The sequence below is a fragment of the Eleutherodactylus coqui genome, chromosome 1 (genome assembly GCF_035609145.1).
Source record: "Eleutherodactylus coqui strain aEleCoq1 chromosome 1, aEleCoq1.hap1, whole genome shotgun sequence".
Classification (NCBI taxonomy): domain Eukaryota; kingdom Metazoa; phylum Chordata; class Amphibia; order Anura; family Eleutherodactylidae; genus Eleutherodactylus; species Eleutherodactylus coqui.
In genome coordinates, this window is record NC_089837.1 from 225960973 (window position 1) to 226105151 (window position 144179).

General features: G+C 44.4%; 1 protein-coding gene across 2 annotated transcripts; it reads right to left on the reverse strand.

Annotated features, from left to right (window-relative positions):
* Positions 1-22803: 22803 nt before the first annotated feature.
* On the reverse strand, positions 22804-76300 carry TNFAIP3 (TNF alpha induced protein 3). Of its 2 annotated transcripts, none has more exons than XM_066606038.1 (9): positions 76159-76300; positions 40876-41177; positions 33206-33396; positions 31746-31893; positions 29155-29325; positions 28831-29011; positions 27850-28727; positions 25551-25756; positions 22804-25469 (listed from the first exon to the last, which is right to left on the reverse strand). In XM_066606038.1, the coding sequence occupies exons 2-9, from the start codon at positions 41171-41173 to the stop codon at positions 25224-25226; spliced, it is 2319 nt and encodes a 772-aa protein (XP_066462135.1). In that variant the 5' UTR covers positions 41174-41177; positions 76159-76300; the 3' UTR covers positions 22804-25223. The 2 variants fall into 2 exon arrangements, with proteins under 2 accessions (XP_066462135.1, XP_066462127.1); XM_066606030.1 differs by lacking the exon at positions 76159-76300 and adding an exon at positions 53948-54143.
* Between the last annotated feature and the right edge of the window lie 67879 nt (positions 76301-144179).

Genomic DNA, 144179 nt, shown 5'->3' on the forward strand with positions numbered 1-144179 from the left:
AATAATTATAAAGAGAAACGACAGAACCTATATCATCCAAAACCCTGAAGAAGGTCAACAACTCCTAAATAAGTGGGGAATCCAGCTGGAAAACCGGAACTCCCCAGCACGTCTTGATAAAGATTGGGAGAAAATCCCCAACCGCTAACCCCGAATAAGAAGCAACCTTCGCAATTTTTCTCGAACACCGGAAGTTAACTACTAAAAAGTTCAATTTAAACCCTCTCTCCAAACTAGTTATTAATAGGGCTGAAATCTCATAATGGCTGGACTTTTTCCCCCCACAAGTAAGAACGGCTCCCCCCTGAGGACACTCTTACGTCTAGGAAGGGAGGACGCTGCTTCAATACTCACAAGTTTGTTTTTTCCCAAATATCCAGGTTTTTTCTACCCTTCATCTCATCCCTCTCCAACCAGAAAGTGCATCCTGACCATCATCTCGAACTACACGGCACATCATCACGTCCCGGAGGTCACCCCGAAAAGAAGCTCCCTGGATCGCCCAGGTCAAAAAAAACCGAAGAAAATACAGGAAGCGACACATATACAGCAAGGTAAAAACTGTCCAATATGTATACGAAACTGATGTCCCTCAATGTAAAGGGCCTGAACTCCCCTTACAAGAGGTCCTCTATATGGAAAGACGCTCTTGCTGCTCATGCAGACATATTATGCTTACAAGAGACTCATTTCATAAAAGGAAACCACCCAAAGTTTTCCCACCCTAATTACCCGGTGATGTTCATGTCAAACACAGAAAAAAAGAAAGCAGGGGTTCTCATCGCAATTAGGGACTCCATTGAGTTTAAATTAATCGAATCTGTGGTAGATGAAAAAGGTAGATTTATTGTGCTAGTATGTGAAATTAACGGATTCCTGATGACGTTGGTTAATATCTATGCGCCGAATGTTGCCCAAATAAGGTTTCTTAACAAACTAATGCGGAAAATTGAGAAATGTAAAAGGGGTCAGCTTTTATTATGCGGTGACTTCAACATAATTTCCGACAGAGCCCTAGACTCTAATAGTAGAGGAAGATCACGCACCCCTACATTATCACCATGGCTCCTCAAAGAAGAATTGTACGATGCTTTTAGATGCTTAAACGCGAATACAAGAGAATATTCCTTTTATTCTACCAGACATAGAACTTTCAGCAGAATTGATATGTTCCTGACGGACTTCTTTTTGCTACCAAGAGCGAAAGAGGCCTCGATAGGTATCACATCATGGTCAGACCATGCCCCAATATTCCTATCCCTGGGGCTATCAAAGTCTGAGCACATTCCAAAAATATGGCGGAACAACACCTATTTAATGAAAGCTGACCCCTATAAAAGTCAAATCAGTGCCGCTATACAAGAATATTTCATGATAAATGAATCCCTTGACTTGGGCCCGTTCACAGTTTGGAACGCGCACAAATCGGTTATAAGAGGCATTATGATCCAGCAGGGAGCCCGCCACAAAAAGGAAAAACTCCAAAAACTAACCGATCTCCTTACACAAATAAAAGACCTAGAAAACATGGTGCAACAAAACCCGACAGAAACAGCACACAGGAAACTACTAAGCGCTAGACAACAAATAAGAGATCATCTAATGTTAGACCACGAAAAAACACTCAAATCCCACAACACAACCTACTACACAGATAACAACAAATTCAGCAGCCACATGGCCCGCAAAGTAAAACAAAGGCGCATTAAAACTAGAATACCATTTATTAAAGAGCCAGATTCGGAACACAAAATTAGCAATCCAAAAGACATAGCCGAAGCATTTGCAAGATTCTATGCAAAGCTTTATAATTTAAAAAACGAAAACTCAATAACCCAACCCAACGAAGAAAACATAAAAAACTTTTTGAGCAGCATTGAACTTCCAAAAGTTGACACGAAACAGCTGAAGGAACTTAACACGCCAATCTCCAAGCAGGAAACTCTTAAAATAATCAGATCCCTTAAAAAAGACAAAGCCCCGGGCCCTGACGGGTTTTCTAACGAATATTACCAAATTTTTGATAAAGAAATATCCGCAAACCTCACCAAAACATTCAACACAGCCATGAAACAGGGGACGCTACCCGCAGAGATGCTCCAGGCGACGATTGTAACGATCCCAAAGCCAGACAAAGACCACTCATCCCCAGCAAACTATAGGCCAATCTCTCTACTTAATAGCGACACAAAGATCTACGCAAAAATTTTGGCCCAAAGATTAATGGGAATCATCCCATCCTTAGTACATAGTGACCAGGTGGGATTTACACTAGGACGGCAGGCGTCGGACGGTACAAGGAGGATAATAGACCTTCTGGCTGCTGTGACGGAGCTGCGAACGCCTTCTCTGCTCCTAACCCTGGATGTGGAGAAGGCGTTCGACAGAATACACTGGGGGTACGCATTTGCGGTACTAGAAAAATTCGGATTCCAAGGGGAAATACTCAGAGCTATTCAGGCACTATACTCATCGCCAACAGCAAGAGTGCTGGCCAATGGGGTCTTATCTAACAATTTTCACATAACTAACGGCACACGCCAGGGGTGCCCCCTCTCACCCCTACTGTTTGTACTTACAATAGAACCATTCGCTGAAAAAATAAGAACAAACCCGGAAATAAGAGGAGTTCCCTTATCACACCGCCAACACAAAATAGGCCTTTTTGCAGATGATGTCGCGCTAATTATGACCCACCCAACAACTTCCCTTAGAGCAATTTCAAAAACCATAAACAACTTCGGACAAGTTTCGTACTATAAGATCAACGCCCATAAATCCCAAATATTGGGAATCAATATCCCCAAAGGCCTCAAAAAAATTATTAAAGAAGAATTCCCATTTTCATGGGAAACAAAGGAAATCCCGTACCTAGGACTTAGAATAACACTCCCCCTAAGCGACATGCCAACAGTCAATCTAACCGCTTTACTAAACTCCCTCCAAAAAGACCTAGACAGTTTCGAAAAAACAGAACCCTCATGGTTAGGGAGAGTGGTACTTTACAAAATGATGGTACTGCCAAAAATCTTATATGTATTTAGAACCATGATATTACCCATTCCTCAAAAATCTCTCAGGCTCTTACAAAACCAAATGTTAGCCTTCATTTGGAGGAAAAAGAAACCGAGAATAGCAGCTTCCATATTACTCTCTTCTAGAGGAAGGGGGGGCATGGCAGTCCCTAATATTACAGCATATTACAGAGCCACAATAATTCAACAACTAAACGCATGGTGCACCCCACAAAACAAAGTTAGCTGGCCAGCAATCGAAAAGCAACTCGGAGGAGGAGGAGACCTCCGCACAATATTACTAGCAACGTCAATCGACCCAAACATTAAAATTCCGAATTAACCAACTATCAAAGCCTCAATAGAAACATGGCTGACTATACTCGCAATATCCGGCACCCATCTCCCGAGGAAAAACCTTCCACTACCTATAGATATACTTGAATTACTAATCCCTAACTTAACTCTAAAAGGCTGGAAACAAAGAGGAATCAATCTATTATCAGATATCCAAAGAAACTCCAAACTTAAACCTTTTGACACACTCTGTGAAGAAAAGAAACTTTCTAACTCAGATCTACTAAAATATATGCAAATAAAGAGCTACATGTCACAAAAACAAAACTTAACAATAACACTTCCCATGTACCTGTTCAACTTACTCCACACACAGAACACAACTAAAAACAAACTAAAATATTGGTACGAGATATTCAACGGAGAAGCCTCAGAAGATCCCAACAAAAAGAAAAAAGTTCATATACTTAATTGGGAAAAGGACCTAAGAACTTCATATGATATAAGCTATTGGACCAAAACATGCAAATGGGCCTACAAATGCACCCTAAGCGCTAACTTATTAGAAGTTCACCAAAAAACTCTCACGAGATGGTACTATTCCCCCTTGAGACTAGCCCAACTCTTCCCGGGAACCCCGGGGAATTGCTGGAGAGGATGCGACGAGAAAGGATCCCTTCTACATATTTTTTGGGAATGCCCTATGCTTCGCCCCATATGGAACGCAGTATCTACAATAGCTTACAAGCTTTGGAGGCTCAAGATTAAATTGAAACCACAAACGGCGATCCTGTTATTAGAAATGGAGACTTTCCCACCCCGGTGTAGGAAATTCATGACCCATATGCTATTATCAGTTAAACTACTAATCACCAGAAACTGGAAGTCTACACAACCGCCAACAGCACAAAATCTCATCAAAATGCTATCTGAGCACAGTACATTTGAAAACTTATACACAATGAGACAAAACAGGATTACTAAATTCAAGGAAACGTGGCAACCCTGGATAGAGGGGATCAATAAAGGCTTGATCCCATGGGAGATAAAATAAACCCAATCTGACCTAGACCCTACAACCGCAAGGATGTAAGGAGACATACACCAGGGACGTGATGGAGATGCACTCCCCCCCCCCCTCCCTTCTCTTTTCTCTTTTTTTTTCTTTATGCCTCTCCTCCTCACCTGTATCCCCCCCCTCTCCTTTATCCCCTATAAAGTTATACAAATACCTGTGATTAAGTTAGGTAAACTAAATCAATATGAAGAGTATGTTGTTACATGTTTAACATTTACATGATGATGTGATTATTATTTTGTAATGCCGTCTTATATCACAATAAAAAGTTATTGGAAAAAAAAAAAAACTGTTTATATGACATCCGCAGAAAACAGATATTTTTCATCCATGTGCAGCCCCGTCTGGCTTATGTAGTCAGTTCACTTGTTCATTTTTTGCTCTGTGTAAAAAAAAATGTAAAAAAAAATCCGGACAGCACATGGATGGTATTCGGGTACTGTCCATTTTTTTCTAGCCCTATTGAACTGAATAGGCGAGTCTCGTCCATAAAACTGATCACAATTGTGGATGTGATAAATTGTTTCTCGCAGTCTGTGTCTGCGTGAAAAAACTTGCTAATGTGTATTGCCGCATTGAACAATATGGGTCTGTATGCTTTCTATGTGTAGTCTGTTAAATGGACACAAAAAGCACTAATGTGCCGGAGGTTTAAAGTCTCTGTTGGCATTACCACCAAACTCACTAAAGAGATTCAGGAGCTAGGCCATTACACATCTGCCTTGGATGAAATTATACATAATGCCAGCATGGGCCTTAAATCCCCCCAAAAAGAAGTAGAACGACTAGAGGATGAAATTCAACTTTTCAATAATAAGTTGGAAGATATGAGGAACAGAGGTAACTTGAGAAACCAAGGTCTTCTTGAGTCTATCACAGATTTGCAATCAACTCTGACAGCTTTGTTCCAGGAACTTTGTCCAAATATTCCAATTAAGCACTTGTATCTTCTTTACAGATGTATGCTTGTAAACCTAATGGCTCTCCCCAAGATATTATACTCAAACTTTATTTTCTTCATACAAAAGAGCAATTATTTCAAGCAGAGGAGCTATCATGTCTGACCTGAGCATAATTTACACTATGCCTAGGACGAACAAGCATAGAAGGGGAATGCACACAAATGGACACCAAAACAGACTGAACACTAAATGGGACTTGGGAGCAGAAATCCAACAATTACTGGCAAACGCCAAAACACTTATCTAGTATACCAAACACATAACCAGATGGAACAGCTAAAGAACATAAGAGGTATTGGTTCGTATTGACCAAGATACTTAAGCTCATGAGCCCACGACAAGGGTCCTCATTGTCTCATGAGTCCCTATTCTAACAAGACTACTTAAACCTCAGGGAGTCCTGCCTGAAAGCGGGGTGATTTTCCCAATATGGAATGGCCTTACTCTGGAACCTAGGGTCCTGGCTCGCCATATATGGTAAATGGCATACAAGCTGAACAGGGCACTGTACTCAGCAACAGATGAGAGAATTCCACGCAGAACCTCATGCTTGCAGCAACATCAAGCAAAACACGCATGACTCTATACATCAGGGTTTTAGGAGGAAATGAGGAGAAAGATAAATGACCATCAACCTCTAAAGACTGGTATATATATGCATCAGAGGGTGGTGATTGGCTGACTGTAGCAATACACATCCAGCCAGCTCAATCATCCCACACCTGTGGAAGTGTGCTCCTGGAAACCCAGAGAGCTACAGGTCCCAGGAGCACAGGATGACAGGAGATCGCTGTTTTGAAAGCCTACAATTCCAGCAGGATCTCCATCAAGATCTCTGAATCGCTCCCAGCATCTACCCCTTCTGAAGTGCCTACTCACAACAAAGGTCTAATGGCTCCAAGATCTTCTTTCAAGACTTGGCGATCTCCTTCTATTTTGCAAAAATGTACTGATGTATTGAGATGTTTTGTGATTTTTCTGCTTTGTTTAATTTTCTCTTTTTCTACATGTTTTATAGGAGCGCTGAAACATGCCCGAACTTTGTATTGCTGAACGGTTTCTTGGGACGACCCATGCTGTCTCACAGGATGCTGACTGCAAGCTTGTAGAGGCAGGCACCATGTAGATGTAGGCTGGGAGCATACTTCCCCTAAGGTCCACCTCCTTCTTCCACTATATGGCAGCATCTTGGGGAGCTACATGAATCTTCCCCCCCCCCCTTCAGCCCATTAGTACCCTACAACACAATTATTTAGTTATCCTACTATATTTATGTTATGAGCTTGATTCTGGTATTGTATTTACGTATGTACTGAAGTTGGTTCTGATGCTGTATTTATGTTATAAGCTTGGTTCTGGTGCAATATTTCTGCACTGAGCTTGCTTCTGGTCCAGTATTTATTCATTGAGCTGCTCTGCTGTGAGTATGCTGCTATCTTGCTGCTTACTGCACAAGCAGAATACAGGCAGACTGCCTTTCAGCACAATATATACCTTTTTTTTCTTATGATGGAGGGAGGGGCAAAAAGATTCCGCACAGGATGCCATGTAATGCTATAAAGGCTTCTGTTTCAAGAACATTCCTATACTTTGGGGCAAACAGTAGAGATGCCCTCTGTCACCCCCCCCCCCCGGCCTATTCATTATAGCCATGGAACCCATGGCAATTAAAATCCATAGCAAACTCAATATTAATGGAAGCAAAGTTGCATTGGTTCATCATAAGCTTTGCATTCTTGCTGATGACATTTTAATGCTGGCGCCTACCACTCATATATCTCTTTTTAATCTACTTTCTGAACTGTCTAGGTTTGGGTTGTTTTCAGGTCTCACAATTAACGTTGCAGCATTGAAAACATTAAATCTTACACTGCCTCAATCATTGATGTCCGAACTTCAGTCCAACTTTCCTTTTCAATGGTCACTTGGACTATTTGTGTGTTCGCCCAACTAGTTTCTATATGTCATTATATGCTGAGAATTACCCTACTTTCCTCCGCAAATTCAGCTTGCTTCTAGAAAGTTGGAGCTGTTAACATATTTGACAGATAATGGAAAGGGAGCAAGAGGCCCAATGGTGTGCTGAACAGGCCAAGAACCAGGAGCTTGACTCTTCAAGGAACTTTAATGAAGACATAAGGGCTATACATTACGGTATTGCAATGATTACCTCCATCTGTCCGACTACATGCAAGTACAAGTGAGGCTTTATAAAGTTTCGCGGGGAAAACAGAGTCAAACAGCACACATGGGTCAAACATTTTGTATGTCTACATCAATCTAAAGCTTAAATCAATTTGTTGTGTGCCTTCTCCTAAGAATTAAATGTAGCATAACTCATTGGGAAGCAGGATGAACAAAGTAAACAGTAATTGCTATGGCATTCAACATGCAGCACTGTAACTGTGTGCTGGGTGGGGTATTAGCTAAGGCAACCATTCAACACCCAGCGAGCATCATCTATGAGTCCTATTCTCATAAATAGGACCTGTACATGATATCTGCTGGGTATCAGGGGGTTAGCTTAGTAGCTCTTGTGCCTGTTGTGCAGCTTTGTCTCTCTATGTCATATCAAATTAGGCAGCAGAGTACTGTGTGCCTGAACAACCTCTTTACTAAACCTTCTTTTCCGTATAAAGCTATTGGTTAAGGGGGTATTACTGGACTTGACAGCCAGTGCTGGTTTTAGACAAAGTGTAGCCCTGGGCAAAATTAAAAGTGGGTCCTAAATTCCAAAATATTGTAACATCACTGTCACATTCAGTCAACTAGGAACATTTAAAACAAATATGATCATATTTTATCCCAGTTCTCAAACCCCAGGCCAGACCAGGTACTTACCTGTCCTCAGCCTTTTGCAGCCCCCCTGTTCTCCCTTCTTTGTTGGTGACCAAAGCATCTGAGCCAGATACACCAGGAGAACAGCATCTGACCACCGTGGGCTTTGATTGGCTACAGAAGTCAGGTGGTCGATGTTCTTCAACAAAGACTGAGATCTGCAGTACTGGATCACCAGGGAAGAGGGCAGATAAGTATCTCTACTTTCATTATTTTAATAGAGTTGGACCCCGAGGCTGCCATTGCAGATTGCCTGTGGTGTGGCCTTATAGATTGCTTGTCAGATCGCACTATAATGTAATACTATGGTATTGCATTATACTGCAGGAGCGATCAAACCAGAACAAGTTCTTGTCCCGTGAGGGGACTAAAAAAATGTAAAAAACAGTTTCAAAAAGTTTTATTAAAAAAAATTAAAAGGTTATAAAAGTTAAAAAAGCCCCTTTTTCCATACTTATATTTAAAAAAAATCTAAATAAAAAGCCCCAAACATATTTGATACCGCTGCATTATTTACACCGCACGGTGAACGTCATAACAAAAAAAAAATTGCGCGTCTACTTCACTAATACTGTAAGACTACAGACTTTTCATAGCCAATTAGCGTCTGTTCACATACAGTGTATTTGCTGCATATTCTCCAGTGGGGATTTGCATGCAAAAATCCACACTGTATTAGGGCGGCTGCACACGAGCGTGACAGGTTCCGCCGCAGAATATTCCGCGGCGAAGCCCGTCACGGCGCCCCCCAGAGACCCCATACTTACCAGCGGATCCGGTGTCTTCGCTCCCGCATGACGCTTCCCCGCCTACCGCCGTCGCGTCATATGACACGCCCACCGCGTCACATGATGCGGCCGGCCTTGTCATGTGACGCACCGGCCGCGTCATATGACGTGGCGGCGGTAGGCGGGAAAGCGTTTTCACGCTATCTTCCGCTGTGTTACAGCCGGAGATAGCGTGAACGGACGGCTTCCATTGACTGCAATGGAAGCCGTCAGCGCGTACACCCGCGGGTGAGGACGGGAGATTTCACGGTGCGGAATTCCGCGGTGGAATTCCGCACCGTGTGCCCTGAGTTATTAGGTTCTATAGAACCTAATAGCTGCGGGCAACGCAGTGGATTTTCGCCGCGAAAGGAGGCCTTACAGTTCAAGCAATGTGGATGACATTGCAATAAGGCGGCTCTCACACAGCTACATGCTGTAAAACACCTCCGTTGATTTCAATGGAGCTTCTCAGATGAGCATTTGATAGAAATGCCGCAGTTTTTGAACACTTTCCGCTCTATTTTAGTGCATTTCAGGGATGTTTAACGCACCTCATCACCCATTGCAATGATGGGGTACGTTTAATAACGCTGTTGAACACGATTGAAAACGTCTGTGTGAGAGCAGCCTAAGGGCTCTGTCTTGCGGGCGTACGGTCACGGTGTATTGCGCACACGTATTTCCTGTGCACGATGAATGGAGGCAATAAAAGTCAGTGGACTTTCACTCTCCATGCACACCTGCGTGTGTGCGCTGCGTATCGATACACAGGAGAAATGAATCACAGCATGCTCTGTTTCTCCATGTATCATAAGCAGCCCTTGAATGGAATTGGAAAAATAAATCATACTACGCATGTCCATAACGTTAGATTCCTGGGCATGCGCAATGCCAAACAGCCCATACCTGATTTCTGCTGGCAGAGCATATGGGCCGTAATGTGTGCAACACTGCGGGAGACTCGGAGCATTGTATGCATACGCCCATGTGAATGAACCCTAAAGCCCAGACACCCAGAACATGAAAAAATGGTTGGTCATTAGGGAGTTCATTTTTTTTCATCAGACAACCTTAATCGGTTATTCTTTATTAAGTAAGTATGTTGCATGGGTTACATTTTATTAAGACACCTGCTCATAGTGCAAGGTATTTTTATGACACATAAGGAAAGATTTTTATCAGTTCTGTGTTGTCCCTCTAATATCATTTATAGGGTGTGTGTCTATAACTCTGTACTTTGGACTGGTAACATTCGGCATGTAGATACCAGTACTGGAAATTCCTAGTTAGCATTGCAAAAATCTACAGGCCAGCTCTTATCCCCAAGCTATATATATTTATATATATGTATAGCAGCTGATATACCTGGCTTTGCCAGAGTTAATTCGGTGCAGGTGTTTACCTGTTGTTCGCATGGAAAATTTTAGGAAGTCATGGTTACTTCAGAGGAACTGAGAAATAAAATATGTATACATATAGAGGAGCATTACATTCTCCTCAGACTACACGTACCAATGTCCCTCTGCAGAATGTGCCACCCCTCTCACTATCCTCACTTTTTCCCTTTAAAAGTAACGCCCATTTACTGAGGCATATACTTAGGCCTCCTTCCCACGAGCGTGACGGGCTCCGCAGCGTAATATTCCGCTGTGAAGCCCGTCACGGCGCCCCCCAGAGCCCCTATACTTACCTGCGGGAGATAGCGTGAAATCGCTTCCCCGCCCACCACCGCCGCGTCACCGCTCGTCACCGCTCGTCACCGCCCACCGCTCTCGCGTCACCAGCCGTGTCACGTGACGCGGCCGGACCGCGTCATTTGGCGTCATATGACGCTCGGCGGTGGGCGGGAAAGCGTTTTTTCACGCTATCTCCCGCTGGTTACAGCGGGAGATAGCGTGAACGGACGGCTTCCATTGACTGCAATGGAAGCCGTCAGTGCGTACAGCCCGTCCTCACCCGCAGAAAATAGAGCATGCTGCGGGTGAGGACGGGAGAAATCGCGGTGCGTAATTCCGCGGTGGAATTACGCATCGTGAGCATGGAGCTATTAGGTTCAATAGAACCTAATAGCTGCGTGCAACGCAGCGGATTTTCGCCGCGAATTACGCGGCGGAAATCCGTTCGTGGGAAGGAGGCCTTAGGCAGATTCTCCTCAGTATATACACATAGAGGTGAGGTAGATTCTCCGTAGTATATACACATAGAGGTGAGGTAGATTCTCCTCAGTGTATATACACATAGAGGTGAGGTAGATTCTCCTCAGTATACAAATAATTTCCCTAGGCTTTATGGGTTCTAAGAAAATAACCATGTCATGTATCATACATTTTAGCAGTTTTCACACTTAGAATTGAACATTGAAGCTGCAAACCCCTTTACCTTTCCTATTTAGAACGTAAAGAATGGCCAAGGCAAAGTTGCATTTTTGCAGTACAGATGTGTATGTTATTAGTTATATTACAAAGGGGGCCACTTACTTTTAAACTTAGCATTGAATAATCAAGTTGTGACCCTTTTACTTTTCCTATTTAAGACCTAAAGAATGGTTGTGTCAAATTTCATGTTTGTACACCGGTAAGGCCTCCTTCCCACGAACGGATTTCCGCCGCGTAATTCGCGGCGAAAATCCGCTGCGTTGCACGCAGCTATTAGGTTCTATTGAACCTAATAGCTCCATGCTCACGATGCGTAATTCCACCGCGGAATTACGCACCGCGATTTCTCCCGTCCTCACCCGCAGCATGCTCTATTTTCTGCGGGTGAGGACGGGCTGTACGCACTGACGGCTTCCATTGCAGTCAATGGAAGCCGTCCGTTCACGCTATCTCCCGCTGTAACCAGCGGGAGATAGCGTGAAAAAACGCTTTCCCGCCCACCGCCGAGCGTCATATGACGCCAAATGACGCGGTCCGGCCGCGTCACGTGACACGGCTGGTGACGCGAGAGCGGTGGGCGGTGACGAGCGGTGACGAGCGGTGACGCGGCGGTGGTGGGCGGGGAAGCGATTTCACGCTATCTCCCGCAGGTAAGTATAGGGGCTCTGGGGGGCGCCGTGACGGGCTTCACAGCGGAATATTACGCTGCGGAGCCCGTCACGCTCGTGGGAAGGAGGCCTAAGTCAGAGAATTAGATTAGGTGCATTACATAGGGGGTCACTTACTTTTGCACTTAGAATTGAATAATTAAGTTACGACTCCTTTACTCTTCCTAAAGAATGGTCGTGGCAGATTTTAAGTTTGTAAGACAGCAGAACATTAGAGAATTAGTGGCCAATCAGTCAGTGAGGACTTTCGTCTTTATATATATATATATATATATATATATATATATATATATATACTAGCTTGGGCCTTGCCCAAGTTAATTTGGTACAGGTGTTTACCTATTATTCACATGGAAAACTTTTCATTAAGTCATGGTTACTTCAGAGGAACCAAGGAATAAAATATGTATACATATAGAGGAGCGTTAGATTCTCCCCAGTGCCAAATTTCACGCTTGTACGACACCAGGACTTTACATTACATAGAGGTGCACTTAATTTTGCAATTAGCATTGAATAATTGATTTGTGATTCCTTGACTTTTCCTATTTAGGACCTAAAGAATGCTTGTGCCAAATTTCACGCTCGTACAACACTGGGAAGTTACATTACATAGGGGTGCACTTACTTTCTCAATTAGCAGTGAAAAATCGAGTTGTGACCCCTTTTCTTTTCCTACATAGGAACTATAGAATGCTCCTGCCAAATTTCATGTTTCTACAACACCGTGAAGTTAGAGAATTAAGGCCCATTTAGATGGGACTCTCGGGCAGACTATGCCCGACACTCATCCCCGTACATACTAGCTCCCATGCACCTGCACGAGAGCTAGTATCACTGGGTCACAGCGGGGACGCTGCTGGAAATTTCTCTCCTCGCGCTCCTCCGCCCCTCTCTATTGACATAACATAGCGGCCGTTGAGTACTGAACAGTTGCTATTTATACTATGCTATTTATACCTGCTCATCATCTATTGTTTATGCAAAGGCAAGTATGAGGGAGTATATGCGGGGACGAGTGTCGGGCATCGTTTGCCCGACACTCATCCCATCTAAATGGGCCTTAAGTGGTGAGTCAATCAATGAGTCAGTCAGTCAGTAAGGGCTTTCGCCTTTATGTAAATGATTGCAAGTCTGCATTTCTATTGTGATGTAACAGAATGGTAATAGCGAGATAGGACCTTGCTTATCAGCCCTGCTCTGCAAATTATATACTGCTAGTGGTCCTTTTAAACAAGACACTGTGTGGTCACCTGAAAGAAGCCCTAAGAGAACAAACACTCATGTTTGATAACGAGGTGAAGACAGCAGTGCATTGTGGCTCGCAGCTCAGTCGAAAAATTTTTTTAAAAGATATTTTTAAAGTGTATTCAAAAGCAATCAGATTATGTCAAAAAGTAATGTATTTGTCTTTTCTGAAAGTTGACTAGTGTGGATAATTTTTGATTCAATCTCATATTTTTAGAACTTTACGCCCTTCCAGTAATCGTTGACAACAAGGGCAATTTGCCACCCTGGCAATCCCTGCTAAAGTGGTCTCTCTTTCCACCTTGCCAACATTGAAATTGCCTTCAGTCACTATGTCTGTTTGCACTCTGAGTCAGAAGAATGCTTCAGCTCTTCATGGCAGGTGATGGCATAGGTGGGTGTTGAGGTGCTTCGTAATGTAATCTTTCAATCCAGGGTTGTTCTATTCTAGCTTTCACTTGGGTTAATTCTTCTACGACAGAACTCATTGAATTCTGTAATTCTCTGACTTTCTTTCAAGGTTTTCCTTTTCCAATCATACGGCGGCCTTCGGCAATTTGAGATTTCACAGCACATGGATCATAGAGCTCATCCTGGCTTAGGGAAATGACTTCTGTTAACAATCGATGGAAAGTTAGTGAAAGATCCACAAGGACACTGCGTACTCCAATTATGAACTAGTTACTCAGGATCTCATCTTCTGGTCCCAGCGTTTTTAGCCAAGAGGAATCTCTCATCTATATGCTGGGCAGAAGCTCTTGGACATAGTTGGTATGTTGGAGGATGCCCTCCTCCTTCCTTTGGACTCAGCTCTCAGATTTCCAGCACTAGCGATTTCACCATAAAAATCTTCAAGCAATTTAGTAATGCTGTTAATAGTTTGTCACTCTGACTCAGGAAGCAGGTGCACAATTTCTTTAGCATTCCCTTCTGTGTTGTCTTCCTAGCTCTCAAGTTCAACACATCCCGGATCGGATTGACAGATTACTGGGAGGGTCTGGTGAGGATCCAGCGGTCATGGTGCACCTTGGCATCAATGAACAAATTAGAGGTCAATGGAGGGCCCTCAAAACGATTTCAGGGACCTAGGATCCAAGCTTAGGGCGAGGACCTCCAAGGTAGTTTCTCGGAAATACTACCCGCACCAGAAGCCGAACTAAAAAGGCAGCAGTATCTGTAAGAAGGAGAGGTTTGGGTTCCTGCAGAACTGGGCTGACTTCGCTCCGGGCTACAGGCTTTACTGTAGGGATGAGCTGCATCTTTTTAAAGGGATGAGCTGCATCTTTTTAAAACTCTTTTTTATTGACATTTTCATGAATTACCAACATAAGCATATTATAAATGGTGTATACAGAGAGAATTATATCACATACATTATTTTATAGGAGCATTACAGTATTCGATCTTAATTCCCTGTTTTAACCAGTTCTGTAAATTATACTACACTCCTATCATCTAGCATTTCTATATTTTCTTCCACCTTTAATCCTCCCCTTGGGATGAGCTGCATCTAAATGGGGAGGGTGCAGCTGTGCTGGGAGAGAAGATATCTAGAAGGCTGGAGGAGTGAATAAACTAAAAAACTTGGGAAGAGGGCAAAAAGAGAAACAGGGAGGTAGACAGTGTAGATAGAAACCTGGGACCAAGTAATGGGAATGGGGGTCGAGCAGGGGGTGGGGTTAGTACAGTTAGAACTGACAGAAGAGCTAATAGTACCATTAGTAGCACAATGAATATAAATAACAACAATAACCTTACATTCATTGCCATACAATTTATACAAAGTCTGATCAGTAAAGTGAGTGAGCTTGAAGCGAGAATGTCTGATGAAAATTATGATATAGTGGGAACAACGGAAACATGGCTTGATGATAAGTGTGATTGAGCGGTAAATTGGCAGGGCTACAATTTCTTCAGAAGAGACTGTGGAAACCAGAAAGGTGGAGGGGTATGTCTGTATGTTAAACCATAGTTAATGCGGTTACAAGAAGATATAGGTGCAGGAGATGAATGCGTGGAATTTCTGTGGGTAGAAATTAGAGATGAGCGAACGTGCTCGGCCACGCCCCTTTTTCGCCCGAATACCGGGTTTTCGAGTACTTCCGTACTCGGGCGAAAAAATTCGGGGGGCGCCGTGGGTGAGTGGGGGGTTGCAGCGGGGAGTGGGGGGGAGAGGGAGAGAGAGAGGGCTCCCCCCTGTTCCCCGCTGCTACCCCCCACTCACCCACGGCACCCCCCGCCCCCCGGTGACCCCGAGTACTTTTCACTCGAGTACTGAAGTACTCGAAAATGGCGGTACTCGATCGAGTAATTACTCGAAACGAGTACGTTTGCTCATCTCTAGTAGAAATACAGAGAGAAAAAAAAAACTAAATCCTGATAGGGGTCTTCTATAGGCAACCAAAAGCAACAAAAGAAACTAATATTTTATTACGAAGGCAAATAGAAGAGGTGTCAAAGCGCAAAGAAGTAATTATTATGGGGGACTTTAATTATCCTGATATAATATGGGAAGTCAAAACCTCCAAATCTCACAAGGGTGATAAGTTCTTGAGAACAATTAAATGAAACTACCTTATCCAACTTTTGCGGGAGCCAACCAGAGGGAGGGCCACGCTGACTTATTATTAATCAACAAACCAGACAGAATCTCGGGGGTGCAGGTTGAGGGACACTTGGGAAATAGTGACCACAATCTAATTCATTTCCAGCTCTCATTCAATAAGAAGCCTTATCAGGGAGTGACAAAAAAACTAAACTTTAGTAAAGCAAAATTTGATCAGCTCAGAGCTACTATTGGTTACATTAATTGAGATAACATCCTCATAAATAACAGTACAGACGACAAACGGGAGAAGTTTATAAACATCCTAATTACCTCATGTGAGCAGTTCATACCCTTTAAAAATAAAAGAACTACAAGTAGAAGGAAACCAATATGGCTCAACTAGACTGTTAGGGGCAATAAACAAAAAAAGAAAGTGTTTAAACCACTAAAGCAAGAAGGCAGCGAAGAAGCGCTAAAATCATACAGGGAAAAAAACAAATCATATAAAGAAAAGATCAAAATTGCTAAGGAGGAGGCAAAAAATTGATCACCAAAGAGAGCAAAAATAACCCAAAGGATTTGCATTAAAAGCACTGGCCCTATAACAAATAATGCAAGAGAAACCATAGAAGACCATAGAAGACAATGGGGAAAAGGTAAAAGGGAAAAAAACAACCTCCCTTCCCTGCTAAATATTGCATGCCTAACACAGGAGGAAGTGCAGAAGCGGTTAAAGAAGATTAAAATCGCCGGACCCAGATAGAATACACCGAAGGCTTCTAAGGGAACTAAGTGACAAGATAGCTAGACCGCCATTTCTTATATTTATGGACACTATTGACACCGGGATTGTACCACTGGATTGGCGCATTGCCAATGTGATTCCAATATACAAAAAGAGGTCTAAAAGAGAGCCTGGTAACTACAGGCCGGTAAGTCTCACTTCAATAACTTGAAAAATATTCAAAGGAGTTCTGAGAAACAATGGCATAGCTCCATCAGCATGGGTTCATGAGGGGTCGATCATGTTAGACCAATTTGATCAGCTTCTACAATGAAGTAAGTTCTAGGCTGGACCTGGGATAGCCTATTGATCTCATATATATGGATTTCTCTAAAGCATTTGACACTGTGCTGCTTGTCTTCTGCAGCTTCCGCTCGAGCTGCGAGCAGAGATCAGTGAATGTAGGACTTTGCTGTGTTCTGTGTGTTGGAGCTGTGGGGGTCAGGATGGATGGAGTGAGTGAATGACTGGAGCTGTGGATAAGGATGGATGTAGCGGAGCTGTGTGTGTGTAAAGTGTGAGGATCAGGATAGATTCAGCGGAGCTGTGTGTGTGATGTCTGGGGATCAGGATGGATATAGCAGAGTTGTGTGTGTGATGTGTGGGGGTCAGGATGGATGTAGCGGAGCTGTGTGTGTGATGTCTGGGGATCAGGATGGATGTAGCGGAGTTGTGTGTGATGTGTGGGGGTCAGGATGGATGGATGGCCGGCCCTGCAGTGACCGTGTTGGGACCCGAGGATGAGAGAAGAGGAGCAGTAAATGTGGTACAACGAGGTATGTACCATGTACTGCATGTAATCTTGTATGTTGAGGTGGTATACGTTATACCAGCTGTACATATAATTATGTACAGGACATATACAAGGGATGTATATAGTGCTGGGGTAACCTGGGTATCTCCTATATATAATTATATATGTACTACTGGTATAAACTAGACATCTCCTGTATATAGTGATATGAAGCATGCTGGTGTAACCTGGAGATCTCCTGTATATAATTATATATGTTCTGCTGGTATAAGCTAGACATTTCCTGCATATAGTGATATGGAGCATGCTGGTATAACCTTGTATATCACTATATACAGCAGCTGCACATACATAATAATATACCGGAGATACCCAGGTTAGCGTCCAATATCGCTCTCCCAACCATGTGAAACCAGTGGATGCGAGGAGTTTTCATGTGAAAAGAGCCTCGCATCACTTCAGGGATGGAGGGAATCCCCGCTGCGGCTATCACAGCCGCAGCAAAGGATCGCGAGCTTGGCTGCAAGTCAGCAGGGAAACATTAAACATGATACAAATAGCACATTTTTCACTTGCATTTTTTGGGTCAGTGTCAATTTTTTTTTTTACAGATGTTTCTTAAGAGGCAAGCCCTTAAATATATTGAAGTTACGAGGGGAAATGTTCAACATGAAGCAGATATTGCTGCTATCTTAGGCTACAGATTCCCAGGCACTTTTCAAAAAACTCTGTTGCCTTGTCCACCAGCTTTTTAAGCAATACTAAGGATGCATTCACATGGGCAAGTCAGATATCGGTCCGAGAAACTCACTGGGTGTGCAATGCGTTTTGAAAGAAAAATGTATCAGATCTGTGAAAGTCTCAACTACATGGGAATTTTCTTGCCATGATAAACAATGAGCGGTCCTAAAAACAGGATAGCTCAAAAAATAGGGCATGCAGCGATCTTTCAATCTTGGACCATTAGTCCAAGAAAAAAGAGGGGTGTCCTATTCCCAATCATTGTTTTACAGACTCGTTAAAGCGTTGTACATTGATTTGCAGGAATGCTGCCATCCAATAGGTGGCGCTGCAGAGGTACCATTCCATCTTCCTTATATCTGAGGGAAAAGTCGCTCATGTGAGTAAACACATTGTAAGCAACGTGTTATTTTCACGCACGTATCTGGATGAATCTCCCATGTGAATGCGCCATTAGTTATCAAAACGCAATACAGTTTTCCTTCAGATGGATAAATGGACAACCTCCTCCTGCTTCATCTAAAATAAATAACCTTCGGACTCCAATTTCCCACAATCATAAGTCTCACCTTTCTCACCCCAGAACTACATACCAAAAGATACTTCATATTTCCCAGATGACATAAAGGGGTATCCTTTTAACTCTATGCAATTGCAAATTAAGGGATTTTTTCCTATAAAATTAAAATAACTATCAGGCATATACACCCCTCTCCCTGTTGTGTCCCATTTGTTGCTCTGGGTCCTGACATCAGATTTACAGAACGTCTCAGGTGCTACAGCCAATCACAGCACTGCCATTGGCTGCAGCGCCTGTTATGTCCTGTAAATTGGCAGAATGTCATGCAATCATTGTTTTCCAATGGATAATGCCGATTGTATGAATGTAAATAAAAAGAAAAAAAAGTTAAGAGCTTCAGCTCCCCTCACGGATTGGATCCCCCATGATGTCCCGCGACGATCTGGTCCGGAAAGGACCTTCCGCCAAAGGAAAAATGGCGATGCCTGGACAGAAGACCAGATCGATGTTGGTGATTTGAAATCTCCCGGCTGGAGAAGTCATCAGGGACCGTTGTGACTCGTCCCCAGGCCCGTGATCGCCGTTATTCAATCACAGAAAGTTCAAAAAAGTGAAATAAAGTTAGTTTCATCTCCCTTCACAGAGCCAATCTGCCAGGGAAGATGAAAATACTCACCAAAGGTCCCTCGAAGCCCACTAAAGTGCTGGGTACCTCCGCTGATCTGCGCATGCACCGACAAAATTGCGGCGTATGCACAGTAGAAGCATCTACCACAGTGACTTAGGCATAGTAACCAGCAGGGACCACAGTGAGTGGTCCCTGCTAACATGGATGGCTGTGATATACCTATCACAGCCACCCATGTCATGTGTTTAGTAAATACGGCACAGGATTAGTCCTGCATATCTTCCTCCCCTCACTGAGAGACTCTTGTGAGAGGAGAGAGATAGCAGAGAAAAATCCTGTGCCGTATGGAGAGTGAAAAAAACCCAAAACACAATCAGCCCATCATCAGCGCCCCTCACACCCTAATCACCCCGCTATACCCACGTCCGTTTTTTGGGAGTTAATTTTTTTTTCATTTAGTCTACGTCCATAAAAAAAAAATGTTTTCCTAAAATGGATGGTAGACGTTACAGCGTAGAGCAGGCGTATGCGAGGTTGTTCGCTAGTGGTTCAGGTAGCGATATCAAAAATGTGTCGGAAGAAGAGATGTATTCCAACAGCGATTACTCTACTGCTAGCCCTATGGAGGTTGAAGAAGTGGTTGGGGCAGCAGGGCCGAGTAGTGCCTCCCTCTATGTGGGATTCCGCAAATTTATTTTCACCCCAAATACCCCAATTTGCTCCGAGTCCAAGCATTAATGTGTATGTCACTAATCTTATTAGTGATAGCATCCTAGAATTGTCCAGCAAACCAACATTTACGCTGGACAATTTATTACAGAGCAACCCACCTCTGTATATTCTAGAATGTGGACCCCCATAAATGTTCCAGAGCTAAAAAAAATCTTGGGAATTGTCCTATTAAATGGGACTAGTAAAAAAAAAATCAGCTATATGGTCCTACTGGTCCATTAGTGCTGCTAACGCAACCCCTGTATTTGCGTCAGTAGTGCCCGGCAGCAATTTGAAAATACAATGCGTTTTTTCCATTTTGTCAATAATACCCAAATTCCTCCAAGAAATGACCCTACATACAACAGATTATATAAATTGAGGCCCCTAATTATCCTATTAAAAGATTATTTTAAAAATATATACAGCCCTGGAAAAAATCTGTCCGCGAACGAACCCCTTATGAGCCTAAAGGGCCGTCTATCATTCCGCCAATTCATACCCTCTAAACGCGCCAGGAATAGCGTCAAATTATACAGCGTGTGTGAGAGCTCATGTTTGGGAGCTCATGGGCCCATTTTTACATAAAGGGTATCACGTCTATACCAATAATTATTATACCAGTCTCCCACTTTATAAAGCCCTATATTACGTAAATACAGGGGCCTGCGGGACACCAAAATAGGGTGGGATTCCCACAAACCCTAGTGTCCAGGTGAGTGGAAAGGTGGGTGTCATACGCTCTGGCAAGTCACCCACTGCTTGCCGTAAAGTGGCATGACCGCAAGGATGTTTTTATGCTTTCCACCGTGCACACAGACACCTCCATTGCAGCTTTTTGCAGCTCCAGGAGCAGCTTGTTGAGCACCTTTTGTTTGAGACCACTGCACCCCAGGAATCATTACAGTCTGAGGAGGTGTGAAGACTCACAGAGCGCCACTTTCTGCACCCCAGCCCTGAAACTGAGGGCACAAAATACCCCACAGAAAGTGTCAGGTTTGCAACAAGCAAAGGAGAGAAACGCGATTTCATTGCCCCATGTGACCATCCCAACCAGGCTCCTTTAATTACCCCAGTTTTGAAACATATCACATAGTCTTACATTATTAATTTTATCTAATATATAGGGAATGCAAAAAAGGGGGGATTTTTTTTTAGGGAGTCATTTTTTTTTCTGCACAAGTGAACAATGAGGCCTGGAATTTATTCAGTTGTGCCCTGAAATCCAATGGGTGTTCCCTCCATTATAGGCCTTGCCATGTGTCCAGCAAGCAGATTGGGGCTACAATGGGTATATTTCTGAACAGGGAATAAAGAGGGGTATCCATTTTGGGGTGCAAGTCTTCATTCATGTATGTGCTGTACAAAAAAAAATTGTTTTCAAAATGACACAATTGCCAAAAAAATGAAAATCTTAAATTTTTATATTTCTGCTTTGCTTAGATTCACATAAAAACTGTGAGGTCAAATATACAGTACATTTGTAGATGAATTTTTTAAGGGGTCTCAATTTTCGAAATGGGGTCATTTGTGGTGGTTCTCTGTCATTTTGGCCACTCAAGGGGTCTACAAGCAGGCTATATGGGGCCTAAAACACCTTCAAGCAAAGTTCCTGTTCTGAAAGCCAGCAGCTGCTCCGTTCGGTTTGGGCCCTGTTGTGTATACAAACAGAAGATTAGGGTCACAATGGGTATGTTTCTGAACACGGGACAAACAGGGGTATCCATGTTGGGGTGTAAAGCCTCATTTTCATATATATGCACTATAGGAAAAAAATATCTTTAAAATGACATATTTGCAAAAATATGAAATTTAATTTTTTCTCCTCTAAATTGCATTAGTTCCGGAAAAAACTGTGGGGTCAAAATACTCCTCACTCCCCTCAGTGAATACATTAACGAGTGTAGATTTTAAAACGGGGTCATTTGTGGGGGTATGTATCATTCTGACACCTATGAGCCTTTGCAAACTTGGCTTGTTGTAGGAAAACAACAACGTGACCCTCAAAATGTCAATAATTTGTACGTCTCCTATATGGTTAAAAAAGATTAAAGTTTTTGAAATGTGTGTTCAGAATAAAGTAAACAGATGGAAATATATATCTGAGCCAAAATTTGTACAGTATGTTAGCACATATTTGAGATATTACAGTTGAAAATGTAAAAAAATTTTAAAATTTTTCAAAACAAATAAATGTACTCAAATTCTGTCTTTTTTTAACACCTAAATAAAGTACAATATGTGGTGAAAAAAACATGTCAGAATCACTTGGATATGCAAAACCTTTAGAGTTATTCTGTGTTAAAGTGACACACGTCAGATTTCCAAAATTTGGCTCCATCACTAAGGTGGAAACAGGCTTGGTCACTAAGCGGTTAAGAAGCCTTATAAGTTTCTCTTGTTATAAACCCCCTGCACACAGGCGGAAATTCTGCGGCGGGATTTACCGCAGAATTTCCTACCGTGGCCACTGCCAAAGGATTGCATTAGAAAACGCAATCCTAGGCAGACGGCTGCGATTTGTCCGCGTGAAATCACACGCGGAAAACAAACCGCGGCATGCTCTATTCTGTGCGGGTCTTGCAGAGGCCCACACAGAAATGTCAGTGGTGACGGGCCGGCTCGTCTCTCGCCAGCACACAGCGCACAGAGGAGACGCCGGGAGCGGGTAAGCCGCAGGCCTCGGGACCGCATCCTGCTATGAGAATTCTCACAGCGGGATCTAACCCGGCCGTCTGCAGGCGGCCATACTTTGTGAAAAAGCTCTATGCTAAGTTGTTTATTTTATAAAGCTTGTTTTGACTAAGTGGATAGAACAATTTATTGAAGTTTTCATGTTCAGCGTTGCAAGATAAAGAATACATCAATGTATTAAATAATTTATTAAAGTTAATTTCCAATATACATTAATGTGCAGGCATAAAATTACAATACATAATGTGAGTAAATAAATAATCTCATAATGACACATGCTATTCACATTGCATGCAACCTGAAAGTAAGAAAATAAACACAGATTGCTGGATTTATAGGGGGTTGTACCACAATTGATGTTTATCACCAATCAGTAGGATATGTAATAGTAGTGATCTTACTGCTGATAACCCCCCTAATCCTGAGAACAGGAGTCAGGTATCCCCCCCTCTTCACATAACTGTAGACTCGCTGCACCCACCTTCAGTGACATAGAGATTCAATAGAGCAGTGGTCTATTTATTTCAGTATGGTTGATGGAAATGGCCAAGTACAAGCGCTCGGTAATCTCTGGCAGTCCCGCTGAAGATGAATGGAGTGGCACCACTACATTAACTCTCCTCCTCACTACGGGGTGTGCGAGTGTGCAGGGTGCCTGCAATGAGAAGAGGTGGACTTGGGACCCCTGTTCTTTGGATCGGCAGTCTCAGCAGTCAGACCTCCACCAATCAGACTTTTAGTCATTTATCTTACGAATAGGTGATAAAAGCAGATTGTGGTATAACTCCATTAAAAAGCATTTTTCACAAAATGCTGTTTTGGTAAAGTGTTCCCCTGTTCAACCCTCTTACAGTACATCGTATAGCAGTTTCCTGCACAAGCTGATGACTGGCCTATCATGTGATCTTACATATTCTGCTATGCAACCATGAGGGCGATTGGCACTGCCCTCAGTGAAAAAATATACACAAGCTCCAGGCTTCAGACTCCTTCACAAACAGGGAAACCATTCAGACTCCATTACAGTTTCCTGAAAATCCATCAATGTGGCTTTAAAAAGTCAAGAAATCATCAAACTGATTGATTAAGATAGAATATATTATAAACTAACATTCTTATATCTGGTGACAGATACTCTTTAAATTCAGCCTAAGATGCCATGGTTCATTTTACACTGCGAAGGAAAGCTTCATTACCTGCACATCCCATCCAACAGTTGTCATATAAAGAGCAAAATCAAACATCACTATGGGGCAACACAAAGAAGGAGAGCGATCACTGAATGCTTCCTCATCATGCTCAGAACAAGGTGGTACAATGGATCTCCAATGGACCAGTAGTGCCATGCCACCAGCCCCCCCCCCCCCCCCCTTCCCGAGGCTTTTGGCACTGGGAGAGGGTAGTATAATGGCTACGCCAGGTTTATGATGGGAGTGTTAAAAATCAGAGGGTTCAATAGATTTACGTCAAACGAGTAGGAGGTGGTCCTGTCTAGTAAGCATGTATGTATGACTTTAATAAAAAAAGCATTTTGAGTAGAAATATTTCAGCATTCCAGCTTTTTAAGCTTGTGAATTACTTTATAAAGCTCTTCTCACTGTGTGACAGTGACCCATTTACCATATGGCACAAGTCAAAACAATTCATAGGAACCCCATTCACCTTACAGATGATACAGGTTGGTCCTTTTCATACAATATATAAATATATATATATATCAGGGTTGGCGGTTTCATGATGTTGAAATAGCACAGCAGATTTTACTATTCTGTACAGAGGCCATGTGATATACCATTTTTTTTAACATGGAAGCCTATGGGTGGGGAAATCCTCGCCAATGTAAACCTCAGAGGGACATTTCAGAATACGGTGTGAAAGAAGCCAATGAAGTGTAGTCGCCCAGTACAGCAATGTGAGAAAACTAGATCCCCAGCAGTGTAGTAGTGCATTATAGGAGCTTAGATGAACTGTCAGGAATGGGATGTCAGCAAATGGTCTGCTGGCTCTAATAACTTCTGGAATTATATCAATAGTTGGCACTGTGGAGGATTTATTCCATCTCCCTTATTTGCATACTGGAATTAGGAATGCTGCTCTGAAGGTCACTAGATTTGAAGAGAAGCAGTGATACTGGATAGGGCAGCAATTTGTTGTACCTGTAAAATAGTGTCCCAAAGTGAACCTATGCTCTAAGCACTATAATAATCATTGTATGTAATGAGAGTATATACTTTATACACAGCATGTACCAGAACATCCACCAACATTTGGTTTAATCTGATTCTTAACTAGTCTCATTTATTACAACACTGCAAGAGGATCCGTATCCCAACAACACATGACCAACCATTCTTTTACAAAAGCATAAAAGGAACAGCGATGTCAAGCATTTCTTGCAGCCTGCGGACAAGGATTTCACGAAACATCATTAGTCTTTGTTTTTACATGTTTATTTATATAGATAATATTATTATTGAGATAAATACCAAAGGAAATAGCCTTAACCAAAAATCCAGTAGTTTCCTCAGCAAAGTCTTTCTTATATTCAGGTAGCACCATTAGTGGGTAGATGGGGTCTGCGGGCTTTTCCATATTATCCATACATCTGTTTGAACTGATAGCATTCATTGCAGTACCCACTGCACTTGTTGTTACCGTAGTGATCACATCCTGTCGCCCTACACCGCAGCTTCGGGGTATCTTCTCCGGATGACTTGAGATGCCCACCTCTCTGCTTGCACTGCTCACAAAGTTCATCATTCCTTCCTGTCACCGGGTTTCTGCAGACATCCCTGGCACAGGTTTTTATGTGATTACCAGTCTGATTTTGTCCAGATCTCTGGAGGATAAAAAAGACAATTTGCAATCTGGCTCATGCAGTGCGAATACATCAGTAGAACATAAAGCTAACCATATCTACCTCTGCTTGTCTTTGTATGCGTTCTTCTGTATTTCTTGCTTCATAGTATCTTTGGTTTTGAGCTTCAATGAAACACTTCTGGCAGAATCCCTCAAACAAATTGCTGCCCAGCGTGCTGCACTCCCGGCCCAAGCAGCGACTCATGTTCTTGAAGGCGGCCACGCTGACATTATTTTGGGATGTTCTGTTAGATCTTGAAGTAATTCCTGGGAAACAGAAAATAGTCTTATTATTGACACTTATCACAGTCAGCTTGCAAAGGATAACTAGACATAGACAATCATTATATTACTACTTCATCTGTCGCTCCAACTGAACTCCGTAGCGCCACAAGCTAAAGTTTTCGTCCTCGATGCAGGGTACTTAACGCAACAAGACGTAAACTGAGGTCCTGTGAATGGCGCTGAATCAGAAACAGAGCCCGCATAATCCCGCAGCAGTAGCCGGCAACAGCGGGGATACATAAGGACAGCGACCCCCGCTGTTAACCCCCCTACATGCCGCAATCTATGTAGATTGCGGCATGTAAAGGGTTCAAAGAGGAAGGGTACTGTGACATCATCGGACCCCTGAGATGTAGTCACGGAGGGCCGACGGGTTGCCATGGCAACAGGACGCCAGATGATGGCGTCCTGGCTTGCCATTGCCTATGATCGCTAATACAAGCCATAAGGCATTGCGGTACAGAAGTCCTGCACTGCTTTATCCTAGTAATCATAGCTGCCTTGGTTCAGGTCCCCTACAGGGATATAAAAAGTGTAAAAAAAAAACACAAAAAAAATTATTTGCTCATTTTCCCCTATTTGTAAAAAAAAAAAAAAAAAAATTAAGAAAAGCCCCACATATTTGGTATCATCATGTGCGTAACAACCGGTACTATAATTTGAGCACACTATTTATCCTGCACAGCAAAAAGCATAAAAAAAAAAAAAAAAAGGGGGAAAAATGCTTTTGTGTTCGTTTTACCTCACAAAAAATGCAATAAAAGTGATCAGAAAAGCTGTATGTACCCCACAATAGCACATATAAAAACTACAGCTTGTGACGCAAAAACAAGCCCCCACGGAGCTCTGTCTGTGAAAAACTAAAAAAGTTATAAGACTTTGAATGCAACAATGTAAAAATAATTTCCAAGTAAGGGGTTTTATTGTGCAAAACTGGAAAAACCTTAAAAAAATTGTAATTTTTGGTATTGTTGTAATCATACTGACCTGCAGAAAAAATGTATTGTGTCATTTGTGCTGCATGATTAACGCTGCAAAAATACAAATTGAAAAACAATGACAGAATTGATGTGTTTTCTCTCCCTGCTCTCTTCCCCCCGCATGGTGCTCGGTCAAGTAATCAGTTACTCGACTAGACCGATGCTCAATCGATCATCAGCCTTAACCCTTTCCAATCCACTGTCTGACGTCTAAAGGCATTCTGATTGAAGGCTGTACAGCTCCGATGTTGGAAGACGTCCGGCAGGGTATTCTTACTGTATATTACTGGCCTCTCTGTTGTTGGAGGCCTCTCCAGCTTGTCACATACCGCAGTACTGGCTCTAGCCAGCAGATGGCACCATTGTATAATGGCAAAAAGAGAACGCCCCCTAGGAAACCCTGAATCCAAAATTGGATTGCAAAGGGTTAAACGAGCGTGCTCGCTCATCTCTAGTACCAATAAAAACTATAGTTCACCACACAAAAAACAAGCCCTTATACGGCTGTGTCAACAGAAAAATAAAAAAGTTCTGGCTTTTAAAAAGTGGAGATCAAAATCCTCCCAAAATTGTTGCGACTTAGGGCCAAAATAGTCCTTAAGGGGTTGGACCAAAATTGACTTATCACCTATTCACAGGATAGGTGCCAAAAGTCTGATGATGGGGGTCTTACTATTGAGACCCCCACAATCCCGAGAACTTTCTCTCTGCCTTACTGCGGGCTCATTGCACCCCTTGCTATGAGGAGATAGAATGGAGTCGCCCATGCACGGTGCCACTCCACTAAACTTCCATGGGCCCGATGAAAGTAGCCACCTGCAAGCGCTTGGCTATGTCTAGCAGTACGACGCATGCAAGACTGCGGCTCCATTCAATCTCCTCCTCATTGCAAGGGGTGCAGTGAGCTTGCAGTAAGGAGGAGAGCTCACTTCATGGTAGTTTGGGTAAATATTTTGATTTATGTAGCTTTGAGGTATAATACTCCTTTGTAAATTAAACCTACACCTTCAAACACCTAGACCTAAGATAATACCAATAAAGAACTAACATTTCTGTTTTGATTAAAAGGACCATAAAAACAGAGGAACGACCTACCATTATTTTCTTTATACTCAAAGAAGCATAAAGTGCAAAATCCTTCATTTTGTAGTGTACCAAAATACTGGCAGCTGGCCTTTCTACATTTTTGGTTAGCTGTCCTCTCTTCTGCATTGAAATTGGTCACAGACTTTGAGCTAGTGGCGGACATCTGGGTTTCATCATTACTGGCCTCTTGACCTGATGGATGCACAAGGCTCCTTGACAAGTTGACAGGGTCAGAGATGGATCTTTGATGAATTAAAGGTGGTATGCTTGAACTGCATGAGCGTTCTGTAGTCCGTTTAAAGCAAGAACTGCAAATTCCGTTAAAAGTCCTAGTGGCATCCTGAAAACATATACTGCACCTAATGATGTCAGAGGTCCTAACCCTTTCAGTACTGCTGCCCAGCTGAGCATGCCTGGCATTGTGACAGTGCTCACACAGTCCGCTGAGCTCCACATTCATTGTGAATGGGCAGTCGGCTGTTTTACATTTCATTGCATTTGTTTCACTGAAGATAAAAAGACTGGGCGCTGTTGCCAGTGCAGAAGTCGGGCCTGCCAACGACTCGCCCGTCATCTTATAGGACAGTTCACAATATTCCGGTTTACGCTGCAAGGATTCACCCTTCTGTATTTGGACTTTAGTCCTGTCAACAGTTTTCTGTTTCTTATCGAAGCACTCGTGGCAGTAAGGCTGTGTGCTCACCGACATGAAGAAGGGACAATTCAATGTTTCACATTTCACTTCGACAAGAGACAGCTGAGGAAGGGAAATCTCAAATCGGCTTTTCCCTCCTTTGGTCTCCTGCCACCGCTTGTACTCGTGCTGGACCAGTTGAAAGTAATCTTCCACCAAATTGATTTCCTTGGGTAAATTGTTTTCATCAAGCCTGCAAAAAAAAAAAGTTAATCAGCATCTAATTTCATTTTTATGGATTAGTAACTAATGTTTTACAAGTACAGTTTATCCATAAAGTATATTAAGGAACCAACCTGGCAGTGTTTACTAGATGAGTGGTACCGTTCTCCCGGGAATGCACAGGTACCTCTAGTACATGCAAATAGTCTTTAAGCAGCTTCTCTCTGGATTTCTCTTCATGGTCCGTTAAAAAGTGCACTTTCATATCTTCAAATCGGCCCTTTTCATTGAATACCAAAGGGACAGCTCGGATTTCTGTGTTGGTAGAAAGGTTTATCATTAGTGGAACTGTGAGATACACCCTACTGCTTGATGAACAGAACTGAAGGGCTAAGAAGTAAAACTATAGACAAAAGGGAAAACTGGGATTCTGGAGCATTTAGCAGTGCTTTACATACCTGGTCCTGTGTCTTTCATAGTTACAAGGGGTGCAAAGTGCTGGCTGTCATAGCCAAGGATAATGGGGTATTTATAACACTCCTGCGCAGGCCAATGAAGAGGTAGGTAAACTCCACCAACATTAAGAGGTGAAAAACTAGAGCCGGACTCCAGACTTCTGAACATGTTATCTGTTGAAAAAGTATATATATTGTGAAAATAGCACAATTTACTCACTCGTGTGTTCGTATAGATTTATATTGTTCTTATCAAGTATTACAAAAAGGGGGTATAACTGTGCCATGTCTGTACATGGGCCGTGTCTGGTATTGAAGTTCAGTCCCATTCAGTTACTGGGGATGAGCTTCAATACCAGCAACAGCCTATGGACAGATACAGTGCTGTTTCAGCAACTAAAACAAAAACAGTTCTGTAATTTACCACATTGGTTAAGAAACAGCCCCTTATCTGCAAGCCTTCCCTGCCACCTGATGACTGCATGCAGAGTGCAGGGTGCCCAGATAGATCATGCATTCTGATGGATGGAATTGCCATTTGAATGGGAAGGAAGGCGTGTAGACCAAGGAGGCAGTGCTGCATGTAGCAAATAGTGCAGAGCTTAAAAAAGAATGCATTTAGTGTCATATATTCAACTGAAAGACACATTGATTAAATATTAGTCAGAAAGAACCATTTTAATAAAGGTTTCACTAAGGCTGTTTTCACATCTGCATTGGGGCTCAATTCATGGTTTCAGTCTCTGCTCCGTTTTGGAAGAAAGAAAACAAAATTAAAAAAAAAAACAAAACAAAAAATATCCGTCTTTTTCCCTTGACTTAAAAAAAACAAACAAAAAACAAATGGAAAGGCTTGTGTTTGCTTCTGTTCCGTTTGCTTCCCTTTCTGTTTTGAAACCCCATTAAAGGGGTTGTCCGGCCATAAACATTAGGTCTCATTACTTCTGTTTACCCAATACAATGCACTTTGTAATATACATTGTGCATTGTAAATTAGGCAAACAGAAGTTATTCACTTGCCTTTTGGGGTGCCCCCCTGTGTTGCTCCTCGGTTGCCATTGGTTCCGACAAGTCTCTTGTCCTCTTCTTGTCGGTACGACGGGGACGTGCTTCTCCAGCACAGCTCTGCACATGTGCAGAAGAACTTCAGCCGCTGGGAAGCTCAGCTCCGCCTGCAGGGGAGGCGTGGCTGCTGGCTCTTCATCTCCAAGGTAAGAATGAGTGGAGGGGCGGGCTCTCGCGGGGGGGGGGGGGGGAGGATGGATGGATGAGTGCAAGTGGTGTGCGGGGACCCAGCTGACAGAAGTTGCGCACGGTGGGGGGGTGCAGTGATGTGTGTGTGTGCTAGTGGTGTCAGGAGACCCGGCTGTCAGAAGTCCCGGGGGGAAGGGGGTCACAGACTTGTAGCGGCGGGGTGTGCGGTCACATAGACTTGTAGCGGTGGGGTGTGCGGTCACATTGACTTGTCGCGGTGTGTGGGGAATGAGGGGGGCTACTTTGGAGGGCACTGTAGGGGTGACACTGGGGGGCACTGTGGGGGGGCATGTGTAGGGGGTACTGTAGAGGATCATTAGGGGGGCACTGTGGGAGAGTGCACTGTGGGGGGGGGGTCATTGTGAGAGGGGTCGCTGTGGGAGGGGCACTATGGGGGCATGTGTGTGTGGGGAAATGTTTTGTTTTACTTTACTTTAGCGGGGGGGGGGGGGGGGGGGGCAGTAGGTAGCCTTGCAGTGGGGGGCTGCAGGAGAGTTCTCTCTCGGCTCTCCCCAGCCCCCTCCCTTCACTATACACTGTGCTGCTGTTTACACTCATGCCAGGATTTTATCCTGAACCATGAGTGTATAACGCAGTCTCCCCTGGCCACACCCCCTCTGAGTATAGTATGCAGTAGGGGGCGGGGCCTGGGCGGAGAGAGACTGTAGAGCAGTTCAATAGAGGTGGGCGTGTCGTGGGCGGGTCTAGGACGTGAGCTGAGGGAGGCCATGAAATCCTGCCTTTTCATGCCTTTTACTGCCATCGGGAGCGCGTACACAGAAGAGGGAGAGCGCAGAGCATTGTGGGAATGCAGCACAGAGGTGCCATCTTTGAAAGCTGCAGTGAAGATCAGATTCTAAGGTAAGAAACTGACATTCCAGCTGATCTGCCTGCCGGTTTGAGCCCCTGTATGCTGTGTGTTACTATCCTTACTGAAAGGAAAGCAGCAGCATTATAAAATTTTTTTACCCTGTGTGGCCGGACAACCCCTTTAAGATCAATGTGGAAAGAACTAATCTTTTTTTTTTCAGTTTCTCTGCTCCAAAAACAGAGTAGAGAGACAGAAAGCCTGAGCTCAGCCCCAATGCAGGTGTGAAAGCAGCCCAACATATATTACATCTGTGTAAAAAAAAAAAAACTGTAAAAAGTAGGTTGTAGAGATGAGCGAGCATACTCGCTAAGGACAATTACTCGATCGAGCTTTGTCCTTAGCGAGTATCTCCCTGCTCGGAAGAAAAGGTTCAACCTTTTCAACCTTCAAAGGTTGAAGCTGATAGAAAAAAGTAAAGCAATGTGCCAGGATCTTGAGTTTAATATTCCAACAGGTTGAAATACCTTACCTGCAAGAACAATAATTGACCTCCGAAGGATGTTAGCCAACACAAATATATGTATCTCTTCAAGGCAATTGTACTGGAGGCCGCTGTGGCCTACTGAGGTGTCAGTGGATGCCATATTGACAACATGTTCCCATTCATCATCCCAGTTCTATCAGGAAAAATAAACACAATGTATTGATTTAATTTATGGGAAAACATACATTTGTATAGTACTGCTAACTCTTGTATAGTGCTGCTATCTCACTGACATGACATTTTAAATAGGAAATCCAGTCAAAATCATCTTCAGATAGGTCATTGAGGATAACTTAACGATCACAGTGGTGAAGTCTGATCTTTGACTGCCACTGATTTGCAGAACAAAATGACTGTATGTAGAACCCTCAGACCACTTGCACACGTATCAGATTTGTGAGAATCTATGAAACGGAAATCTCCAAGCACTGCTAAAGAGTTTTGAGATCTCTATATAGCCCCTTCATTCTAGAAATCATTAGTGATCAAGGCTTCACCAATGTCATCTTCTCACAAGTATCTATGACAGATAAGGTCATTTTAAATACATTTGTCCTTACGGTAAAACGGTCAGCGGGCTCCTGCTGCCCTACCTGAGTGGAGCTTATAATAGAGGGGTGAAGCTGAGCTATGTGATATATAGGTTTATACGATTGAGAGCAAGATTCCTGAATAAAAAGCAAAGGAAATCCTGACAGGACACCTAGGAGACACCCACACAGTGATTGACAGCCTTCTCTCTGCACACAGTGATACAGGGAAAGCTTTCAATCACTGCCTCCCTATTCCCATATTGATCAGAGCAGATCTCATGTAACTGACTTGTTGCAGGCATCATGATGGTATCACTGCATTGCGATGTACCGCTCTGTAGGTGGCCCCAGAATCCAATAGGCCACGGCCAACTCAATGCTCTGCTGTAGTATTCAACCACATCTGCATCCTGAAGACACAAATACAGCTATATGTGGCCGTTCTCTGGGGATCCAGGGCAAAAGTCTGGTATGTGCCCCCAATCTTCGGTGCTAGTGATGCCACTAACGTTAGCGAACACTAAGCATCCCTCTGTTCTGAATTGATTTCATTGGTTTGAATAGTATATGTAATATAGCGCATGCAAAAAAAACAATCAGAAAAAACAAAACCACTATTCTGGAGTGAAAAATCAACAGATGTACCATACAGGTGCTTAAAAAAAATAGCTGAACCGCATTACAATAGAACAGTGTTAGAAAATCGCGCCGTTAGAAACACCGCTCAAACTCTCGTCTGAGGAGCCCCTTTGAAATCAATGGAGCCGTTTTCCAGCGTCTAGGGCGGTGTTTGAAACGCTGTAAAAAAACGGTCTATGTGAGAATGGCCCTACCACCAATAACAGCAGAATCATAGGTGGTTTGTGCCCGTATTCTGGAAGATAAGTAGGAACATCATATGGCATGTCATACCCTGGTGTCATATCGCAGTTCTGTTTGCTGAAACATTGTGGATTTTACACACTCCAGCTGCCAGCGGAATTTGAAGTTGCGTGTATCGGTTGTTTTCAGAACGTTGTGCAATGTTTTCCTGAGCACCAAGTCCGTGTCTTGTACACCCCACATATACATGGATGCTGCATGCATTAAACAGTTCCCATCACCTAGACAAAAGAAACGAGATAGTAACAAGTGTTATTCAACTACAGAAAGTCATGTCAATTATTAAGCGTTAAACCTAAAATACAGAAAGCAGATCCTGACACAATAAAGGGTTAATCAAGTAAAATACAGACCAATGAAAACTCTTTAAAATGCTGCTCCTTCTAGATGAACACTCCTGACCAGATTTTTCAGTGGCCAAAAAAAAAGTTTGCACTGCAATTGTAGGTGTTGGGGTATTAGTCTACCTACAAATGTAGCAAAGTATAACTTGCAGCAGCCCGTGATGTCCCATAAACAGGCTGCTGCAGCCTGTAAACATAACGTCACCAAAGACCTGGAGCGGGACACAGCAGGTAGTATATGGCTCCTCATTGTTTTATGGCAGGGGGAGCTGGGATTTATAATCTATAAGATCACGGACAACCCCTTTAAAACCCCTTAAAGGGGTTTCCGATTACAAAATTATTTTTTTTATCTACAGATGCACATGTTTAAAGATGACAAATCAAGCTGTACTTCTGTCCTCCGCCCCCCTCGGTCCTGCAGTCTTTGTTTTGGAATGGATACTACATGGCCACTGTAGCCAATCAGAGGCCACTGAGCCTAGGTACCATTCTCCTGGCATATCCACTCAGATGCTGTGAGCAGATATATCAGGAGAATGGCATGAAACCGCTGTGGCTTATGATTGGCTGCAGCGGTCAGGTGGTAGCCCTTCAAAAGACCACTGGGCGCAAGCAGTGGATCGCTGGGGCAGACGACGGGCAAGTACCGCAGGATTTGCTATTTTTTAACAGTGTAGCTATAAATAAATAAATAAAACCGTTTTGTAACCGGACAATCCCTGTAAGTTAAACCTTGCTCCATCCGTACACAGTGCATTGCAGTGTAAGCATTTCTGATATAAAGATACAGCAGCCATACTAGAATGACTAGCTGGTAGAGATCACACAACCTTCCCTATGCAGAGCATGGGTCATCTTGAAAAGTGCTCGAGTCTCCCATTGACTTCAATGGGATTCGTAACTCGAACCGAGCTCTCGAGCATCGCGGAAAGTTCGACTCGAGTAGCGAGCACCCGAGCATTTTCGTGCTCGCTCATCTCTACTAGCTGGCTGATCGTACTACAAACGCCACGTTATGGGCAGGGCTGGAGTCTTTAAAAAATTTATGATTTTAAAATTATAATTAAAAAATTATACGTGAGCCATTTATGAGTTGGAGCTGAAGTTGCTGTCAGAGTGTGGAAAACTCTGATTTGGAACGGAGTCAAAAGTTTGGCTTACCACCCCCACAGCCCTGCTTACAGGCACTACTAGCCAAAAATATAAGCCTTACAGAAGAAAATGTTTAGATTATCTATTCATGAAAATCTAATCCCTGGCTATTAAAAAAATAAATCTAAATTATTCTGCTGTCATTTATCTTATGTTTATGGCGTAAAGCAGGTTAGAAAGGTTTAAAGACTATGGACACCTTTGGTCGATTTTTTTTCCTAAAAAGCTTGCATTTATTGCATTGGGTTATATTCTAAGGGCCATACGGTTTTTTTTTTTCCTTTTTAAATTCATTCATTATGTAGCTATCCCCCCAGTATATATACAGTATGTGCGCTATTGTTACCTTGGTTATTTATTTCTGTCTGAAATTCCTGGCCTCTTATGTGATCTCAGTTCTGACCAGCTCATATCTGCTTAAGGGGGTTGTGTATTTATTTTCTAGTCAGTTTTGCAGTCTATCAGGAAGGGTATTGTTTCTCCTCAAGGTGAGCACCTAGAACGTCTATTGGCCTTTCACTAGCCAAGCCAAAAACCTCAAAACAGCTGTATATGTATGGTAATCTCGCTTGGATTTCAATTCCTAGTGATTATTACAAGGCTTGTATAAAGAGTCTAACATTGGCTTGCAGGAATGCTGCCTTCCAATAGATGGCGCTGCAGAGGTATTGTTTTATATTCCCAATTTGCAAACTGCTTGGGGGGCACAGACACTTCTGTCACAGTTACTGATATCACAGTTATAATAGAGGAGATCACAGCTCACCCTCCTTACTGTATACTTATGGTCAGCAGCTTATTTAGGTGAATACAGAAGATAATTATAAACTTCCAGCCAGCAAGAAACAATAGACTCGCTTCAGCTAATGCTGTGCTGATGCATCATGGGGTAGGTATGAAACTGAAAGTAATAAAATCTCACCATCAAGATGGTGCCCAATAAGCATCAGACAGGGGGCTGAAATACACAGGGCTGGCCTCAAGAGTGTGAAAGGCTATCAGGGGGCAGGGGTGGAAAAATCTGTTTTCTTCTAAGTGGCCCTTTAAAAAATTTTTGGATTCTGCCTTCTGCAGCAAGCATATTTTCCAATACATAGATAGCCGTAGAATGCTGTTCACTAGCAAAACTGTCTGTCCGACAGTTCACCTCTCCAGCTCATCTCTCTCCTCTCTGGAACATGCTTCTGAGGGGATTTACGGTCAAATCAAAGTTTAGCTTTCAGAAATTTGGCCGATTTTCTCCAAAAGGACTTCAGTTTAAGACTGGGGAATGAAACGCCAAACCCAATAAATCGCCCTCTGTCTACCCTAAATAAGTTGTTAAATGGAACCTATCACCAGCTTGGAGCTTAAAAAGCCAATGGCAGCTAAGGTACAATTAATGACAGTATTCCAACAGTTGTATTATTATAGTGGCTAATGTTCTCATACCTAGTAAAATTCAGTTTATATCAGTCCCACGCTATATGAAAATTAACCCTGGATGGTCAGGTGGGCGGGCCCAGACCGTCTGCTGCACACAGCACGCTCCAGGCCTATGCTGTCTGCAGTGCACTCTAATCCTGGCCATTCCTTCTTTGGATCTCCTACGTCATCCATAGTCCCGACTCACGCATAGAAAAGCCAGTTGATTCTGCCTCAATAGGGCTAAACACTCTGCACATGCGTCGGCCCATGGCACAGATGTGAAAGGGAACTGTGGATGACGTAGGAGACGTCATCCATGTCACTTAAAGAAAGAAAGGCCGGGATTAGAGTGCATTGCAGGCAGCATAGGTCTGGGTCCACCCACCAGACCTGGCTGGTTGCCATGGTAACAGGACGCCACCTACAGGCGTCCTGTATTACCATTGCCTATGATCACTGTAATAAGCGATAAGGCATTGCAGGAAAGAAGTCCTGCAATGCCTTATCGTAGCGATCATCGGTGCTGCAGTGTAAGTCCCTCAGAGGGACACAAATGGTGTAAAAGAAAAAAAACTGATTAAAATAATGTTAAAAAAAAAATCTTTTAGGGGGGGCTTTTTTTCATATTAGCATAAAAAAAATTTAAAAATCCCACATATTTGGTATTGTCGTGTCCAAAACAACATGTACAATAAGTTGAACATGCTTTTTATCCTGCACGGCAAAAAGCGTTTAAAAAAACGCTAAAAAACTGAGGCAAAAAGCTAATTTTTAGCATTTTGCTTCCCCCCAAAAAACGCAATGAAAGTGATAAAAAAGCCGTATGTACCCCAAAATGGTACCTATAAAAACTACAGCTCGTCTTGCAAAAAATAAACCCTCACAGAGCTTTGTCCATGGAAAAATAAAAAAGTTATAAGACTTTGAATGCAAAAAGTGGAAAAACCTAAAAAAATATATAAGAATTTTGGTATCGTTGTAATCGTAGCAGCCCACAGAAAAAATGTATTGCATCATTTATGCTGCATAATTAACGCTTTACAAAAAAATTAAAAACCTATGGCAGAATTGATGCGTTTTCTGTACCAGTGATCATTAAAAAAAAATAATAAAAGTTTTACAATATAGTCTATGTACCCAAACATGGCACTAACAAAAACTACAGTTCGTCACACAAAAAACAAGCCCTTTTACGGCCGCGTCAACGGAAAAATAAAAAAGTTATGGCTTTTGAAAAATGGAGATTAAAATCTGCCAAAAATTGTTGCGTCCTTAAGCCCAAAATAGGCCATGTCCTTAAGGGGTTAAAACCGAATTTTACCAGGTATGAGGACATTGGCCAATATAATAATACACCTGCTGGAATGCTCTGTCATTTAAAATGACTATTAGTGCTTTAATTAGTAGCACTATATTCTGAACGTGTATTCTGATATAACATGGAGAAGAGTGAAGGAAGCCTACAAGTCGTGTAGTGCACCGTATGCATCCAAGTTCCCATTATATAGGTCTAGCATCATTTAAGACTTCTCCCCTGTAAGGCCTCATGTCCACGGGGAAAATCAGATCCGCTGCAGATTCTCCATGTAGAATCTGCAGCGGGTCCCTCCTGCCCCGCGGACATGAGCGCCGAAAATAAGAATTTAAAAGTATTTACCATCCGGCGCGGGCGGAGAAGGTCAGCTGTTCCTCACGGCCGGATCTTCATTTTCGGCCGGCGGATGAATTCCTGACGCCGGCGGCACGTCGCCGGCACGTCGCCGACGTGCCGCGCGCATGCGCCGGGCACATCCGCCGAGCCGAAGCAAGGAAGATGCGGCCGTGAGGAACAGCTGACCTTCCCCGCCCGCGCCGGATGGTAAATACTTTAAATTCCTATTTTAGGTCTCCCGCGGATCCGGACGGCTTCCATAGGCTTCAATAGAAGCCCGCGGGAGCCGTCCCCGCGGGAGACCCGCACGAAAATGGAGCATGGTCCGGATTTTTCCATGCTCCATTTTTTTTTAAATCCCTTTTATTGACGATCCGCGGGTATTTATCTACCCGCGGGTGGTCAATGCATCCCTATGGGATGCGGATCCGCATGCAGGAAATCCGCTGCGGATCCTAAATCCTATTTTGCCCGTGGACATGAGCCCTAAATGGTAAATTCAGCACAATCACACTGTTCATAAAAAAACAGGTAAATTTCCCTTCTATTGTCAAATGAAGAACAAAGATATGATTTGTGCTGTCTGTAAATTTTACGCACACATTGAACCATCAGCATGAAATTCCGTGTCGCTTGGAATTTCCCAGCATGAGGCTTTGTGAGAAGCAATTGGCTGAAGTCTATTGTACTTTTGTGTTCTTTCAACATTGTAGCACACAGGACTTTCCAAGAGGGAGGGGACAAGCCTGACAGGATTACATATTCATCAGGCAAGTGAAATCAGTGCAGCCAATTCATCTCGGAATTTTTATTCTGTCTTGGTCTTAAGTTTCAGTTCTTATATGACCAACACTCTTCCTCATTTCCGTCATTCTTAGATCCTGAATTACAATGGGGATGAATCACACAAAAAGTAACCTTTCTGCAAGGTATTCTGACTCTCCAACTCTTAAAGAGATATAACCATTCCAAACATTTAGGGCATGTCCACCGAATATGCCATAAATGTTCCATAGCTACAGGCCTAGGGAGCTGCATCCCTCTAGAGAAATCCCCCCATCCTGTCCCAGGTCACCTACTCCTACTGCCACATCCAGAGGTAGCCGTCCCCCTTGGGTTAGCAAGATGCAAAAATTGTATAATGAAGTCCTGTAATGGCTCTAATTCTGGTCTTATTACAGCTCCATAATGAAGTAAATAGGAACTGTACACAGAATGGTCCGCATCAACTTAACGCCAATCTTTGGGTGCTTTTACACTAAACAACCTGTCAGCTGCAGATGCAAGTCAGTCATCCCATCAAAGATCATTCCTGTGCTCTTACACAGGAACAATCATCGTTAGCCAATGGAGCCGGAGGTCATTTCAGCTCGCACCACTTCCATTCACGGTGAACAAGCAGTCATTCATAGACTGGGATTTTTGCACTTTTGGAGAGGATGTAAGGGCTTATTCACACAGGTGTAATTTGCACTGAACGTCTATTTTTTCTGGATGTATTATGGACAGCACAGATCGCTGTATTAACGTACCAAAAACATCTGTACAGGTTTATGAGGATGATCAAAAATTCATTGCATTTTTGCGTGTGAAGCCAGGAGATAATGTAAAAAAAAAAAGAAAAAAACAGTGACATCAATTGGTAATTTTTGCATTTTTTTCTCCCCATGCACATAAAAAACACATGTACAAAAATGCACACATATACATACAGTGAAAAGACCCGGCATGTTTTATTTCTGTTCTTCTCTTTTATAAAGCAGAACAGAAAGTGAACACAGCCCAATTGACGAAAGTCTATGGGTATGGGCTTCAAAATTGTTACCTTCTAGCAGTGAATGGAAACATTCTGATGTTTATCATCCGGACATCAGTAGTGACCAGATTATTCTCATATTATAAGGGGACAATGATTCTGCATAGAACTTGTTAGATTAATCACATTGCACAGTTATTGTTAGGTGTAAATACATGCCGAGCGAACGATATACAATCACTACTTCAATGCTGGCTGCATGCTCCTTCAAATTGATCTTGCTCCACCTACATCCAGTCTATACAATTCACTGTCCTAAACTGCTACAATGGACCAGTAGAAGTAACATGTATCAGCCTGGCATCCAGGCTATATACCTCACAGAACCTTGTCTAGACTGGATACAATTGTAGCAAACATTATGCCGTTTTTAAGAGCTACATGTACACAAGAATGTTTCCATCCACTCAAAGTGAGCAAAAATCTTTTAAATTAAGCGAAAATGAAATACAAATTATATACAAAAGTTGCAGAACTTTTCATTCTACAACTGTGCACATAACACTGAAAGATACCCTTGGCTGCACGTTTCTATGCACAGAAGACATATTATTAGTAAATGACTTAGTATCCGCATATCAAAATAAACATCATATAATTATAAACAATATAAAATACATCTGTTGAGAGGTTCATAGAAAATAAATGCTATCGTGAAACAGAAACATAAGAACTTTTGTCCACAAATACACTATAATTATGTCATTTCTGTACCTTAATAGCTAAAATTCGACCTCTGGATGACTTAATAAGAAACCGTATAAGAGTGCCCTAAAAAAAAAAAAAAAGTTTCTCCCATTTCTTGGTGCAGCTGAAGGACTATTGGTGATAATTTAATAACTGTTCCTAACAAGGTGGAGCTTTGCTTTCAGATTACTAGTCTGGAAGATGTTGTGTGCCATCGTATTCTATGCGGTTAGTGGAAGGAAAGTCTGAAATTACACTTGTAATATAGGGACTTGGTTACACATACAAGAGCCCATGAAATAGTGGTGGAGTTGAGAAAAGTACAAAGAGTTCTGCAGCAGGAACGCACAGTTTGTTACTTAAAATCAATCAGAAAAGATGGCAAAAAAATGACACACACATATAACCTGTGTTATTTTACATTAAATCAGACACCAAAAAAGTCCGCGTGGCCAAAAAGTTGTAACTCTGTGAAATGCTAGTCACAGCAAAGGCAGCGGCCGCTATTTCATTCATACAAATCGTGGTACTGTATGCTCCAGACCCCCTCCTTGTGTACCTAATTGTAGTCACAAAATAGGATCAGTGACATCCACAGAGAGAAGACTGCTTAAGGAGATGAATAGAAAGTAATTCTTACCATTTGTCCGCAGAGGGAAGAGTTTTTTCACTTCTTTACATGCATTTAGCTTCTTGTGACTTTCCAATGCAACTTGCATAGACCTATTAAAAAGAGTCTTTTGAAGAATCTCTCGGAATCTTGTGCAAAACTGACAGATCATGAACAGTTCAATAGTGTATCGGTGCATCGTTCGAAGGTGGTGGAGGATTCCATTGCTGGGCTTCACTATGTCCTGCGGGGTTCTCTCTCGGATTTTCACAGCCTTTAGCATGTTGCTCATGTACAAGTCTTGGGGAAGGACCTGCTGCGTTGCCATCTTTCTGTTGAATAGTGTAAGATAAGTAAACTGTTGTCATTCTGTGGCGAGCACAAACCTGCAGTTTGTAAAGGTTACTTTTTTTTTTACATGATGTTCAAAAAATCCCCCACAGTTACAAAAGAGTTAAATAAGTTTCCGAGATTTCACAAATTAAGAAAGACTTAGTCATCCAGGTCTGATGTCATTCAGATAAGACAGACATCTATAGGGAAAGTACTACGGTACACGGCTTACACATTTGTTCATTAATAGGCTGCCCCTTCATTCATTTACAACTAGAAGTATACATTTGGTAGTAAGGGTAAGGTGAAGTGCTGACATACAGACTGACCCCAAGAAAATGCACATTCATTTGTATCATCAGGAATGAGTACTTGTATGCACAGTGCTGTACACTGAGCTGGGACCATATACTGGTTATATACAGGGATTTTCCACAGACACTGAGCAGGCTTCAACATGCCTTAGACACCAATGTTACAGTCCATCCCCTGGGAATTAGCCTTTTACTCCCTCAAAATATAAAGGGAAGGGTGGGGGATTTTGAAAACAAAATATGTGGAAAAACCCAGTGAAGAAAAGCTCCGGGAAAGGAAAAAGTATTTTCTCTAAACAGCCAACAGGCTAAAGAAGCTGCATCCATTCATCAAGATGAAAGCATGTCTGGTTGCAGAAAAGTCCATACGAGCCTGGAAGCCAATACACCTACAGAGTAAATATGCTGTAGGCATCTAACATTTTAGCTTTACTTTCTGGTGAACTATGGAAGTTCCGACTAAGAGTGAACCAACTGACACCAAAATCCTACAGTAATGTGTCCTTCATTGCAGAGGTACTATGAATACAGAGATCCGGAAATCTGCCATACAGCTACAATGCTATTGCACCAAAGGCATCTAATATAAGGACGCTTACCTTCCCCTATGTAATCAGGACTCCCCTATAAGCAAAATTCCCATGTTCCACTCACTTTTAAAGCTAGCTTTGTTCACCCTAGCATTCATGGGTTTTGATGGGGTTTGTTAAATAAATCATCTAACTTCACCATCTGGCTATAGCCTCAATTTTGTTTTCAATATCACCTTGAAGAATAAAGAAATGTAAGAATATATTTTGCTTAAATACACATAATTGACTCTCACAAAAGAACCAGGAGGGGCCCAGCCATGCCATCTTCACCCAAGACCTATAGCAAGAACATAACGATGAACTGCCATTGAGGTCCAGGTCTACGTGCCCATTGCTGTACTGGCGGGATTTGAACCGGACAGAATGTGGTTGGACAATTGTTCAGCCTGATGCTATATAAACCCCCTCTTCTCTGATCCAATCCATAGGTCTTATGTACAGTCAGGGTACGGTCCTGCAGTGGGTAACTGCAATGTGGCTGAAGCATTGTTCACTGCAGCCAATGGGTGGAAGATTTTGCTGCCATTGGCTGTTGTGGGTGCTAGGGACATATGGCAGTTACTGCGCTGTGGGATCGTATGCTCAACGTGTCACACGTCACCTTGTTTTAGTAAATACTAGTATCCTCCATAAGTTATTGTTTCTGGACCTTCTTTTCTTACAACTCTACATGGTGCTATTCGTGTTATTCTTCCTAAACACTTATAAATAAAGTGATAATGGGGCATTACCATTCCCCTGGACAAAGAGGTGTGAGCACTTATTAGACAATGTGAGAGGGACACACCAGCTGGTAACACACAGTTCACAATTTTTATTTCTCGGAGGAATAACAGAGGGACAGATAAGAAAAGATCCTCCAGAACTGTTATTACGCATAAGGAATAGAAGCATTTAGTAAAGCAGACAGAAGAGGTGACAGCTCCTCTTTAAGCAATTATCAAATACTACATTCATTTGGAACAGCCGTGTTTCTACCTACAACAGGCTCCATTATGCTTTCTGGTACTGTTATGGTGTGAACAGTGCGGTATGCAGCAGTATCCTTGCTGTAAGAAATACAGCAACTGCAAAGGACCCACTAACCCTTTCCAATCCACTGTCTGACATCTGAAGACATTCTGATTGAAGGCTGTGCAGCTCCGATGTCGGAAGACGTCTGGCAGGGTATTCTTACTGTATATTACTGGCCGCTCTAATGTTGGGGGCCTCTCCAGCATATCCCATACTGCAGTACTGCTCTAGCCAGCAGATAGCGCCATTGTATTATGGCAGAAAGAGAAAGCCCCCTAGGAAACCCTGAATCCAAAATTGGATTGCAAAGGGTTAAAGGTAATAGGTCCAGTCAGGATTCACTAATATCGATCTCAACATGGATCAGATGGGTACAGAAGACATGACGTGAAAGATCTGCAGTTTTCAGCATTTCTTGGGATAAATATTGCTAGACTAGAGATACAAAAAACTAAAACACAGCACTGTTAAAAAGTAAGCGGCTCAGGGCGACTGTAGAAATTGAAGTTGACATGGCTTGTGAACGTAGCCCAAGATACAAAAAACATCCAACTGGATCAAAAATGTTATGCTCCACTCCTCTTACAAACAGCATCTTGTCTGCACATACAGTACCTATGTCACATATGAGAGGAGAGTGTACATTACATTTTGTGGGTGATTCAAAGCAAAACTTTAAAAATGCATGGTTACGGTTTCACATCTTCCCACATTTGTACTTTTACTTTTACACAATGGCAATATTCCATAAAAATATTGTCACAAGCTTTTATATGCATTATTCATGATCATTTACAACAAGCAGTGGGACCTGTCACTCAGGATTAGAGATGAGCGAGCATACTCGCTAAGGACAATTGCTTGATCGAGCATTGTCCTTAGCGAGTACCTGCCCGCTCGGAAGAAAAGGTTCGGCTGCCGGCGCGGGTGACAGGTGAGTTGCGGCCAAGAGCAGGGGGGAGCGAGGAAGAGAGACATCTCCCCTCCGTTCCTCCCGGCTCTCCCCCGCCCGCTGCCAAATCTTTTCTTCCAAGCGGGCAGGTACTCGCTAAGGACAATGCTCGATTGAGCAATTGTCCTTACCGAGTATGCTCGCTCATCACTACTCAGGATCCATCAGCCTACACAATGAGGATGCAAGAGACTAGGCCTCATATATTAAAATTGTCCTATAGGAATAGCATAGTTTCCCATAGAAACTAATTTCAGCAGTTTTCATTTTTCCATATCAACGTAAGAAATAAGTCTCCTGCAGCATTTTACTGATGTTTATAAACATTGTCTCTAATGGCAGAGACCGTGTATGGCGCAAGTTTACTGTGTATGCCCGCGTATCACATGCACACAAACACGAATACGCACAGTGATTTTTTTTTTAAATTCCCCGCGAGGTTGCATATGAAAAAAACCACCCATATGCAATGTATTACGTATGGACCATGTTTCAAAACGCTGCCTATACCAAATGTATGCATGCTGCAATCTATTTCTTGTGAATATTGATACTCAGTGTCTAGACACACAGATGGATACCCTTTGACTCCATTCTCTTTGTATCACATGCCCGTGCAACGCACGCGTAATACGCAGCGAAGATTGGGGACATAAGCCCTAAGCCCATCCTTTATGCAACAATTATGTCAGATGAGGGTTTTTTTCTTTTCACCTTTTAGCGGTGTATACCTCTACTAAATATAACCCTACAGGCCACATTTCCTGCGTGCATACACTTCTATAAACTTCATCTTCAGCTACCGAGGAGCGCCCACAAGGAACGATGACAGCTGAAGGGGGTTAGTGCTCAGGTCAATGCTTCTGCCCCATCATTGTATACTGACTAAATATACACCATATACCTGAAGTTATATATATTATATACATACACAGCACGTGAGCGACAACTGCTTATAAGAAGGCCATAAGACCAGACTTTAACCCAGGACTGTCTGTATAGACGTTCTACAATTGGACAGTAGAGCCTGCACAATGCTGCTGTTCATCTCTTCTGCCTTCTCAGTCACCTAGATGACAAATGGAGGAGCAACATCCTCACCCTCACTGAACATGTGACTGAACTAGTCACAACTAGACCCAAAACCCCTAGTGACAAATAGATCACAGGAAAGTGCTTCTTTGTAACTAGACAGGTTATATTTCTCTATAACAGTTTTAACACACAAACATAGTGATCCTCAAAAAGGCCAGTCTGACAGGATATAAAAAGCTGAAGTAAGCAGATAACAAGAAAAAATAAAATAATTCTAAACTTCTAGAAAATTAAAATGATAATACTCAGCTGTCAAAGCTGCACCCAGAGCCCTGACTCTTAACCCAAAATGTACTAGTCTAAATGGTGAACCCATAATACACTCATTGGCAAAAAACAAAAATCCCTCTAGGGAGTTGTCAGAATCGAATGAATTGGATACAAGATGTGATACGGGCGGGCATGGAGGCTCTAGTACCCTGTTGTACCGCCTCTAGCTTGGATACAAGATGTGATACAGGTGGGCACGGAGGCTCTAGTACCCTGTTGTACCGCCTCTAGCTTGGATACAAGATGTGATACAGGTGGGCACGGAGGCTCTAGTACCCTGTTAGGCCACCTCTAGCTTGGATACAAGATGTGATACGGTTAGGCATGGAGGCTCTAGTACCATGTTAGGCCACCTCTAGCTTGGATACAAGATGTGATACGGTTAGGCATGGAGGCACACAGGTTCCATATGTTATCCTTAGGCATATAGGTCCAAATTTGCTATAACTGCGCTTCTAAATCGCACAAACTTGTAGGATCTCGAAGTTAGCATCCTAGATCGTCCCATATATGTTCTATTGGTGATAAATCTAGCTACCAGGCAGGCCACAGAAATGTGGTAGTGCCGTGGAAGCATTTCTGTGACTCCCTTGCTGTGTGCGGCCAAGCATTATCCTGCTGCTACACATGTGGCTGCACGATGTCCTGAACATATCGCTGAGTTGTCACTGTCCTTCATATTACTACTACTAGGGGTGACCAACTGTCGTATGCGATGGTCCCCCAAGCCATCACACCAGCAGTGAGTGCAGTGTGCCGCTCCATAGAAAGGGCAGGATTGAGGTGCTCATCTCTAGATCTCCAGACATGAACATGGCCGTCGTCAGTGCCCAAACTAAACCGGGATTTGTTGCTTAAAACAACCCCGTTCCACTCAATAGCAGTCTAGTTTCATCATTCACAACACCACTGCAAACGGAGGCAACAGTGAGTGGATACCAAAGGGAGTTAGTGTAATGGGTGCCGTGAGGGCAAATGTCCTTCAAACAAGCACCTGGAAATAGTTCCAACAGACAACAGGGGCCTGTAATGATGGCAGACAACTAAACAGTAGGAGCTGCTCGTGCTTGTTGGACTATCAGACGATCCTCTCTGCTGGTGATATGTTGAGGGCGTCCTGTGCCTGGTCACTTGGTGGGTTTGCCCTCATGCATCCACTAGTCCCAACACCTCCTAACAGTCTGGTCAAAATGGCTCAGGTTGCGGGCAATTAGATATGACCATCCAGCTTCTAGCAAACCAATAATGCGCCTCTTCTCAAATTCTGTTAACTGGGCAAAATCTCTTCAGTTACGTTGTGGAAGCATGTCTAGTGGTCAGCAAGCTCTATACAAACAGAAAGAGGTCCACCACGTACAAAAAGCCTCTGGGAGCCTTTTATAGGCCAAGGGTGGAACTAGTTTTAGGGCCTCAGGTGACAAGACCATTCATCTAACCACACCACAATGCTAATCATTTGTATATCTGAGATGTAACTACATGCAGAGTTTTGCAGCAAAAAAACAACTTCTTCTAGGGGTTGGATTTTTTTTGGCAGAGTGTATTATAGGAGCCTAAAAAATAAGGGTTTACGCGGCTTTCAGACTACCATATTTTGACTTGGTCCGTGTTTTGTGGACCATAACACAAAGCTAATGTAAATCTATGTGTCTGGTTACATGGTCTGGTCCATGTCCAGACTCCCCTCTATGAGCCAGAGAGAAGGGTCGCTGACACAGTGGACCTGGCATGTCCATGTCTTACATAGCACCCATTAATTTAACAGACTTCCATCTAATACTACATTTCCTCTAGGGTTCTTTAGTCAGCTTCCGAGCTACGTATACATGTTGTAGATGCGCCGCAGTAACCACACGTGGGTTCCCACTAACTGCTATGCATGACCTCTATTTGCTTAGTTTCAAGTGCAAAATACGCCAATTAGTGAAAATGGGCATGCGGTTACTGCAGCACCCTTAGTCCTGATCCCAGATCACACGTTTGTTGCAGAATTGTAGTTTTGGTAACTGTACTGGAATTCTGTAATACAGTAGACCCCGATGTAGGTGAGGGGGCTTAAAGTGTAGGGCTGGGCTCACACGAGCAGGTCGCATTCAGCATGCGGGAGGCCCACAGCGGATTCCAGGTTTGAGCCCGGCCAGTTACCCTGTGTACTGCACTTTACTGTATTGCATATGAGGCTCATAGGTGGCCATGGGCAGTACAGTTTATTTTTTGTATTTCCGATGCCATCGCTTAGCGATGATGCGTGTACCCGCACCCAATAGCGAGTCGGATGCCTCCATTGACATCAATGAAGAAGCCACGCGGATTCCACGGTAAAATAGAGCATGCTGTGAAAAAAGGCACACCTTACAATGACTGCGTTTCACCATGGAAACTCCACACAGACGCTGATCAAGGAATCCGTAATTCAAATCCGAATTTGACTGGCCTAAGTCTTGTAAAATGTGTTTGTTTTTAAAGGGAACCAGTAGAACCAGTCAGCAGCTTAATGACATCGTGCCCGTGTGCTTTATTTTGAGGTTTCAGAATAAACAGACTTTGAAGTAAGACTCGGAAGGGAGCTAGAACGGAGCCTTGAGTCGAAGGGGTGGCCGTACAAACCTCCCCCACCCGGTATGGAAGGCTGATAGTACTCTCCCAATACACAAGAGGGTAGAGAGCTGTTAGTCTGCAGGATGTGGACGGGGAGAAGCCGCCATGGGCCGTCCCTTTGACTCAAAGCTCAGTTCCCGTTTCCTTCCAAGTCATACTTCAAAGTGCTAGCCTTATAACATACCGGGATGTGCTGTATAGACCTGTCCTAGGTTCACGCTGCCTGTGGTTCGCACAGTATAAACCTGGTGACAGGTTCCCTTTTATTATGGCGAAGAGGAGAGGAGAGTTTAAGCTTTTTCACCATATTTATGAGATTCCAGGCGCTTTAAAAAAAAAAAAATTTGCATTTCGAAGTCTGCGCTAATTGAATTTAGCCAAGGAAAGCCCGCCCTCAGCAGCGACTATAGGCATAGCTCCCTCGTGGCTGCAGCCTTCTACACTATTGCAGGTACTGGGCATAGAAGTGTTTTATGAAAAATGGCTTTCATCTGTTATAATAACTTTCTATATTTCTGCCGGGAGCGGACGTGCCGAATCCATCCCCCTACATTCTGCTCCTCCCTGTATCAGCCCATAACACACTATTATGCCATTTAATTACTATTTACACCCACTGCAGTCCTAATAACACAAAACAGAGACTATTTCTCCAAGGCTGCGGTCTCATGAGTATATTTGATTTACGTACTACATGAGCGATGTACGGACATAAAAGGCCATCGACAGATGAGCGTGTTACGCAATACATTTTTATTACGCAGACCCCTCTGGGGCCCTTTGCTGCACAAACACGCACAAGAGAGAGCAGGTCCCATTTTTTTGCGCTTGCGAAAATAACGGGTGCAAAAACAAAGAAGTGAAGATGCGTGGTAAATGGCGGCAATTCAAATACATTGATTTTCGCTGTTGCACTCATACTTGTGCATTGCGTATAGTTTGCACTTTAAAGCCCTGTTGTTCTGTATGTGTGCGTACGGAAACGCTGTACATACCCCTTAAATGGAGTATGTGTGAAGTTTTTCAGCAACGTTGCTAAGAGACAATAGAAAGGAAATTTTAAAAAAAGGCGAAAACTGAAACAGACCCTACAGGCAGATAAAGCTGGTGCAGACTAAGAGCACGTAACTGAGAGTCCATAATAACCTGCGGACGCTGCTACATACAGGGGTGATCTGACGACACAGACAGGCCGCCTTCACACAAGGCCGTAAGGCTGCGGAACTTCCACAGCGGCTTTTTCTGCAACATTCCGCAACATTTCCAATACGGGCCATGCGGAGGAGATTTCACAAATCTCCTTTACACGGAGTAGACAATTTCCGCATTGAATCCGCAGTGTTTCATGGACTCTAAGGGCTTCTTCAGACGAGCGCATGCGCAAAAATATACTCGCCACTATCTTTTTTGAACCGTTTAAACTGTGTGCAGAAAAAACAAGAAGCAGAACGTTAGGCAAGGCCAATTCTTTCTCGTGCGTAGGAATATAGCGTGAGAAGCACGTCCGTGAAGACAAAACCATTAAAATCAATGGCTTCGCTGCCTTTCGCGGGCATGATTTTCATGCCCACAAAAGTTTTGAAAACACAGTCATCTGTTTAAGCCCTTAAAGGGGTTGTCCCGTGAAACCAAGTGGGTCTATACACTTCTGTATGGCCATATTAATGCACTTTGTAATATACATCGTGCATTAATTATGAGCCATACAGAAGTTATACACTTATCCGCTCCGTTGCTGGCTTCCCCATCTCCATGGCGCCGACTAATTTTTGCATCCTCTGGCTTCTTTAGACGCGCTCGCGCTGTCTGGTCTTCTGCTGTGTTGACTGGGGCCGCTTCGGCGTGCTCGCGCCAGAGAGCTGGTCTGCGGTTTGTCATCGTAGCTCCGCCCCGTCATGTGGTGCCGAACAGCCAATTAGGTGGCTGTAATCGGCAGTGGAACGCAAGACATCCACGGTGCACCATGGGAGAAGACCCGCGGTGCACCATGGGAGAAAACCGCGGTGCATCCTTGGGAAAGGACTGGCGGCCATCTTTAAAAGAAGAAAAGAAGAAACTGCCCGAACGGGGATGCAGGTAAGCGTTTTTTTTTTTTTTAAATAACAAAGGGATTGTTTTTAACGGGGCACAATGTGGGGGTATGTTGAAAAAAAATTTTTTGATTTCGCCACGGGACAACCCCTTTAATCTGCAGTATGCCTAGTTATGATGCGGTTTTCAATTCTTGAAATGCAAGGGTTAAAACCCGCAGCAGATATCTGCCATTTTGTGGTACATTTGTATCTATAATGCACCCTGGCTGGCTGTTTCCATATCTCCCTGTGTACATGGACGGCCACAATAGGGGCAGTGACCCTCCGCTATTACATACCATGTACCGGAAGGGGATCATATGATATAGGTGATTTGTTGTTTTTATGGTCCGCATGACAAGAGTTTTTAAACTACCTTACCAATAAAGCACTTTGGCGCTGCAGTCTACCATTGTTACAGTGATCATAGGACGCTATCAATCCTAGAAGCTCATTACCAGAATCCTTGCATACCACCACCATTAATACCGGGAATACTATTGGACGAGGATGTACATTAATTGGGACACCTATTTGGGAATGTGACTGTAAGACTAAGGGCTCTTTCACACAGGCGCGAAAAATACAGTCAATGGACAATTTCCCATAATTAAGTCTCAAGCTTAATTAGCGGTGAAATTGCCCGCTCACACAATCGGGAGCTGTGTGTTATCCAACTCCCATAGGAGTCTATGGAAACTCCTGCACAGCTCTCAGCAAAGCTAGGTCAGGTCCTATCTTTTCACGCAGCGTGGACCTTAGATGCGGGCATTGTAGTCACGCATGTCCTATCTTTTCACGCAGTGTGGACCTTAGATGCGGGCATTGTAGTCACGCATGGCTATCTTTTCACGCAGCGTGGACCTTAGATGCGGGCATTGTAGTCACACATGTCCTATCTTTTCACGCAGCGTGGACCTTAGATGCGGGCATTGTAGTCACGCATGGCTATCTTTTCACGCAGCGTGGACCTTAGATGCGAGCATTGTAGTCACACATGTCCTATTTTTTTACGCAGCGTGGACCTTAGATGCGGGCATTGTAGTCACGCATGTCCTATCTTTTCACGCATTGCGGACCTTAGATGCGGGCATTGTAGACACGCATGTCCTATCTTTTCACGCATTGCGGACCTTAGATGCGGGCATTATAGTCACGCATGTCCTATCTTTTCACGCATTGCGGACCTTAGATGCGGGCATTATAGTCACGCATGTCCTATCTATTCACGCAGCGTGGACCTTAGATGCGGGAATTGTAGTCACGCATGGCTATCTTTTCACGCAGCGTGGACCTTAGATGTGGGCATTGTAGTCACGCATGGCTATCTTTTCACGCAGCGTGGACCTTAGATGTGGGCATTGTAGTCACGCATGGCTATCTTTTCACGCAGCGTGGACCTTAGATGTGGGCATTGTAGTCACGCATGGCTATCTTTTCACGCAGCGTGGACCTTAGATGCGGGCATTGTAGTCACGCATGTCCTATCTTTTCACGCAGCGTGGACCTTAGATGTGGGCATTGTAGTCACGCATGTCCTATCTTTTCACGCAGCGTGGACCTTAGATGTGGGCATTGTAGTCACGCATGTCCTATCTTTTAAAGTTACGAGTTTTTTGCGCGTCTAAAATCCCTCCATCTAAATGTCTCTATAGGAAACCATTGGTTGTAATAGACGCGATTTTTGACGTGCCAAAAACTACGCCCGTGTGAAAAAGCCCTGCGGTTAATTCCACACGGGCGTTTGTGATTTAGCCACGAGAAAATCGAGGCAAAAGTCACATCTTTATTCACAGCGATTTTCTCGCCCGTGTGAAACCACCCTCAGGCTACATTTGGCCATAACTAAACATCACTCTATTGCCCTGCGATGTCACATTGAGGTCAATGGGGTGGTGGTGCAAGTTAGTGTGACTGTTAAGGTTTAAACAGATTTGCGCTTTGCGCACTTTTTTTGCGTGCGTGAAAATCACGCTTGTATAAGGCGACAAATCAAAGCCATTGATTTCAATAGGTTTGTTCTTACGAGCGCGTTTCCTATGTGCGAGAAAAAAAAAAAAAAAAAAAGAGGACCTGCCTGTTGCATGTTACACAGCCCGCCGCCATAGAAGTCTATTGGAAGTTAAGAAAAGCAAGGGAAGGTAGCAAGCCTGCGATAACACAAGGGACAGACAGCGGCCCTTATGGGGCCACCCTCAGGCTGGGTTCACACGGGGCGAAGATCTCACAGAATGCCTGCAGCAGGATCGCAAGGAAATTCTGGGAGATTTCCGCAGCTGAAATTCCAAGACATTTGGCGCGGGTTCTAAAAGCGGCTTATTCTAATGCGGCCATCTCTCCCCATAGAGAGAAGAGAGCCCGCAGCGGAAACGGTGATACAAATGGCATGCTGTGGATTTGAATTCCACTCTGCATGTCAGCTTTAGCGCAGCTTGGCCGCAGCGGACTGTCCGCAGCGTGTTGATGAGATTTTTGCTAAACCAGTCCACTGTGCGGCTTAGTCTCAGGCGTGAGACTGCAGGTGGAATTTCCACAGCACTTCCGCCCCATGTGACCCCCGCCTCACACATGTGCTTGTAAAAACGTTTTTTTACACTGCGTTTATTGCATTTTCAGCTGCGTTGACATGCGTTTTTGACAGCGTTTGATTGCGTTTTTAGCACAGTTATAAATGCAGCCAATCAAGCTAATAACGCCAGGGCTGAAAAAAACGCAGTCAAAAACACGGAAACCGCATTCTACTGTGTTTTCAGCAGCGCTAAAAAAAACCCGCCCCCAATTCATTTAAATGGGTAAAGCATCACGTTTTAAAAAGCAGAAGCTTATGAAAATTGAACAGACGGCGCTTCAAAAGCGCTGCATTTTAACGCCGAGAAGCCCCATTGAAATCAATGGTAGTGACCGATAGCGTTTAGCGGTGCGATGAAAGGCAGCGGTAAACGCAGAAAGAAGCGCCTGTGTGAGAGCGGCCTTAGGCGTTAATAGCCGTTCTATTCTATGGACGTGAGAACTGGCCTTACAAGTGCAAGATTTACAGTACTTTGTGCCGACACGTATCAGCCCGATTACTGCCATCACCAAACCGCGTTCATGCGCAAATACGATCTGTCGCTGCGAGCGGATCTGCGCATGTGTTTATCTGTCAAAGCCTTTAGTCGCAAAATCGAATGCAGCGACTCGCACTGCAGCCCCATTAAACTTCAGGCGGGCTCACACGAGCGCGCTGTAAAACGCTGTGTGAGGCGCCGCATTACTGCGTATGGCAGCGATTTGACTGATGACGCAATCTTTTTTTTTTTTTTTTTTTTTACATTTCCCGCTTTCACTTAGGGACTGTGTATAAATGGCGCAGATACGCAATGTAATTATGCACGTACAGTGTTTTTGTATGCACCCGTAAAGAACAATACGTCTCTATCGCTCGTGATACGCGTTAAAATACAACATGCTGCATTTTTTTCCCATGCACAATATACGCAATTGTGAATGGATCAATGAAAACGAATGTATTTTCACCAGATCCATTCACAGCGTATTATGCGTGCGCAATACGTGGCACTTTCACACGCACAAACACATTCGACTGTTTAAGCCCTTAATATGAGTGCAACGTAGGGGGGAAGGAATTCCTGGTTGCACGCCACTTGGCATAGTCGAACTCCCACACAGTAGAGGTCACGTGGGAACAGAACGTCCCGGCAGGTACAAGCGCTGCAGCTGCAGGCAGGACCACGCATGCGCGCACACTAGAATACAGCTCTACCGACTGTCTACAACACATTCTATAGTCGCAATGGCCGCTTGTACTATACCTCTGCAGGTAACTAATGCAGTCCCCTTACATCCCCGTCACTTTCTTACCTCAACAGCTGCGAATGGCCGGACACTGCGGGTGTATGGCTGACAGGAGGCCGCGGTGCTCACATTACTTGCAGCTGCACGGAGGTCACCGCCGTCGCCGCACCACAGAACAATTTGCACTCGTATAGCTCCGGGTGTGGACTCGAAGTCCGCGCTTCTCCTCCCAGTGGGGATTTCCCAGCCAGGGACTTTCCACTGTACGCAGCTGGTGTGGAGAGCGACCAGCAGAGGGCGCAGCAGTAACCGCAGTGTGTGTGGCTCCTCCGCTCACTACAAGCGCCGGTTTGCTGCTGCTAATGACTTGCATTCTAGTTTTGAAGGATTTGTGTGGCTGTCTGTAACAGAAGGGGCGCCGTTCTAGAGCAGAACCCCCTCCCCAAATCTATAGTAGAGGCAGCATGCAGGCTTAGATACAGCGGTCATGGTCTGTGGCCCCTCAGCATAATATCCCTTGCCAGGGCCCTATAACTGCATTGCACACTATACGGCAGCACTTTGGCCCCAACCGCTGGATTTTCAGCTATTAACCCATTAAAGGGGTTGTCCCGCGGCAGCAAGTGGGTCTATACACTTCTGTATGGCCATATTAATGCACTTTGTAATGTACATTGTGCATTAATTATGAGCCATACAGAAGTTATAAAAAGTTTTATACTTACCTGCTCCGTTGCTGGCGTCCTCGTTTCCATGGAGCCGACTAATTTTCGCCTTCCGATGGCCAAATTAGCCGCGCTTGCGCAGTCCGGGTCTTCTGCTCTCTTCAATGGAGCCGCTCGTGCAGAATGCCGGCTCCGTGTAGCTCCGCCCCGTCACGTGCCGATTCCAGCCAATCAGGAGGCTGGAATCGGCAATGGACCGCACAGAAGAGCTGCGGTCCACGGAGGCAGAGGATCCCGGCGGCCATCTTCACCGGTAAGTATAGAAGTCACCGGAGCGCGGGGATTCAGGTAAGCGCTCCGGTAAGCTTTCTTTAGGTCCCTGCATCGGGGTTGTCTCGCGCCGAACGGGGGGGTTGGAAAAAAAAAAAAACCCGTTTCGGCGCGGGACAACCCCTTTAAGGATGTGTTGTTTTTTGTTTGTTTGTTTTCATTTCCTGTTTTTCCTCCCCACTTTTTAAAAATATATTTATTTAAAATGTAAAATACGGAGTAAATAAAATACCGCATAAAATACCTTCGGAAAAAAATAAAATTATTTTCTGCCGCCATCTTCTGACAGCCATAACTATTTTATTTCTCCGTCGCAGGGCTCGTTTTTTGCTGGACGTCCTGTAGTTTCTATAGGTACCATTTCAGACTTTTTGATCGCTTTTTATTAGACGGGTTGACCAAAAAAAAAGTTCAATTCTGGCATTGTTTATTTTCCTTTTTCGGACGACGTTCACCGTGCGGAGTAAATAATGCGTTACTTTGGTAGATCGGACTTTTATTGACGCAGCGATACCATGTATGTTCTTGGGTGTTTTTTATTTCAATTTTTTTTTGTTATAAATATGGCAAAAGGGTTTTTTGAAAACTTTTTTACCTTTTTTATTTTTTTTAATAATAAAACTTTTTAAAACAGATTTTTACATTTTTCTTAAGTCCCCAGAGAACTTGCGATGGTTCGATCGCTCCTGCAGTGTGATGTAGTACCACAGTATTATATCATACCACGATCTGACAGGTAATCTATAAAGTCACGCCACGGACATGGCTTGGTAGGCAATCTGCAATGGCAGCCTGGGGGCTTCTAAAGACAGTTGAGCTGCAGGGATACTCCTGGGAAGTCATTCGTGAATGTGCGTTTGTAGTAACATGCGGGCTTCTGGTGACATAGTGGACCTGTTCGTTCTACTGTGCATACTGCTGCCTACAAGTATGTACAAGTGGCCTTGTGTGGCAGAGTGCTAAGGCAGCAATATGCAGTCCTAAGTAGAGATGAGCGAGTATACTCGCTAAAGGCAATTGCTCGAGCGAGCATTGCCTTTAGCGAGTATCTCCCCCTCTCGAGACTAAAGGTTCGGGTGCCGGCGCGGGGGAGCGGTAAGTAGCGGCTGTCAGCAGGAGGGAGAGAGAGATCTCCCCTCCGTTCCGCCCCGCTCTCCGTGCCCGCTGCCGGAACCCGAACCCTCTGTCTCGAGCAGGGGAGATACTCCCTAAAGGCAATGCTCGCTCGAGCAATTGCCTTTAGCGAGTATACTCGCTCATCTATAGTCCTAAGCTCTCACTCATGACCTGAAGGTTGTAAGTTCAATCTCCACTTGGTTCAGGTTACCGGCTCAAGGTAGACTCAGCCCTCCAGCCCTCTGAGGTTGGTAAACCAAGCACCCAGCTCGCTGAACCCAAAAGCGCTGTCAACAGCTGTTGACAAAGGCTATTGTAGCCGAAACGCGTTCAGCGCAGACCTGTAAGCTGTATGCTTTTTATTTAATAAAGAATGTAATATTTTTAACGGTAGCAGCTCCTCTCCTCTTCTACTTTTTTTCATATGGCATTTAGTCCCCTGCTTGAGGACGGAGCTCCTGTTGAAATTCAGACTTCCCTGCTATATTGGAAGATACTGCTGGTGAGGTTAGCCCATACTTCTTTTTTGAGTGTGGGGGGTCTGGAACGCAGACCGAAATGCGAATGTTGCCTGTATCCAAATTAAGAGGAAATATTATATAGAGTACTCATAGAGAACCATAATAACCACTACACATAAGACCGTCTAGTGATCAGAATGAATTCTGTTTATTGTTGTACATTGCTAGTTTATATGCAAAATGGAAGAAGGCGTTTCCAAATGTTACCTGATGCCTAGTTACAAAGTACTTTTGGCGACCGTAAATAAACAAGCTTTTCTAAACAAAAGGTATCAACAAAACTGTTTGAAGTAGACATAGAAACAGTTACAGTGATAATAAAGGTCGACGCCTGGCTGTCTAAATACCTTGTCTCTTGACTACTGGCTGAGTACCTTGTTAATTACATTTCTCGTTTGACTAGAAGTGTAATCTTCAAAGTTCATCAACAATTTGCACATCAAAAGAGGGGACATTGTTTTTAGTTTACACATAGACAAAACTGGTTCAGCCACCTACTCGGGAGTCAGCACAAAGTTGGTAAGTTGGTATTCAGTAAGGTAGCTGAATAAAATCTAATTAATCATACATTTAGTATTCTAAAATCAATATTCAAATAAACGCTTGAATATACCTTTTTACATATTATTCTATATCCAAATTCTACTAGCAACGTCCGGAATGTTTTACATATAATACATAACATTATATAACCAAATAACTAATGTCACATTTATTACACTGTTCCCTTATCTTTCTTATGTTAGATTATTAAAAATAATGATTGACCCCTATCATGAGCTATACAATAATATGGGGCCGAAGCCCAGAACATGAACCTTTGGTGTTCTGGCCCCTGTAAGAGAGTAAAGCCCAAGTGCAAAGTTGAAGAGTAGCTTGTAAGAAGCAGAAATCTGCTTTCCACGTCTCTCTAAGTCTTGGGGGTCCGCTGCTATGGCCTCCTTCTGTTACAACGGGGGCAGATCACCCAGGAAGTCATCCACTGCCACCTGCAGGAGGTTCAGGTACTGATGTATGTTGAGAGCTCTTGGAATGAACACAGGTCCAACAAGACGACCACACATTCTTTGCATTGTCTTCTGATTCAGTCATGCTGTTATGAGTAATTTGCATTGCATCTGCACTGAATCAGCACTTCACAGTTCACTAAGAGGATCCCACGATGATAGCGTCAGCCCTGGACTGCACTGTTGAACGTCTCCAGGCATGCATCGTAACAGAAGGAGCCACTTTGAGCACTCATTCCTTCAGTCATAGCAGCGGCTCCACAGGACTTGGATGTGGAAAGTGGATTTCTGCTTCTCATATGCTAATCTTCAACTTTGCAATTGGGTTTTACACTCTACCTCTTACAGGGGCCACACCACAGAATTGAAATACATGTTCTGGGGCCCCGACACCATACTATGGTATAGCCCATCCATACCTTCCTATTCAAGTACACTATTGTTATTTCAGTATAGGACACCAGTAGTGAGCCATAGAGCCGGATCACTCTTTTTGATTTCACCCTGTATAACTGCAGCAGTTAAGAATTGTTTTTTCCTGTTAAAATGCCCGCTTTCCATATTTGGTGACTTGCTGGCATGAAATGGCCATATATGGAAATTTAATGAAACTGCTGCTTCCATGCTTCTTTAGGCTGCCTGTCTACGGCGTAGTGATATCGCGTGGTGGATCTCCGCCGCGGGAGCAGCTGACGGGGAGCAGGAGACAGCTGACTGTTCTCCGCCCTGAGCCTGTCTGACAGGGAATCGCTATGATTCTCTGCTTGTGGACAGGGGGGCTGCGTTTTCCATAGCAACGCTATGGAAAGCGTTCATTGCATTCCCCGTTGCCGGATTATCGGCGCAGAGAAAGCAATGAAAATTCGCCCGTGGACAGGCAGCCTTATTAGATTATTCCATCTCCTAGAGAGATTTAAAACCGCTACAAAACTATATTATAGGCCAGTGGTGGCAAACCTATGGCATGCGTGCCAGAGGCGGCACTCAGAGCCTTCCCTGCTGGCACGCGCCGCCTTCGGCCACTCACCATATTAGTGAATACTGGCAGGGGTGCCTTGGCTCCCCTGCCAGTATTCACTCAGCAGCGCTGCTAGAGGCGCTGATCCCGGTGCACACTGTGACGTCAGTGTGCAGCCGGGATACTTCTCCCCCCTTCCCTGACGTCTCCTACTTGGTTCCATTAGAGCAGGGGAGGGGGGGAAGTGCCGAGCAGAGGTGGTGGTGGGGAGAGGGGGGCGCTATTACTACAGGGGCCACTGTGGGAGTTGCTATTACTACTGGTGCCACTGTGGGGTATCACCATTACTGCTGGCTACTGTGGGATGTCGCTATTACTACTGGGGGCTGCTGTGGGAAGTCACTATTACTACTAGGGCCGCTGTGGGATGTCACTATTACTACTAGGGCCACTGTGGGATGTCACTATTACTACTGGGGCCACTGTGGGATGTCACTATTACTACTGCGGGGCAACTGTGGGATGTCACTATTACTACTGCGGGGCAACTGTGGGAAGTCACTATTACTACTGCGGGGCAACTGTGGGAAGTCACTATTACTACTGCGGGGCAACTGTGGGAAGTCACTATTACTACTGCGGGGCAACTGTGGGAAGTCACTATTACTACTGCGGGGCAACTGTGGGAAGTCACTATTACTACTGCGGGGCAACTGTGGGAAGTCACTATTACTACTGCGGGGCAACTGTGGGAAGTCACTATTACTACTGCGGGGCAACTGTGGGAAGTCACTATTACTACTGGGGCCACCGTGGCGATGTCACTATTACTACTGGGGCCACCGTGGCGATGTCACTATTACTACTGGGGCCACCGTGGCGATGTCACTATTACTACTGGGGCCACCGTGGCGATGTCACTATTACTACTGCGGGGCAACTTTGGGATGTCACTATTACCACTGGGACCACTGTGTGGTGTCACTATTACTGCTGGGGGGCCACTGTAGGATGTCACTATTACTACTGGGGCCACTGTGGGATGTCACTATTACTACTTGGAACCGCTGTGGGATGTCACTATTACTTCTGGGGACTGCTGTGGGATGTCACTATTATGACTGGGGCGACTGTGCGGTGTCAGGGGGACACCCCGGTTGTCTTCTGCATCCTTGCTCCGAGCGCAAGGTGATCGCTCAACGTTTGAGCGATCACCTGGCGCTGTAAAAAGCACACAGCGATTATCGCTCAAAAGATTTTTTGAGCGATAATCGTTGTGTCTAAACCAGGCTTTAGGTCTAAAACGCAAAAGCGTTAGCTATTTTGAACATGCAAAATACTCAGGCTAACCAATGTGGAGGTCCCTTTGCATGTTGCCCCACAGGCCTACTCTTGCAGATATTTTCAAAAGCCCCAACAGCTTTTCTTTTATTCTCAGCACATGTAATTAAAATATTTCCCAGTAAACAATGTTCCATAGAAGTGTGTTGTATGGGTGTACAATAGATGAAATCTGCGCTGTGATTGGTTGCTATGGGCAACAAAGATTTTCTTTTAGACAGCTTTCATATATTCATTTACATCCATTTAGGTCTGAAATGCATTTATTAGGATGTTAACAGTGTACAAAAAACATCAAATTCCAAGACTGTATCAATCCCATCCTCAGGTCAAACTCAATATGTAATCTGATGTAAGAACCCGCACCGTCCTGAAACCTTTACTGAAATTATTCTTTATTAGAGATGAGCAAACATACTTGCAAGTATTGTCCTTTTCGAGTACCTGCCCGCTCGTAAGAAAAGATTCGGGTGCCAGCGGGGGTGAGCGGTGTGTTGCGGGAGGGAGCAGGGGGGGAGAGAGAGAGAGCCCTTCCCCCCGTTTCCCCCCCGCCGGCACCCGAATCTTTTCTCACGAGCGGGCAGGTGCTCGAAAAGGACAATACTCGCTCGAGTATTTGTCCTTAGCGCGTATGCTCGCTCATCTCTATTCCTTATTAATAATTGGAAAAAATAATTTTAAAAAAATTGACATATATTATATCCAAATCCACCTCCCTCAAAAAACTAAAAGAAAAAACGCAAAAAGAAAACCACACACATAATCTATCTCCTTCTTTGTTCCTCTCGAGCAATACATAATATTATTTTTTTACAATCTGGCTAGCCTGACCAATCTTATTACATATTATTATTATTTCATGTACGGTAGGTAATTTGTTCTTAGTCCTCATTCACACGAGTGTGAAATTCATGCCGAACTTACCCGCGCAAAAAAATTGCGGCTAAGTGCGTGGAAAATAGCATAAATGGAGGATTTCCCATCAAGCCATGAGCTTAATTAGCGGTGAAATTGCCCATTCACACGATCTGGAGCTGCATGCTGCAGCACCGAGAGGGGAGATGAAGGAAAGCCTTGGAGGAACCCCCTTCTCTGCGGGGCTTCTCTTCATCTCACTCAGGCTGGAGGGATATCCCCGCTGAGGCGATGTCATTGTTCGCTTACAGGGGGGAATAAGGATATCCTTTTTATGTCCTATCTTTTCACGCAGCAGAGAATTTCAGCTGTGGAATTACAGTTGCTCATGTCCTATTATTTTAGGTGCCATTTTCTTTACACTCTTAAAATTCTCCCGTCTCAACATTTTCATAGGAATCCATTGGTTCTACTAGCCGCAATTACTAGCCGGCTTATAGGGCATTTCACGCTTGTGTGAATAACGCCTTACGGTGATATTTAAAATACTCAAACAGAATAATTCAGTGCCATTGCCTATTTTCCAAAGGTTGGGACTATATTTGTAATCCAGTAAAGAAATACAGTGATGCCTTGGGTTAAGAGTGCCTCAGTTTACAAGCTTTTTGACTTGAGAGCAGGTTCTCTCCCAAATTTTTGCTCTAATTTAAGAGCAAAAACTTAGGTTAAGAACCTTGCTCTCAACGGGGCCGCCGCTGCTGCTGGTGGCGCCATTGAAAGCAATGGCCTGCTGGCAACCTCTGCAGTGATTTTCGGGGAAGGGTATTAAATATAAGCCCTTCCCTGAAAATCTTCGCTAGCTGCAGTAAAAAATATATACTCACCTGTCCACCGCTGCCGGCGCTCAGGCGTTTTTAGCCGCTGCTTGTTGCTTGTTCTCCCTGCATTTTTAATCCCCACCTGGTGAAAAGCTTCAGAGCAGGGCAGGGAGAACAAGCAGCAGCTAGATGCACCTGAGCCCCGGTAGACAGGTGAGTATATATTTTTTTTTAGTTTTTTTACTACAGCCAGGGAGGATTTTCAGGGAAGGGCTTATATTTAAAGCTCTTCCCCGAAAATCAGGTGCCGGTGTCCTATTGCTTTCAATGTGGCATTGCCATCCCCAATGAAATCAGTGGGAGAGCTTCGCTATCCAGAACGGATTAATAGCTTTTCCATTCATTTCAAAGGGGAAAATTGATTTGACTTACGAGTGTTTTGGGTTAAGAGCTCCATCATGGACAAATTAAACTCTTAACCCAAGGCACCACTGTATTAAAATCCTAGCAGAAAACAAAGATTTAGGTTGCTGATAAGGCTTCGTTTACATGAACGTTGGTTTGCACGCGTGTATATGCGTTCAAAACAGCGTGTCTATTGGAACCATTGGTTTTCAATGGTGTGTTCACATGTCCGTCTTTTGCAGGGATGCAAATTCACGCACCTGCAAAAGATAGGACATTTGTGCCTCTCATGCTCACCGGCAAGGTCCATGCTGTGCGTAAATATTCCCCGCGGAGAGTCCCCTCATCACTGAACACTGTCGTGGTGTTCAGTGACAAGGGGACTCCCCGTGCAGAGTAAAGAATCTCCTGCCACAGTTGTGGCAGAGGATCACGATATTCTCCCATTGCTTTCAATGGGCCCGCTGCTACTGAGCGCTGCCTGTGATTGGTCACAGCCTTCAGCCAATCACAGGCAGCACTCAGCTGTCATTCAATGAATGGCTGAGCACTGCCTGTGATTGGTTGAGCACTAATCCAATCAGACACAGCCCTTTTAGGAGGAGGGGATTTTAAATCTGCTGAAAGAGCTACAGTACAATAAAGGGGAGCAAAGCGGCTAGACGCGCCGAGCCCACGACAGCACCGGAGAGGTATGTATATATTTTTTTTCACACAAGCTAGGGATGATTTTCAGGGAAGGGCTTATATTTAAAGCCCTTCCCTAAAAATCACTGCAGGTGTTGCCAGCATCCCATTGAAAGCAATAGGCATGCAGCTTCGGTCATGTGCTTTATTTGCACATCCGTGCAGCGCTGTTTTGCGCGCACATAAGCGCGTGCAAACAACGCTCGTGTGACGGAGGCCTTAGAACAATAAAAATCAGAGGTATCGCCTAGTAAGCATAAACTTGGGTGATGAGTAAGCTGAACGCTGTAAATTTTTGTCAGCATCAGTGAAAGTAGATCTACTGTGCCACACACTGGTTTGGCTTAGTGCAAAATTCAAAGGTGAAACCTGACGATCCCTGCTGTTCACCCTTTAACCCCACCAGTCTGGATGGGAGCTTTGCTACAGAGTCCCCGGGCCATTACTCTGGAAGTCCTCCTAGTAATGTAGCAGCTGACACTACTATAGACCAAAGCAAGGTACCCAAAGGTGTGAAGAGGAGCATAGTCAGACGATCCAAGTGGGAGCAAGAAACACAGCTTCAGAATGAGGGGCAAGCTGGAAGTCAGGACCCACAGAATGGGTTAAGCACAGTACAACAGGGAACAGGTCGGGGCAGGCAGCAGACAGAAGCATGGTCAGTTAGGGTTGGGAGTGGTAAAAGAAACTATGTTGAATAGCACCTTAAGCAAGACCACAAACTGAAGCACCTTCCATAGGGAGGGTGTCAGATATAGGCAAAGCTACCACATGATTGCTAGAGAACCAATTTGAAAGGTGCATGCCGAGCCTTTAAAAGCACAGCTGCATGTACACTCGCACCCTTCAGGTTGCTATGGACAGACACCAGAGCAAGCCAATCTGCTGAAGACAGGAGCAGGACACATGACGCGACCACCAGAATGGATAAGCTTATGGCCAGGGCTGTGAATTTTAACAATTTTTCACGGGTTTGCCAAAATTTCATATCAATGTCTTACCGATTTCAGGCAATACCACAGACCATACACCAAACCACTATTTTTTGCCATTTGGGACACTAATCTGATTTTCTATATCCAATTTTATGTAATCCTACTAGGGTATAGTTTATGCAGTATAATATATTGTGAGACATTGAAGGGGTTAACTCTGGATGGTTGCTATATTCCACCTGGGCTCAGGTATTATGCCTGTTAAGAATGAAGGGAGTCTGTGTCTCACTGCGTGGGACATGGGGTAAAAATCAGTGAGGTGATGTGATCTCCAGCATATAGTTGCTGGAAATGCTTTTTATAAAATGTGTTTGATTTATGCCTGAACTTGAAGGGGTTGCCCCGCGCCGAAACGGGTTTTTTTTTTTTTTAAACCCCCCCCCCCCCATTCGGCGCGAGACAACCCCGATGCAGGGGTTAAAAAAACGAACCGGAGAGTGCTTACCTGAATCCCGGCGGTCCGGCGTCTTCATACTCACCTGCTGAAGATGGCCACCGGGGTCTGCTCCCTCCGTGGACCGCAGCTCTTCTGTGCGGTCCATTGCCGATTCCAGCCTCCTGATTGGCTGGAATCGGCACATGACGGGGCGGAGCTACACGGAGCCGGCATTCTGCACGAGCGGCCCCATTGAAGACAGCAGAAGACACGGACTGCGCAAGCGCGGCTAATTTGGCCATCGGAGGCCGAAAATTAGTCGGCACCATGGAGACGAGGACGCCAGCAACGGAGCAGGTAAGTATAAAACTTTTTATAACTTCTGTATGGCTCATAATTAATGCACAATGTACATTACAAAGTGCATTAATATGGCCATACAGAAGTGTATAGACCCACTTGCTGCCGCGGGACAACCCCTTCAAGGCTGTATTTTGTTTATTTTTACGCTTGCTAATAAACACAGGCCAAGCCTGTATGGACGATATCTACTGTTGTGGTCTCTGACTGCCGCTCACACTGCAACCCCACTCTCTACCTGAGCAGACTCTCCCACAATATCTTAAATATGGCAGCAAGTAAAATATGCAATAGATAGGTCATGGAAACCTGGCAATAAACAGCGCAAGTGAGGACTTGTAAGCAGCAGCCTGTATATGTTGTGGGTGTTACATAGCAATGTACGCTGCCCTGTGTGCGTGAGAGCCACATTCACTGCTGGTGCCTTATGCACTACAAACATTTCAGAACCAGAGAGAGCACCTAGAAGGTGTGAGGAAACTTATAAGGCCATCCATGCTCCTTTAGGAAATATGTACACTACCGTTCAAAAGTTTGGGGTCACATTGAAATGTCCTTATTTTTGAAGGAAAAGCACTGTACTTTTCAATGAAGATAACTTTAAACTAGTCCTAACTTTAAACAAATGCACTCTATACATTGCTAATGTGGTAAATGACTATTCTAGCTGCAAATGCCTGTTTTTTTGTGCAAAATCTACAAAGGTGAATAGAGGCCCATTTCCAGCAACTATCACTCCAGTGTTCTAATGGTACAATGTGTTTGCTCATTGGCTCAGAAGGCTAATTGATGATTAGAAAACCCTTGTGCAATCATGTTCACACATCTGAAAACAGTCTAGCTCGTTACAGAAGCTACAAAACTGACCTTCCTGTGAGCAGATTGAGTTTCTGGAGCATCACATTTGTGGGGTCAATTAAACGCTCAAAATGGCCAGAAAAAGAGAACTTTCATCTGAAACTCGACAGTCTATTCTTGTTCTTAGAAATGAAGGCTATTCCATGCGAGAAATTGCTAAGAAATTGAAGATTTCCTACAACGGTGTGTACTACTCCCTTCAGAGGACAGCACAAACAGGCTCTAACCAGAGTAGAAAAAGAAGTGGGAGGCCGCGTTGCACAACTAAGCAAGAAGATAAGCACATTAGAGTCTCTAGTTTGAGAAACAGACGCCTCACAGGTACCCAACTGGCATCTTCATTAAATAGTACCCGCAAAACACCAGTGTCAACATCTACAGTGAAGAGGCGGCTGCGGGATTTTGGGCTTCAGGGCAGAGTGGCAAAGAAAAAGCCATATCTGAGACTGGCCAATAAAAGATTAAGATGGGCAAAAGAACACAGACATTGGACAGAGGAAGACTGGAAAAAAGTGTTGTGGACGGATGAATCCAAGTTTGAGGTGTTTAGATCACAAAGAAGAACGTTTGTGAGACGCAGAACAAATGAAAAGATGCTGGAAGAATGCCTGACGCCATCTGTTAAGCATGGTGGAGGTAATGTGATGGTCTGGGGTTGCTTTGGTGCTGGTAAGGTGGGAGATTTGTACAGGGTAAAAGGGATTCTGAATAAGGAAGGCTATCACTCCATTTTGCAACGCCATGCCATACCCAGTGGACAGCGCTTGATTGGAACCAATTTCATCCTACAACAGGACAATGACCCTAAACACACCTCCAAATTGTGCAAGAACTATTTACAGCAGAAGCAGGCAGCTGGTATTCTATCGGTAATGGAGTGGCCAGCGCAGTCACCAGATCTGAACCCCATTGAGCTGTTGTGGGAGCAGCTTGACCGTATGGTTACGCCAGAAGTGCCCATCCAACCAATCCAACTTGTGGGAGATGCTTCTAGAAGCGTGGGGTGCAATTTCTCAAGCTTACCTCAACAAATTAACAGCTAGAATGTCAAAGGTGTGCAATGGTGTAATTGCTGCAAAAGGAGGATTCTTTGACGAAAGCAAAGTTTGATGTAAAAACAATGTTATTTCAAATACAAATCATTATTTCTAACCTTGTCAATGTCTTGACTCTATTTTCTATTCATTTCACAACGCATGGTGGTGAATAAGTGTGACTTTTCATGGAAAACACAAAATTGTTTGGGTGACCCCAAACTTTTGAACGGTAGTGTAAATGGGAAGATGGAACAATATCTCTGTAGCGCTACCTATTGAAAGGCAGTAGAGGACCATGGATGGCCTTATAAGTCTCCTCATACGTTGTAGGTGCTCTCCTTAAGAAAACACTATACCCTTCCAGACCCACATCTATAGTCCTCTCACTAGCCAAGCCAGAAGAAACCTACTGCACACTACTAAGGGCCAAAAGCCCTGAAACAGCTGTCTATGCATGGTTGTTTTTGCTTTGGCTCGTAATTCCCAGTGATTGTTCAAACTTCCCATCAGCACCAGGAAAAGAGACATTGCAGTGCAGATATCCAGGTAGTGTAGCTATTTATTTCTTAGTAGGGGAGCATTCAACAAATAACACTTGCTTTTGTTATCTTCTCTTCCTCATTCAGACTTCTCCTTCCCTTTTTTTTTATTTCATATTTTTATTTCACAGCTAGTTTAATTTCCTGTTACCCAGACTCAATAATCAACTAATGATTAACCCCTTAGTGACGGAGCTTTTTTGCTTTTTTCCATTTTTGTTTTTTCCTACTCCCTTTTAAAAAATCATAGCTCCTTTATTTATCCATCGAAGTCGCTGTATGTGGGCTTGTTTTTTGCGGGATGAGTTGTATTTTTCAATGGCACTATTTATTGTACCATATAATTTACTGAAAAACTTTTTAAAAATTCTTAGCGGAGAGAAATGGAAAAAAAACGACATTCCACCATCTTTCAGTGCGTCCTGTTTCTACAGCACACAAATTGCAACAAAAATGACCTGATATTTTTATTCTATGGGTCAGTACAATTACTACGATACCAAACTTGTATAGTATTTTTTTTGCTGTAGTACTTTTATTTTTTTTTAAGATATTTTATTTTATTTTCTGCGGTCATTTTGTGCGTGCAATACCTTTTTTATTTTTTCGTCGACGTAGTTGAGTAAGGGCTCATTTTTTGCGGGATGTCCTGAAGTTTCCGATAGTATCAATTTGGAATACATACGACTTTTTGATCACTTTTTATTGCGTTTTTTCTGGGAGACAGAGTAACTAAAAAAGTGTATTTCTGGCGTTCTTTATTTTTTTTTTCACACGACGTTCACTGTGCAGGAAAAATAATGCACTACTTTGATAGATCAGACTTTTACGGACGCGGCGATATCAAATACATATTTTTATTTTATGACTTAGATTTTTTAATAATTGATATGGCAAAAGGGGGGGTGATTTAAACTTTTATAACTTTTTTTTTTTTTTTTAACAATTAAAAAAACTTTATTGATCTTTTTTTTTTACTTTACTTTAAAGTCCCCCTGGGGGACTTTAACATGCGATGCTTTGATCGCTCCTGCAGTATGACGTAATGCTATAGCATTACGTCATACTGCTTTTTTACAGGCAGTCTATGAAGCCACCCTGTGTGGATGGCTTGATAGGCAGTCTGCTAAGGCAGCCCTGGGGCCATTCATTAGGCCCCCGGCTGCCATGACACCTGCACGGCTCCACCGATCTCACTGCGGGGGGGCCGTGCGGGACCCCCGAACAGCGTTCGGGGGATTTAAATGCCGCTGTCAGAATTGACAGCGGCATTTAAAGGGTTAATAGCTGCGATCGGCCGAGCGCAGCTATTGCCCGCGGGTGTCAGCTGTAATAAACAGCTGATGCCCGCGCTGTATGGAGGGAGATAGCGGCGCTACCTGCCTCCATACACGTCCTGCAACAGTAGGACGTAGTTTCCCGATGGGGCGGTCGTTAAGGGGTTAAGAATATGTTTATAAATCTTTTGGAAATTGTTATAAAATTATCATTTGATCTCTGGCAGTAATTAGCTGAATTATTTTAAATATCCCAAAGTTACCTAACTGTAATGGGGTTAGCATAAAAGGCTCCTATGGATAAGAAGGGTCAATTGCATCCTTGTCTACAATTGCTTTATGATTTGTTTGCAGAACAACCTGGCTTTTATCCCAGTGCACTGCGCAGACTGTAGAAGAGGAAAATGCACTGGAAAAGGTGTTTTTGTGGTTGTTTTTTTTTTTCCTCACATTTTCTGCCGTTTTTTAGTCAGTATGCCATAGGAAAGATGTTTTTTTATGCATTTTTCCATAGGCGTAAGGTGACCTTCACACTGCTGAGAAAATCTCACAATTTGTTTGCGATGTGACACTGAGTGAAAACACATGATTATGAAACCAATGATTTTCAAAGGTTTCATTGTCATTTGCGATGTTTTCACTCATGTGATGCTGCTTGGAAACACAAATCGCAGCATGTCCTTTCTTTTTGCGCCCACCTCATTGAAAACAATAGGAGAACATCGCAATCCCCTGCTACGGCTGTGACAGCTGCAGCGGGAGATCTCGTCAGCCCTGCAGGGATGCGAAGCTGTCACATCCATGGGTTCACATATGTTTTCAATGGGGCTGTAGAGCATCGCTATCTCCTGCTGCGGCTGACACAGCCGCGGCAGGGATGAAGGGAACCCTCACAGTGATGTGAGGCTGTTTCCATGTGAAAAAGCCATATATCATTTCAGAACGATTGTGAGAGCGATATCGGGCCGTGAATCATGGTCTGATTTCGCCCTCGCCAGTATGAAGGAGCCCTAACTATAGGACTGCAATAAACACACACATGAAAAAAGTGCATATTAAAATAGTTTTTTTTCCACAAGCCAAAAAACCTGCATAAAGTAAGCCTATTGGTGCTTTTACCATATATTGCAGCAGTAGTTAACTACTTTTTGTAAAGCTCTACTTACCTGGGTCTGCTGTAAACCATCAGACATGGATTAGATATTTCCCCTGAGGCATTTAGGCATCAAACAAATGCCATAGTACAGCACTAAATACCTCTCCAGAGGAGGCATACAAATTCTACAATACAGCACAAAATACCTCCAATCACAAAATGTATTCAGCATAATTCCACAGCATTAGGGCTTATTTACATGTCAGTATTTTTCATCAGTATTTTGTAAACCTGAACCAGGAGTGAAACCTGCAGAGAGAAAGTTAAAGGGGTTTTCCAGTGAAATACTATTGATGACCTATCATCAGTATAGGTCATCAATAGGGGTCTGCCGCTCGGGACCCTGACCAATCAGTCCAGCGGGTGCATGTTGTCAGCGCCACAATAACTTCGAGGTCGGAGCGGAAGCCTCTGCGCTGACCTCTGTGTAGTGGCCGGCGCTTGTACCTGCAGGCAATGATTTTTTAAATGAGAGCCGTGCATGCAGTTACAAGCGCCGGACATTACATGGGAGGTTGGCGCGGAGAATTCCGCTCAAAATACACAGAGTTCGGCATATAGCCATTGAAATTATTGCCTGCAGTTAGAAGTGCTGGCCACTACCGAGAGGCCGATGTAAAGGCTTACGCTCCAACCTCTGTGTATTTGGAGTGGAAGTCTCTGCGCGGACCTCCCATGTAGTGGCTGGTGCTTGACGCTAATTTTTTCCCGAGTCCATAACGGCAGTCAGAATAATCCCTAGATCAACATTTGAAGTTCCTACCGGACTCGAGGGCCGTCAGTCAAAAGATGTCTGGAACAACAACCCCTCTGGTTATTTAACCCTTTCCAATCCATTTATTTTTTCTCACCCATTCTCCCCAGCTCCAAATAAATTGGAGCTGGGAGAATGGGTGAGAAAAAATACATTTTCCCTGCACCCTCCTGATCTGACAGAGTTCAGGAGGGTGCAGGGAGGGACCTGCTTACCTGACCTGCGTCTTGTGCATTCTCCTTCTGCCTCCCGGCTCAGCGATCATGTGACCGCTGGGGTCAGGTGACACCTGGCGGTCACATGATTGCCGGGTCGGGAGACAGAAGGAGAATGCACAAGACGCCGGTCAGGTAAGCAGGTCCTTGCACGGTGCAGGCTTCCGGCTCGGCGTTCATGTGACCGCCGGGGGTCAGGTAACACCGGCGGTCACATGATCGCCGGCCGGAATCTATGCATTGCATAGCGCTAATTGAGCGCTATGTAATGTATAAAGAAGTGGGCAGAAAGGGTTAAAAACCCTTTCTGCCTTCTCCTCGGGGGTCCTCGATGATGACCAGTAAAGGAGTGCATCTGCACCCGATGTGCCTGACGATCAGGTGCAGATCCACTCCTGCACTGCAGTGTCGGGCCTGCCCCGACATCGGAGCTGTGGAGGAAAATGATGATGTCGGGGCAGGCCCGACATTGGACTGGAAAGGGTTAATGTCTATATCCTGAAATGCTCCAAAAAGACATCTAGTTTCCTCTTAAACTCCTCAATTGATTTTGCCATCATCACGTCCTCAGGCATAGAGTTCCGCAGTCTCACTGCTCTTACAGTAAAGAACCGGCATCTGTGTTGATGAAACCTTCTCTCCTCTAAACGTAGAGGATGCCCTCTTGTTACCATCACTATGTATTTATACATAGCTATTTGGTCGCCCCTTAACTGCCTTTTTTTCCTTGGTGAATAATCTCAATTTTGATAGCCTCTCTGGGTATTCCAGTCCTCTTATTCTGTTTATTAATTTAGTTGACCTTCTTTGAACCCCCAAAAGTCTTTCCTGAGAACCGGTGTCCAGAACTGTACACAATATTTCATGTGAGGCCTGACAAGTGCCTTATATAGTGGTAGAATAATGTTCTTGTCCCTCACCCCTATACCTCCTTTAATGCACCCCAAAAGTTTATTCGCCTTTGCAGCAGCTGACTGGAAATTATTGCTCCAGTTAAGTCTACAGTCAACTAGTACCCCCAAGGCTAAGAATCAATGACTGAACTAGAAATAATTAAAGGATCAAGAATACACTGACATGAAACAAGATAGAGTAGAAGCAAACAATGAACACTGGATTAAAATGTACATAGCTTACCCTTTAACACATTGCATTGCAAAAGCCAGGAATATTTATCCCTTTAGTGACGGCCCCATTGGGAAACTACGTCCTGCCTGAGTGGCCTTTAATCCTAGAGGACGTAGAATTATGCGTCCTTTTAGGATTAATGCCCCTCAGGCTCTGGACGTGACAGCTCCATGCTGTCGGTGCTCGCAGGTAGCCGACAGCATGGAGTTGTCATCCCGGGCTGCGGGCAGTCCCCCCCCGGCATTGCGATTGGTGCTATCCAATGGATAGCGCCGATCACAATAAAGTTTAAAAAAAATGAAAAAAGTTAGACATTCAGCTGCCCTGATCGGATCCATCAGGGCAGCTGAAAGTACTCACCTGCCTTCCGTAAAGCCTGCCGCGGTGAATGGGTCCTCCGGGACCCAGCGCTGAACCAGGAGATGTTCCCCAGAACTGCGGCGAGTGGTCCCCAGGCCCGCGATTGACGCTATCCAGTGGATAGCGGCGATCGCGAAAAGGTTTTTAAAAAGTGTCAGTTTCAACTCCCCTCATGGATCAGATCCATGAGGGGAGGTGAAAATACCCACCTCGGGTCCTCCAGCGATGTCCTCATCTCCCGAGACCCGAGGTCCCCTTCTGCGCATGCACAGAGGGGCTCGGGCCCCGGGAAATTCAAAATCCCTCTGCTCCTGGCTGCCATGTGTAGCCAGGAGCAGAGGGATGTCACTGGGAACATGATCACTGTTATCCAATGGATAACAGTGATCATTTATAGTACAAAAAAGTGAAAAAAAAGTTTTAAAACGTTAAAAAGCTTATGTTTTCATCTCCCCTCACGGATCATATCCGTGAGAGAGGATGAAATTACGTAACTAAGGCCCCCGGATTTATCCGCAGACCTTATCCCAGCTTCTGCGCACGCACCCATCGCCAAAATGGCAGACGCATGCGCTAAAGCCGTGGATTGCCAGGGTAATTTTAAAATCTCCCTGCTCCTGGCTACAAAACTTAGCCAAGAGCCTGGAGATTTCACGGAGAGCTGCAGTGAGTGGTTCCTGATCACGTGTTCGCCGTTATCCAATGGATAATGGAAATCACGTAAAAGTAAAAAGAGGTGAAGCTTCATCTCCCCTCACCGATGTGATCGGTGAGAGGAGATGAAACTTTTTACCGGAGGCCTCCGTATTTGCACCCCGACGCGATCTTCCTCCGTGAACTTTCCCGGATTCTGCACATGTGACCACCAGCAAAACACCGGACACATGCGCAGGAGTCGGGGAGCCCAGGAAACTTAAAATCTCCTTACTCCCAGCAATCAATGGTCGCCGAGAGACTGGAGCAGTGACCTTGTTGAGCGGTCGCCGGTCATGTGATAAAAAGGTAGTGATCTACCTTAGGCCTGTCTCACGTGACCGGATAGGAATTACGGATTCCGCATGCTTCTGATCCGCGGTAATACGCAGATCAATCGCATTGGATTACAAAATTCCGCTCACATTAGTGGGTCGGAATTACGTAATCCACTCATAGAAAAGAGAGCGCAGCAGGTTCTATTTTACTGCGGCTATCCGCAGCATAGAGCCCATTGTGCTCTATGGTCACGGATATACCCACAGCCCATACGCAACTACATTGTGTATGGGCTGCGGGTATCCGTGTCATCGCTAAGCGACGGTGCAGGAAATACAAACAACAAAAAAAAGTGTACTGCGAATGACCGCCTGTGTTAGTAGGCAGTTATGCGCAGTACATTACGCGGCCGTACGCAGGGCTCACAGCTGGGATTCGCTGCGGGCCTCCGCAAGCGGATTCCACATCTGGTCGTGTGAGCCCGGCGTTATTCAGACCGCTACCTGTAATACGTAATTTACAAGAAGCCCCGGGAACGTTCGCCTTCATGCAGTTCAATGAGCAGCTTGTTGAGCGCCCTCTGTGTGAGACTGCCGCACCTCAGCAAGCTTACGAACACTCATGGAGCGCCACTTTTGACACCCCATACCCGCCGCTGAGGCCACGAAATACTCCCCAAAAAGCATGATAGAAGGGGGAATACCCGTTTTTATTGCCCCATGTACCCATCCCAACCAGCCTCCGTAATTACCCCTGTCTTCGGAAATACCACACAGTTCACATTATTACTTTTATCTAAGATTTGGGAACGCCGAAAAGGGTGCGGGGGGATGGGGGGGGGTAATTTTTTTTAACGTGCCAATTTTTATTCTGCACAAGTGGGCAATGGGGCCAGGAATTTATTCAGTTGTGCCCTGCAATCCAATGGGTGTTCCCTCCATTACAGGCCTTGCCATGTTTCCTGTAAGTAGATTAGAGCCACAACGGGAATGTTTTTGAACACAGGACGAATGGGGGTATCAATTTTGGGGTGAAAGTCTTCATACCTATGTACACTGTCGCGGGGCGACCTCTCTTCATACAGCGCGGGCATCAGCTGTTTATTACAGCTGACAACCGCGGGTAATATCTGCAACCGGCTGTGCGGCCGATAGTGGCTATTAACCCTTTAAAGGCCCCTGTCAATTCTGACAGCTGTATTTAAATCCCCCGAACGATGTTTGGAGGGGTCCCGTACGACCCCCCCCTCCCCCCCCGCGCGGTGAGATCAGGGGAGCTGTGCAGGTGTCATGGCAGCCAGGGGCCTTCTGAAAGGCCCCAGGGCTGCCTTAGCAGACTGCCTATCAAGCCATCCCCGTGGGGTGGCTTAATAGACTGCCTGTCAAATCACAGTATGACGTAATGCTATTACGTCATACTGAAGGAGCGATCAAAGCATCGCATGTTGTGGACCCCCAGGGGGGCTTAAAAGAAAAGTGAAAATAAGATCAATAAAGTTTTATTAATTGTAAAAAAACAAAAACAAAAAAAGTTATAAATGTTTAAATCACCCCCCTTTTTTCCATATCTATAATTAAAAAATTTAAATCCTAAAAGAAAAATACATATTTGGTATCGCCACATCCGTAAAAGTCCGATCTATCAAAGTAGTGCATTATTTACTCTGCACAGTGAACCTCGTCTGAAAAAAAAATAAAGAACGCCAGAAATGCACTTTTTCAATTACCCTGTCCCCCCCAAAAAACGCAATAAAAAGCGATCAAAAAGTCATATGTATTCCGAGTTGGTACTAATGTAAACTACAGGACATCCTGCAAAAAATGAGCCCTCGCACAACTATGTCGATGGAAAAATAAAAATGTTATTGCGCGCAGAAGATAGCGGCAGAAAATAATTGAAAAAAATTAAAGTTTGGTAACATAGCAATCATACAGACCCATAGAATAAAGTTATTATGTCGTTTTTGTTGCAGCTTGTTCGCTGTAGAAACCAGACGCACTGAAAGATAGTGGAATGTCGTTTTTTTTCTTCATTTTACTCCAATTTTTAAAACGTTTTTCAGTACATTATATGGTACATTATATAGCACCATTGAAAAATACAACTCGTCCCGCAAAAAACAAGCCTTCTTACAGTGATATTGATGAATAAATAAAGGAGTGCTGATTTTTTTAAAGGGGAAGGAAAAAACGAAAGTTTAAAAAAAAGGGGTCTGCGTTATTAAGGGGTTAATAAATGAGACTTTTGTGTTACAGTGTCATTCTTGCAGAGAGTAATTTATAGTTGTCACATGACAAGTTTTATGTGTTTCTACCGCACTTCTGCATAGTGGACTAAGAAAGCTTATACATACTAATCAAGTGAAAGTTCAGAGATTTGATTAGCCTGGAAATTCCAGACAACGGGACTACAGTCATGTAAAAGGTACATCACGATTGTATTTCTTTGCATAGATTTTAGAAATAGTGACGTAAGGCCCATTTACACTGGACGAAGCACGGGCAAGCGATGCCCGACACTCGTCCCTGTATCCCTACGCTCCTGTGTTCCTGCATGGGAGCTAGCACAGCTGGCTCACACATGGAGCAGCCAGCATGGGGGGGGTGGGGCAGTGCAGGAGATTTCTCTCCTCTCAATCCCCCGCCGCTCTCCATTGAGATACACAGCGACCGTTCGCTATTGAACGGCGGCTGTTTAAGCTGCACGATGAGCGATGATCTTCGTCACTCATCTTTTAGCAGCACAAAAGATGAGCGATGAAGATCATCGCTCATCGTGCAATTTAAACAGCTGCCATTCAGTAGTAAACGGCTGTGTTATGTGAATAGAGAGGGGCGGGGGGGGGGGGGGCGAGAGGAGAGAAATCTCCTGCACTGCCCCACCCCCCATACTGGCTGCTCTGTGTGCGACCAGCTGTGCTAGCTCCTGTGCAGGAGCACACGAGCGCGGACACACAGGGACAAGTGTCAGGCATCGTTTCCCCGACACTCGTCTAGTGAAATGGGCCTTTAAAGTGTAACTGTACTTTCAACAAACTTTTGAAATGTGATAGGGACATGTCAAAAGTTTAGATCGGTAGGGGTCTGGGTGCTGAGACCCCAATTGATCACTAGAATAAAGCAACAGAATTGCCAGGCTGAGAGCTGTCTGTACTTGCTAACTGAAGTTCACTCATGATCAGTGGTTGAACGGGTGAACACTCCTGATAACCACACAAACTATACCACTGCTGTTGGCAAGTGTTCGAGTCCCTCAATAGGTTTATGGATAGTGGGGAAGGAGACCATAAGTCAGGATGCATTATTGCTCTTTAAGGGGTGTGGCAATGTCTGCATAGGGGGTGGGGTCAGCGACGACACCGCGGCTCCCTCAGTCCATGCAAAAGTATATTCAGAAACAACACGAAAATCCAGTGTAAACACATCAGCCACTGGCAGGACATACTCAGTGCTATGAAAATAATAAACAGTTGCCCATCAGGGCACTAACTAAACAGTAGCTTTCCTTACTCACTACTAACACATTGGCCTAACATCACTTCACATACCCAACAAGGTTCCAGTCTGGAGGCGTCCTTCCCCTTCAGATTAGTGGCGTTACCACAGCCTGGTCTCTCATAAACGTCAGGCTTTCAGTCTCCTCTTAGCCTCCCTCTTAGGGAGTAGCTCCAGCTCTCTCAGAGCCTGGCACAGAACGTCTTTCAGCAACAGCTTGCAGCTTGGCTCTCAGCTTGTACCCCCAGCTTGCAGCCAGGAACTGAATATGTCTGGAGAACTTAGCTCCTCTAGATAAACACGCATGGCTGTCCCTGCTGATTAGCAAACATTTAGTACACAGACCTGGATACAGCCCCCTGCAGGCCATTCTCTGAATAGACTTGCCAGAGGGGGCATTATTACTTTCTAGAGGGAAAAGAAGACGACACTATTACTTTCTAGGGTACACACAAAGAAAATTATTACTTTCTAGGGGGTTACACAAGAGGCATTATTTGTCAGAGGCACAACAGTAGGTGTTATGATAAGGGGGACACAAAAGGAGCATTATGACTGTGTGGGACTATTGAGAAAATCACTAGTACTCTGCATCAGATGGAGAAAAAGGAAATTGATCAATTCCAATCAGAGATGAAGTCACCCATGAGGTTCACGATATGACTGTACTGTAATAATTTATACGCTCTGCAGAGTGCATGTGTAGAACGTGTATCTACCACTATATGATTACTATACAGTGGTGATATTGGTCTTTGTACAGTGATTTTTTTTTTAATTCAGTTACAGTTTGTCCTGGTCAATAATATGAATCAGTAATTAGTCATGCTAATGGTCATGAAAAGGGCAGTATTATTTGGGCCTTGAATAGAGTATCATTGGTAACTTAGGCCGGTATTAGTGTATCTTGACACCACCAGAAGCTAGGGGTTTGACAGGAGGAACGCCCCTCTCACACCCCTAGCTCCCAATTGGACTAAAAAGCTAAGATCCTGGAATGAGCCAAAGTGCATGGGGAAGCGGCATAGTAATTGAGTGAGGAGGGCTTGCTGTCCGTTAGCCGCTGCTCACCTGAAGCGCTGTAAGCGGCTCTCCCCCGTCCTCCCAGCTGTTGTCCTCCTACTTCTGCTGTCTGAGGCAGTGTTTGGCCGACGCATGTCTGGAAGCACTGTAAGTGGCTCTCCCCCGTCCTCCCAGCTATCGTCCTCCTACTTCTGCTGTCTGAGGCAGTGTCCGGCCGGCGCATGTCTGAACATTTTGCCCTCTGCTGCTACAGGTGGACAGCCCTGCGCTGTGTCCTGCCACATGGCAAGCGGCGGTAAGGAAATGGAGGGGAGAAGTTGGGGGGAAAGGCCTTCAGCCGCGCCGCCGGGAAACACGCACCACGGTCTTGTAGGTTCCCTGATGGCCACCCCACTCAGCGCTGTCACACACAGCGGGATGCTTTGCTCTTGCTTGCCGCCGGAGAGCCCTTTTCAGCTACGCCAATGCGCGCCTCCTGCTCGGGGCCAACTAGAAAGATGTGTGCGGCCCTCCATGAATGTACGCGGGGAGGGTGTTTCAGCTGGGCTGCATAGCAGCGGGGTCCGTTCTTGTTGCCGGGCGAGGGGAGTGGGTTTTAGGTGTCCCAATGCACAGATCGGCAATAAACGGAGGTAAAGGAATCCCAACATTTCGGGTGCTGCCTCAGCTTACTGGGCTAACAGGACCTGATGCACAGCAAGCTCTTCCAGCCAATCACGTACAGGGGGCGTCAACCCCTGTCAATCTTGACTCCACCAGTAAATCCTGGTGGCATCATGATACACTAATACCACTTAGGCCTTTGCTTTTTATTTAATAACAGTATAGAGGTAAAAATGAATTACTGCATGGTGGTTATATTTGCTTGTGGTATAGCAGCAATAATGTTTTATGATAACTATATATCTATATAAAATTTTTTGGAGGGTGAAGAGGACATATGCTTTGAGACTTAGCAATACCCCTCGTTCATATAGCATTTGTGAACTACACTAAATGATCACAGCATTTGGAACAACTGGTGTGTGATCAGTAACACAGTACCACATGATGGACGCGTCATGATCTGCTTTTAAATAATGGGCCGACCTTTCCGCAGCAGAAGGCAACATTTAGCAGTCATGGATAAACGTGGTTACTACCTTCACCACAGACAGATTGTTAGTGCCCAGAGGTATGGCGTATTTCAGAAACAGTCACAGAGTGCTATTGTCAACAGAACAGTTCTCGGTGTCATTGAGCTCGGATCACTAGAGAATGGTTGGAGGAACCTGTCAATGAATTCTCCACACTGCCTTGGCCCCAAACCCACCGAACTGTAACCCCATTGAACATATTTGGTATATATGCTAGAAAGGCCTGTGAGATCTGCTCCTACTTATCCACAAAATGTGCACCAACTGCGAGAACTGCTGCAGCGGGCACGGGTCGAGTTGAGTATGAAGGATGTTCGCCGCCTTGCGGAATCTGTTCCCTGATGTCTGAAAGTCACCCGAAAAAAGTGGACCAACCAGTTATTGAGTTGGCGTTCCTAATGTAGTGATTGTTCAGTGTATATTTCATATATACACTGGGAGATTTCCTGGTGGATACACTGAATGCATAGTTGACCTCTTACCCATACTTTTGGCATATGCTGGTCCTCTATGTCTTGGCATACTTTTTTTTAGCTACATTGAATAGTAAATGATGCTATTCTATGCAGATGGATCCTGTAAAAAAAGTATATTGCTTGGTATACCTTTTTTATGATGAGATGCCATTGCAGATTTGCATCAATGTATACCTATACATTGGCATGCGTCACCGTCTTCTGTTGGAGGCATACATTAAAAAATTCTTGCTAAACAAGTCAAATTGACTATTTGACTAATAAACATTGTGTTTTATCTAGGACTTTGTGCCAAACAATTGAGAATGGTCTGGTCTTGTATTATTTCTTGATAGCTGAAGAGTAGGCACCAAGAAGGATTTCCTTTGGTGGGCCCAAGGTACTCCAGTCTGTCAGTTGATGCAGGGATACCTAGCCCTAAGGTTTTGCATTATTAAACATTTTCTCACTACTGTGTTTGCTATGAGATGGTTTTGTATTTTTAGCATAGTAAAAGAAAATTGGAAATGTGTTCAGATTGTCTGGTGATGTCATTATTTTACAACATTGGCCTATGACAAGTGGGTAGATGGAAGATTTTAGCAGTACAGTACATTTATATAGCCTGTGTGGTTCTTGTATAACCCCGTGTTTTCTTTTTAAAAAAAACATAAGCCTTTAAGGTGTCAGAGGATGGAAAAACAGACTCACACATGATAGATCACCAGGGGATTTTACATCTTCTATCTACTCAGTGACAAGTAAAGATACTTCCTGTTGCTTCATTTTGAACCTTCGAGATTCTGTTGCTGCAGGTGTTTCCCTCGGACTCAATTACCAACTGTCAAATTATAATTGTTTCCTTGTATGCATCTTTCTTCCGCCTTTCAAATGGGATTGTACATGCATGTAAATATGTCTATTAAATGCTTCTATCATGCATAATTTATTCCGTTGGTGATGACTAATATGCATTTTTATTGACCTAGTAATGGGCTTTTAATTTGCGCATACATCTTTTTAAGGCAGTAGTTTAGTTGTCTGCTGACAGCCAGGCTCCTGCTCTAACTGCTAAATGTGGAGAAAATTTAGATCCTGTCAATTTAACCCCATACACGCCACAATCAATAGCAACTGCAGAGTCTAAGCAGATGACAAGGGGAGGACGATCCTTCTGTCACCCATCGGCACCACACAGTGTAATTGAAAAGTACCAATGGGTACTCATGGCAGCCGGAAGCCTGACAAAGGCCTCCCTGTCTGCTGTGTAACTCATCTTATTAGATCCAGCCTCTGGCAGAGTCTAATAGGCCATTGTCATAGGCTTAGCAGAATACATTACATAAGTAATGCAGTGTACTATCCTAGCGATCGGACCATTGCATTTTCAAATCCACTTGAAGGACTAAAAATAGCATTTAAAAATTCAATGAAGTTTAATTTAAAGGGGAAAAAATCCAGTTAAAAAAATGCATTTTAACCCCCGAAACACTTTTTAAATGGATAAAGTACCAAAGAATTTTTTTAAAAGGTAACACATAATAAGTATTCCTGTGTGCATAAGAACCCAGACAGTGAAAATGGTTTGTTTTTTATTGCACAGGGGGAACAATTGCGTAAACGTAATTTTAAAAACTAACACCAGAATTATTTTTCTTTTGTTTGCCTCCCAAAAACTGCATTAAAAGCAATCAAAGAGCCATTAAATATACAACTTGTCCCACAAAAAACAAGCCCTCATACGGCAATGTCAACAAGTTATGGCTCTTACAATGTGATGATGACGATTGCTTGGTCCTTAAACCAAAAAATAGGCTCATCATTAAGGGGATAATGATATATATGACTAATGTTTTATCCAATGCTTTGAAATACATCATTGCACAGCTAATTCCATGCCATCATCTGTAAACAGATCAGGTGATCTCGAAAAGTATTATAACGTTATAATTAGAGATAAGCGAGCATGCTCATCCGAGCTTGATGCTCGTTCGAGCATTAGCATACTCGAATGTACTTGTTACTCGAGCCGAGCACCACGCGGTGCTAGAGAAAATTTCACCTTCTCCTCCCCACATGTTTTCAATGAAGCCACAGCTGATGCCGGCAGCTCCATTATAAAAACAATGGTCTGCCGGCACCTCTGAACTGCTTTTCATGGAAGGGCTTTACATAAAAGTCCTTCCCTAAAAAATAATAATTTTAGTGTAAAAAAAAAATAATTTAAAAACGTACCCTCCACCGATGCCGTGTCCCCTGCGGGGATGAAGAACACATCTGCCGCATGCGGCAGATGTTTCCTTCATCCCCACTAGTAAAAAGAATTCCTTGCTGCTACATCTGCCACATCTGTGACAGATGCAGCAGAGGAATTCTGCGATTCCCTACCGCAGCTGTCACACATAACAGCTGCCATAGAGGATCCTGCTGCCGGCCCCCCAGTCATTGGATTTCAGGGAAGGGCTTTAAATATAAGCCCTTCCTTGAAAAAACAGGAAAAATAGTATAAACATTTTTTAAAAATTATATACTCACCTCCCTTCAGCTGTCGGGGCACAGCTGCATCTTCTCCGCTCTGTCCCCGGTTCTGTAGTGCTGATCTATCAGCAGGCGGGGATTTAAGATCCCCGCCTTCTGAAAGAGCTGATTGTGATTGGATGAGGCGCTCAGCCAATCACAGGCAGCTCTGGCCTGTCATTCATTTGTGGGAAGATGCCTGTGATTCGCTGAGCGCCTCAGCCAATCACAATCAGCTCTTTCAGCAGGCGGGGATTTTAAGAGCAGATATGTTCTACATCCCCCAGGGGACACGGCAGCGCCGGAGGGTTAGTTTTTTTTATTTTTTTTTTTTTTTTACACTGAAATTATTGTTTTTCAGGGAAGGTCTTATATGTAATGCGGCTCCATTGAAAACAATGCAGAGCATGGGGCACCTTGAAAAATGCTCGAGTCTCCCATTGACTTTATGGGGTTCATTACTCGAGCTGAACTCTCGAGCATTACAAAAAGCTCGGCTCGAATAACGAGCACCCGAGCATTTTGGTGCTCTCTCATCTTTAGTTATAATACAATATTACATGTTATCGCCTTATGAAGCATATAACTTTCACTTTGAATCACTGGAATACCTCATTAAGTTGGCTAGGGCTTTCCAGAGTTGGTTGGAGAAATGTGCCAAAATTTGAAGGGATCTTCAGCAATGAGAGAAGAAGGTGTGAACATACACTTCGAGAGATTCCAAGGTGTTAGAAGATCATTAAAAATACTCAGAATTACTGTACAAATAGCGCGATGTAACTGGAAGACAGCCATATATGAGATGACAATAGACATTCTTTGCATTTAACTTAGGATGCTTCTTGAAGGGTGGGTTTGCACATTGTGTATGCCTGTGATATGGCAGACAATTTCGCCAGCATGGTGATTGACACGATTTGAAAGTGACTGCAACTAAAGGCCAAACACTTGAATATGGTGTGCTGTGCTGTCAGCGTGCTCACTTCATATATCTCACGATCCACGTGGATGACACTTTTTCCTGCATGGAATTTTTTGCTGCAACTAAAGGCATCTTCATTGTTAACAGCCGCAAAGTGCACTGGCATTTCAGTGCATAACCGTACAGCCGCGAACAATGAAAGCTCTTTTAGCGGCAGTCACTTGCCAACCACAGCAAATCTTTAATGTGTGAATCCAGCCTAACTAAGTTTTGTCCACTGGCGTAACTATAGGGGTTGCAGGGGATGCAGTTCCACTCGGGCCCAGAAACCTTAGGGGACCCATAAGACCCCTCTTCTCCATATAGCTTTATAATTGGGGGGCCCTGTTACAGGTTTTACATTGGGGCCCAAGAGTTTCAAGCTATGCCTCTGGTTTCGTCCATATTCAGACAAAGATTTTTCAAGCTAAAAAATCCACCACTGATTTGACAGAAAATCCACAGCAGAGATCGAAAGCTAACCATGGATTTGCAGATACATGGCATAAAAGCAGGGTACTGTAGAATAAGGCACCTTAATGACTACTTCAAAGCTGCTGTCCAGCTGGAAATTATTGATGGCTTATCCTCAGGATAGGTCATAAATAGTAGATTAGTGGTGGTCTGCTGCCTGGGATCCCCGCTCATCAGCTATTCCCTGGACCAATGTGCTTATGTACTGAGCTGATTTATGCATGAAGCAGATAGTTCCATTCCCACTGCAGTGGCCAGGCTTGGTATTGCAGGCAAACTTCCCACTGAAATGAAAATAAACATGACTGCAATACTGTGCCTGTCCACCACAGTGGGAATGGACCTGTCTGCTTCCTATAGAAATTAGCTCAGTGCATAAGCACATCGTTCCAGCAAAATGCTGATCGGTGGGGATCACAGGCAGTAGACCACAGCCAATCTAGTCTTTATGACATATCCTGAGGAAAAGCTATCATTAGTTTACAACTGGGCAACCGCTTTAAGGTGGTCATAAGGGGCCATATTCCACAGCACCCTGCTTTTACACCCTGTATCTATGGCAGTGCAAACTGCAAATCCGTAGCCAGGTGGCAGACCCTGGACGATCTACTATTGATGGTCTGTCCTAAGCATAGGCCATCAATAGTTTACAACTGGACAATCCCTTTAAAAAGACATATTGGCAGTCATCAACAGGTTAAACTACTATAACTTTTTTTTTTAATTTTGCAGGAAACATAACAACAATCACTACCACAGATGAGGATATCCTGACTGCAAATCAGGACATCAAAACCTCTGACATATGAAGTGAGTAATATTAATTAACTTACAATGGCACCTGTTGTGGGGTGCTATAGATTAGGGAACAAATAAACTGTCACTCCTAGAAGTTGATGTGTTAAATGCGGAAGAACTGGGCAAGTGTAAAGATCTGAGCAACTTTTACAAGTCACCCAGCACCCAAGAGCCACTACTGGTGAGCGCATATATCACATTTATTAGGTGTATATATGGTGTAGTCCCTGACACAAAAAGAGCTGGGGAAAAATAGACATCAGAACACAAAAGTAGAATTGGATACGTAAATTTACAGCAGCAAGGTGCAAAGTATTTTATTGTTAAGACTTATTCACACAAGCGAGTGTGGTTTTGATCAGTGCAAACTGATTTCACTGTGGGTGTATGTGCATTTTACATCAGTTTTAGTTTTGTAACACACTAGTGTCATCCTAGGGGCCACTGTGGGAATCACTTTTATTACTGTGGCTGATATAGAGGACACTATTACTACTGAGGCCACAGTGTGGGTCACTATTACTACTGAGGCCACAGTGTGGGTCACTATTACTACTGAGGCCAATATAAGAGACGCTAGCACTTCTGAGGCCACGGTAGGGGGTCACTATTTTTACTGGGGCTGATATAGGGGACACTATTACACTGAGGCCACTGTGGGGTCACTTTTTTTACTGGCGCTGATATAGGGGACACTATTACTACTGAGGCCACTTTGGGGGACACTATTACTACTGAGGCCACTGTGGGGATCACTGTTTCTACTGAAGCTACTCTGCATGTGGCAGCGTACCTCATGCTGACTTAGGGTATGTTTACACTTGGCGGAAATGCTGCAGAATGTCTGCCACAGAAATTTCTGTGGCAAATTATGTAGCATTTCCGCATAAAAAAAAACTGTCAAAATCCACACTATTGGTGCAGATTTTCACTAAAAATCAGTTGCATACCCGCAGCTGATGTCATACTATGCGACGCCCCCCTCACCTCCTCTAAAGGCTTCCTGCTGTCAGCACTGCCCGGCTTCTGGTTCCCAGCGGCCTGGTCAGGTACGGCAGTACTGGTTAGGTGATGCTGGTCAGGTGAGGCGACTACAGCCCACTGGGAACCAGAAACCAGGGAGTGCTGATAGCGGGAAGCCTTTGGTGGAGATGAGGGGAGTGCTGCACAGTATGAGATCAGCAAATTTCCAGTCAAAATCCACACCAATAGTACTCCAGAGCTCCAGCTAGGAAAGAAACATAGGGCATTCCTACCTGTCTATTTTGAAGCAGCCCTGTCCTTTTTATAATGACGGGGGTACAATCATACGTTTAATAAGCCCCATCCCCTGACCTGTTGGCACTTTGCAGTAAATGAGTGGGTTTTGGGTTGCAGTTTGCACACTCGGTCTCTAAAAGATTCACCATCAGTGTCCTAGTGAAATCCATTTTTCATGTATGTAAAAAAAACAAAGGTTGCCCAATTAGTGTAATTTAAAACATCAGTTGAAGTCAATGGGTGCGAGTGCATTCCAATTATTTTGAACACACTCATTGACCTAAATGGTTGTTTCTGGCCCCAGAATAGCACCAAAATAGGACATGTTGCAATATTTCAGATGGAAAATTGCAAATTGTTAAAAATGTTCTATAGGTTTAAGATTTTATATTATCAATAAATGCAAAATGTATGAACCAAACTTTGCAACTAAAGTATTGCATAAAGTACAATGTATCACGAAAAAGCATTCTCAGGGTGACTTCACATCTGCATTGGGGATTCCACTTTCCTGTTGCATTTGGGAAGCAGGTAAGGGAAACCCCCACAGCTGAATGGTTCCAGCTCTGGATGGAACCGAACAGCGCCAGATAGACCCCATTGACCATGATGGGGTCCACCCGCTTTTTGCCCAGCTGCCTGGCTTTTGGATGGAAGAAAAAGTGCTTTTTCTTCCGGTATTTTCAGCCAGATCTGTGATGGAATCTCTAGCTGTAGGTTCCGATGCAATTGTGAGACCGGCCTCAGAATCACTTATATAAGTAAAAGCATTCTAAAGTTATTACTGCTTAAAGTGACACAGATCAGAATTGAAAAATGGGTCCTACTCAGGAAGGCCAAAACGGACTACAGGAGGAAGGGGTTAAAACAAGAAGACATGTGAGACCACCCTTATTATTTACTTCTAGTGCATAACAATCTGTCCTGGTCATGCTTAAGACACACAGGCACTTGGCTCATTGCAAAGCAGGGCTGTAAAGGTGCTTTTACATGGGACAACCTGTCAGGCATTTGTGCCAATGATGATCATTTCTGTGCTTTTACACAAGAACGATCAGCTCTAGTGAATGGAGGCAGGGGGGCTGGGGATTGTTCCGACCCGCCTGCCACCATTCACAGTAAATGGGCAGTTGTTCATAGATGAATGACTGTCTGCTTACATAGGCTGATCTGTCAATCAGTTTTTATGCGTGCAGAAACTGAATGACGAACAAATTTGTCGCTCAGTGGTGCATGCGTTTAGACTGAAGGATAATTGTTCAGATTCTCAGTGCTCGTAGGAACCTGAACGATTTCAAGGACCCCAAATGTAAGCAGTTGTACACTTGTGAGGCAATCACATGGCCAGAGCAGATCTTTATCCACTGGAAATAAACAATGAGTCCTCTGACAGCCACCAGAGATATTGAAAAGTGCAATGAATTGAAAGTATATTAGAAAATTGTATCACTTTTTACTATATAAAAAAGGGATTTTACAGGATTTTTTTTTCTTTGCACTTTTCTGCTTTTAGGGTACTTTCACATGGGCATCTTTGTTCACTGCGATTTTTGAGCGTCAGCGATGCTTTCTTTATTGAGAATAATTTCAAATCGCAGCCGCCGACCGCGTGACTTTTTATCACAAGAGTCGGTGGGACTTTGTAATGTTAAAATCGCATTGCATCACAATGCATGTTAGTTGTGTTGCGATGCGATAAAAAACAGGCTCTATAGGGAATCAGGGGAGATAAAAAAAAAAAAAGATTGCAGAAAGATAGAGCATTCTGCAAATTTTTTTATCTCAACATCGCTGAAGGGAAGAAAATTGTAAATCATTGATTTTCTAAACTGCATCAGGTAAAAATTGTGTGAAAATTGCGTGATTTTCTTGCCGATGTGAACCCACTTAAAGGCTTGTTTCACACAAGTGTTTGAGTCTTTTGCCGTGAGAAAATCATGGCAAAATCGCATCTTTGTTCACTGCAGTTTTTGAGTGTCAGCAATGCTTTTGGCCTGTTTCGCACAGCCTACAAAATTGCACGATTTTGTAGCGATTCAACATCGCTACAAAACGCATGCATGTGAAGCCCATTCTTTCCTATGGATTCTTTCAGGCTACAAAACATTGCTAATGTGAAATAACCCATTGGCTTCACATACATGCGTTTTGTAGCAATGTCGCATCGCTACAAAGTTGTTCAAATTTGTAGCCCGTGTGAAACAGGCCTTTTTTTTCAGAATAATTTCGCATCACTGCTGCCAGCCATAAAATTGCGTGTTTTTTTATTGCAAAAGTCAATGGTCCTTTTTAATGTTAAAATCGCATTGCATCAAAACGCATTTTAGTTGTGTTGTGATGTGATAAAAATAGGCTCCATAGAGAAACATGCAAGATAAAAAAAAAATTAAATTAAAAATCGCACATCACAGAAAGATAGGGAATGCTGCGATTTTTGTTATCTCTCAACATTGTATTAGTGAAAACATTGCTGATGGGATGGCTTAGTGTGGTTTCACACTGGCGAGAAAATCGCGCGATTTTCGCCTGCTGTGATAGTCAGTAAAAAAGCAGAATATGGAACCAATGATTTACAACGGTTTCACTCCCATCTGTGATGTTTTCACTGATGCGATGTTGAGGGAATGAAAAAAATTGCAGCTTGTTCTCTTTCTGCTATGTGCAATTTTTTTATATCTCCCGTGTTTTCCTATGTAGCCTCCTTTTTAATGCAACATAATTAACATACATTGCAATGCGTTTAGAGGAAAGCAGGTTTCATCACCAACGTAGAAAAGGGTTCTTTACTGTAAGAGCAGTTAGACTGTGGAACTCTCTGCCTGAGGATGTGTGATGGCAGGATCCATAGAGGAGTTTAAAAGGGGACTTGATGTCTTTCTGGAGCGGAAGGATATTACAGGATATAAATCTTAGGTTAATTGTTAATCCAGGTATACAGGCAGGTAGGAACTATTAGGGGTTGATCCAGGGAATAGTCTGATTGCCCTTAGGGAGTCGGGAAGGCATTTTTTCCCCACAAGGGCTATTTGGCTTCTGCTCTTGGTTTTTTTTTGCCTTCCTCTGGATCAACAGCACAGGAGGATAAACAGGCTGATCTAGATGGACATTGTCTTCATTCGGCCTTACATACTATGTTACTATGTAATATTAGAAAGTCCCATTGACTTTTGCTATAAAAAAAATCACGTGATTTTAAAGCAGGTGGCAGCAATGCAATGTGAGATTATTCTAAAAAAAAGCATCGCTGATGCACAAAAATCGCAGTGAACAAAGATGCAATTTTTTTTTTTTTTTTTTTGGGTGGCAAAATCACGAGTGCCCGTGTGAAACTAGCCTTAGGAGGATATAAAAAAGCTGAACCTCAATGCTGCTGTGAATATTGTCTTAAACATAGCTAACATTAAATGTCATTCTAGTTCCATTACTCACACTGAAGTCTTTGAGACATGTGACCAGGGAAACTCTACAATACCTATTTGATGTATCGCAAATGTACTTTTATATTAATAACTTTAAACATGAGGGTTTTCCTCATAAGATTTAAATATGTTCAGCTATAATCTTTTTTGCTTGCGTTAAGTCCTAAAAAGGTCCAGTGAACTGTAAATGAAGTGAGAAAGAGTCAGCTGACTTCAAGAAGCTCTGTGGCAGCAGGAGGGGAAGTACACAATGTACTTTTTTTCTTTCATTTTTACCACTGGAAACCAGTCCCACTTTGTGTCACAAGGTCAGAAAACCACCACGCGCTTATTCCTTTTGGCATAATCGAATTATTGCACGACCCACATTACATCCTTTTCTATATCACTTTAGGAAACTTCAAAATTAACCCAGGCTTTTATTGACATTAACTTTGGCTATGATCTATTTCAGGTTCATTAAGTTCAGTGTTTGGGGATTTTTCTTTTAGTTCTGTGTTTTTCTGCCTTTTTGACAATTGATTAAACATTTGAGTTTTTGTAGTGGAAAATGACAGTCCCACAATACTTTCTATGAATAGAAAAGTTAATGTACAAAATTACTGTTTTGCTATTAAAAAAGGTCACAGAAAATAGTATTTATCTATTAATGAGTTATTTACCTATGGCTTTATTTATTGATTTTCAAATCCAAAACATATTCACCAAAATCAGCAACAAAATCCACATATAAAAATTTAGGTTGGTTCAAAAGTGTAATATTAGGCCGGCTGCACACGACTGTGACGGGCTCCGCCGCGAAATTCCGCGGCGGAGCCCGTCACGGCGCCCCCCAGGAGACCCCATACTTACCTGCGGATGCGGCGTCCTCGCTCCCGCATGACGCTTCCCCGCTCACCTCCGCCGCGTCATGTGACACGCCCACCGCGGTGGGCGGGAAAGCGTTTTCGCGCTATAGATAGCGTGAACGGACGGCTTCCATTGACTGCAATGGAAGCCGTCCGCGCGTACACCTGCGGCAAATAGAGCATGCCGCGGGTGAGGACGGGTGAATTCACAGTGCGGAATTCCGCGGTTGAATTCCGCACCGTGAGCACTGAGCTATTATTATGTTCAATAGAACCTAATAGCTGCGGGCAATGCAGTGGATTTCCGCCGCGGATTACGCGGCGGAAATCCGTTCGTGGGAAGGAGGCCTATATGATGTAAATCCGACCTAACATATGTAGCCGGATCAGAGGCGTAGCTTGAAGCTTCTGGGCCTCAATGCAAAACCTGTAACAGGGCCCCCAACTGTAATGCTTTTTTCATAGTACTGGGCTCCCTATGGGCCCCCTAAGGCTCCTGGGCCCGGGTGTAACCGCATCCCCTGCACCCTCTATAGTTACACCACTGAGCCCGATTAATACATCAATATCTAATATCTGCAGTGGACATTTATTTATTAATGCCCTGGGCTGCAGAGGATAATAAAGGGAATATATCATTTGTCCTATGGTTTAAATGACATTTCTATATTAAAAATATATGTACATATTTACATGCTAGGCTGAAAAAAGACAAATGTCCATCCAGTTCATCCTGTTTCCACCCCCTTTGTTAATCCAGAGGAAGGCAAAAAAAACTCAATGAGGCAGAAGCCAATTTACTAGAGATGAGCGAGCGTACTCGCTAAGGCAAACTACTCGAGCGAGTAGTGCCTTATGCGAGTACCTGCCCGCTCGTCTCTAAAGATTCGGGTGCTGGCGGGGGGTGGGGAACGGCGGGGGAGAGCGGGGAGGAACGGGGGGAGATCTCTCTTTCCCTCTCTCCCTCCCCCGCTCCCCCCCTTCCCAACTTCAAAATGAGAGTTAGAATAATCCTTGCATGAACATTTGAAAAGTTCCTCACCCTTGTTTGTCCGGCGGAGAAAATAACAGAGTCCACACATGATGAAAATTGAATGCCTCAATCACTGGAAACGGACAGTGACTGGAACTTTACTTCTTTAAATATAACTTTCACACACCAGTGCAGGAATAACAGTTGAGCATGGTTAGGGAGGAGAACACAGGATGACACCTGGCCTACAGTTCTGCAGTCCCAGTTATCTGTATGACTCCGCTCCTGGCCAGAACACACACACTGCAGGACACAGGATGACACTGGGCCTACAGGCTGAGTTATCTGTAAGGCTCCGCTCCTGGATAAACACACCAGAGGTGGGAAGAATACTCCATTGACACTCACTTGTAGACGGAACACTGCATTGTGGGCTCCTTTCTTCCACTCTCACTCAAGGTGGGGGTCCTGGGATGGGGACATCAGGATATCTCTCCTCAGCTTTCATTTTCGACCACATAGGGTTGAAGGTACCCCCATGTGGCAATGAAACTCTGAACACAGACAGACTTCTTACACCTTTTGGCCGGCATTCCTATATATATCATACAACATCACGTGACAAGACAATTGGTTACATTTTCCAGACATATCCCAGCCACTTTCAGACATTAACCTCTTACATGCTGCAGCTGTGCAATACACATAACTAAAGACAGACAGTTTGCACAGTGCATCCACACTGAAGACATGACTTATATGACAGTTATGGAGGGGCCAGATATATAGACTTCGGACCACTACATATTCTCAGGCAGAGAGTTCCATAGTCTCACTGCTCTTACAGTAAAAGATCCCCTTTTATGTTGATGTAGAAACCTTCTTTCCTCTAGATGTAGAGGATGTCCTCTTGTTACTGTCGCAGTCCTGGGTATAAACAGATCATAGGAGAGATCCTTGTATTGTTCCCTTGTGTATTTATACATAGTTATTTGGTCACCCCTTAACAGTCTTTTTCTAGGGTGAATATATTTCCATTTTGATAGCCTCTCAGGGTATTCTTGTTCTCCCATTCCGTTTGTTAATTTAGTTGCCAGTGTTTGACCCCTCTCCCCCTCAAGCATTGCAATGTCTTTTCTGCATATTTTGTGAGACGCTAAAGGGCTTAGTAATAGATGGCTGGTATGTCTCACCTCGGTTTAGAGGTTATGCCCAGTGGATATGAAGGAAGTTCATGTCTCACTGCAGGGGACCTGGAGGAAAACCAGGGATGCAATATGATCTCCAGCAAGAGTAGTTGCTGGAGATGTTTTGTAAAATATGTTTAGGCCTGTTTTTTTTTGGAATGGATGGCAGGCTTGGTAGTGGGGCTGTCCATTCCACCCCCTCCACTCCAGGTCTTATTAGGGGGAGGCAAGCTCTCCAGGTGTAGAGGCTGGTTAGTTAACCCAGTCTATAAAGTCTGCAGCTGTGCAGACAGGGAGGAGGCCGGGTGCAGCTAGGAATGCTGGAAGCTGCTGGTCTCAAGGGATGCTCTATTCCTGACCCAGGAAAAACTGGACTTTGTGCAACTGTGTGGTTTTTCGTGCGGCTGCAGCGAGCTGTATGTATAGTCAGGGATGGACACTGTATAGTGAGTGCTGGATAAGCATGATTTTGATTTATGCCTGAAGTTAAGGCTGAATTTAGTTTATTTTTACGCTTGCTAATAAACCCAGGCCAAGCTTGTATGGACTTTATCTACTGTTGTGGTCTCTGACTGCCGCTCACACTGCAATCCCGCGCTCTACCTGAGCAGACTCTCCCACAATTTTTACTTGTTTTTTTTTTTAATGTTTCATTATATATGTGAGAGTACAGTGTGGATATGTTATGTGATAGTATTGTATGGGGACAGTAATACATTTTACATTACAATGTGTTGTATTATAATATACTGTTCTAGTGAGCTTAGACAAGTTTTGTGACTGCTCACTGAGAAAGCATTACATGGCAGCAATTATGTTATTCTTAAACAGGGTTCATATGGGGCACAATTGCTGCAGAATTTTTGTGTGGACTTTCCGCATGGAAATTCCGCATGCATTCTTAACCCCTTAGTGACGAAGCCTGTTTGCGCCTTAGTGACGGAGCCAAATTTTGGAAATCTGACATGCGTCGTTCAACGTAGCATAACTCCGTAAAGGCTTTATATATCCAAGTGATTCTGACATAGTTTTTTCGCCACATGTTGTACTTCATTTAGGTTGTAAAAAGAGACCGATATAATATGTGTATATTTATTAAAAGTACCAATATTGGAAAAATTTTGAAAAAATTGTCATTTTTTTCACATTTTCAACCGTAACAGCTCAAATATGTCCAAACATACTGTATACATTTTTGATAAGATACATATTTCCATCTGTTTACTTTATTCTGAATGCACACTTGAAAAACTTTTTTTTTTTTGTTTAACCATTTAGAGGACATACAAATTTAACATTACTTTTCAGCATTTTGAGGAACACTTTGTTTTCCTGCACCAAACCAAGTTTGCAAAGGCTCATAAGTGTCAGAATAATAGATACCCCCCCCAAATGACCCCATTTTAAAAACTACACCTCTTAATGTATTCACTGAGGGGTGTCATGAGTATTTTGACCCCACCAGTTTTTTTCAGGAATTAATTCAATTTAGAGGAGAAAAAATAAAATTTCATATTTTTGCAAATATGTCATTTTAAAGACATATTTTTTTCCTATAGAGCCCATGAAAATGAGGATTTACACACGAAAATGGATACCCCCGTTTCTCCCGTGTTCAGGAACATACCCATTGTGGCCCTAATCTTATGTCTGGATGCACAACGGGACCCAAAATGAAAGGAGTAGTCGGTGTCTTTCAGAACATAAATTTTGCTTGAAGGCGTTTTAGGCCCCATAGCACTTTTGTAGAGCCCTTGAGCGGCCAAAACCAAAGAAAGCCCCCACAAGTGACCCCATTTTGAAAACTAGACCCCTTAACGAATTTATCTAGGGGTGTACTGCCCATTTTGACTCCACAGTTTTTGAATGAATTCAAGCCAAGCAAAAGGAAAAAATTGTGATTTTCGTTTTTTGGCAATTCTGTCATTTTAAAAACAGCTTTTTTTGTACAGCACACACATGAATGGAGACTTGCACCCCAAAATAGATACCCCTGTTTGTCCCGTGTTCAGAAACATACCTATTGTGGCCCTAATCTTTTGTCTGGATGCACAATGGGGCCCAAAATGAAAGGAGTAGTCGGTGGCTTTCAGAACAGAAATTTAGCATGAAGGTGATTTAGGCCCCATTGCCTACTTGTAGAGCCCTTGAGCGGCCAAAAGACAGAGAGCCCCCACAAATGACCCCATTTTGAAAACTAGACCCCCTAACGAATTTATTTAGGGGTGTACTGTGTATTTTTACACTACAATTTTTGAATAAATCTAAGCAAAGCAGTAGGAAAAAAATTACAATTTTCATTTTTTTGGCAGTTGTATCAATTTAAAAACAGGTTTTTAGTACAGCACACATAGGAATGAAGACTTTCACCCCAAAATGGATACCCCCGTTTGTCCCATGTTCAGAACCATAACCCTTGTAGCCCTAATCTACTTAAAGGACACATGGCTAGGCCTATAATGGAAGGAGCACCCGTTGGATTTCAGGGTACAACGGAATAAATTCCAGGCCCCATTGCCCACTTATAGAGCCATTGAGCGTCCAAAACGATTAAAAAAAAACACAAATGACCCCATTTTAAAAACTAGACCCCTTAACGAATTTATCTAGGGGTGTATTGCGTATTTTGACCCCACAGTATTTGAATAAATCTAAGCAAAGCAGAAGGAAAAAATTACGATTTTCATTTTTTTGGCAATTTTGTCAATTTAAAAACTGGTTTTTTTTGTACAGTGTACATAGGAATGAAGACTTTCACCCCAAAATGGATACCCCCGTTTGTCCCGTGTTCAGAAACATACCCATTGTGGCCCTAATCTACTTACAGGAAACATGGCAAGGCCTATAATGGAGGGAACACCCGTTGGATTGCAGGGCACAACTGAATACATTCCAGGCCCCATTGCCCACTTGTACGGAATAAAAATTGACACCTTAAAAAAATATCCCCCCCCCCCCCACACACAAACCCCCTACCCCTCCGCCCTTTTCGGCGTTCCCCAAATCTTAGATAAAAGTAATAATGTGAACTGTGTAATATTTCCAAAGACAGGGGTAATTACGGAGGCTGGTTGGGATGCGTACATGGGGCTATAAAACCGGGTATCCTCCCTCCTCTCATGCTTTTTGGGGGTATTTCGTGACCTCAGTGGCGGGTATGGGGTGTAAAAAGTGGCGCACTGTGAGTCTCCGTTAGCTTAATGAGATGCGGCGGTCTCACACAGAAGGTGCTCAACAAGCTGCTTCTGGAACTGCAGGAAGGTGAACGTTCCCCGGCTTCTTGTAAATTGCGTATTACAGGTAGCGGTCTGAATAACGCCGGGGTCACATGGCTGTAGGTGGAATCCGCTTGCCGAGGCCCGCAGCGGATCCCAGCTGTGAGCCCGGCTGTGACCCTGCGTACGGCCACGTAATGTACTGCGCATAACTGCCTACTCACACAGGCGGTCATGCGCAGTATATATAGATTTTTTGATTGTATTTTCCACACCGTCGCTTAGCGATGACGCTGGTACCCGCAGCCCGTATACAACGTAGTTACGTATGGGCTGCGGGTATATCCGCGACCATGGAGCACAATGGGCTCTATGTTGCGGATATCCGCCGTAAAATAGAACCTGCTGCGTTCTCTTTTCTGCGAGTGGATTACGCAATTCCGACCCACTAATGTGAGCGGAATTGTGTAATCCAATGCGATTGATCTGCCTATTACCGCAGATCAGAAGCATGCGGAATCCGTAATTCCTATCTGGTCATGTGAGACCGACCTATGTTAGATCGCTACCTTTTTTTCACGTGACCGGGGACCGCCCAACGAGGCCACCCTTCACTGCTCCAGGCTCTCGGCGACCGTTGGTCACTGGGAGCAAGGAGATTTTAAATTTCCTGGGCTCCCCGACTCCTGTGCATGTGTCCGGTGTTTTGCCGGCGGTCGCATGCGCAGAATCCAGGAACGTTCACGGAAGAAGATTGCGTCGGGGTGCAAATACGGAGGCCTCCGGTAAAAAGTTTAATCTCCTCTCACCGATCGCATCGGTGAGGGGAGATGAACCTTCACCTTTTTTTTACTTTTAGGTGATCGCCATTATCCATTGGATAACGGCGAACACGTGATCAGGAACCGTTCACCGCGGCCCCCCCGTGAAATCTCCAGGCTCTCGGCTAAGTTTTGTAGCCAGGAGCAGGGAGATTTTAAATTACCACAGCTTTTGCGCATGCACCTGCCATATTGGTGACGGGCGCGTGCGCAGAAGCTGGGGTAAGGTCCGCGGATAAATCCGGGGGCCTTAGGTACGTCATTTCATCCTCCCTCACGGATATGATCCGTGGGGGGAGATGAAACGCAAGTTTTTTAAACTTTTTAAAGGGGTTGTCCCGAGGCCGTTACCTCATTCAAATGGAGTTGGGTTGCTGCGTCTGCTCTCTGGTTCCCTAGGGCACCTCTGGAGTTACTTCCTTGGTATCAGTCTGGACCTTAAAGGGGTTGTCCCGCGGCAGCAAGTGGGTCTATACACTTCTGCATGGCCATAATAATGCACTTTGTAATGTACATCGTGCATTAATTATGAGCCATACAGAAGTTATAAAAAGTTTTATACTTACCTGCTCCGTTGCTGGCGTCCTCGTCTCCATGGTGCCGACTAATTTTCGCCCTCCGATGGCCAAATTAGCCGCGCTTGCGCAGTCCGGGTCTTCTCCTCTTCTCTATGGGGCTCCGTGTAGCTCCGTGTAGCTCCGCCCCGTCACGTGCCGATTCCAGCCAATCAGGAGGCTGGAATCGGCAATGGACCGCACAGAAGCCCTGCGGTCCATGAAGACAGAGGATCCCGGCGGCCATCTTCAGCAGGTGAGTATGAAGACGCCGGACCGCCGGGATTCAGGTAAGCGCTGTGCGGGTGGTTTTTTTAACCCCTGCATCGGGGTTGTCTCGCGCCGAACGGGGGGGGGGGGTTTAAAAAAAAAAAAACCCGTTTCGGCGCGGGACATCTCCTTTAAAACTTTTTTTTTACTTTTTGCACTTTTTTTTAAAACTTTTTACCCCTTTTTTTATTTTTATTTTTTTACTTTTTGCACTTTTTTTTTTACTTTACATGATCACTGTCATCCATTGGATGACAGTGATCATGTCCCTGGTGACATCCCTCTGCTCTTGGCTACACATGGCAGCCAAGAGCAGAGGGATTTTGAATTTCCCGGGGCTCGAGCCCCTCTGTGCACGCGCCCGATGTCAATCATCGGGCGCGCATGCGCAGACAGGGGTTTCGGGTCCCGGGACATCGGGACATCGCAGAGGACCGGGGGTGAGTATCTTCACCTCCCCTCATGGATCCGATCCATGAGGGGAGGTGAAACTATACTTTTTTTAAACTTTTTCGCGATCGCCGCTATCTAATCGATAGCGGCGATCGCGGGCCCGGGGACCGCTCACAGCGGGCCCCAGTAACACCTCCTGGCTCCCAGCTACCTTCAGGAGCCGGGAGCCAGGAGATTTAAAATTTGCCGGGGGCTCCCGGGCTTCTGCGCATGCGCGTGACGTCATCGTCTGGCGCGCATGCGCAGAAGGCCGCCGGCGGGCCCGGGAGGACGAGATCTCCGTGGGACACCGCCGACAAGCCGGGTAAGTAATTTCAGCTGCCCTGGTAGAGCCGATCCAACAGGGCAGCTGAATAACTAACTTTTTTGACAGTTTTATTGACTTTTTTGTGATCGGCGCTATCCATTGGCTAGCGCCGATCGCAATGCCGGGGGGGACTGCCCGCATCCTGGGATGACAGATCCATGCTGTCGGCTACCTGCGGGCACCGACAGCATGGAGCTGTCACGTCCTCAGGCCAGTGGGCATTAATCCAAAGAGGATGCATAAAACTATGTCCTCTAGGATTAAAGCCCACTTTCTGAGGACGTAGTTTCCCGATGGGGCAGTCGTTAAGGGGTTAAGCCCGAGACTAAGCAGCAAACTGGATGAGATTTGCAAAAATCTCGTCCACACGCTGCGGACAGTCTGCCACGCGGAAACTGAATTAAAATCTACAACATGTCACTTGTATCGCCGTTTCCACTGCGGGCTCTCTTTTCTCAATGGGGATAGATTGCTGCAGAAGAATACAGGTGGACAAGCCGCTTCAAACCTGCGCCAAGTGGCGCAGCTTTTGAAGCAGCCTTTCTTTCCGCTGTGGAACTTCCATGTAGTCCTGCTGCGGACATTCCACAAAATTACTGTGGGATTTCCATAGTTGTGTGAAGTAGCAGGTCTGGTGTGTGTGTAATTGTTTAGGAAGTCTAGTGTGTATTTTGTATTCATTTTATCGTGTGCTAAATGGGGTGAGGTTGGAGGTATTTTATATCCCAATGAGCAGAGCATAAGGAAAACATTATACACAGCTTGCTTAGTATGCCACTTTTTGCTCCCCTCTTTGGGATCTCCCTGCACTTTTTTTCTGAATAGTGGCCAAGTATGTCTAAGAACAGTAGATTATATGGTCTCCTTGATTTCCAACTCTAATTTCATCATATATGGTACAGTATGTCTACTCTTGATCAGGGGTGAACCAAACAGCTCTGCTGCCTGAGGCAAACTATAAAATGCCCACCCCTCCCCCAATTCCATAGTAGCCTATCAAAATCAGTGGAAATTAATCCGAGTGTCCTCTTTACTAGCTTAAAGCCTCCTGTCCACGGGCGATATGTCACTGCGTTATCCACAGCGATAATTCGACCATGGGTAACACAGTGAGCACTTTCCATAGACTTAACTATAGAAAGCGTAGCCCGACCTCCACAATTTGCCACGATTCTCCGTGGTGAGCCTACCTATTAGATAGGCTCACTGCAGAAACCTGTCATTTCTCCCCCCTGCTCCCCTGTGGTGGAATATCACTAGCGATATTCCGCCTCGCCTGTGGACAGGCACAAAACACATATATAAGTTGTAGAAGTTGAAGGTAGCATTTTGGAGTACATACAACTTTTTTATCACTTTTATTACACTTTTTGGCCTGGAAGTGGTGGAGGGTAAGTACACTTTGAGCAGTTACATACCCCTAAAGCCAGCCCTAAGGGATTCTTCAGATGGGCACATGTGCAAATACGCTCACCGCTATGGATCATGTTTGTGCATGAGCCTGTCAAAAGTCTTTTTTTTTTTACTGCTTAAACTTTGTGCTAATGCGCAGAAAAGAAGAAAGCAGAAAGATAGAGCTGGACCTACTTTTTTCATACAACTACATGCAAGAAAGATAAAGCAAGGTCCATTTTTTCTTGTGCGTAGTAATATCAGGTGAGAATCACACTAGTGAAAACAAAACCTTAAAATCAATAGTTTGTTTCGTCATGTTTTGCAGCCATGATTTTCACACCGCAAAAGTCACGTAATCACGGTCATCTGTTTAAGCCCTTAGGGCAAAAACACATGAGTGTGTTTTACTCCCCTTATATGACCCTGATAATAACGGGACAAAACGAAACCTGTGATTTTAATAGGAGTTCAGTGGTTTCGTTCCACTATCAGGATTTCTTGGCCGTTAATACTACGGCCAAGAAAAGATAAGACCGGCCCTAACTTTCCCGCATGTGGTGAATACTATGTGTGGGAAAGATTGCGCAGGACCTATCTTCCCGCGTTCGTTGGTATGTTGTAGGGATTAAAGCTAACTCACTGCCTTTAGCGGTGGAAAATATGGTTTTGCGAATGGAGAGGTGGTTGAAAATCAAGAGGGACTTATTGAACATTTGCAGCTTGATTTGCATAGCTACAGCACCACCTATTCAGGACTTTTTTCACAAATGACAGGCATATTGTCTGAAGTGGCCATTGTCTTAATATGGAGCAGCAGAATACCCTCAAGAGTCCTCCAATTTAGAGCTCATGCCCACGGACGAAGTGGGATACACCTGTGGTTTTACACTGCAGGGATAAACAAAAAGGTCCCCGCTGGCAACCTCCAGCCATGGAAAAACGCGATAAAATAGAACATGCTGCAATTCTTTCCCGCATGTGAGAACTGAGCTATTAGGTTCAATAAAACCTATTAGCTACGTTATTCCGTCGCGGATTCCGCTGCGGGGAATGCGGCATAAATCCGTCCGTTGGCATTAGCCCTTAGGGAAGTTTAATTTAGCTAACCCTGTGCTTCACACACGTCCAGTTTGATTCATTTTACCCTCCCATGGTCAGTATTAATCATCACAGAGATCATCATGCTCCATAGGGGCTTGCAACAATATATTTTTACAGTTAAAATAATTGATGATAAATGCATGTTGAAGTATCAGGCAATAAACAGTAGATGGCAGTAAAGACCTAAGTTCTTAATGGATGCTGACTCTTGCATCTGCAGCAAACTTACTGTGGAGCAATGGTGATAAAATCTTTACTGCATCAGCATGGTCATATGAGCATAACTGTAGAGATGTCATTAAACATACATGTTACTATTTAACATACTGACATTTTGTATGCTGTGCTTTCTGAAGATATTGAAAAATATTTCTGACATGAAGACTATGTAAACCACACTGTTTGTTGTGTAACTATTTGTAAAACCACGGCACTTCCCGTCTTTGTAAAGGCCGATGCAGACCACAGAAGCAACTAAATTGAAAGGGGTTTTCCGGACATTCAAAATCTATTGAAAAACAATAAACTTTCTAATAGAGCTGTATCGCGGAGTCTTCTCCTTTTCTCCAACCAATGACAAGATCTCAAGGTGTCTTTGAAAATGCAACTTTAGAATCTGCAATGTACAGAGGCAGCAAATTTTAACATGGCACAGAAAGTTACTTGATCTCAACCCATTAAAATGCTATTATTCTCTTATCCTAACACAAAACATCCATTGTAAAACAATTCAAACAGTAAATATATCACCCTGATAGCATAGAAGAGTGTGATATCATGTCTTCTTAAGAGTCAAGCTAAAGAAAAATGCATTTGTACAATATGGTAAAAATGATAAAATGCAGTTTTGATGTAGTGCTGTCATCATCATCACTGGTAGATGAAATGTCAACTGTTGATAAGGGTCTAGTAAGGGTGGTGTCATGTTGTGCTCCTGGGACCTGTAGTTCTATGGGCTTCCAGGAGCACACCATGACACTACTTCCCCCTTTAAAAAACTAGCAACTCCTCGAAGAGACGCAACATTGTGCAGGACTTATCCATACGGGCCATAGATGCATCTATGTCATAACAAGGAGCGAGTATACCAATTGTGCAACCCTAGACAAAAGCTATTGCACCTTACGTGAACGGCCTCAGTAACAATAGTCTGCAAAGAGAGAGCATGCCTAAACCTAAAGGGAAATGGAAATCCAGAAGGGAAATAAAGAGGCCAACTTCAACTACTAACATAACATCGCAAAGGACTTATCCATACGGGTCTAATACAGATGCATGTGTATCAAAAGTAGGGAGGGACTAAAACACAGGTACACAGAACACAAGGGTCTAGTGCATACAGTATAGCTGTTCAACCTATCACATCCGCTTAAAGCGTGCAATAACTGCAAACCAAAATAAAGTGAACTGCAAATGGGACTTGCAAGCAGCCATCCAACAATGAATGACAAATGCCAAAACACTTACCTAGAATATCAACACACATAAGCAGATGGAATAGTTAAAGTACTATGAGGTATTAGTTTGTATTTTGGCCAAGATACTTAAGCTCATGAGCCCACGACGAGGGTCCTCGTTGTCTCGTGAGTCCCTACCCTAATAAGGCAACTCAAACCCCAGGAGTCTTGCCTGCAAGCTGGGCGATCAACCCAATAGGAACTGATCCACAATGGGATCTAGGGGCCTGGCTCACCATAGGTGGTAAACGGCATACAAGCAGAACAGGACACCAACAAACAAGGGAATGCTGTGATAGACATGATAATTAATTAGTATAAAATGTCTATCGATTTGCACTAGACGTATTATGTGTGTTTTGTGACTTCAGCCTAATGTGGAACTCTGCTGCATAAGGAAAGAGTTAAATCACAGTGTTATGTTATTGCTTATGTATTCATCTTGAGTGTTTTCCCAGTCCTCCCCATCCCCCACACAGGATCTTCTTCAACAAAGAGATATCTACTTTCACTTTCAGTTTTGAGCACGTTTGTGAGACAAAGACTTGCTTATACATTGGACTTGAGAGAAGGTGGGCAGGAATGAGGGGGGATTCTATATGATCCGACAAATGAGAATCATATATGTTACTGATGTAACCTGTTAAACGCCCATAAAGGGCAGGTGTTATCCTTCTCAATAAAAGGCCCTGTCTGGCTGTTTCTGGGCAGAGAGCCATTTTGGATATGAGGCTGATAGCTTGTGTCTAATTTGCTCCACGATGATGTGTGCACACGATACAATTCGGAAGCTACAAAATACCCCAAAACCTGCTGGAGAAAACTATAATCCAGATCAGTGGCGTCTCCTGGGTGGACCGAATTAAGAGATTTTGATTTCTTTCATTCTGGAAAAATACAGAGATCGGCAGATGGCACGCAGAACTCAGGGGCCCGAAAATCTACAGAACACGGTAAGATTGCTTTATGTAAATCTACCGATGTGATCTGGGTTCTGACTGCTTTTCTGCCTGTTCCTGATCCAGAGTGATAAATCAATGAAAGGCAGGTAATATAGTTCTTTCTTACTCGGAAAAGACCACCGTTTTAACCTGCTTAAGGGGTATTTTGTATGCTGTGGCTGCTATGTCTGAGACGGTTAAAAATTGTGTATACAAGACCAAGAGATAAATTCTGTGAGGGTTAATGTGTCAGGAGGGCGGACTCGGCTGTTTAAGTCTGAGGGAACACGCCAGTGACACGTGCTCCTAGGTAAAACTAGTGTGAGGTTAGGAAGATTTATGATACATATACTTACCTTTATGATTGAGCGTGTTATGTTCTCATATGTGGAAAGGTATAGCTGTGCTTTGTGACGGCTGGCTCCAGAAACTCTTGGTCACTGAAAATAATCGTCAGTCTCTGTGTATAGCTAAATGTCCTGTCTAGGACGTGTACAGGAAGTGCTCTTCGGGATTGCTAGTAGACCTTGGTTTGATATAAAGGTGGATGAGATATATATATACCCTGAGCCCTTGTGGGTATTCTCCAGTAATCCCGTCTGTCTGGTATTATAGAAAGAATGTGCAGTGTTTATTATAGGGGGAGGGCTGCTGATAAGAGTGAACTGAAAGCTTTTTCCAATTAACCCTTCCGTTCCTTTTGTCTTGTAGAATTAATGTGCATTGTAATCTGAGTGGGAAAGAGGTTATGTTGGAAGGATTTGAAGGGAGCAGAATTTACTGAACAATGGGAAAGGACCAGGAAAAGTTGCAGAAAGAAATGTCAGGTCATGGACAGATAAGATAGGCTGTAGAAAGTTTTCAGAAGATGAGCAGGAAGCCTAGCAGAAAGAAAGGCGTTTTTAGCTAGTTTTTTGGTATAATGTAGTTAAGAGATTGAAGAGGGGAAAGCATGTAGTGGGGTATGTGTATTGCTTATGAACAATGTAATGCCTTTGTGTTGACTACAGCCCCTCCCTGTAATGGCGGCCGCGCTTGCAATGTTTACAACCCAACATAGTGTGACTCTGCAGTAAATGTAGTGAGGCCTGCCCCCACCCTGAAGTTACTCCCCCCCCATGTGCTCACTTTCAGGGTGTGTGACGTTACTTCCGGTCCCTCCCTATCCGGGACAGGACCTGGCCCCGCCCATTCCTCCAGCGGCCATTTTGCCTCACCTGGGAGATCTGTAGCCCCGCCCCTTTCTGCCTCTGGCGGCCATTTTGCTGCACTTGGGAGGCCTATATTCCCCAATGCCACTGTATCCAGTGCTAACATCATGATTGTCTGAAGTAAGGTTTTGTTTGACCAGACTTTGTTACACTCCAAGATGTGGCCACTTTGGATGTGTGATACGTTCAGGGAAACAAACCTTTGTGGAGATGCAGCTTGGGACATAGTAGATGACTAAGCTGGTTTATAGTGCATGGAAGATTGGAGTTGATGCATGGGGGGCAGAGACCAGGAATACATGACAGGGGACGCTCTCTCATGTTCCCAGGGGCTCTGTTTTCCACTGCCCGCTTCTCCAATGGATGCTCAGACAGATGATGTTATGGAAGGCTCCTACAGATGGAATAATTTCCCTATAGTCACCCAGCAAACTTTTTCATGCAATTTGGTGAAGTAATTTTACTTTTTATGTGAAGAAAGAGGGACTGAATTGCCCAGAGTAGGATGTTAATTCATCCGTATTCTTTAGTTTTTCTTTAAGTCTTTTGTATATTCTAGTGTCAGTCTACACTGAAGCTATAATTATATTCCGACAGGAGAGTAAAAGCTAAACGCTGGACTTCCCCTGAAGTACTATTACACTGGGTGACGTAAAATTTGAATTGTGTGGCGCCCCCTTGTGTTAAAAAATGCTAACTGCAACCTGAAAAAAAAAAAAAAAATCTAAAGGATATTTTCGCTCAGACTTCGCTGCATATAATGTCACCTTGACCTACAAGGTGCTTGTTTTTGTGCCTCTTGGTTTACTAGTTTGAACGCAATTACTCTTTTTCTATTGAGTATTCCTGTTCAAAAGGGGGGAGGCATAGATGATCTAGGTGTTGTAGATCAGCTATTGGGTTTGAAAAAAAATAAATAAATGAAATAAGATAACAAGATTCCGAGCCATGTGAAATAGAACATCAGCACGATTATTTAGTACTAATACAGTAAGAAACTGCAGGTATGCAAACAGTTACCAGAACCTCTGTTGATAATGCATATGTTGAGCTTTTTGCAGATGGTACCAGGGTGAGGACTGATGACTCCACATCGGATATGCAGTGGTCACACAACAAGATGTCCTAGAAGCAGAAGCTCTGCCTCCGCATGTCACAGTACAAGAAGCGGAATTGAAGGCCCTCACTGAGGCGAGTAGAGTGGTGAGAGGTAAGACGGCAACCCTTTACACTCACTCCTGGTATGCATTTGGCATAGCTCATGATTACGGCCCAATATGGAAGGCCAGACAGTTTTTTTACCTTAGCAGGACAACCAATTGAGAATGGTGCAGCGGTACAGAGTCGCATGGAGGCCCTGCTTCTACCTGACAAAGTTGAGAGTTCGCACCGATTCCTACACTGGAGAGGCGAGAGACGACACCCTCGCTGACAGCATAGCAAAGGCAGCGGCCCTCAAGCCGTGGAAGAAAGAAGAAAAGATACTGACAGCATGAGTCAGTGGTAAAAAACTTTGGACATTGACAAAAATTTGGACTTTGATATGCTAAAGACTTTTACAGTTACAAGCCAGCAAGGAAGAAAAGAATAAATGGACTAATATGGGAGCAGCAGAAACAGGACAGCGTGTGGTGAACAGTCAACAGCACTTGCCCACCACAGTTCCTGTATCCCATGATGGCCCAGCTGATGGACGGAAAGACCCACCTAGTAAACCAGCAATGACGACGATGCTTGAAAGACGATGGGCGACTTCTGGGTTCTCTGTAGCTGCTGCATCATTTGTCCGGTTTAGCATGATCTATGCCATAGGTGAGTCAGGGCAGAAGTAAATTTGCCACATCACACTTGCCGGGACCACTCTACCCATTTCAGGGATTGCAAATTGACTACGTTCAGCTCCCACTTGTTGGGAAGTATGAATACGTGCTTGTTGTTGTTGATGTCTTTGCAGGTTGGAGGCCGACCCTGTTACCAAGGCAAACAAGTAGGTAACCGCAAAGAAGCTCATGAACGAGGTAAACTGTGAATATGGGGTACCAGAAGTGACTCAGAGTCAGACAGAGGTATAAACTTCGCAGGTGAATGTAACATGTCATGTCTGCTCTGGGTGTATCCCAGGCCTTTTACATACTGTACCACCTTTAGTGTAGTGGAAAGGTGGAGAGACGTAGTGGCACGCTAAAAAGTAAGATTCTTAAAAATGACACCACTTTGGAAAGACTGTCATCCAATAGCCTTATACAGTGTTAGATATGAACCTAGGGGGGATTATACATTATCTCCCTACGAGATTGTTTGGGCTAGCCCCAAGGCTAGGTTGTTACTATCCTCAGTAGTTACAATTACAATCTGATGTGTTGACTGAGTATGTGATTTCCGTTGTTAAAGAACTAACCAAAGCCTATGCACAGGTGTTCTCTTCCAGACTCAGAGGCAGACACTGGGACACATATCTTGCAGCCTGGGGATTGGGTGTGCGTCAAGAAGTTCCTCAGGAAGCACCCTCTTGAGCCCCGATTTGATGGCCCCTACCAGGTGCTTCTGACTACTGCCACAGCTGTGAAACTAGCCAAAAGACTTTCATGGATCCATGCTTCATACTGTAAGAAAGCTTCAGATCCGGGAGACCAGTCTTAGTTGTGCCGAGGACATTACTCTGGTTAGGGCTAGTGAGAGAGGAGGGTGGCAACTGGAATCCTTAGTCGGAAGAATATGAGGGTATGGTTACCTTCTAGTATAACTCGTCCAATGCACAAGTAGCCGCATATTCCTTCGACTATTGTATTGTGGTCCCGTGTCTAGGCGCAAGATCCCACCGCAGGCCAGATTTAGCTCAGTCCAGCTGGTTATATGACTTATATACCCGGGGAATACAATATGTTTGCGCCACTGATAACGTCTGGGGAGAAGACTGCTGTTATTGGGGATTAGTGGGATGTAACGCAGGAACAGACTAGTCCTATAAACCGTGAAGTGCCTTAAATAAGAAAGATAGGAGCGGGAAATCCCTAATTAGTCGTATAACCCTCCTTGAGAATAATAAGGACAGCAGGCTGAACTTAGTATGTTGCTTGGTTTTAATGCGGTTTTTACATTAACCATGGGAGATCCAAGCCCGGGGGATGAGGAGACTTATAGTCTGGGGACATACCGGTACGGGAGGACAGATCCCTTAGGGAAGTTTAAAATAAGGGGTATGGTAGATGCAGCCGAATGGAAGCCTTCACTTAGTCCCATGCCCATAATTAACCCCCTCCGCCGTAAGATAAAGACCTTGACGAACATGATGATCATAGCCGACCCTACCTTTGAGGACACCTTGACAGTAGCGACTGGATACTCTGACCAGAATCTCTGGTTGGAGTTGATGAGGTACAATGCTAACAGGAGCAACAAGTCTAACTGTTGCGTGTGCGGTAGTGCCCGACCATACTCGGGGATGGTCCCCCTAAATCTCCCTGTAGATGCTGAAGAGTGGTTTATCAGTCTCTTCACGAACATTTCCGCTAATTACACTGTCCGTGAGAAGTGGAAGAAGGAATACTCTATAACTACTTAAGTGTTTTGCACCGGAGAGAGTATTACTGACTACCCTGGAAACTACACCTGCCAGGCAATTAGGCAGGGTGGAGGGAGATTTTTGGGGAACTCACCAATATTTCCCTTGTTTAAAAAAGATGAAGAGCCAGTTCCGATAATGCCAACCACATACGCTACCAAAGAAAAGGAGAAATGTACTAGTACTGCGGCCGCCCCGATCTCCTAAGATGGATTGTCAGTGGAATTCCCATTTGCCTAGGGATAGTGCAGAAGACCTTAGGTTCCGGCGAGGGCACAACCTGTGGGGTGTTAACTTGTACAGATAGAGGGTATGGATGCCCGGAAATGAGCCCAGGGAATCCATGGCCTCCCTCTGAGGTGAGGTAGGGATCCCCCCCCCTCCTAGGAGTAGGGACTTACGGGCAGTGGGAAAACCCTGACGCAAGGGTGAGGCGACCTGGACGTGTTCACCATTAGGACTATCTCCAGGAGGGACATTGGTGTGGGTGAAGATTAGGGAGTCCCACGCCGTGCGTACCTGTGCACACTACTAGTATTGTAACATTATGCTAGAGCGAGAAGAGAGACCCCTGGTGGTAGTTTTGATCTACACGTATACATTGACATCATAGGATAGCCAAGGGGGGTACCTGACAAGTTTTAAAAATTAGAGACCAAGTTAAAACTAGATTCGAGTCCATTTTCCTGATCATTATGGTAAATAAACGTTGATTGGATTAATTATGTTTTATTATAATTAACAGTGGTTTATAAATTATACTAGAGACGCCTTATAGGGACTAGTCGACCAATAGGACCTACCTCGACTATGACTTTTCAGAATAGAATGGCCTTAGATATGACTTTAGCTAAAAAGGGGAGTGTCTGTAAGATGATAGGGGAGACTTGTTGTACCTACATCCCAGACGACACGTGACCCGCGGGTAAAGACGCAGTTGCCATTAAGAGGCTGACCGCACTAACTAAAAAGAGCTAACTTTTGGGACCAGCACTCACCATGGATGAGCGGGTGGTAAAGGATCCTGGCACAGATGGGCGTCGCTGTTGTATGTGAACTGATGGTTATCTTTTCTGTTCTAGTCTGCTGTGTTATCCCCTGTGTCAGAGAGACCTGTGAAACTGATGCTGGAAAAGCCGCTCCCACCATGAGTTTGCTGGATGCATCCCCAGAAGGAGTGGACAAGTCCTACACCCCCTTGAAGACTCTAAAACGAACCTTCAACGCGCTCCAGTTATAGGCTCATGCGCAGAGAACTGTGAAAATTAGATAGAGAGTTAGAGGATAGACATTTTAAGGTGGGATTGTGATAGACATGATAATTAATTAGTATAAAATGTCTATCGATTTGCACTAGACGTATTATGTGTGTTTTGTGACTTCAGCCTAATGTGGAACTCTGCTGCATAAGGAAAGAGTTAAATCACAGTGTTATGTTATTGCTTATGTATTCATCTTGAGTGTTTTCCCAGTCCTCCCCATCCCCCACACAGGATCTTCTTCAACAAAGAGATATCTACTTTCACTTTCAGTTTTGAGCACGTTTGTGAGACAAAGACTTGCTTATACATTGGACTTGAGAGAAGGTGGGCAGGAAGGAGGGGGAATTCTATATGATCCGACAAATGAGAATCATATATGTTACTGATGTAACCTGTTAAACGCCCATAAAGGGCAGGTGTTATCCTTCTCAATAAAAGGCCCTGTCTGGCTGTTTCTGGGCAGAGAGCCATTTTGGATATGAGGCTGATAGCTTGTGTCTAATTTGCTCCACGATGATGTGTGCACACGATACAATTCGGAAGCTACAAAATACCCCAAAACCTGCTGGAGAAAACTATAATCCAGATCAATGCCACCGAGAACCTCATGCATGCAGCAACACCAAGCAAACATGCATGACTCCAAACACCAGGGTACTGAAAGGGAATGAGGAGAAGGATAAATGACCAGCAACCTCTAGCAAGAGGGGCTGGCATTTATGTGCAGCAGACTGGTGGTGATTGGCTGACTGGAGTAATATCCACCCAGCCGACTCAATCATTATATACCTGTGGAAGTGTGATCCTGGAAACCCATATAACTACGAGTCCCAGGAGCACAACGTGACAGGTGGCTTCAAACCTGTGCCCAAGGTTCCAATTTCCTGCTCCATTCGGAAAGCAGGAAAGAGGAATCACTGCTGCCAAACGGCTCTGTCTCAGGATAGAACCGAACAGCACCATTCGGTATCCATTGACTATAATGGGGTCCGTTCTATTTCCACTCAACTGACCAACTTTTAGACAAAAGAAAAAGCACTGCACGCAGTGCTTTGTCTTCCATTATTTTGAGCAAGATCTACGGCGGAACCTCCGACCGGAGGTTCCAGCGCAGATGTGAAACCGGCCTAAATTGTAAACCATGAGTATGTTGTGTCTAGGATGTATCTATTTGTGTTAATATTGAAGTTGGGTTAAATTTTGGTATCTACATTTGTTGTGTCTGTGATGTTTTCCATTATGGAGCACAAGACACTGCATGTGTCACATATATGCATCATTGATCTACTGCTCTTTTGCATCTTTCATGCCGTGCTGTGGGATAATGTTTCAGCCATAACATGAACACATCATTTAGCCATTGTAGCCAATTTTTTCTTGTTACAATATTTTATTTGCACAGATTCCACTTCAAATCCACAGCAAAAAACACCATGTGAACATGGTCTTAAGTGACACATCAGGGTCTTAAAAGATCAAGGGCACAATCTCCAAGATTTATTTTCCACCTCCTTTGTGCTCCATCCACAATGATAGTGTCCTTATTTGTGCATCCACACAGTGTTACATCTCTCTAACCTGCTCATGAGGATCTTCATTTCACTTATGGTAGAAGAAACTAGAAGAAACTCCCCGACCTCACAGTCTGACTCTTCCCACACATGACTGATCACATGCAGATGATATCATCAAAGGTCCTTCAGATTCTCCAGCAGCCCTCCTAAGCAGGGGCGTAACTATAGCAGATGCGATTGCACTCGGGCCCAGAAGGGCTTAGGGGGCCCATAAGGTCTATCTTCTCCATACAGGGAGCCTAATAGTATGAATAAAGCATTATAGTTGGGGGACCCTGTTACAGATTTTGTATTGGGGCCCCGAATTTTCAAGTTATGCCTCTGCTCCTAAGTAGTATTCATCATTGTACTCCGAGCATACTCAGAGTGCAGAAAACATGCGCTGCCTGTTCTTCATTACTGGAAGACACTCCACAGAGCATATTCACAGTATGATCTGTTTATAACCAGGATTTAGAGTCTACATCTAGAGGAAAGAAGGGGGTTCTTTACTGTAAGAGCAGTGAGACTGTGGATGTCTTTTTTTTTTTAACAATACACAATTATATGTTATAATAATTAATAACCTCTGAAGTCATGTTGATCAAGAGATTATTGCGATTGCCAGATTGGAGTCAGGATGGACTTTTTTCTCCCTAAATCTGGAAAATGGACTTCAACCTTTTTTTTGCCTTCCTCTGGATCAACATTGGGGGGATAATAGGCTGAACTGCATGAATATGTGTCTTTTTTCAGCCTTACATACTATGTCACATAGAGTGTGCTAGCCTTGCTCCATCCAAAAGCAGGACTGAAAGCAGAACATCAAAATGACGGTACCCAGTGCAATAGCTCTGATTCAAGTTATTCTGCACTGACAGTTGCGAAGCATTTACGCATAAACCAGCCCAAAGTCTGTTTAAACTTTACGCAAAAACCCCTCCCAGAAAGATAAGGCCGGATCTATCTTTTCTAGCACTTATAAAAACTATGTACGAGAAAGATAAGGCAAGTCCTATTTTTTTCTCACTCATAGTAATATCACCCAAGAATCACTCTAGTGAAAACTAAACCATTGAGATCAATGGCTTAGTTTTGTCACCTTTTGGGAGGAAGGGGAGGGGGGATTTTCACACCCGCACAATCATGGTCATCTGTTTAGGCCCTAATGTTTAGCTTGCTGCTACAAGTGGACAAATAATTTATAATAACTAAATTACATCTGCTTCACACTGCTGGTCACATGTGTGCTCTGGTCGCTGGTGTTCAATTTTTTCATCATTGCATCTACTGGAGCATGAGCACTCTATACTCCAGCAGGTCACATGATTCACTCTATAATGTCACAGATCATTCTGGGAGTAATCCAAGAGTGTAATGATGAACATACCCCTAGACATGTGACTGGTCACATCATGATCATTACACCAAATGTCCTTTAGCCCTAAAGGTGTAGTCTTCCTCTGCTCTCCTTCAGCAAACAGCTGATTGCCTCCTCTGACTGTAGGCTAGTTTGGTGCCCCCCTTCCTCATTGTACCAGGGGCACATGTCCCACCTGTAGACAGACAAACACATCACATGCCGTGTAATGTGTACGCGAGTGCCATGTGATGTTTTCCATTGAAATCAATGGTAAAAATTTGCCAATCCTCCGCGCACAAGAAACAAACGCCAGTGCATTGGAATTTTAGAGAAGTGATGCAAGACATTTTTGCATTAAAAACGCCTCGCATTCGCGGGTAAAATGCACGTTGATAAGCGTGATATCGGGCTAGGCTTCTTGGCCTGAAATTATGCTTGCCCATGTGAAGGTAGCCTTAGGCCAGGCTCACATAAATGGTCAGATGCGGCATGCGGGTTCCGGCTGTGACCCCGCCCGGTGACCCTGTGTACCAGCTTGAACTGTATTGTGACTGCGGTGGCTCGACGGCGGTCATGCGCAGTAAATTTTTTTACTTTTTGTATTTCCCCGCACCATCACTTAGAGATGACGCGGGTACACACAGACCATATGCAATGCTAATTGCGTATGAGCTGTGGGTCAGATGCCTCCATTGGCTTCAACGGTGAATACCGTGGCAAAATAGAGCATGCTGCGATTTTTCTTCCGCTCGCGGAATACGCAATTCATATCTATGAGTGTGAAGGGAAAAGTGAAAATGCATGCCTTTCAAAGCCTGAATTTTGCCATGGAACATCTACGCGGATAGTGATTGCAGATTCTGCATTTAAAATCTGTTCATGTCAGACCCCCCTTACACTTCACCAGCTACCACTCATAATTTTTTTAATGTGTATCAATCAATGTTTTGACTAACGATTAGAAATGAGCAAACGTACTCGGTAAGGGCGATTTCGCAATCGAGCACCACGATTTTCGAGTACTTCACTACTCGGGTGAAAAGTACTCGGGGGCGCTGTGGGGCGGGGAGTTGCAGAGGGGAATTGGGGGTAGCAGCGGGGAACAGGGGGGGAGCCCTCTCTCTCTCCCTCTCCCCCCACTCCCCTCTGCAACCCCCCGCTCACCCACAGCGCCCCCGAGTACTTTTCACCCGAGTAGTGAAGTACTCGAAAATCGCGGTGCTCGATTGCGAAATCGCCCTTACCGAGTACGTTCGCTCATCTCTACTAACGATCTGTAAGAGAACTCTTTTGCCATATTGCTGTTGCTATCTAATGTGCCTCTTCATTTTGCACCCCTTGCTACTCAGAATGTCATGTGCTGTCTACCTATGGGCTGTTTCTTTCTGTTCTTAGGCCTCCTTCCCACGAGCGTGACGGGCTCCGCCGCGTAATATTACGCAGTGAAGCCCGTCACGGCGCCCCCCAGAGCCCCTATACTTACCTGCGGGAGATAGCGTGAAAACGCTTCCCCGCCCACCGCCGTCGCGTCGTGCGACACGCCCACCGCGTCACGTGACGCGGCCGGCAGTGTCACGTGACGCGCCGGCCGCGTCAAATGACGCTGCGGCGGTAGGTGGGGAAGCGTTTTTTCACGCTATCTCCCGCTGGTTACAGCGGGAGATAGCGTGAACGGACGGCTTCCATTGACTGCAATGGAAGCCGTCAGCGCGTACAGCCCGTCCTCACCCGCAGCAAATAGAGCATGCTGCGGGTGAGGACGGGAGAAATCGCGGTGCGTAATTCCGCGGTGGAATTACGCATCGTGAGCATTGTGCTATTAGGTTCAATAGAACCTAATAGCAGGGGGCCACGCAGCGGATTTTTGCCACGAATTTACGCGGCGTAAATCCGTTCGTGGGAAGGAGGCCTTAGGCTTCTTCTTAGTTTAGCATCTGTAGTAAATAGTTTTATTGCCAAGTTTGTTTTGCATGAATTTTTATCCTTAACTACTTGTAAAATCTTGAACAGTCACTAGATGGCTCCTTAGTACTACTATGGCAAGCTGTGTATTACCACTGAGGCGCTAAAAGACAAGTGTACATTTGTTGACTCACGTGGCAACTTAAATGTCTACTGAAATTAGTTCTCTAGAATTGTTTTATTTTTTTTTTCTACTTTTGTCACAAATTGTAAAATAAAGTATCTGTTTTCTCTGTGTGTATGTTGGATTACATACAAGAAAGTGTTGGTTGGTGCTGCCATAAATGAAAACTGTAAGGCCTCATGTCCACGGGGAAAAGAAGATTTTAAATCCGCAGCGGATCACCCGCACGCAGATCCACACCCCGTAGGGATGCATTGACCACCCGCGGGTAGATAAATACCCGCGGATCGTCAATAAAAGTGAATTTAAAAAATCCTGGAGCATGAAAAAATCTGGACCATGCTCCATTTAGGTGCGGGTCTTCCACAGGCTTCTATTGAAGCCTATGGAAGCCGTCCGGATCCACAGGAGACCCGCGCCTGAATTAAACTCACCTGCTCCGGGCGACGCAGATCTTCCTTCGTGGCAGGATCTTCTTTCTTCAGCCCGGCGGATGTGCCCAGCGCATGCGCGCGGCATGCCGCCGGCGTGCCGAGCACATCCGCCGGGCCGAAGAAAGAAGATTCGGACGTGAAGAGGAGAAGATCTGCATGGTCCGCTACGGGTAAGTTTATTCTTATTTTCAGTCCTCATGTCCGCGGGGCAGGAGGGACCCGCTACGGATTCTCCATGGAGAATCCGTAGCGGGCCTGATTTTCCCCGTGGACATGAGGCCTTAATGAAGAATTTCCATTCAGTTTTAGTTTTTGTTCTTAGTAGAGTGCACCTCTCAATATGCCCCTGGGCTTATTTCCACTGCCATAGGTGCAAATACGCTCGGCGGCACGGAGCGTAGTTGCGCCTGAATGAGGTGAATCCTTTCCCCTGCGCCAGCAGTTCAAACTCCGCACCAGAGCGCATGAGTTTGAAAATAACCACGGGAAGAGAGTGGCTGCACTAATATACATGAAGTCCATATATAAATTATAATAGTGCATATTCTTGCAGAATCCTAGCACAATCATGATGGGGATGTAACTCTGAATCAATCATATATAAAATACAGCTCTTCCTAGGTTTAACCGTTCACATGTCAGGGTTGCTATTGACCAAGTGCCGGGATTGGGGTTATCTGTGATTCGAGCTTCTGTAGCAGAGTATTAGCCGCAATATCCAGCTGACATCCACTGCAGTTGATTTGAGCATATTTCCTGCACTCACAGCATTCCCAAACTATATATTTATGGTGCTTGGTGCTAACTATATAGCCTTAGCACTATAAATATATGGCAGGTGGTAGCAAAGTTTTAACCTTGTCCCACCCATGCTGTACATAGAATCATAGAATGGTAGAGTTGGAAGGGACCTCCAGGGTCATCTGGTCCAACCCACTGCTCAATGTAGGACTCACTAAATCATCCCAGACAGATATTTGTCCAGCCTTTGCTTTAACACTTCCATTGAATTGTGTTTGCCTTTTTTGCTGCTGCATCACACTTTTAACTCATGTACAGTCTATGATCAAGTATACCCAAGTTTATTTTAACATGTGCTGCTTAGCGCAATTCCTCCCATTCTGTATGCATTTTTCTTGCCCAGATGTAGGACTTTGCATTTCTATTTGTTAAATACCATTCTGTTAGTCACTGCCCACTGTTCAAGCTTGTCTAGATCTTTTTGAATACTTTCTCTTTCTTCTCTAGTGTCATTTATAAAAATGTTAAACAACACTGCGACCAGGACAGAACTTGTGGTACCTTACTTGACACATTCTTCCAATTCAATGTGCAGACATTTATGATTACTCTGTGAGTATGATCACTCAGCCAGTTGTGAATCCACCTAAGAGTTGCCTAATCCATTCCATATTTGGTCATTTTTTTCAATAAAGATGGTATGAGGTACTTTGTTAAATGCTTTACAAAAGTTAAGATATGCTATATCTACCGCATTTCCTGATTAACTCCGTCAGTCATAGAAGGAAATTAGATCAGGCCTGTAGTTTCCTGGGTCGACCTTCTTCCCTTTTTTGAAGATACGGTCATTTGCCCTTTTACAATCTTCTGGGATTTTTCCTGTTCTTCACGAATTTTCAAAGATTACAGGGAGTGTTTCAGCAGTTACCTCCACTGCTTCCTTCAGTATCCTAGGGTGTAATTCATCTGGACCTTGAGACTTAAATTCATTTAAGTTAGCTAAGTGATCCCTCACCATGTCTCGGTTTATAGTTAGCCTGCAATTTTATTTCCCCAATAGCACAGGGAATATTAGTTGATGTTACATTTATTTTCTGAGAGAAAACAGATACAAAATAGGAATATTAAATTTAGCCTTCTCAACATCATTTTTAACCAATTCACTATTTTAATTCTGTAAGCATCCAATTGCATCTTTGACTTCTATTTTGCTTTTGACATACCCACAAAATCCTTTTTTAAAATCTGCCTCTCTGAAATCCAACCTTGAGGTCTGAGTCTTCTCAGGTTTTCTTCCCTTTGTTATCCAAAATTCAGGAATAGCATGATCACTGCCTCCTAACGTGCCAGTTACCGGTACTTCCTCAACCGTTTTCTCCCTGTTGATTAGAATTAGGTCCAAGATAGCAGATCCCCTTCTTTTCTCTTCTACCTTTTGGAAGACAAAGTTGTCAGCAAGAGCGGAGAAGAATTTTTTGGACCCATTACTTTTTCCTGAGAGAGATTCCTAACTAATGTCTGGATAGTTAAAACCTCCCAGTTAAGGTTGTGAGTCTGGGACCTGTGGTTCTACAGGTTTCCTTGTGCACACCTTCACAGGTAGGGGTTAATTGAGCTGGCTGTGTGTGGTATTCACCACCAGCCAATCCCCCTGGTCTGCAGCAGATAAATACTAGCAAACTCTTGTGAGCGATTGCTGGTCATTTTAGTGCTTTACTCTGTGTTAATCCCACTCAGAGCTGGTGTTTGCATGCTTTGTGTGAAGTGTCTCTCTCCTTCCCTAAAGATGATTTGGACACCTACTGTCCCTCCCCTCCTTGCGTTCTGGGGTGCATGTAGCATAGTTTGTGCTATGGTGCACACATCCCCCTGGGCAGGTGCAGCCTCCAGACTTTTTATGTCTTGTGTGTGTGTTAGATGGGTTATGCAGGGTAGCTGACTTTCTATTTCCCTGTTGTGGGTACACTTGGACTGGCTATGGTTTACCATCTGTATGCATGTGAACTCTGGGTGGGGTTTCTGTTATATGTTGTATGCACAACCTGGTATGTTGGTGTGACCAGTGATGTGTGTGGTATGTATGTGCAAGTGGCCTGACATGTGCTCTTTGTGCAGTCCTGTTCTGTGTGGGTTGTGTTATTCTCTATGTTGGTGTGAACAGTGACATCTGTTATGTCTGTGCAAGTGGCCAGTCATATGCTTTAGGTAGAGTCCTGTTCTGTGTTCAGTGTGTGTGAACAGTGTCATGCCCTGTGTTTTGTGCACTTCTCCAGGTTCCTAATCAGGGATAGCCAGGTCCCAGATGAAGACAGTGGGGCCAAACTTATCAGGATGATTACCCTGCTTTTAGGCAGGGTTGCCCCACTTTCCCTGATTAGTAAGGGATAGAGGTCCTTTCCATCTTAGCCTGGAGAGGTGCCATTGGTCCTAGCAATACTATGTTTGCGGTTTTAAAAGGACACAATTCTGCGTCTGCACAGAGGCGTGGCGCTTTAATGCAGAGCAGACATAACACTCCCATGATCACTATGTCAAGCCTTTTTGAGAACATGTCCATCTGATGTAGAAACAGTTCATCAATATCTTCTGCTTGTGCAGGCGGGCCTATAATAAGTGCCTACAACAGTGTAATTTCTGTTCTCTTCTTGTATTCTTATCCCAACAGTTTCTACACAACTACCATTCTACGAAGCTTGAATCTCTGTGGAGATGTATGGTTTTCTAACATACAACGCAACACCTCCACCCCTTTAATTATGTCTGTTTCTTACAAAAAGGTTGCATCCTTCAAGCCTTATATTCCAATCATGTGTATCAACCCATCACGTTTCTGTGAGGCCTATGACATAAAATTTCCTTTCCAGTGTTTTTGTTGTTAGTCGTTTAGTCGTTCACGACCCTCGGTGACCCTAAAGGCGAGCTTCCTCCTTGTTTTGCACTGCTTCTTTCAGTTGTGTGATATCCATGCCAGTATCAGCTGGGTCACAGTATCAAGCAATCGTGTTTTTTAGTGGCCAGGTATTCTTTTGCCACGGGTCTGTCCAAGCCAGGGTCATAACTATAGGGGGTGCAAGGGAATGCGGTTGCACCCGGGCCCAGGAGCCTTGAGGGACCCATAAGGCCTCTCTTCTCCATATTTGGAGCACAGTACTATGAAAAAGGCATTATAGTTGGGGGCCATGTTACAGATTTTGCACTGGGGCCCAGAAGCTTCAAGTTGCACCGCTGGTCCAAGCATTATAGATTTTTCTAGCGACTCTGCTCGCACTACATGGCCAAAATCCATGAGTCTGAGCCAGGCCATCTTGCCCTCCAGTAATATATCTGGTCTTATACGATTCAGGACTTCTCTGTTTATTACTTTTGCTGTCCAGGGCATACGCAGCAGCTTTTGCCAGCACCATAGCTCCAACGCATCAGTCCTCCTTCTATCAGCTCTTTTCGCAGTCCAGCTTTCACATCCATACATGGTTATGGGGAAAACGATGGTTTGCACTATCCAGCATTTACTTCTGAGGCTGATATATCTACATTTCCAGATTTTGTCCATATTTAGCATGTTGCGTCGCCCCAATGCTATCCTACTTTTTATTTCTGGCATATAGTCTCCATCCTGGTCACTTTTGGAACAAAGGAAGATAAAGTCTTGCACACATTCTATTGCCTCGTTGTCTGAATTTGGTCATATTTTCAAGTTCTCATAATTTAAGTGTTCTTTAAGTTCAGGTAGAGGCCCACTTTTTCACTTTCAGTTTTAATCTTACATATCATCTGCTTCTGACCTGCTTCTGTTTCTGCAAGCAGAGTTATGTTATCTGTGTAATGGAGATTGTTGATGTTTCTGCCACCTATTCTAACCCTAGTTTTCAATTCGTCAATGTCCATTTTCCATATGATCACTTTTGTATATAGGTTAAACAAGAAGGGTAAAAGGATGCAGCCCGGTCGGACTCCTTTGCCAATCCCAAACCAATCTGTGTCCACATACTGTGTTCTCACAACAGCTTCTTGATTGATTTAAAGTGATTTTATTAGCTTGACTAGATGTGTTGATACGCCCAGCTCTTGTAGAGCCTGCCACAGCTTGTCACGGTCATCACAATCAGAGGCCTTGATGCAGTCGATGAAGCACATGTAGATATTCTTTTGATATTCTCAAGCTTTTTCCATGGTCCATCGCAGGTTTGCAATATGGTCGCGGGTGCCGCATCCTCGCCGGAATGCTGCCTTGTGCATCAGGCAGTGCTGCTTCATCTACTGATCTCAGTCTTTCCTGTATAATTTTGAGAAGGATCTTGCTTGCATACGGAATGAAGGCCAATGTTCAGTAGTTGGAGCAATTCTGGGAGTCGCTTTTCTTTGGTAGAGGGATGAAGACAGATTTTTTCCAGCCCTGTGGCTATTGTGTGGATACTAGAGATGAGCGAGCACCAAAATGCTCGGTTGCTCGTTACTCGAGTCGAACTTTTCGTGATGCTCGAGGGTTCGTTTCGAGTAACGAACCCCATTGAAGTCAATGGGCGACCCGAGCATTTCTGTATATCGCCGATGCTCGCTAAGGTTTTCATTTGTGAAAATCTGCAAAACCCAAGAAAGTGCTGGAAATGACACAGAAACAGATAGGGCAGGCGAGGGGCAACATGCTGGGCTGCATTTCAGGTTCCCAGGTCCCACTATTCAGCCACAATAGTGGCAAAAGTGCCCCCCCCCCCTATCAATTTTTACTTCGGACAAACCCTCATTAGCAAGGCACACCTTAGCTAAGCACCACACTACCTCCAACAAAGCACAAGCACTGCCTGCGGGACACACCCCTGCCTCTTCTCTTGGGTTACATGCTGCCCAACCCCCCCCCCCCCCCCGCACGACCCAGTGTCCACAGCGCACACCAAAGTGTCCCTGCGTAGCCTTCAGCTGCCCTCATGCCACACGCTGGCCTCACAGCCACACCACCCTCATGTCTATTTATAAGTGCGTCTGCCATGAGAAGGAACCGCAGGCACACACTGCAGAGGGTTGGCAGGGCCAGGCAGCGACCCTCTAAAAGGGGCGGGGCGATAGCCCACAATGCTGTACAGAAGCAATGAGAACTCCAATCCTGTGCCACCTACATCAGGAGCTGCAAACGTGGGCATAGCAATGGGGAATCCATGTGCCACACAGTATTCATTCTGTCAAGGTGTCGCATAGCTCAATCCACACTGCAAGGGGAAAGCCGTCAGCGCTCTGCCCTCTACCCAAGTCAGTCAGTGCCTTTGTGCCAGACAGGTCAAACACCGCGATGGGAACTAAGTTTGCACCAACAGCATAGGGGGGTCCTCGGAAGCCCAAGACATGAACAAAAAATTGATCTGAGCGGCCAAACATGGCAGACTTGCACCGCGCCCACGACATAGGCCTCGGCCCATAGCTTCAGCAATCCTAGGCAGGAAGCGGACTTTCACTGGACCAAGGACATAGGCCTCTGCACAAACCCTCAGCAATTGCGATCCTACAGCGGACTGCTATGCTAGCGTAGCTGTGCACGTCTCATTAGCGCTGTATTGCTCCTGTAGTTTGTCCCAATGCAGTGCCCAGCACGGATAGTAGAGCTAACGTCAGATTAAATACAGGTGGGCTTCGGCCCACACTGCATTCCCCATTCAGACCGGGGTTTTTAATACATAGACACAGGCAGGTACAACTCACTAATGTGAAGTCCGTGTGGACCGATAGCATGGGTGGCTCCCTGGAACCCACCAGCGGTACATAAATATATCCCATTGCAGTGCCCAGCACAGCTGAGGTAACGTCAGGTTTAATGCAGGTGGGCTTCGGCCCACACTGCATGCCCCAGTCAGACTGGGGTTCTTTATAAGTAGACACATGTGGACTGACAGCATAGGTGGGTCCCAGGAAGCCACCGGCAGTACATAAATATATCCCATTGTATTGCCCAGCACAGCTGAGGTTACGTCCGATTAAACGCAGGTGGGCTTCGGCCCACACTGCATGCCCCAGTCTGACCGGGGTTTTTAATACATAGACACTGGCAGGTACAAATCCCTAATGTGAAGTCCCTGTGGACCCACAGCATGGGTGGCTCCCTAGAACCCACCGGCGGTACATAAATAAATACCATTGCAGTGCCCAGCACAGCTGAGGTAACGTCAGGTTTAATGCAGGTGGGCTTCGGCCCACACTGCATGCCCCAGTCAGACTGGGGTTCTTTATAAGTAGACACATGCAGTTACAACTCCGTGTGGCCTGACAGCATAGGTGGGTCCCAGGAAGCCACCGGCAGTACATAAATATATCCCATTGCATTGCCCAGCACAGCTGAGGTTACGTCCGATTAAATGCAGGTGGGCTTCGGCCCACACTGCATGCCCCAGTCTGACCGGGGTTTTTAATACATAGACACTGGCAGGTACAAATCCCTAATGTGAAGTCCCTGTGGACCCACAGCATGGGTGGCTCCCTGGAACCCATCGGCGGTACATAAATGTATCCCATTGCAGTGCCCTGCTCAGCAGAGTTAACGTCACATACAATACAGGTGGGCTTCGGCCCACTGTGCATGCCCCAGTCAGACTGGTAATATGTACCTTAACAGTAACCGCGTTGGTGGGAATGTGGTGGCGACTGCGGACCTAGTAGCGTGGTTTTATTTAGTTGGTTTTCGGAATGTGGCCAGGATTAAGTGGGCCGTGGCGGGGGGATGGTGGGGGGGTTCTCTCCTGTTGTGTCGGTAAAGATGAAATTCTTGGACTGCCACCAGACGGACCAATGCAAAGGTATTTGCCAAGAATGTTTTCATTGTTGGAGGAGGAGGGGGATTTTTTTGAGGCACGACGTGTCCTCTCCACGTGTCCATGGTTATATGCACCTTAACAGTAACCGCGTTGGTGGGAAATGGCCTCGCCACCATCATGTCTTTGGGAAGCCTCCGTTTCCACACCCCAGTGACATAGCATTAGCAGCGATATAGGCAGAGCCCAGAATTAGTAACATTTCAGCGGTAGCATTAGGGACAGGCCCCAGTAACATATCACTAGCAGCATTATAGGGGGAGCACAGTATTAGTTCCATTTCAGTAGTAGTAGCAGTCCAGACAGGCCCCAGTAACAATTCCAAAGCAGCAGTAAAGGGGGAGCACAGTCTTAGTTCCATTTCAGTAATAGTAGCAGTCAAGACAGGCCCCAGTAACAATTCCGAAGCAGCAGTATAGGCGGAGCACAGTATTAGTTCCATTTCAGTAGTAGTAGCAGTCAAGACAGGCCACAGTAACATTCCCTTTGCAGCAGTTTAGGGAGATAACAGTCTCTCTCACATTTCAGTAGTTGCAGTATAGACAAGGCCCCAGTTACATTTATGTAGCAAAAGTGTAGGCCAACCCCACACACCTTGCTGTAGCATGAGTGCAGGCGAAGCCCATAAAAATACTAGGATTACACTGTAGATGAGGGCCCAAAAAAATTGGTGTACCAACAGTACTAATGTACCTCAGAAAAATTGCCCATGCCCTACCAAGAGGGCAGGTGAAACCCATTAATCGCTTTGGTTACTGTGGCTTAATTTGTAACTAGGCCTGGAGGCAGCCCAGTTAAAATAAAAATTGGTTCAGGTGCAAGTTTCAACGCTTTAATGAGAATTGAAACGTAAAAACATTGTTTACCAAAGTAATATGACTGAGCCTTGTGGGCCTAACAAAAATTGCCCGTTCGGCGTGATTACGTGAGGTTTCAGGAGGATGAGCAGGAGGAGGAGGATGAATATAATACACAGATTGATGAAGCTAAAAGGTCCCCGTTTTTTATGGTGATAGAGAACAATGCTTCCAGCCGCGGGTGCAGCCTACGTATTGTTTAGGTACCGCTGCTGTCCGCTGGTGGAGAAGAGAAGTCTGGGGAAATCCAGGCTTTGTTCATCTTTATGAGTGTAAGCCTGTCGGCACTGTCAGTTGACAGGCGGGTACGCTTATCCGTGATGATTCCCCCAGCCGCACTAAACATCCTCTCTGACAAGACGCTAGCTGCAGGACAAGCAAGCACCTCCAGGGCATACAGCGCGAGTTCAGGCCACGTGTCCAGCTTCGACACCCAGTAGTTGTAGGGAGCAGAGGCGTCACGGAGGACGGTCGTGTGATCGGCTATGTACTCCCTCACCATCCTTTTACAGTGCTCCCGCCGACTCAGCCTTGACTGGGGAGCGGTGACACAGTCTTGCTGGGGAGCCATAAAGCTGTCAAAGGCCTTAGAGAGTGTTCCCCTGCCTGCGCTGTACATGCTGCCTGATCTCCGCACCTCCCCTGCTACCTGGCCCTCGGAACTGTGCCTTCTGCCATTAGCGCTGTCGGATGGGAATTTTACCATCAGTTTGTCCGCCAGGGTCCTGTGGTATAGCATCACTCTCGAACCCCTTTCCTCTTCGGGTATGAGAGTGGAAACGTTCTCTTTATACCGTGGGTCGAGCAGTGTGTACACCCAGTAATCCGTAGTGGCCAGAATGCGTGTAACGCGAGGGTCACGAGAAAGGCATTCTAACATGAAGTCCGCCATGTGTGCCAGGGTACCTGTACGCAACACATGGCTGTCCTCACTAGGAAGATCACTTTCAGGATCCTCCTCCTCCTCAGGCCATACACGCTGAAAGGATGACAGGCAAGCAGCATGGGTACCCTCAGCAGTAGGCAAAGCTGTCTCTTCCCCCTCCTCCTCATGCTCCTCCCCCTCCTCCTCCTCCTCCTCAACACACTGAGATATAGACATGAGGGTGGTCTGACTATCCAGCGACATACTGTCTTCCCCGCCTCTGTTTCCGAGCGCAAAGCGTCTGCCTTTATGCTTTGCAGGGAACTTCTCAAGAGGCATAGCAGAGGAATGGTGACGCTAATGATTGCAGCATCGCCGCTCACCATCTGGGTAGACTCCTCAAAGTTTAAAAGGACCTGGCAGATGTCTGCCAACCAGGCCCACTCTTCTGTAAAGAATTGAGGAGGCTGACTCCCACTACGCCGCCCATGTTGGAGTTGGTATTCCACTATAGCTCTACGCTGCTCATAGAGCCTGGCCAACATGTGGAGCGTAGAGTTCCACCGTGTGGGCACGTCGCACAGCAGTCGGTGCACTGGCAGATTAAACCGATGTTGCAGGGTCCGCAGGGTGGCAGCGTCCGTGTGGGACTTGCGGAAATGTGCGCTGAGCCGGTGCACCTTTCCGAGCAGGTCTGACAAGCGTGAGTAGCTTTTCAGAAACCGCTGAACCACCAAATTAAAGACATGGGCCAGGCATGGCATGTGCGTGAGGTTGCCGAGCTGCAGAGCCGCCACCAGGTTACGGCCGTTGTCACACATGACCATGCCCGGTTGGAGGCTCAGCGGCGCAAGCCAGCGGTCGGTCTGCTCTGTCAGACCCTGCAGCAGTTCGTGGGCCGTGTGCCTCTTCTCTCCTAAGCTGAGTAGTTTCAGCACGGCCTGCTGGCGCTTGCCCACCGCTGTGCTGCCACCCCGCACGACACCGACTGGTGGCGACGTGCTGCTGCTGACACATCTTGATTGCGAGACAGAGGTTGCGTAGGAGGAGGAGGAGGAGGAGGGTAGTTTAGTGGAGGAAGCATACACCGTCGGGAGATGTGGTCGTGCAGGGCTGGGACAGCACATCGGGAAAAGTAGTGGCGACTGGGACCCGAGTAGCGCGGGGCCGCCGCCGCCATCATGTTTTTGAAAGCCTCCGTTTCCACAAGCCTATACGGCAGCATCTCCAGGCTGATCAATTTGGCTATGTGCACGTTTAACGCTTGAGCGTGAGGGTGAGCTAGCGATGGCTGGACAGTGCGCTGAGAGACATTGGTGGATGGGGCTGAGGACAGCGGAGGTGAGCGTGTGGGTGCAGGCCAGGAGACGGTAGTGCCTGTGTCCTGAGAGGGGGGTTGGATCTCAGTGGTAGGCTGGGGCACAGGGGGAGAGGCAGTGGTGCAAACCGGAGGCGGTGAACGGCCTTCGTCCCACCTTGTGGGGTGCTTGGCCATCATATGCCTGTGCATGCTGGTGGTGGTGAGGCTGGTGGTGGTGGCTCCCCGGCTGATCTTGGCACGACAAACCTTGCACACCACAGTTCGTCAGTCGTCTGCACTCTCAGTGAAAAACTGCCAAACCTTTGAGCACCTCGGCCTCTGCAGGGTGGCATGGCGCGAGGGGGCGCTTTGGGAAACAGTTGGTGGATTATTCGGTCTGGCCCTGCCTCCACCCCTGGCCACCGCACTGCCTCTTCCAACCTGCCCTGCTGCTGCACTTGCCTCCCCCTCTGAAGACCTGTCCTCAGTAGGCTTAGCAAACCAGGTGGGGTCAGTCACCTCATCGTCCAGCTGCTCTTCCTCCGAATCCTCAGTGCGCTCCTCCCTCGGACTTACTGCCCTTACTACTACCTCACTGATAGACAACTGTGTCTCATCGTCATTGGCCTCCTCACCCACTGAAAGCTCTTGAGACAGTTGCCGGAAGTCCCCTGCCTCATCCCCCGGACCCCGGGAACTTTCCAAAGGTTGGGCATCGGTCACGATAAACTCCTCTGGTGGGAGAGGAACCATTGCTGCCCAATCTCAGCAGGGGCCCGAGAACAGTTCCTGGGAGTCTGCCTGCTCCTCAGAATGTGTCATTTTCATGGAGTGAGGAGGCTGGGAGGAAGGAGAAGCAGCAGCCAGAGGATTCAGAGTTGCAGCTGTGGACGGCCTAGAAGACTGGGTGGTCGATAGATTGCTGGATGCACTTTCTGCCATCCACGACAGGACCTGCTCAGACTGCTCATTTTCTAATAAAGGTCTACCGCGTGGACCCATTATTTGTGAGATGAATCTGGGGACCCCAGAAACTTGCCTCGCTCCTAATCTCGCAGCAGTCGGCAGCGATACACCTGGACCAGGAGCTCGGCCTGTGCCCACACCCCGACTTGGGCCTCCGCTTCCTCGCCCCCGTCCACGTCCTCTAGGCCTACCCCTACCCCTCAGCATGGTGTATTACGAGATTAGCAGAAACAGAACGCTGTAATTAAATGTGCCGCTTATTGGCCTGTGGTTGGAGGCTCACTTCGCGTATGTAACGCACTGCAGAGGCAGGCAACAATTATGCGCAAGGCTGGGTATTAATTCACCAACTACTACCCCCAACAGAGACGCAGTAAACTGAAGGCAGTGACAGGCAGGCCAAATACAGTATTTTTTTGAAGTTTTTGGGAACAACCACACTGCCTGTGATATACACTGTATTTCGATTTCCTTGTTGGAGGCTGACTTCGCGTCTGTAATGCACTGCAGAGGCAGGCAACAATTATGCGCAAGGTTGGGTATTAAATCACCAACTACTACCCCCAGCAGAGACGCAGTAAACTGAAGGCAGTGACAGGCAGGCCAAATACAGTATTTTTTTTGAAGTTTTTGGGAACAACCACTCTGCCTGTGATATACACTGTATTTCGATTTCCCTGTTGGAGACTGACTTCGCGTACGTAATGCACTGCAGAGGCAGGAAACAATTATGCGCAAGGCTGGGTATTAATTCACCAACTACTACCCCCAGCAGAGACGCAGTAAACTGAAGGCAGTGACAGGCAGGCCAAATACAATATTTTTTTGAACTTTTTGGGAAAAAGCCCACTGCCTATATAGCCAGTATATCTCTTTCACCTTTCCCACTGTCCCTGCCTCACCAGTACTGCCCCTATACTCTGTAAAATGACTGCAGACTGAGGACGCTATGGTCTGCACGCCCGATATACAAAAAAAAAATAAATTGTGCAACACTGCTCTCAGCAGCCTCAACAGTACTGCACATGGTCAGATGTGGCCCTAAGAAGGACCGTTGGGGTTCTTGAAGCCTAAAATAATTCCTAACACTCTCCCTATAGCAGCAGCATCAGCAGCACTTTCCCTGATCTATGTCAGCATGCATCTGTGGCGAGCCGCGGGCGGGGCAGATTTTAATACTCGGGTGTCACCTGATCTCCCCAGCCAATCACTGCAGGGGGGGGGGTATAGGGCTGGAACATCACAGGAGGAAGTTGTAATGCCTTCACTGTCTTTCTATTGGCCAGAAAAGTGCACAAATTTCTCAGAGATGAAAGTGAAAGTAACTCGAACATCGCGTGGTGCTCGTCTCGAGTAACGAGCATCTCGAACACCCTAATACTCGAACGAGCATCAAGCTCAGACGAGTATGCTCGCTCATCCCTAGTGGATACCCATATTGCCTGGCACAGTGCCGTGATGGTTTTCACTGGTACTTGCAGCAATAGCTCTGCCGGTATGTTATCTGTGCCTAGTGCTTTATTTTTGGCCAGTTGTTTCATTGCCATAACCACTTTTGACTCCATAATGGAGGGCTCCAAGTCCACAGGCTCCATGTCATGCAATGGTCCAGGTATGTGGTTGCAGTAGTGTGGTTCCAGTGTTAGGAGCTCCAATTCCCTTTGTTTTCAATGCTTTGTACATTTGTGTAGAAACAATTTAGTTTTTACTTTCCTTCATAATTTCCTTCTTTGTTCTTTATTTCCACTACTAATAGCAAGGTTCTCAAATGTATTCCTTAGCTGTATATTTCAACCTGGCCTTTCACTTTCCTTCCCATATTGTTCTAGTTTAAAGCTCTCCTGATGGGTGCAGTAAGGTGCCTGCCAAATATACGCTTACCTGTCTTTGTAAGGTGCAATCTGTCTGTAGTCCATCATATAGGTAATTTATTCCATTGTCTAGAAATCCAAATCTTTGCTGATACACCATTGACGTATCTAGTTCTTTACCTTTATAATCCTGTTCCATCTCTTTATTACATGGCAATCCACTGGGAAGATGGACGAGAAGACCACCTGTGAACCTAGTTCCTTTATATTGTTGTCGAGTTCTTCAGAGTCTTTGCAGACAGTTGCAAGGTACTTTTTTACAGTGTCATTTGTCCCTACATATATAGGTAGGAATGGTATACACTCGTACATTTATGTTGTTGGTTGTTGACCCTTAATATGAAGCACTGTAAATGTACGAGTGGGAATCATGTAGGTGCAGAAGCTGTCCCTGTGCCATCAGTAGTGGGTGTCCACTGTGATACACAACTGACACTCTGCTGCAACTGCCAGCATTGATGCTAGCTCCAGTCTGGCCCATTTAATCCTGACTAAATGAGTCAGAAGAGGATGTTAAGAATGGTTTTATAAAACAGATGGTGAACAGTCAAGCAAATTGCAGCTGAATACAATGCTGGTGCACCAAGTGTCCAAATGCACAAGTCATCGTTCCTAAGCAAGAATGAGCTATAACAGTAGAAAACCTGTTTAAGAGTCATTGCTGCCTAAGAGAAACAAAAAGGCAAGACTTCAGTAAGTAAAAGAAAGCAAAAATTTGATCATGGAGCAGTGGAAAAACATTGCTTCATCAGATGAATCCAGATTTGTATTATCCTGTGTGAGGGTCAAATTTGGAGCAAGCAGCATGAATTGATGAAGCCTTCCTGCCAGCTGTTCAGACCATTTCATCTAATTTGTGGCAACTGCAAGAAGCTATCCTGTTCACATAGACCACTGTTTCTACAGAAAGATTTCAAAACCTAGTGTAATCTATGTGAATTGATTCAGCTATGAAGACCAAAGGAGGTTCAAAGTGCTACTAGATAGATGTATCAAGTAATAATAATAATCTTTATTTATATAGCGCCAACATATTCTGCAGTGCTTACAATACAGGGGAAATAACACAAAACAACGGTTACATGAAGTAATCAATTAATGGAAACAGTAGGGGTGAGACTCCTGCTCCAACGAGCTTACATACTACAGATAATGGGGTGATACAGAAGGTAAAGGGTCTGGAGATGTGCATGGTATGGCGAGTTGGAGAATGAGGGATGCTATACACACAGACAATGGTCAGGCCGTATAGTGGCAAAATTGGGATGACTGCAGGTGTCGGTTGATCACAGCTAGCAGGGATTGCAGTCTGTGGGACAGGGAGCATATTATCAGGTGGAGTACTGAGGGGTTTGGTTTAGGGGATATGGTATGCCTCCCTAAAAAAGGTGCGTTTTTAGAGCACACCTGAGATTGGATGTAGGGTGTGAAGGAGAGATCTGAGTCGAATATGACCCCAAGGCAGCGGGCATGCTGTCTGGGAGTTATGGTGGTGCCACACACTGAGATGGAGATATCAGGATGAGGTTGGTTAGTAGAGGGCGGGAACACCAGTTTTTGAGAGGTTCAGTTTTAGGTAGAGAGAGGACATAGTGTTGGACACAGCAGACAGACAGTCGGTGGCATTCTGGAGGAATGTTGCTGTGACATCCTGAGAGGAGGTGTATAGCTGGGTATCATCAGCATAGAGATGGTACTGGAAACCAAATCTCCTGATGGTCTGTCCAATGGGGGCTGTGTATATGGAGAAGAGGAGGGGGCTGAGGACCAAGCTCTGGGGAACCCCAACAGCAAGGGGAAGAGGGGGGGGGGGGGGGTAGAGCCATCAAAGCAGACAGTAAAGGAGCGGTCGGATAGGTAGGTGGAGAACCTGGAGACTACAGTGTCCTTTAGTCCAATGGAACGAAGCATAGTAAGGAGGAGTTTGTGGTCAACAGTAGCGAATGCTGCAGAGAAGTCGAGGAGGATCAGTAGAGAGTAGTCGCCCCTCGATTTGGCAGTCAGGAGGTCATTTGACACTTTAGTCAGGGCGGTTTCTGTTGAGTGTAGGGGGCGGAAGCTAGAGGGTCAAGAAGAGAATTTTCTGACAGATAGCCTATAAGGCGAGAGTAAACCAGGTGTTCTAGTAGTTTTGGAGATGAAGGGGAGGTTAGAGATGGGTCGATAGTTGGTGGTATCGGTCAAGTCAAGAGTCAGTTTCTTTAGCAGCGGGAAAATTATAGCGTGTTTGAATGAAGAGGGGAAAATGCCAGCGGTCAGAAAAAGATTGAATATAGTGGTGAGGTGGGAGATGACCACCGGGAAGAGGGAGCGCAGAAGGTGTGAGGGAAAAGGGTCGCTAGCACAGGTGGTGGGGCGAGCGGAGGAGAGCAGTCTGGAGACTTCTTCTGTCGTTGGTCTAAGTACAGAGAGTGAACAGGAGCTAGATGCAGTACCGACGAGACTAGGGTCAGGGGTAGTCTGGGATTGGGAGGTTATTTCTTGCCAGATGTCATCAATTTTCTTTTTGAAGTACGCAGCCAGCTCTTCAGCACTGAGATCTGTCACGGGGTACAGCAGTTTTGGGCTGAGAAGGCAGTGGAAAGTGTCAAAGAGTCTTTTAGGATTATGGGATAGTGAGGAGACGAGAGAGGTGAAGTGGAGGGTGAGGTTGTATGTTCTGAGCATGAATTTAAAGTGGAGAAAGTCTGCGGGCTTTTGAGACTTTCTCCACAGCCGTTCAGCACACCTAGAGCACCGCCGGATGTATCGTATTTGAGGCGTGAGCCAGGGTTGCCGCGGTCTATATCAGATGGCTTGGGTTACGGGGGGACACCACTTCATCTAATGCATGTTTGAGAGTGGTGTTGTAATGTGCGGCAGCCAGGTTGAAGCAGGAGAGGAGAGAGATAGCGGACAGAAAAGACTGTAGAGACTCAGCAAAAGTTTTGGTGTGAACGGCCTGAAGGTTCCTGTACGTACGGGAGGTAGGAGGGTCTGGAGAAATGTTAGGGAGCTTGACAGAGAAAGAGAAAAGGTTATGGTCCGAGAGTGGGAGAGGGGAGTTAGTGAAGTTGGAAGCAGAGCAGAGACGGAAGAAGACCAGATCCAGAGTATTGCCATCCCTATGAGTGGGAGAGGCTGTGAGTTGAGAGAGACCAAGGGAGGAGGTGAGCGATAGAAACTGAGATGCAGATGGGGACATGGGGTCATTAGTGGGGATGTTGAAGTCTCCTAGGATGAGGGTTGGGATGTCGCTGGAGAGAAATTGTGGGAGCCAGGCAGCAAAGTGGTCCAGAAACAAACGAGGAGCACCTGGGGGCGGTAGATAACTGCTACTCGCATGGACAGCGGGCGGAAAAGCCGTAGGGGCATGTACCTCGAATGAGGGGAAAGTAAGTGAGGGTACTGGGGGTATGACCTGGAAAGTGCACTCCTCCCCATCGCCTATCTTCCAGTCTTGGCGTATGGGAGAACTGCAGGCCATTGTAATACAGTGCACCAAGGGAGGCCGTGTCAGATTGCTGTATCCATGTTTCTGTTAGAGTTAGCAGGTTTAGGGATTTAGCAGTGAAAAAGTCATAAATGGTGGGGAGTTTTTTGCATGCTGACTGGCAATTTCAGAGCGCACATTGAAAGGAAAGCGGGAAGGGCATGCATGGGCTAGTAGGGTGTCTCATTGGGGCAGGTGGGGAGTAGTAGTTAGGGGCACTAGAGGGTGGGTCAGGGTTGGGAGAGATGTCCCCTGCTGCTAGTATCAGCAGTATAGCAATGGTGAGCAGGTGATTAGGGGATTTATGAAGGCGATAGTTATGCTTCACTGTGGCTTCAGGGGGATTGAGATGTTTAAGGAAAGTAAAGAATGCATGTGAGCTGTGCATGGGTGAAGAAAGGAGAGAGGAGCTGATATGGATAAAATGCCGCAGAGGTGGATGCTGGATGTAGGTTTGATAGTAAACAGTAAAGATAAGAAAAGAGACTATAGTGGTAGTGATGAACAGGAAGTGCAGGGTTTAAGGACAATTTATGCGGCATACCTGTCTCTTGCCATGTTAAACTGCATAGAAGTCACACTTGATCACGGGCACACTTCATCACAGGGAACACATGCGTGTCAGTGAAGGGATACTACTTTTAAAACCAAGAAACAGCCAACACCTGGGAGGGACTAGTTCAGTTAGATTCATTAAGCAACTGGCTAGTGACCCACCCATAGTTTTATGGCTAGCTTACATAAATAACACCTCCACACTTAAACTGGACCTAGAAGTGGGGGATGCACAAATATGACCAGTAATCAAGCTAGGCAAGAGACACGTATCATAGACATAGCAGTGAGAAGATGCAAGAAAATAGCAGTGGTGCAATTTAAGCGGAGATGAAGCAGCGGGGGGTTGGTGGACTTCAGTTGCAGGAGAAAACACGTACCTTCCTTTATATCTCATCCAAGATGCAGCGTAAGTAAAGTGGCCAATCAGTGTACATACTATATGAGCACGTACCTATACACAGAGGCACATCTCAGGGAGGTTTCACACATTGCATTTTGCTTCAAAACATTGTGCTTTATGTGTGCGCTTTTACCTGCTGTTTTTTTTTTTTGTGCTGTATTAGAAAAAAACACAATGGGCAGATGGTAGCAGGGAGTCGATAGGGAAATATTAAGTGCAGTGTAAACAGTGCTTTAGGTGGCGTTTTTCTTCACTGTTCTTGCATTTTTGGATCTCTGGCTTTTTTTTTTTAATGCAGCATGCGCCAGGGTTGGATTTTTTTCTGCCATTTTTCTCGTATAAACAAACATTTGTTTTCTTTGTTTCTGCTAAAAATATTGTAAGATCTATGAATCAGATATTTTAAATGTAAAAAGCAGTGATTAAAAAAGCGCTATTACTAAAGCACAATTTTTTGCAAAGACACCACAAAATAGCATAATAACAGGGAATGGCAGCCAGTCGTCAGTGTAAATGGGGCTTCAGCCTAGACAATCTTAAAATGCACCAGATTAATCACAGTAACCTTGCTGAATAATGGAAACAGAAAGCAAAAATGGCAACGGCACGCAAAATAAATTTACTATCAGAGGTATGCATACCTATAATCAATAGTCTAACCACATTAAATAATGCAAAGTTCTTGGTATATAATTTGATCAAATTACATTGGCCCATCTACCAACGTCCAGGTGACCAAGCTCTCAGATGGGTCCTAACGCTAAAACCAGGCGGTATAATCTCAACCTGGGAAAGCTAAGTTCCTACTTCTCAGAATGCTCCTCTCTTGGGACTAAGCCTACAAATAAAACCAGGGAAGGTAGGATACCATATAGATGTTCCAGTGGGAGGGACGTTAGTAGATGGGCCAATGTAATTTGATCAAATTATATACCAAGAACCTTGCATTATTTAATGTGGTTAGAGTATTGATTTATAGGTATGTATACCTCTGATAGTAAATTTATTTTGCGTGTTGTTGCCATTTTTGGTTTCTGCTTCTGCTGTATGCTGCAGCCATGGTTTAACGTGCACCTATATATTTCTATTGAGATATATTTACATTGTGTAGTGATGACCTTTTTTTTTTCTTTTTTTCTTTTTCATTTCTTTCTTGATGAATAATACATTTTTCAAATTTTAAGACTGTCTAGTCTATATTTGAAGCACCTTTTAGTTGGCTTAGTTTGCGCCAAAATTTGCACCACAATTTTATAGCAATTTGGCACAATTTTTGGTGCCATTTAGTCCACACCCTTTCTTTGGACAAGTTAAAAAAACTGTCTGAAAGTGTCTAACACAAAGCATATAAGACAGTTTTCTGGCATAATTTGCTACAGAAGCCTGTCATATTTTGAACAGTAAAAAATCCCCAATATGTCATCCTCACTAAATAAAACAGGGGTGTAGTGGAGTAAGGATAGACCAGGGCACCACACTGATACCTTTATGAGAACCAGGGCACAGCAAAATACCATACAAAGAGTCTCCCTATACCCTGTATTTTTATAATGTTACTAAATTAAATGTGCACAGCACGTTGCTGCTGTGCAGCAGTGAATGCAACCTGCATCTCCCTCTCCTCTCTCTTCCCCATTGGCTCCTCTTGACTTCTGAGGTTTGCTGGCATGGAGGAGGCAGGGTAAGAAGGAGACATGCCAGCATTGTGCTGTGTACAGAACTAGATAACCTAAAGCATACTTAACTTTTCAAGAAAAGCTGCCATGTATGTACATGAGGAATAACACTATTTACTGCCTTTATATGACTTTTGTCCAGTATTTTTCCCCTTTGCAGCCTAAATCAGTGATTTTCAATTATCTATGGACTTGTGGGAAAAGCCTGGTTGTTATACTGTGTTCTATAGACTGTGCACAGAAAACTGCAAAACCTGGTTTCTAATTGTCTGTAACACACACATCCTTAACATAATCATGAAGAGCAGTGTAAGCAGAACTAAGCATTGTACATGTGAATAAGCATGTGAACCAGAGCTTTGTGTGGCCCAGAATGTTAACACAGCAGAAATGCAGTCCTAAGCTCTCGCTCCCAAGCTGAACGTCGCGAGTTCAATCCTGCTTGGTTCAGGTAAGCAGCTCAAGGTTGACTCAGCCTTCCATCCTTTTGAGGTCGGCAACATGTGTGCCCAGCTTGGTGGGGCATAATAAATAAATTACCTGAAAGCGCTGTGGAATAAGTTGGCCTCTTCTTTCCACCTCCTATCTGCTCTCATATAAATAAATGAGCATGATGATTCATCTCTTTCCTTCCGTGGACTGCAGGCTTAGAGAAATGGAGATCCTAGTGTCCAGCACTTTAGAGTGATTTTTTTTTCAGCAAAAAAACGTAATTTTAGGTAAATAAAGTAAATAGCAGTTTTGCTAGTTATCACACTGGCTATCATATAAGCACAGGTTGTTTAGGTCATTGTGATCATTTAAATACATAAATGTACAGAGGCAGGGGCACAGAGGGACCACTATCACTTGTTGGTTGGCAGGAGCAAAAAGCAACCACTATTACGAATGGGGGGGGGGGGGGGGGGCAGAGAGACGACTATCACTTGGGCGCAGGTGCACACAGGAACCACTATTACTGGAAGGCAAGGAAACAGAGAGATTACTATTACATGAAGGAAACAGAAAAGCAGAGGGATCACTTGAGGGACAGATGCACTGCTGGAACACCATTATTTGGGAGCAGTGGAAAAGAAGAACTACTATTAATTGAGGAAGGCAGGAGCACAGAGAGACCGTTATTCCCGAGAGGACAGAGGAAAAGAAGGATGATTATTACTGGGGTAGGAGGGGGCGGTAGGGCAACAGAGGCACCAACATTACTTGGGGGGTGGCAGTGGCACAGAGGGACGATATTTGAGATCACTGAAGGACCACTGTTCTTTGTGAGGACACTGAGAGACCACTATACATTGTGGGGGTGCAGAGAAACCACTATTTCTTTGGGGGATACTGAGACACCACTTAGGGCAACAAAAGGACCACAATTGCATTATGGTGCTCAGAGGGACCACTATTATATACAGTTTTATGGAACACAGAGGGACTACTGTTGCTTTGGAAAACACTGGGAGACTACTATTTTTTGTGGGGCAGAGGGACCACTATTACATAGGGAGGCAGAGAGGGACCATTATTACATAGTGAGGCATAGAGGGACCACTTTGACATTGTGGGGGTACACAGGGACCACTATTAATTTGGGGGTCACTGAAACACCACTAATACTTGGTGGAGCACTGAGAAACCACTATTTATTATATTGTTGGGGCACAGAGGAATCATTATTACTTAAGAAGGGCATTGTGAAACTATTATTACTTTGTGGGGACTCTGAGAGACCACTGTTACTTTGTGAGGCACTCTCATCTTGTTGGAGACGAAAAAAGGGAGTATATTACTTTGCTGCACAAAGTGGGTAGTACTACTGCCAAGAGCGCACAAATACCTGCACTATTTCTTTGGGGCGCAGAAGGAACATTATTACTTCGTGGGGGCACAAAGGGGGAATTTTTATTGAGTAGGGGCACAAATGGGCATTTATCAATTTCAAGGGGCACAAAGAAGGTATTACTATTACGAGTCACAAAAGAGGCATTATTTTGTTGCGGGAGCAGTGAAATGCTTTATTGAAGCCTATTGTACTATAATTGTATAATGGTAGTGGACCCCTCTCAATAAGTGTCGCACTGACTCTGCTGCCCCTCCTATCTGGGATCCAATGTAGTGTGGGGTACAGACAGATGCAAAGCCATGACTGAGAGAAGTCATCATGGTAGTCTCAGCTGGAAGGTGAAAAGAAAAGGGAAAGAGAAAGACCATCAAAGAAGACCTGTAGATCACTAGATTTCATTTTTAGTGTGTCTACAGATCAGTACTTTGGATAGGAGCATAGTCCTAATACCCAGGGCTAGACTTGAACTACAAAGCATAAATGCAGCTCTCCCGCACAAATCCCACCAGTACACCTACAATATCACCCAAAATATAAAAATACAGCTGCTCAATCCCCGCAGCGGTAAATTCTGCTTTACATGGCCTTGCCCTCGCCAATCCCTAAAAATATGTAAACCATGGCATCAACACAAGAATTAAAATAAATATGGAACATAAAAACACCTGGTTATATGATCAGGGACAGATTTGTTTTTTTTCAGTCAGGGAAGGTGTATACTACCATCATATAAAGACCAGTATAACAAATAATAGTGCCAAACCGTATATAATGGTCAGATACCAGGCGTATACAGGAGATCTGCAGGGTATTATCATTCTGCAGACTATACAAGAAAATGCAGCACTGCCCAGAAACAGTCACCTGCAGAATACACAGCAATCAAAGAGGACATGTCACCAGTCCTAACATGTTTTAGTAAATACTTGTATCCCCATGAAATAACAATTCTCTGCATTGTGTCATTTTCTATGGAACTACACCATAGTTGGAATTAGTTAAAGGGGTTGTAAGATCTCAGGACAACCCCTTCCCCGTGCAGTAAAATAACAAAGAGTAATATACTCGCCTCTCCCCGCTCCTGCACCAGTGCCCGATCCTCCATTCCAGTCTGTGTCTACAGCTTACGGGATGTCACAGGGGTTGTAGTCATTAATAGAGCTCATTGGGAGTAAGGAGAGGTGAGTATATTGCTATTTGTTACTTTAATGCATGGGAAAGAGTTCTTACAACTCAGACAACTCCTTTCTTTATGCAGACCAGGGTTTTTGCATATGTTTCCAGGAGATATAACAGAAGAATGGCACAAGGTAATACAATTTATGTATTAAAGACCTGTCAAAAGAAGTGGCAGGTCCTCTGTAAATCCTGTGACTTACAGATGACATCTTCTGATTGTAGATATTCTCTTACCTTTTCTTCATCAAGCCCATAGCACTGTGATGACATCTCACAACTGCAGAAATTACTGCCAAGATATCTTTGGCCCCTCGCTTCTGCAGCCATCTCCAGCCTCTATAGCAACAAAAATTCAGAACCAAGACAAGACCCATGAACATTTAGTTTAAGTGAAGGGGCCTGCGAGAGTGTTGGGCAATGGCGGGTTCTGAGGCATAGAAAAAATTGGCGTGAATTTCATGCATTTTTACAAGTGTATTTTTGGGTGGCATTCTTTTTTTACATACATGCATTTTTTCAGGTATATATTTTCTCTTTAGAGACGTTTATGGCAAAATGCTTGAAATAAAATTAAATTTACGAAGTGTAGTTGCAATTTGAAAAAAACAAAAAAACACCATAGACTTAATAAACACACAAAAAGTAAGTAAAAACAGCACAAATAGCACAAACAGAAAGTGCAGCCACGCAGATTGTCATTTTTGAACGAGGTTCAAGAAACTGTTGGTAAACTGGTGGCTTTGACTCTTGCTCTGATATCTGATATAGGCCACTTTTATGTATTGGGTAGAAATACTTTTTAAGGGCACTTTCACATGCCAGTATTCTGGTCAATATTTTGGATTAGTGTTTGGAAACCAAAACCAGGAGTGGATGCTACACTCTGGCAAAGTATAATGGAAACAATTGTGCCCTCTAAGTTGGGCACTGCAGGCTGTGGCATTTTTAACTATTTTCAGACTGCATAGCTTAGAGGGAAAAGTGACTGAAATATTTGCATCACTATTGTCTTCTTGACCCATTCCTGGCTTTTCCTTAAAAATACTGTTTCTTTGTATCAACTAGATATAGTTAGCTCATCATCATGGGAATCCGTCATTCAGCTATAGATAGTAATAGGAGGAGACCCAGATCCTTAGTGAACAGCGAGAGACAAAATTCAAGGTAAACACACATATCCAACATACCGTATATACCGGCGTATTAGGCGACGGGGCGTATAAGACGACCCCCCAACTTTCACCTTATACGCCGTTAATACAGTGGAGAAAAAAAAAATCAGTACTCACCTCCCCCAGCGTTCTGTCGTGCTCCGGCAGGCTGTCGCTCCCTCCTGGTCTCCGGCAGAGCATTGCTTTCTGAATGCGGGGCTTGAAATCCCCGCCTCCAGAAAGCTAATACACACGCCGTCAGCCAGTTACAGCCATTCAATGGCATCATTGAATGGCTGTGATTGGCTAAAACACACGTGGCTTCAGCCAATCACACTATTCAATGACATCATTGAATGGATGTGATTGCTAACACACGTGCGCCTTCAGCCAATCACAGCCATTCAATGATGTCATTGAATGGCTGTAACTGGCTGACGGCGTGTGTATTATCTTTCTGGAGGCGGGGATTTCAAGCCCCGCATTCAGAAAGCAATGCTCTGCCGGGGACCAGGAGGGAGCGACAGCCTGCCGGAGTGCGACAGAACGCCGGGGAAGGTGAGTAATGATTTTTTTTTTTGACACTTTTTTTTTTGTATTACCGGCGTATAAGACGACCCCCAACTTCAGAGCAGATTTTTCGGGGTTCAAAAGTCGTCTTATACGCCGGTATATACGGTAGTTATCAATTAAACCCACTTCTTTATTAGCTACATATTAAAAACTCAGATGGAAATTAGGGCTTGAAAAGTATAAGGGTAAGGACACGCGGCACGGCATCACACGCAGGTGAAACCCCAACCAATTCATTTGTACATTGGCCACAGGAGGTCGGAAAAGTTTTGCCTCATGTAAACAGCCAGACTGTGTGTTTTCCTACTACGTGTTTCTGCCAATGGAGTCTTTAATATGTAACTAATAAAGGGGTTTTAATTAATATATTTGGTGCCAGATATAATGACTTTACTAGTACAAAATACTGATCAAATCACTGCCTTGTGAAATTGGCTTAAGTTTTTGAATACCCCTTTAATTCTTTTGCAGAGCCGAGTTGGCTATTGTAGACGGAGCATATAATGTGTAATTGTAATGTTAATTTGTAACTCTACCTGTACTAATAATAATAGTCTATGCTTTACATGTCAGCCCCTTATTATGCAGAGTGTCAGAATTGGTGCCTGGTTTTGAATATATACAGCTTGTTTTCCCACAAGGTTCTGTAAAGCATTTACGTTTTCTTTTTCAAACCCAATGTTGTAAATATGCTATAATCCTAGAGATTTATACTGAAGTGACTTAATTGTATTGGCAAGGAAAATGACTTACAGCATAATCTTTCAGGTTCCATAAACGCCTTGCTACATTTTATCCCAAGCAAAACTCTAGCTTTCTGTTTTATGCCGCATGTTATGGTGGAAGTAGTAGCTCATAGCTGTTGATCAGTAATAAAAGAAAATATATGAAGCAGTAGGTATGGGGACATAGAAGTACATAAAAATTCTTTGTGTCCTGACCATGACATTACTAAAAAACAAGTTACAGTCACGCAATTGTTCATTCCCACTATGAGGATGGTAGTAACATTCATTTTAAAAGGGCAGATCAACCATAATTCAGTTTATAAACTGAGAAGCTGGTTGTGAGTGTCTAGATGAATATTCATTAGAATCTCTTAATCTGCCATGGACTGTGATTCATTAGGCATATGTAAATATCACTCACTTTAATTACCCCTAAACTGACTTAACATAATGTTGTCATTAGCAAATTATTAGTTATTTGTGTAACTAATGGTACATTATGGTGTGCACGTTAAATTGTCAGATATATGATTGCAATTATGACGATGCTTTATGCTAGGTGCCTTTAAACTGCTCTATGAAATATAATGGAGACAAATCAAATCCTGCATGCTAATAATGCACTTCTTAAAACTCGTAAGACTTTGCTGGTTGCTATTATAACTAGAGTTCTAGTCTGCACTAAAAAGTACTGCAATACCTTGATATGGAAAAGTATTTAACCCCATTAATGCCCTATCATTACATAATTGTCTAAGGAATGGTTTGCAACTCCTATAGAACATGTAATATTGGACCAGTGTCCTTAGTATGACAGTTCATCACTGGCAGTTGACACTCTGGCTGACAATACAAAACCCACCTCTACAACCATTGCTGCTGGGTTCCTTTCCCTCTCTTCCCTCCTTTTTCTCTCTTGTCACAGTGTGGGTTTCAGGTTGTTGAGCGTCTTTTCCCATAGTCTGAAGATCTTCTTTATCTTTCACATTGATTTCCTATCAATCACCTCCTGACATTCCTCTTATGTCACATAGTGGGGATTTTTTAGGCTCCAACTTGCTATCACATTACAGCTTGATACAAATTTCGACGCCCAACCTGTAGACTTCATTATGGTGTCCTACTACCTCAGTATGCCTCTGATTTCATATGGAGGCATACACATATTTGGACAGAAAAAAAATGTGCCATGTACCATTGGATGCCATATTCTCTTTAGAAGCATTGAGAATATCTCTGTACATTGTCCTGTGCATACTGAAGCACCTTGTCTCTGTCTGCTCTCATACAGACCTAATGCATTTGGTTTTGCCTTTAAAAGTCTATGCAGCAGTTTTAATTCTTTATAGCAGATGAACGAGTCACATCTGCGTTAACAGACTGATTGAGAAAAGTTCCATTGAGGTTTCCATCACTTTTGGCAGCAAGAATAACATGCAGCTCTATTATTGTTGTCAAAATATTGTAAATCTTAAAGGAAACCCAATAGAGCCTACTATAAGTCAATTTTGATCCTGCTCAGCATCATGGCTTGCCAAAGTATGGCATGGCATGGCATGGCAAAATAAATCAGTTTGTAACAGTCTTCATCTTAACAAACATCTGGATGCTAAACTGCTGAGACAGTATACCTACTTGATATGGTGCCACACGGAGCACTATGTAACAGGTCATGGACTGCGTACAGCTCTGTAGTATAGAGCCACATGGACTCCAAGGCCTCTATAGCCTCAATGAACACAGCTCTACAAGGTGTACTTAGCGTGTCATCAGCTTCAGCAAATTTCAGCAGAAATACATTGCATAATTCTGTGGTATTCAGTCTAGTATAAAGGTTATGTTTTAAATGGGTCCACAAAGAGTGCAAATGTGAACATTGTGAGTTGTTATTGGCATTTTTCTTCAAATATTAGTACTTTCCTAAAAGGTACTTTTACATGGAGCGATAAATCTTTTGCCCGAGTGAACGAGCAACTGACTGAACGACTCATTTGCTCATTTAAACAATTGCCTACATGTGTAAGGGATGACTGTTTACATGTGTAGATAATTGTTTACATTTCACATCATTTTGCTTGTTCGCTTGCTAGTTTCTCTGTCATGGGTTGTGTGTAGACTGAATGATTAATTGCTCAGGTGGAAGTGGATATGTGCAAACAAAGCTGTAAGTATGTGTGTGCGGAAGTATGTGATTGGCTATTGGAAGAACAAAAGCAGATTTTAACACGCCCACGAAGTGCTCTACTATTGGCTGTTAAAGCATTGGATAATTGCGGAATTGCATCATGACATACGGCACAGGAATGACATAAAAGCCTTGAGCAATCATCCGCTGTTCTGATCACTTGGAGAGTGCCGCTGACAATTGTGAGATGTTTCTTTTTGCTACTTTGCCTGCTTCTTTGAGGGAATACTTTAAATAATTTCAATGGTTCCAACTATAAGTGTAATTTTTATCGCTTGTACTTTCTGTTACTCCATACCCTCCAGTACTATTACCTCTTCGATATGGTGAAGTATTCCTTGAGGTAGCAAGCAAAAATTTTTTGCAGGCATTGGTAATGGCAAACAAAGAGACAGGTGAAGCTGCCACTTATGAGACACTTTTGCTTGCAACTTCGAGGGTATTTTGATATGTCTGTTCAACGGTAGGGAAAATAAGCTGGTCATTTTAGTCCTTGGTACTCCCCATTTTAATAATTGTAAAGAAAGCGAAGTACACTTTCCAATTTGGGAGTAAATATATCTCACAGGCAGAAGCACCACATAGCTTCATACAAATGTTCGTAAGGGTGAATGGAGAGCCACGTGGCACTGGCCTCTGCAACACACTTTTGCTCGCTACTTCAAGGGGTACTTTGACATGTTGTTAGAAAAAATGTCTTGTGGCATTTGGCTCAATTTAGGCATTGGTAATTACGAATGCGTCCTTACGTAATGGAGAGCCAAGTGGTGCTTTTGCTTTCAAGAAATTTTTGTTAGCTATAAGGGTTACTTTGACTGAATAAGTGTTGGTACAGAGGATGATAGTCTGGATAATAAGAGTCTGTAGGAACTTGTTCACATCCTCTTTAGGGGGTTCTGTTTTCCTGCTCCATTTGGGGGAAGGAAATAGCACCCCCTGGTTGAACAGCTCTATCTTATGACTAAACTGATTGGTCCCCAATTGACTATAATGAGGATCTGTTGGATTTCCGACAAGCAATCCAGCATTTTGCCGGAGTGTACAGGACAAAATAGTGCTGCTATTTCGTTCTGTTTTCTAGTGTAAATCAATGATGGATGTTCCAACAGAACCTCCGTCACTGATGTGAGCAAACACTAATAAGTGTGCTTTGGGTTGAAACGTAGGATTTCATACTGATATCTTATAGATCTACAATATTACCCCGATATTTCATGAGTGCTCAATCGTCTTGGTTTTGTTTCCATACAGGAGTCTTGGAGCATGAAGAGTTTCTCAGGCATAGATAGGGGGCGAGGGGGAAATAGGACCTGGAGGGGGCCCGAGCTGAACATTTGCACCCGGGCCCCTGAGCCTTTAGCTACGCCCCTGCATGAGGTCATTATCCCCCTCTACTCTTCCTTAGTCAGACCTCATCTGGAATATTGTGTCCAGTTCTGGGCACCCCACTTTAAAAAAGACATAGACAAACTGGAGCAAGTTCAGAGAAGAGTTACCAAGATGGTGAGCGGTCTGAAAATCATGTCCTATGAGGAACGGTTAAAGGATCTGGGAATGTTTAGCTTGCAAAAAAGGCTGAGAGGAGACTTAATAGCTGTCTACAAATATCTGAAGGGCTGTCACAGTGCAGAGGGATCAGCCCTATTCTCATTTGTAGAAGGAAAGACTAGAAGCAATGGGATGAAACTGAAAGGGAGGAGACACAAATTAGATATTAGACAGTGAGGGTGATCAATGAGTGGAACAGGTTACCACGATAGGTGGTGAGTAGAGATGAGCGAACGTACTCGGATAAGCACTACTCGTCCGAGTAATGTGCTTTATCTGAGTACCTTCCCGCTCGTCCTGAAAGATTCGGGGAGCGCCGCGGAGCGGGGAGCTGCAGGGGAGAGCGGGGAGGAACGGAGGGGAGATCTTTCTCTCCTTCTCTCCCGCCCGCTCTCCCCTGCTCCCCGCTGCGACTCACCTGTCAGCAGCGGAGCGCCCCGAATCTTTCAGGACGAGCGGCGAGATACTCGGATAAAGCACATTACTCGGACGAGTAGTGCTTATCCGAGTACGTTCGCTCATCTCTAGTGGTGAGTTCTTCTTCAATGGAAGTGTTTAAAGAAAAGCTGGACAAATATATGTCTGGGATGATTTAGTAAATCCTGCACTGAGCAGGAGGTTGGACCCGATGACCCTGGAGGTCCCTTCCAACTCTACCATTCTATGATTCTATGATTCCTTGATAGAGTCATGTAGTGTTGCCACCTATGAGACATTTTTATTAGCTATTTCTATGAATTGTATGCTTTCTTTGAAATCAATAAAGCTAAAACAGGGATCAAATATAATGGGCCATAACGACCAAACAGATATAGATACAGCAGTACGCAGTCTGGCAGCTTGTAGCTTGTTGTGAGACAGCTGCACACCTGTGTGGAGACTCCAATAAATGATACCTCACAAATATACACATACATAGCTGGCGGTGCATATTGACCAACAACATTGAAGCATAGTCCTTCACCACTATCTTTACATCTCCTGAAGGTGATATCATGTCATCTCAAGTGCTAATGCTGTCAACACCAGTCCAGCCTTCATCTAATCGTCAACCGTTGTCCAGTGTTGAAGCAAACCTTGGCTGTCATGCAAACATGTTACCACATAAGGTTCAACACAACTGTGAAGCTAATGCAGCTTACCTGACACAGTGACAAGCCACCATTTCACCTCAGCAAGCAGCTGAAGTTTGTAACTCTCATGCAGCAGATATGCAAAAGCTACGAGCAAATATGTCGCCTCAGTGAGCTGCTGAAGTTCGTAAATCACGTTCAGCTTATATGCAAAGGCAATATATCAGAGCTGTGTCTGTGTGTAGCAGAGCTGTGTGGCCCTTTGCGACACCAGAGACACTGGTGCTATAATTTCCTAATAATTACTAGACTGTGTCAGAACCTCCCAGCCGGAGGGTCTTTCGCAGATCTGGCTAGACGGAAACCAGATGAACCCCATTATAGTCAATGGGGTCTGTCTGATGCTGTTGGGTTCCATCCAGAGACAAAACCACTTTGCCGTAAGGATTCCGCTTCCCGAACGGAACAGGAAAGCGGAGTCCCTGCCACAGATGTGAAACCACCCTAATTTTGGCAAAACGATTACATTATTTATTGCTACTGTTTATTTTTATGCTGTTGCTTTATTGTTAATACTCATTATATGTTTGCTGGAAATGACATGCCCCATCACAGTAGCTGACAATGACTGGTTTCTCATCTGGCAGCTAGCAGGAGAAGTTATCAGCAGCAGCTTGGGCTGAGAAAGAGTCTGACACTGATAGGAGCAGAGAGGAGCTATTGAAACATAAGAGCTGTATCTCTGTATTTCCATACTGACATATTTTTCATTTGGGGGAAAGTAAGAGGACGAAACATGGTGGAAGCAGGAGGAGAGCAGCAGCACCACCGACATGGCCCTTACCTCTAGCTTTTATTAATGTTTCCTTTTTTCAATTAAATTTTTTATTTAGTTTTTGTTTTGTTTACTTTTTAGTGTAGTTCCATGCACCTTATCAGCTAGCTCTGTTCTTTCCAGAAAACCACTGCTAGCAGTGTAAGGCCTGCAAATAATTTGTAGTGGCCGCACTGGAGACTTTGAATGATAGAACTTTGCCCTTCTGCAAAATAACGAAGTGTGTCAGCAGCACCAGAAAAACCCAATCTGGGTAGAGCCACCAAATGCAACAGTCAGATAAGAGTCCAAACCGCACTCCCATGTAATGTAGAAGAAAATCCTGGCAGCATGTAGAGGTGCAATATAAAATACACTCTTTATTCTCCCATCACACAGAGACAGCTGTCTTTGTGTGATGGAAGAATACAGAGTATATTTTATATAGCACCTCTG

Excerpts from the sequence above, each read along its gene's own strand:
- TNFAIP3 (XM_066606038.1), bottom strand. The coding sequence starts at position 41,173 with ATGGCAACGCAGCAGGTCCTTCCCCAAGACTTGTACATGAGCAACATG. Across the intron at positions 31,894-33,205 it reads AACTGCGATATGACACCAGG|AACTGGGATGATGAATGGGA; the intron begins GTATGACATGCC and ends TTTTCCTGATAG. Across the intron at positions 25,757-27,849 it reads TGAGTATAAAGAAAATAATG|GAATTACTTCAAGATCTAAC; the intron begins GTAGGTCGTTCC and ends TCTGTTTCCCAG.